Raw genomic sequence first — 144,179 nt, 5'->3', positions numbered from 1 at the left:
ACTTTGCCCTTTTCCTTTATGGTTGATATTAACGATGAAAGGAGATATTATCTGTCTCTCTCCTATTGTGTACCACTGTTAAATAGCGTGGGGAAAAAAACAGGGAAAATAAGTACTTCGAACTACCAATTATTATAGATAAATATTAAAGAAAAGGGTTAACACAACACTGGACTGAACCCCCTAATTGTCAAACTAATATTAATGTACAACAATATAGAAGATACATGACTAGAGGTTATGCAATATGGGTGTATATCCACTGCACGCTTCTTAGGTGTGTAATTGACATGACCAAGGAGCTATTGCAATTTAAAACTATGAAAATTGTACGTTACACTGTGTAGTTTTACAGTACACAAACAAGAGTGTGTAATATAGAAGGGTAGTTTGTGTACATTCTGCACCTTGTTTGAAGTCAGTAGGTCACATGACCAAGGGGCTATTGAAATGTATCATTTTTAAAAATGCATGTAACATTTTGAGATGAAAATGGACTAACTAAATGGTGTGCAATGTGTAGGCCCACTGAGTGGACATTCTGAGCCTTAGTTGAAGTCCCTAGGTCACATGACCAAGGAGCTATTGAAATTTTACATTTGAAAAATTCCTGTAAAATCATGTGAGATGAAAATGGACAAACTAAACGGTGTGCAATGTGTAGGCCCACTGAGTGGACATTCTGAACCTTGTTTGAAGTCACTAGTTCACATGCGCAAGGAGCTATGGAAATTCAAATGTGAAAAAAGTTTGTACTTTTTACTAATTCAACTTGGAATACAAAATGCTGCTCACATTTCCACATGTTTATTAGCTTTGGAAAACGAATTTTTCATCATGACACTTATTAGGAGTCTGTGGCTCAAGTGGTTGTAAAGCTATTGAGGTTTGAAAGCATGAATATCCATCGAATATCCAACTTGAAACTGTCTTTACCTCGGTAACAAAAATATAAACGCAACATGTAATGTGCTGGTCCCGTCTTTCATGAGCTGAAATAAAGATACCAGAAAGTTTCTATATTGGCACAAAATGTGTTTCCATCCCTGTTAGTGAGCATTTATCCTTGGTCAAGATAATCCATCCACCTGACAAGTGTGGCATATCAAGAAGCTGATTAAACAGCATGTTCATTACACAGGTGCACTTTGTGCTAGGGGACAATTAAAGGCCACTCTAAAATGGACATTCCCGATCATGCCAGCCAAGGACCTCCACATCTGGCTTCTCCACCTGTGGGATCATTTGAGATCAGCCAGTCGGTGGGGGGGTGGGGGGGGGGAGCCAATCAGCATTCAGGGCTCGACCACCAATGCTTATAATTTTTTGGGGGAATAGTTTACCACCCGTACAGTAGGTGGCGGCATGCACCTCTAAAGCTTGTTTGCGGACCACCATAATACCATAGATGAAGAAGATTAATCGAAAGTGTTTGTAAGTGGGATGCACTTTTGAGCGTTACATTCCAAGGGGTTTGTGCTGATTGTACGGAGATTGTGACAGCTGGTTAAATGGTGTCCCTTGAGCAGGCAAGAACAAGATTTATGTCAGGAGAAGAGCAATATTATCATAAGGAGAATAAGGAGGAATGGAAGGAAGAAGAGAGGCAGAGTAGGTCTAAGAGAGAGAAGGAGGAAGACGGTGAACTTGAGTCTGTTAAAAATAGCTGGAAAAAGGGAGGTGGTTTGTTAAAGAAAAATTGTATCATTGTGTGAGCAAGGTGAGCTGAAGGCAGGAGGAGAAATGGAAGTGAATCAGGGCAAAATATCAGAGGTGGTAGGTGTGGTGAAGAGGGTCAGGATAAAGATGAGTCTGTGACAGTAGGAGTGATGTTTTTGGAAAAAGTGGACCCTTGCCTTTTGGCTAACACATTTCTGGTTTCAGGGTGGATGAAAACACATCTGGGTGCTGTGGAATCGGTGAGGGTAACCAGAAGTGGTCTTGTGATAATTGTTTGTGTTTCTGCTGGTCAGAGGGAGCAGGCGCTCTGTGTTAAACAAATTGGGGCTAGAGATGTGAATTGTTTTGCTCTCAAGAAAAGGGCGCCACCGAAAGGAGTGATTACTGAGGTAGCGGTAAATGTAAAAGTTGACCAACTGAAGGGGAAGATTCCTCGTGTTCGAGATGCTCGTCGTTTGGTGCAACGCAGACAGGAGCGTTGAGTCGTTTTCTGTTCTTTTGAGTTTTGATGTTGAGTCTTTGACCGACAAAGTGGTGTTAAGATATATAAGTTCCTGTACAAGCTTTTGTGCGGAATACATTATGTTGTTACAGGTGTCAAGCTTATGGGCATGTGGCAGCAGTGTGTAGGAGGGAGGTTCCTAGGTGTGAGAAGTGTGCAGAAGGGCATGAGACGAAGGAATGTGTAGCATTGGGGAAAGTAGTGGTTTGTGTTAATTGAAGGGGTGCCCATGGGGCTGGGGATAAGAAATGTCCCGTGCGAGAGAGGCAGGTTGAGGTTTCTAGGATTAGAGAAGTGTGGAAGTTGTCATATGCTGAGGCAGTGAAGAAAGTAGATAGATGGGTCAAGGGGGAGGGATCCGGAGAGCAGTGGTGTGAGTAGTAGATCTGTACCTGTACAGAGGGATAGGGCAACAAGTGATATACAGTACCAGTCAAAAGTTTAGACACACCTATTCATTCAAGGGTTGTTCTTTATTTTTACTATTTTCTGCATTGTAGAATAATAGTGCAGACAATACTATGAAATAACACATGGAATCATGTAGTAATCAAAAAAGAGTTAAACAAATCAAAATACATTTTATATTTGAGATTCTTCAAAGTAGCCACCATGTGTGTCATATGTGTTATTTCATAGTTTTGACTCATCACTATTATTCTACAATAGTAGAATAATAGCAGAACAGTAGAATGAGTAGGTGTGTCCAAACTTTGGACTTTTACTGTCTGTTTCAGTAAAATTGGATTTTTAGCATTTATAGTAATGGTTATCAACTGTACTGCAGCAATGGGGCGGTAGCCTAGTGGTTAGAGTGTTGGATTAGTAACCGAAAGGTTGCAAGTTCGGTCATTCTGTCGTTCTGCCCCTGAACAGGCAGTTAACCCACTGTTCCTAGGCCGTCATTGAAAATAAGAATTTGTTCTTAACTGTCTTGCCTAGTTAAATAAAGGTACAAAAAAAAATAATTGAACATTAGTAGTAGAACATTGAGTTTGTGGTGGCAGCTGCAGTGAGGTATTTGGGTGTTCAAGACTTGACGTAAGGCTGTAGGGCTAAATTGATTTAAATAGTGGCGTAGGGTGGTATTATTTATTTATTTTTTCAAGCAAAATAGAAGAGAGTTATACACCAATCTAGTAGGTGGCAGTAAAGTAACATTTATTGATGCCAACCACAGTTAAACCTCATCAAAGAAGAAGATTAATCAAACCACCTCAATGATTACACAAATAAATTACAAAGCTTTGCTAGGAAAGTAAAGTATTGGTGTTTGGATTTCTATAAAATTACGAATATGGTCTGTGGTGGATTTACCTGCTGGTTTACATTGTGAGTATTGAAGTGGGACATCTTAGCTAGTTAACGTTAACTGTCAAATTCTGTAACTAACGTTAGCTAGCTTGCTAACATATTTGCAGGCTGGATCATGTTGTGCTCTATTGTATTGTTGTATGTTTTAATTATGTAATGTATTGATTGTTGCTGCCTTCTTGGCCAGGTCTCCCTTGAAAAAGAGACTCTGGGTCTCAATGGGCTTTTCCTGGTTAAATAAAGGTTCAATAAAAAAAATGGAGACTGGTGCTGTTCACAAAATAGATTGCATCATGAGAAAAAAAAAGTGGATATATTGAAGCAACATCTCAAGACATCAGTCTGGAAGTTAAAGCTTGGTCGCAAATGGGTCTTCCAAATGGACAACGACCCTAAGCATACTTCCAAAGTTGTGGCAAAATGGCTTAAGGACAACAAAGTCAAGGTATTGGAGTGGCCATCACAAAGCCCTGACCTCAATCCCATAGAAAATGTGTGGGCAGAACTGAAAATGCATGTGCGAACAAGGAGGCCTACAAACCTGACTCAGTTACACCAGCTCTGTCAGGAGGAATGGGCCAAAATTCACCCAACTTATTGTGGGAAGCTTGTGGAAGGCTACCTGAAACATTTGACCCAAGTTAAACAATTTAAAGGCAATGCTACCAAATACTAATTGAGTGTATGTAAACTTCTGACTCACTGGGAATGTGATGATAGAAATAAGAAATAACAGCTGAAATAAATCATTCTCTCTACTATTATTCTGACATTTCACATTCTTAAAATAAAGTGGTGATCCTAACTGACCTAAGACAGGGAATTGTTACTAGGATTAAATGTCAGGAATTGTGAAAAACTGAGTTTAAATGTACTTGACTAAGGTGTATGTAAACTTCTGACTTCAACCGTACATATGAGATGAATAATGCAAGATATGTAAACATTAAAGTGGCATTATTAAAGTGACTAGTGATCCATTTATTAAAGTGGCCAATGATTTCAAGTCTGTATGTAGGCAGCAGCCTCTCTGTGTTAGTGATGGCTGTTTAACAGTCTGATGGCCTTGAGATAGAAGCTGTTTTTCAGACTCTTAGTCCCAGCTTTAATGCACCTGTACTGACCTCGCCTTCTGGATGGTAGCGGGGTGAACAGGCAGTGACTCGGGTGGTTGTTGTCCTTGATGATCTTCTTGGCCTTCCTGTGAGATCGGGTGCTGTAGGTGTCCTGGAGGGCAGGTAGTTTGCCCCAGGTGATGCATTGTGCAGACCACACCACCTTCTGGAGAGCCCTGAGGTTGTGGGGGTGCAGTTGCCATACCAGGCGGTGATACTGCCCGACAGGATGCTCTCAATTGTGCATCTGTAAAAACTTAAAACTTTCCACCTTCTCCACTGCTGTCTCATCGATGTGGATGGGGGTGCTCCCTCTGCTGTTTCCTGAAGTCCACGATCATCTCCTTTGTTTTGTTGACGTTGAGTGAGAGGTTGTTTTCCTGCCACCACACTCCGAGGGCCCTCACCTCCTCCCTGTAGGCTGTCTCGTTGTTGTTGGTAATCAAGCCTACTACTGTTGTGTCATCTGCAAACTTGATGAATGAGTTGGAGACGTGCATGGCCACGCAGTCATGGGTGAACAGGGAGTATAGTAGGGGTTTGAGCAAGCACCCTTGTGGGGCCCCAGTGTTGAGGATCAGCGAAGCGGAGATGTTGTTTCCTACTTTCACCACCTGCGGGCTGCCCGTCAGGAAGTCCAGGACCCAATTGCACAGGGCGGGGTCGAGACCCAGGGCCTCAAGCTTAATGATGAGCTTGGAGGGTACTATGGTTTTAAATGCTGCGCTATAGTCAATGAACATAGGTATTCCTCTTGTCCAGATGGGATAGGGCAGGGTGCAGTGTGATGGTGATTGCATTGTCTGTGGACCTATTGGGGTGGTAAGCAAATTGAAGTGGGTCTAGGGTGACATGTAAGGTGGAGGTGAATGATCCTTGACTAGTCTCTCAAAGCACTTCATGATGACAGAAGTGAGAGCAATGGGGCAATAGTCATTTAGTTCAGTTACTTTTGCATTCCTGGGTACAGGAACAATGGTGGCCATCTTGAAGCATGTGGGGACAGCACACTGGAATAGAAAGAGATTGAATATGGCGGTAAACACACCATCCAGCTGGTCTGCGCATGCTCTGAGGACGCTGCTAGGGATGCCGTCTGGACCGGCAGCCTTGCAAGGGTTAACACATTTAAATGTTACTCACGTCGACCACGGAGAAGGAGAGCCCACAGTCCTTGGTAACGGACCACGTCGTTGGCACTGAATTATTCTCAAAGCGGGCAAACAATGTGTTTAGTTTGTCTGGAAGCAAGACGTCGCTGTCCATGACATGGCTGGTTTTCCTTTTGTAGTCCGTGATTGTCTCTAGACCCTGCCACATACGTCTCGTGTCTGAGCCGTTGAATTCCTACTCCACTTTGTCTCTGTACTGACATTTTGCTTGTTTGATTGCCTTGTGGAGGGAATAACTACACTGTTTGTATTCCGCCATATTCCCAGTCGCCTTTCCATGGTTAAATGCGGTGGTTCGCACTTTCAGTTTTGCGCTAATTCCACCATCCACGGTTTCTGGTTAGGGTAGGTTGTAATAGTCACAGTGGATACAACATCTCCTATGCACTTCCTTTTAAACTCTACAGCAGAGTCTCACAACTCAATTGCTGGTTGAAAACTGTTTTCTGCCTCTCCCAAAATATAGAATTTGTAGATAATTAGCCCTCTTTCTGGGACACCCACAAACAGGACCAAGCCTGGCCTGCTGAGGAGTGACGGACTCCATCCTAACTGGAGGGGTGCTGTCATCTTATCTATCAACATAGACAAGGCTCTAACTTTTCTAGATCCACAATGAGATAGGGTGCAGGCCTGTCATTATTGAAAGAGATTGTGATATCTCACATCTCAAAATATGGCAACAATATTAGATTCCTCACTTCCAAGGCAGTCATAGTCAAATAACTAAACACGGATCATAATGTTGATGTGATTTGCCTGACTGAAACATGGCTCAAGCCTGATGAATTTACTGTGTTAAATGAGGCCTCTCCTCCTGGTTACACTAGTGGCCATATCCCCCCGCCCATCCCGCAAAGCTGGAGGTGTTGCTAATATTTACGACAGCAAATTTCAATTGACAAAGACTGCGTCTTCATCTTTTGATCTTCTATTCATGAAATCTATGTAGTCTACTCAATCATGTTTTATAGCTACTGTTTACAGGCTTCCTGGGCCGTATCCTCACTGAGATCCCTGAATTCCAATTGGACCTTGTAGTCATGGCAGATTATATTCACATTTTTGGTGACTTTAATATTCACATGAAAAAGTCCACAGACCCACTCCAAAAGGTTTTCGGAGCCATCATCGACATCATTGACATCATCGAGTGGGTTTTGTCCAACATGTCTCCGGACCTACTCATTACCACAATATATCGTACCCTGGAATAAATATTGTCTATCTAAATGTTTTTCCTCATAATCCTGGACTATCGCACCACCATCTTAATACGTTTGCAATCGTAACAAATAATCTGCTCAGACCCCAACCAAGAATCATCTAAAGAAAATTCTCGGACAACCCAAAGATTCCTACTGTATATGCCCTTCCAGGCTACCCAAGGACATCAGAGTACAAAAATTGGTTAACCACCTAACTGAGGATCTAAATTTAACCTTGCTTAATACCCTAGATGCAGTCCTACCACTAAAAACACTCCCTGGTGTACAGAAAATACCCGCGCCCTGAAGCAAGCTTCCAGAAAATTGGTACAGATATGGTGCTCCAACAAACTGGAAGTCTTCCGACTAGCTTGGAAAGACAGTACCGTGCAATATCAAAGAGCCATCACTGCTGCTCCATCATCCTATTTTTCCAACCTAATTGAGGAGAATAATACAACATTTATTTTTAGTACTGTCACAAAGCTAACTGAAAAGCAGCATTCAACAAGAGAGGGTGGCTTTCACTTCAGCAGTGATGAATTCATGAACTTCTTAGATGAAAAGATCATGATCATTAGAAAGCAAATTACGGACTCCTCTTTAAATCTGCGTATTCCTCCAAAGCTCAGTTGTCCTGAGTCTGCACAGGACCTAGGGCACATAACTCTGCCAGGACCTAGGGCACAATCCTGAAAATAATCATGGCCTCTAACCCTTCAAGCTGCATACTGGACCCTATTCCAACTAAACTACTGAAAGAGCTGCTTCCTGTGCTTGTTCCTCCTATGTTGAACATAATAAACGGCTCTCTATCCACCGGATGTGTACCAAACTCACTAAAAGTGGCAGTAATAAAGCCTCTCTTGAAAAAGCCAAACCTTGACCCAGAAAATGTTAAAAAAAACAATCAGCCTATATCCAATCTCCCATTCCTCTAAATTGACAAAAAGCTGTTGCGCAGCTACTCAATGCCTTCCTGAAGACAAATAATGTATATGAAACTATTCAGTCTGGTTTTAGACCCCATCATAGCACTGAGACTACACTCATAAATGTGGTAAATTAGATTTTAATGGGGTCAAATCAAGGCTCTGCATCTGTCCTCGTGCTCCTAGACCTTAGTGCTGCTTTTGACACCATCGATCCCCACATTCTTTTGGAGAGATTAGAAACCCTAATTGTTCTACACAGAGAAGTTCTTGCCTAGTTTAGCTCTTATCTATCGGAAAGACATCAGTTTGTATATGTGGATGGTTTGCCCTCTGACAAATAAATTGTAAGTTTCGGCGTTCCTCAAGGTTCCGTTTTAGGACCACTATTGTTTTCACTATATATTCTACCTCTTGGTGATGTCAATCGGAAACACAATGTCAACTTTCATTGCTATCAAATCAAATCAAATGTATTTATAAAGCCCTTCTTACTTCAGCTGATATCTCAAAGTGCTGTACAGAAACCCAGCCTAGAACCCCGAACAGCAAACAATGCAGGTGTAGATGCACGGTGGCTAGGAAAAACTCCTTAGAAAGGCCGGAACCTAGGAAGAAACCTAGAGAGGAACCAGGCTATGAGGGGTGGCCAGTCCTCTTCTGGCTGTGCCGGGTGGAGATTATAACAGAACATGGCCAAGATGTTCAAATGTTCATAGGTGACCAGCAGGGTCAAATAATAATAATCACAGTGGATGTCGAAGGTGCAACAGGTCAGCACCTCAGGAGTAAATGTCAGTTGGCTTTTCATAGCCGATCATTCAGAGTATCTCTACCGCTCCTGCTGTCTCTAGAGAGTTGAAAACAGCAGGTCTGGGACAGGTATACAGGTCCGGTGAACAGGTCAGGATTCCATAGCCGCAGGCAGAACAGTTGAAACTGAAGCCGCAGCACAGCCAGGTGGACTGGGGACAGCAAGGAATCATCCGTCCAGATAGTCCTGAGGCATGGTCCTAGAGCTCAGGTCCTCTGAGAGAGAGAAAGAAAGAAAGAATGAGAGAAAGAAAGAGAGAGTTAGAGAGAGCATGCTTAAATTCACACAGGACACCGAATAAGACAGGAGAAATACTCCAGATATAACAGACTGGCCCTAGCCCCCCGACACAAACTACTGTAGCATAAATACTGGAGGCTGAGACAGGAGGGGTCAGGAGACACTGTGGCCCCATGCTATGCGGACGACACACAGTTGTAAATTTCGATGAAACGTGGTGAAGCCCCAAAATTGCCTACCCTGGAAGACTGTGTTTCGGACATAAGGAACAATCTTGATGGTTGTACAGTCATCTCAAATAAAACTGTGAAGAACCTTGGCGTTACTCTGGACCCGGATCTCTCTTTTGATGAATATATCAGGGATGTTTCAGGGACAGCTTTTTTCCATCTTCCTAACATTGCAAAAATCAGAACCTTTTTGACCAAAAATGATGCAGAAAAGCTTATCCATGCTTTTGTCACTTCTAGATTAGACTACTGTAATGCTCTACTCTCCGGCTCCCCAGATAAAGCACTAAATAAACTTAAACAATGTGTGCTTTCAAGGTTTTACTGATAACTTACAAAGCATTCCATGGGCTTGTTCCTACCTATCTCTCCGATTTGGTCCTTCCGTACATACCTACACGTACGCTACGGTCACAAGACGCAGGCCTCCTAATTGTCCCTAGAATGACTAAGCAAACAGCTAGAGGCAGGGCTTTCTCCTGTAGAGCTCCATTTTTATGGAATGGTCTACCTATCCATGTGAGAGACGCAGACTCGGTCTCAACCTTTAAGTCTTTACTGAAGACTCATCTCTTCAGTAGGTCCTATGATTGTGTATGGTCTGGCCCAGGGGTGCGAAGGTGAACTGCAAGGTACTGGAGCGACGAACCGCCCATGCTGTCTCTGCCTGACCGGTTCCCCTCTCTCCACTGGGATTCTCTGCCCCTGACCCTATTATGGAGGCTGAGTCACTGTCTTACTGGTGCTCTTTAATGCCGTCCCTAGGAGGGGTGCTTCACTTGAGTGGGTTGAGTCACAGACGTGATCTTCCTGACCGGTTTTGCGCCCCCTCGTAGACCTTCGTGGGCTATACTCAGTCTTGTCTCAGGGTAGTAAGTTGGTGGTCTGTTGATATCCCTCTAGTGGTGTGGGCGCTATGCTTTGGCAAAGTGGGTGGGGTTATATCCTGCCTGGTTGGCCCTGTCCGGGAGTATCGGCGGACGGGGCCACAGTGTCCCCCGACCCACCCCTGTTTCAGTCTCCAGTATCTATGCTGCAATACCGGGCTAGGGTCAATCTGTTACATCTGATGTAATTCTTCTGTTATATCTGGTGTCCTGTGTGAATTTAAGTATGTTCCCTCTAATTCTCTCTCTCTCCCTCCTGGAGGACCTGAGCCCTAGGATCATGCCTCGTGCCTCAGGACTACCTGGCCTGATGTCTCCTGGCTGTCCCCAGTCCACCTGGTCGTACTGCTGCCCCAGTTTCAACGGTTCTGCCTGCGGCTATGGAACCCTGACCTGTTCACCCGACATGCTATCTTTTCCTAGACCTGCTGTTTTCGACTCTCTCTCTCTCTACCGCACCTGCTGTATCAACCTCTGAATGCTCGGCTATGAAAAGCCAACTGACATTTACTCCTGAAGTACTGAACTGTTGCACCCTCTACAACCACTGTGATTATTATTTGCCCCTGCTAGTCATCTATGAATATCTTGAAGAACAATCTGGCCTTAATGGCCATGTACTCTTATAATCTCCACCTGGCACAGCCAGAAGAGGACTGGCCACCCCTCAGAGCCTGGTTCCTCTCTAGGTTTCTTCCCAGGTTCCTGCCTTTTTCCTAGCCACTGTGCTTCTACGTCTGCATTGCTTGCTGTTTGGTATTTAGGCTGGGTTTCTGTATAGCACTTATGACATCTGCTGATGTAAAAAAGGCTTTATAAATACATTTGATTGATCGAACAAGCAGTCAAGTGCCTCTCTGTTTTGCCGGGCTATCTTGCGGAGTGCATTCACTTCCTCATTCAGAGCAACCAAGGCGTCTCTAGTAGCATTTTCCATTTTCTCAACTTTAATATCCAAATCTCAAATTTGATCTAAGGCACATGCAACTCCATATTGGGTCAGCAAAACTCCAGCGAATTTGTGGGATGAAGGTCTGCACCTGAGTGACATCTTCAAGGGATCGCTTTTTAAAACGAGGGTTCGGCTGATGATAGTCCCTGAACAGAACACTAAATTATGTTTCAGTGTTTCCAAGAACTCTCATGGCCGGGACACCACAAACTCAACAGTACACGTCCCTCCCCAATTAGGTGGTAAACTATAATAAGCAAATCGGCCACACAACCAATAGGTACCATTTGGGACTCCTTTCAGTGATATAGACTTATTGTCGACAGAAATGGTATAACTCCCATTTTCTGGTGCTCCTGTAACAGAACCGTGTATTACAAGAGAGCAGTTATTGCTACCATTAACCAACATAGTACAGTTACAAACATTTTCACCCAAATAGTTACTCCCGTTTCCTCTAATACACCATGGGGCTACCAGGGATACTACTATAGGGATGGGTGGGTCATTGCAATTGTTTGGTCTAGGATATGCAATGCTGACAGAAGCATTGTACATTGCAAAAGAAGTCATAGGGTCGGGATTTCTTGCGGGGGAGTAGCCAATTACATTTTTGGGGACAGTTGTTAGGTTCTGACAAGCAGAGTGAAAAACTAACGGAGAACTAGTGAAAGCTCAAACCAAGTTTATTCACCCACTGGTCAAACAGCTGAAAAGACAAAGACATGTTTCCACCAGCTGCAATCTGAGGTGCAGTGAACTCCAACGAACTATCCTCTGCAGCAGAGGTAACTGCTTTCCTGTGGTGGTCCTCCTGAGAGCCAGTTTCATCATAGCACGTGATGCTTTTTGCAACTGCACTTGAAGAAACTTTTAAAGATCTTGCAATTTTCCAGATTTTACTGTCCTTCATGTCTTAAACTATTTATTTAACTAGGCAAGTCAGTTACAAACAAATTCTTGTTTTCAATGGCAGCCTAGGAACAGTGGGTTAACTGCCTGTCCAGGGGCAGAACGACAACTTCTTGTCAGCTCGGGGGTTTGAACTTGCAACCTTTCGGTTACTAGTCAACACTCTAACCACTAGGCTACCCTGCCGCCGCGATTGATGGACTGTCGTTTCTCTTTACTTATTTGAACTGTTTTTGCCATAATGTGGACTTGGTATTTTACTAAATATACCACCCCTACCTTGTCACAACACAACTGATTGGCTCAAACACATTAAGAAGGAAACAAATTCCACAAATTAGCTTTAAACAAGGCACACCTGTTCATTGAAATGCATTCCAGGTGACTACCTCATGAAGCTGGTTGAGAGAATGCTAAGAGTGCAAAGCTGTCATCAAGGCAAAGGGTGGATACTTTGAAGATTCTCAAATATAAAATATATTTTGATTTGTTTAACACTATTTTGGTTAATACATGATTCCATATGTGTTATTTTATCATTTTGATGTCTTTACTACTATTCTACAATGTAGAAAATAGTAAAAATAAAGAAAAACCCTTGAATGAGTAGGTGTGTCCAAACTTTTGACTGGTACTGTGTGTGTGTGTGTGTGTGTGTGTGTGTGTGTGTGTGTGTGTGTGTGTGTGTGTGTGTGTGTGTGTGTGTGTGTGTGTGTGTGTGTGTGTGTGTGTGTGTGTGTGTGCGTGTGTGTGTGTGTGTGTGTGTGTGTGTGTGTGTGTGTGTGTGTGTGTGTGTGTGTGTGCATTATATTAACTATGTGCCTTATAGACCATGTACCCTACTGTAAACCCTCTGTGTACTTGTTATCCCAATTGTACCTGATCTGGAGTTTATGAGACTTACATTTCCAAATAAAAATCACAAGATGAGAGAAATGTTTTACATTGACTTATCTGAGACTCAGTTCTGGGCAGGAAATGATCTCAATTCACATTTTAGTAATTGTTGTGTAATAAATTATTATTAGTAATTATTGTGTAATTTTATCCCTGGCCAGCTAAGAATTAGCTTGTTTTTACAATGTGCACCTCTATCTATGTACCACACGGTGGCAGCACAGCACTTATACCAATTCAACTGCATAACATCCATATTCACTTGTCTAAAAGGAGCGGAGAGGAACTATACTGAGCAAAAATATAAACGCATCATGTAAAGTGTTGGTCCCATGTTTCATGAGATGAACTAAAAGATCCCAGAAATGTTCCATACACACAATAAGCTTATTTCTCTCAAATTCTGTCCACAAATTTGAGCATTTCTCCTTTGCCAAGATAATGCAACCGCCTGACAGGGAAAGGGAAAGGGGGATACCTAGTCAGTTGCACAACTGAATGCATTCAACTGAAATGTGTCTTCCACATTTAACCCAACCCCTCTGAATCAGAGAGATGCAAGGGGATGCCATAATCGACATCCACATCTTCGGCTTCCTGGGAACAGTGGGTTAACTGCCTTACTCAAATCAAATCAAGTTTTATTGGTCACATACACATGGTAAGCAGATGTTAAAGCGAGTGCAGCGAAATGCTTGTGCTTCTAGTTCAGGGGCAGAACGACAGATTTTTACCTTGTCAGCTCAGGGATTCGATCCAGCAACCTTTCGGTTACTGGCCCACACAGGTGTGGCATATCAAGAAGCTGATTAAACAACATGATCATTACACATGTGAACCTTGTGCTGGGGGACAATAAATCGCAGTCTATAATGTGCAGTTTTGTCACACAACACAATGCCACAGATGTATCAAGTTTTGAGGGAGTGTGCAATTAGCATGCTAACTACATGAATGTCAACCAGAGCTGTTACCAGAGAATTGAATGTTCATTTCTCTGCCATAAACCGCCCCCAATGTCGTTTTAGTGAATTTCACAGTACATCCAACTGGCCTCACAACCACAGACCAAGTGTAACCACGCCAGCCCAGGACCTCCACATCTGGCTTCTTCACCTGTGGGATCATCTGAGACCAGCCACCCGGACATCTAATGAAACTGAGGAGCATTTCTGTCTGTAATAAATACCCTTTGTGGGGAAAAACTGATTCTGATTGGCTGCTCCTGGCTTCCCAGTGGGTGGGTCTGGCTCCCAAGTGTGTGGGGCTCTGCCCTCCAAGGTCCACCCATGGCTGCGCCCCTGCCCAGTCATGTGAAATCCATAGATTAGGACCTACTGAATTTATTTAAATTGATTGATTTCCTTATTTGAACTGTAACTCAGTAAAATTGCTGAAATTGTTGCATGTTGCATTTATATTTTTGTTCAATATAGACTTGATAGCAATATATTCCTGGGAGATCAGCTGACTAACTCACATTCACACAGCAATCAAATGAAATCAAATTGTATTTGTCACATGCGCCGAATATAGCAAGTGTAGACTTTACCGTGAAATGCTTAATTTACAAACCCTTAACCAACAGTTCAAGAAGAGTTAAGAAAATATTTACCAAGTAGACTAAAAAATGAAAAGAATAAAAAGTAACAGAATAACAATAACGAGGCTATATAAAGGGGGCACCGGTACCGAGTGAGTGTTAAGGTCATTTGTACATGTAGATGGGGGTGAAGTGACTGTGCACAGATAATAAACAGCGAGTAGCAGCAAATTAAAATGTAAATTGTCAGGTGGCGATTTTATTAATTGTTCAGCAGTGTTAAGGCTTGGGGGTAGAAGCTGTTCAGAAGTTGTTCCATTTATATATCTCAGTACACTTGCAGGCACATTTTTCCAGGTGTTGCAGAGGCTTGGGGAGGAAAAGGTGTATATGTGCAATCTAAATGGTTGTTTTTCCATGTAACAGATTTACCTTCATTGTGTTTCTTTTTTCTGTCAGACCATCAATGCCTACATGTTCCATCTGGTGCGGAATTTTAACAGGCAGTCAACTGAGCAGCTTTCTACATTGACACCTTTAAAATGACTGGCATTTGGGGGAGCAAGAAATCAAAACTTAAGGTTGGTTGGATTACTCTCATAATATCATAATATTACATATTATATGTTATATTTGACAGATTTTGAACTCAAGCAAATGTTACCTTGCTCTTTTAAATTTCAGATAGATCCAATGATGTACAAGTACATTATTGGCATCATCAATGAACACAACCACTGGACTGTGACAGTAAGAGCAGTTAAGGCAGTACTAAGAACTAAGAAATACATACATAATACAGAATATACATGTGAACACATACACGTGTGTAAAATGTGTGTGTGTCATATGTGTGTATTTATGTGTGTGTAATATGTGTGAATGTAATATGAGTGTATGTACTGTATGTGTGTGTAATGTGTGTGAATGTAATATGAGTGTATGTACTGTATGTGTGTGTAATGTGTGTGTAATGTGTGTGTCTGTCTGTCTAAACTTGAAAGGTTGTGCTGCCATCCCAGAAGAGGGCTCTGTTCCTCGACCCGATGGGGGAAAGGGCCAGAAAGATTCAAAGATAACAGGGGGTGACAATGTAAAAACGGCTTTTAATTTTAAAAATGACAATGGAATCAATAGTCTTTGAAATGCTATACTGTTAATAATCTCTATATTGTAATCAATAAAGTGTTTCAAAATGCTGTACTTTTATTAACATATATGTTCAGATCATTCCTGAGAGAGAAGGGGTGTAATATCTCCAGATCGGAGTGTGGTACCCTTCCTCACCCATGTCAACAAGATGTTACTTCTTGAGGGGTCTTTGCCTTGAAAGTAAGTATGAGAGTATAAGTAATGTACAATTAACCTACTGAATGTATACTGACTAAAAGGCAAAACAGAACTGTCAAATAATATTATAGCTGTGTCGTTGTATACTTGTGATTATAATCTTAAGTGTAACATCATTTTGAAAACTGAAATGCCCATCACATTTTTTTCCCAGTTTGCTGAATGTGTTCTGAAGGAGGAGTTTGATTGTCTTTTCAAATACGGACAAAGATGTTTAACATCATGAGAGAAGAAATAGCAGTCACTCTCCTCCAAAACACTGGCATGTTCAATTTCTAATTTAATATAATTGTAGATTAAAAAAAAAAAACATTTATATGGATCTTTCAAGGTTATCTTTGATCCTACTTCTGATTAAAGGGCCACTAAAACACATGTATTTAAATCATTTTGTTACAAGAAACCTATTCTATTCCCTTGTTGCCTGTTCCCTGTTTGTTCAGAAAAATAAATGTAAAGATGTATAAACTACTTGACATTATGTTTTGCTAGATGACATGAGCTAACTGTGCCACTTCTGTGGGGAGGTGGACAATAATGAGGAAGACACTAACTGGGTGATTGCTTGTTCACTTCTAAAGGCACATTTTTACGAGCACGAATTTGTATAAGCAGTAATATTTCTAGAGGTAGTATTAGCCGCTTTGTCTGATAATTAAATAATTGTAATTCAAGAAAATGTATTTAATGTTTTAAATATATTAAAAATGTTCATCATAAATTTCAGATTGTTTGTAACCGCTGCCCACGTTGGTTCCACCAGTCCTGTATGAAAACCATCCCATCATTGGAGGATTGTGTCTGCGCTGCCTGTCAGGACGAGGTTAGGCTAGAGTTCCAGGCGACAGTATCACCTGGAAAACTTTCCATAAAATGTGGACTAAATGTTGAGTCGAGCTGTTGCAGCTTTCCAATTTGTTTATGTTATTTATTATCTTTTTGTATTTGATTTATTAAAAAACATGAGCTGGCGCACACTCAGAATAACTAGTTGTGTGGAGGTGCTGACTAACCGTGAATAAACTATAAACTATCAAAATAAAGAAAGTCTCACACTCAATATATAAACTCCCAGCAATTTAATGGGTTTTTACCAACGTTTCGGCATCACTGTGCCTTCCTCAGGGTAATGTCATGAATTCTTGAACCAGGTTATGTAGACAAAGTGCAATTAGTGCAACCAATGACAATAGTGAGGGGTGTGTCATAATGATTAAGTTAATTAGAATTCCAGCATAATTTCTCATCCACAGTGGAAAGCTGTTTGGAATCAGGACAAATCACCAAAAAAGAGGTTGAATTTGTATGTGTGAAATTTCCCAAGATACTTTCTAGACAGTCGTTAAATTACACAAACAAGTGTCTCCTCCTCCAGGTAGACAGACCCATTGTAGCAGCAATTGACTCTGTGACATCCAACATTTCTACATTTGTGGATTGGTTGAGAATCTCCCATTTTATGTCAAAGACACTAGTCACATGATCTCATTGATAGAGGGCTTAGGAAGGATACCAGAGGGCACCCTGCTGGCCACTTTTGATGTGGAGAGATTGTACACTAAGTACACACACTGGAGGCTTGCAGACGCTGCAACACTTCCTTCAGCCGAGAGACTCTACCCTCTACCCTTGCATTACAACTTGCTGAACTGGTACTATCCAATAACTACTTTGTCTTTGAGTCAGACTTTTTCCTTCAAAGTCGGGGTGTAGCCATGGGCTCCCCCTTCTCCCCCAACTATGAAAACCTGTATGTGGGACAATTTGAAGAAGCACTCCTTCATAAAACACAAACACACCCCTTACTTTCTAAAATACTCCTATGGAAGAGATACATAGATGATGTCTTTGTGCTCGGGAAGGAAGTCAGCAGGAACTAAATGAATTCCAAACTTTACTAAACGAGAGCTCTGAATACCTCAAATTCACCATACAGACTGATGAGAGAAAAATAAACTACCTGGACTTATGGATTATCAAAGAGAATGATGCATTACACACAGACTTATATACAAAGCCCACAGACTGCAATACCCTGCTACATTGATAGTATGCATCCCCTTCCCCTCAAGAATGTTCTACCATACAGCCAGTTATGTAGGGTTAAACAAATCTGTGGCCACCAGACAGATTTGGACAGCAATGCTAAAGAAATGACAGATACATTCGAAATGAGAGGCTACAAGGACAAAACTCTTGATGCTGAAATGATGAAAATCTCTCAAAAACCAAGAGAGGAATTACTAAAAACTCAACCAAAGAATAAAAACAACGCAACCATCGTTTGCACTAAGTACACCAAGGGTTCGGAGAAAATGAAAGCAACCCTGAAAAAGCACTGGCATATTCTGCAATCAGACAAAAAAATTGCACACCTCTTCAAGGAACCCCCACTGGTGGTCTATAAGCGTGGTCGCAATATAGGAGATAGTTTGGTGTGATCTGACATGCCCCCTGAGCACACTCAGACACTATTGACACCTATCCCAAATGGGAACTACAAATGTGGCTCATGCGCAGAGTGCAATATCACTATAAAAGCGTATTTCTTCAGACACCCACATACAGGTGGAAAGATCCCTGTTAGGGGATCATCTCATGCAAGACCAAGGGAGTAATCTATCTCATCACCTGTTCAAGTGGAAAAGCTTATGTAGGACAAACGAAAAGACAATTAAAACAAGCTGAGCGCCGCAGCTCAATCAGGTGTAAGAACATTGACTATCCTGTAGCAGTTCACTTTGTTGAAGCTAACCATCCCATCTCCTCCCTCAAATACACAGGCATTAAGCATGTTGTTCTACCAAGGAGAGGAGGAAACATCGAGATTTTGGCAGGCAAGAAAATTGCCTTGCCGAAATCCTCCCCCTCTTCTAATGTCCTTAATTTTGTGGCTAGAGTCAAATACTTTCTGTGGCACACATCAGAGTCAAATACTTTCTATAGAACAAACTTCACATCAGGATATGCAACCGAAATGAATAATTAATGTATGTGTGTTGTATTAAACATAGAGGAGGGAGTAAAATGTTGGCAAGCAATAAACATTTCAGAACAAGGTCTGTACCAAAACAATTCGAGCTTCTACTTCTCAAAATTCACCTTTCCAGAAACAAGTCTCTCACTGTTGCCACTTGCTATAGACCACCCTCTGCCCCCAGCTGTGCCCTGGACACCATATGTGAATTGATTGCCCCCCATCTATCGTCTGAGCTCGTGCTGCTAGGTGACCTAAACTGGGACATGCTTAACACCCTGGCCATCCTACAATCTAAGCTTGATGCCCTCAATCTCACACAAATTATCAATGAACCTACCAGGTACAATTCCAAATCCGTAAACAAGGGTACCCTCATAGATGTCATCCTAACTAACTCGCCCTTCAAATAGACCTATGCTGTTTTCAACCAAGATCTCGGCGATCACTGCCTCATTGCCTGCATCTGTAAAGGGTCTGCGACCAAACGACCACCCCTCATCACTGTCAAACGCTCCCTAAAACACTTCTGTGAGCATGCCTTTCTAATTGACCTGGAATGACATTGACCTCATCCCGTCAGTAGATGATGCCTGGCTATTCTTTAAAAGTGCCTTCCTCACCATCTTAAACAAGCAAGCCCCATTCAAACAATTTATAACTAGGAATAGTTATAGTCCTTGGTTCACTCCAGACCTGTCTGCCCTTGACCAGCACAAAAACATCCTGTGGCATTCTGCATTAGCATCAAATAGCCCCCGTGATATGCAACTTTTCAGGGAAGTTAGGAACAAATATACACAGGCAGTTGGGAAAGCTAAGGCTAGCTTTTCAAACAGAAATTTGCATCCTGTAGTACTAACTCAAAGATGTTCTGGGACACTGTAAAGTCCATGGAGAATAAGAGCACCTCCTCCCAGCTACCCACTGCTCTGAGGCTAGGAAACACTGTCACCACCGATAAATCCACTATAATTGAGAATTCAATAAGCATTTCTTTACGGCTGGCCATGCTTTCCACCTGGCTACCCCCACCCCGGTCAACTGCCTGGCACCCACCACAGCATCCCGCCAAAGCGCCCACCATTTCTCCTGTACCCAAATCCAGATAGCTGATGTTCTGAAAGAGCTGCAAAATCTGGACCCCTACAAATCAGCCGGGCTAGACAATCTGGACCCTCTCTTTCTAAAATTATCTGCCAAAATTGTTGCAACCCCTATTACTAGCCTGTTCAACCTCTCTTTCGTATCGTCTGAGATTCCCAAAGATTGGAAAGCTCCCACGGTCATCCCCCTCTTCAAAGGGGGTGACACTCTAGACCCAAACTGCTACAGACCTATATCTATCCTACCCTGTCTTTCTAAGGTCTTCAAAAGCCAAGTTAACTGTCACGTCGTCCTCCTCTTCATCCGAAGAGGAGAGGCGAGAAGGATCAGAGGACCAAAATGCGGCGTGGTATGTGTTTATAGTGAATATTTAATAAAGAAAGTACTGAACACTGCATACAAAACAATAAACAAATAACGACCGTGAAGCTACAAATGAGACCTGTGCTGACACAAGCCACTAACATAGACAATCACCCACAAACAAACAGTGCAACCCAAGCTACTTAAGTATGATTCTCAATCAGAGACAACTAATGACACCTGCCTCTGATTGAGAACCATACTAGGCCGAAACATAGAAATCCCAAATCATAGAAAATCAAACATAGACTGCCCACCCAACTCACGCCCTGACCATACTAAATAAATACAAAACAAAGGAAATAAAGGTCAGAACGTGACATTAACGAACAGATTACCGACCATTTCGAATCCCACCGGACCTTCTCCGCTATGCAATCTGGTTTCAGAGCTGGTCATGGGTGCACCTCAGCCACGCTCAAGGTCCTAAACGACATCATAACCGCCATCGACAAGAGACATTACTGTGCAGCCGTATTCATCGACCTGGCTAAGGCTTTCGACTCTGTCAATCATCACATTCTTATTGGCAGACTCGACAACCTTGGTTTCTCAAATGATTGCCTAGCCTGGTTCACCAACTACTTCTCTGAGATAGCAGTGTGTCAAATCGGGGGGCTGTTGTCCGGAACTCTGGCAGTCTCTATGGGGGTGCCACAGGGTTCAATCCTTGGGGCGACTCTCTTCTCTGTATACATCAATGATGTTGCTCTTGCTGCTGGTGATTCTCTGGTACACCTCTACGCAGACGACACCATTCTGTATACTTCTGGCCCCTCTTTGGACACTGTGTTACCTAACCTCCAGACGAGCTTCAATGTCATACAACTCTCCTTCCGTGGACTCCAACTGCTCTTAAACGCAAGTAAAACTAAAGGCATGCTATTCAACCGATCACTGCCCGAACCTGCTTGCCCATCCAGCATCACTACTCTGGATGGCTCTGACTTAGAATACGTGGACAACTACAAATACCTAGGTTTCTGGTTAGACTGTAAACTCTCCTTCCAGACTCACATTAAACTTCTCCAATCCAAAATTAAATCTAGAATTGGCTTCCTATATCGCAACAAAGCATCCTTCACTCATGCTACCAAACATACCCTCGTAAAACTGACCATCCTACCGATCCTCGACTTCGGTGATGTCATCTATAAAATAGCCTCCAACACTCTACTCAACAAACTGGATGCAGTCTATCACAGTGCCATCTGTTTTGTCACCAAAGCCCTATATACTACCCACCATTGCGACCTGTACACTCTCGTTGGTTGGCCCTCGCTTCATACTCATCGACAAACCCACTGGCTACAGGTTATCTACAAGTCTCTGCTAGATAAGGTAGGTATATCTCACTGGTCACCCCCAAAGCCAATTCCTCCTTTGGTCGTCTTTCCTTCCAGTTCTCTGCTGCCAATGACTGGAACAAACTGCAAAAATCTCTGAAGCTGGAGACTCATATCTCCCTCACTAGCGTTAAGCACCAGCTGTCAGAGCAGCTCACAGATCACTGCACCTGTACATAGCCCATCTGTAAACAGCCCACCTATCTACCTACCTCATCCCCATACAGTATTTATTTATCTTGCTCCTTTGCACCCCAGTATCTCAACTTGCACATTCATCTTCTGCACATCTACCATTCCAGTGTTTAATTGCTATATTGTAATTACTTCGCCACCATGGCCATTGCCTCAACTCCCTTATCTTACCTCATTTGCACTCACTGTATATAGACTTTTATTTTTATTTTGTTCTACTGTATTATTGACTATGTTTTGTTTATTCCATGTGTAACTCTGTGTTGTTGTATGTGTCGAATTGCTATGCTTTATCTTGGCCAGGTCACAGTTGCAAATGAGAACTTGTTCTCAACTAGCCTACCTGGTTAAATAAAGGTGAAATAAATAAATTAAATGATTATTGCCTTGCCTGGTTTACCAACTACTTCTCTGACAGAGTTCAGTTTGTAAAGTTGGATGGCCTTTTGTCCGGACCTCTGGCAGTCTCTATGGGGGTGCCACAGAGTTCAATTGGAGGGCCGACTCTTTTCTCTGGAACATCAATGATGTCGCTCTTGCTGCTGGTGATTCTTTGATCCACCTCTACGCAGGAGACACCATTCTGTATACCTCTGGCCCTTCTTTGGACACTGTGTTAACTTACCTTCAGACGAGCTTCAATTCCATACAACTCTTCTTCCGTGGCCTCCAACTGCTCTTAAATGCAAGTAAAACGAAATGCATGCACTTCAACCAATCACTGCCCACACCTGTCCGCCCGTCCAGCATCACTACTCTGGACGGTTCTGACTTAGAATATGTGGACAACTACAAATACCTAGGTGTCTGGTTAGACTGTAAACTCTCCTTCCAGACTCACATTAAACATCTCCAATCCAAAATTAAATCTGGAATCAGCTTCCTATTTCGCAACAAAGCATCCTTCACTCATGCTACCAAACATACCCTCGTAAAACTGACCATCCTACCGATCCTCGACTTCGGCGATGTCATTTACAAAATAGCCTCCAACACTCTACTCAACAAACTGGATGCAGTCTATCACAGTGCCATCCGTTTTGTCACCAAAGCCCCATATACTACCCACCACTGCAACCTGTACGCTCTCGTTGGCTGACCCTCACTTCATACTCGTTGCCAAACCCACTGGAATCTCTGCAAGAATCTCTGAAGCTGGAGACTCTTACCTCCCTCACTAGCTTAAGCACCAGCTGTCAGAGCAGCTCACAGATCACTGCACCTGTACATAGCTCATCTGTAAATAGCCCATACAATCTACCTCATCCCATACTGTATTTATTTATCTTGCTCCTTTGCACCCCAGTATCTCAACTTGCACATTCATCCTCTGCACATCCTACCACTCCAGTGTTTAATTGCTATATTGTAATTGCTTTGCCACCATGGCCTATTTATTGCCTTACCTCTCTTATCCTACCTCATTTGCACATGCAGTATATAGATTTGCCTACTGTATTATTGATTGTATGTTTGTTGGTTCCATGTGTAACTCTGTGTTGTCTGTTCACACTGCTATGCTTTATCTTGTCCAGGTCGCAGTTGCAAATGAGAACTTGTTCTCAACTAGCCTACCTGGTTAAATAAAGGTGTTCTCAACTATTCTACCTGGTTAAATAGAGGTGTTCTCAACTATTCTACCTGGTTAAATAAAGGTGTTCTCAACTATTCTACCTGGTTAAATAAAGGTGGAAAAAACGAATAGTCGAATAAGACATGGGAGAGATAATGAATTTTGGCAAAGGGATTTATACAAACCGAAAACTGCAGACATTATTAGTGCCTCCCCACTATCAAACGACAGAAAAAAATCAAATGAAACGCAGCCTAACGTGATCAGAAATCTCAACTAGCAAGCAAGTCGCATCAATGAAGATTTGAGTCGGGGGGGGATTCTGGAAGTGGGGAGCTTTTCGGCACAACACCTGTCCTGCTTGCCATGTGGTAGCAGAGAAAACAGTCTATAATTTGGGTGACTGGAGTCTCTGACAATTGTAATACAATATGATAACGCAGGGTTCGGCAACTACTGTATATTCAGCTGCGGGCCTATTTTTGTCAGAGGGGATGGTCGGGGGGCCGGAATATAGGCCTAATTAAAATCATCTGTACACTGAAAATTGACCACAATTTAGCCCAAAAAGAGATTGTATTTGAAAATCATAATTTTGTGCTTTGATTACAATGAGACACTCACATATTTATCTTTATTTATGGGAATACTTGGGAACAGATTTCCTAAATTAAACACATTTTTAGCTAAATTCCTGGTGATTTTACAGTCTTTTTAGAGAAAAAAACAAAAATCCTGCAGGCTGCCAGTTGTGAAACCCTGTGATAGAGATTGCTAATTAGTCCCACTTTGTCTATTGAATAAAAATACCACACACTGTAAGTGTGATGTCGGGTTAAAAAGCATCGGGACTGGAACAAATATTGAGGACATTTTCTCAGTTACAAGGGTATGGGACAGTTTCCCAACACAGATTAAGCCTAGTCCTCGACTAAAAGCCATACTCAATGGAGAATCTCCATTGAAAGTGCTTTTGAATGCAGGACTAGGGTTAACCTGTGTCTGGAAATATGAATCTATGAGTATAAGGCTACGTTTAGACAGGCAGCCCAATTTTGATATTTTTTTTTCAATCATTTTTTATTTTGATCAATCAGATTAGCTTTGAAAAAGATCTGATGTGACTCGTCAAAATACCAATTAGTGGGGAAAATATCAGAATTGGGCTGCATGTGTTTAAGCCTGTAATGTAAGTCTATTGATCCTCTTGTTGGTTCCCATGACAGAAGACTCTGGGTAATAATACACAAGAGACCATGTAGTTGCATGCATTACTTTACCAATTCAAATTAATGGCAAATCCTGTTGAGTAAGCATGAACAAGTTTATTAACAATGGGAACATAACTTGAGATTCCCTAATTCCCTATTCTATCCCTGCCTGACAGATTGCCACCACCATAGTTATACATTGATATTATGGCTATCTGGATAGGGGAACGATATTGACATATTGAACAATCTTGTGATTAGTTGCACCATAGCTCATGCTAATTTTCAACACCCGCCCTTAGATGGGTTGTTTTAAGTGTAACCAAATCACATGGCGTTTTTTTAATAGTCTATGTATACAACTTGGCTGGGTGGTCTACCTGCATGCAGGCCGGGCCTATCCCCTGGGGTGTAGTAGGAACATTAATGTAAGTGAAATGTGCCTAGTAAGGGCTTTGGGTCCTCTAAGTTTCCTGTGTGCGTACAGCAGTGTGGTTTAGACACCTTGCTGTGTGTGTGTGTGTGTGTGTGTGTGTGTGTGTGTGTGTGTGTGTGTGTGTGTGTGTGTGTGTGTGTGTGTGTGTGTGTGTGTGTGTGTGTGTGTGTGTGTGTGTGTGTGTGTGTGTGTGTGTGTGTGAGTGTGTGAGTGTGTGTGTGGGGGGGGGTTCGGACACCTAGCTGGTCCCCATCATCCCCATCCTGTCAGCGTGCTCTTCTGCGGGCCCTCTGCCAGTCCATGTTACAAATTGCACTCTATTCCCTATTTAGTGCCCTACTGTTGACCAGGGTTCATAGGGCCAGCCCATAGTGTGCACTATAAAGTGAATAGGGTGCCATTTGGGAAGAAGCCCTGTCCCTACCCTGTGATGAATGTCCATATGCCGGGAGTATTAACGTGGAGGAGCTGTGGAGATTCACACCAACAGGGACGACCATCTGGGCCCATACAGATATAGCATAGAGCTCTGCAAGGCAGCACACAAAGGAAGACCAGAGATAAAACACACATTTTGCATTATGTGGAAATGACTGAATATGCTGTAGTCAACCATTTTATGTGGCTGTGTTGTGTGCTGTACAATGCCTTTGCAAAGCTTGAAGTAAGGAATATCATATGCATCCTATGTTAAAATTATAGATTATATTATAGATCTGATTACATGGCCGTTTATTTGTCAATCATTATAATATACATCAATACCCACATAAAAGTAACTGATATTTCTCTATTATACTGAGCTCTTCAAATAACAGAAGGAAGAATGACGTTAAAACCATAGAAATAGAATGATAAGAATGTAATTCACACTATTTCTATAGATGAAACCATGCGACCATGAGACAAGAGATAACAACGATGTGTCTGGATTTAGATGTAGACTCCTCTCAGTCACGATGCAGCCAGGACCAACAGGAGAGGAAATCATTGTCATCGGTTCAGTAAGAGGAGACAAACAGCTCAACAAGCCTATCAATAATGTAACAGACCAACTGGGTATGTTGGTGGGTGGGTGGATGTTGTTAGTGCTCATAAAGAGAAGAGGGCTGCTCTGCTACATCTGGCACTATGGGAGGGAGGATAGCTTGCACTAACCAGCCTAGCACTGTGTTAATGTACAAGACAGGATGCTCCTAAAGAGGGCTTTGCCCTGCTACGCCTGGTACTGGCAGTATGGGAGACGATATCCTGTAGTGATCATTCTTCCTCCATGGCGATGGTGGTGGGCGATTGTTACAGGGCTCATTAAAGACAGGCCTGCTATGTTTGGCAGTATGCGAGAGAGGAAGGATATATTGTGATCCCATCATTATATTACAGTATGAATCACATCCCATAGAGCCATTGGTAGGAATGGTACATTAAGTGATCATATGGGGGCAGGTGATGAGTCGGGGTGGGGCAGGGTATTTGTGAGTCACTGAAACGACCTCAAACAACCACCAATAATTGAGTGTGTGTGTGTGTGTGTGGCTTTCTCAGTAGTTTTTCCGTCACCATGACACTATGAATCACAAATCAAATCAAATCAAATTGTATTTGTCACATACACATGGTTAGCAGATGTTGATGCGAATGTAGTGAAATGCCTGTGCTTCTAGTTTCCGACAGTGCAGTAATATTACAGAGAAAGAAAGAAAGAAAGAAAGAAAGAAAGAAAGAAAGAAAGAAAGAAAGAAAGAAAGAAAGAAAGAAAGAAAGAAAGAAAGAAAGAAAGAAAGAAACGCTCAGACAGGCATCATCCTTTATATTTCCCGGGCGTGTAGTAGTCCATGTGGCACTGTGACTGTATACGTCACTAGGCGAGATCAGCACCTTGGACAGCGACAGCGTCTCCTGTCACTACAACAGCCGAACGAAATCTGCCCTCCCCATCCCTAACTACAGGGATACAGAGAGGGTGCATCCATATCATACAGAGGAAACAGACTAATAACTGTAGAGTAGAAAATGGGAAGTGTCATACAGTTTTTCATTCTAGAAGGCTAGAATTCATTCCGGAAGTATAGGTCCTGCGTTGATTCATTATCAAAGTCGACCATTTCGAGGAGAAATCAGGCAGCGAAATCGAGCAGTAGGCTATCATCCTCATCGTCACCATCTGAGAGGCTAGCCTACCATATCAACGGCATTACTGCTGTAATTGCCCTCTCGGATGTGTAGACATCTCTATCTATGCGTCTGTAATTAAAAGATTGCAGCAACTGTTGTTTTGAATTCTGGTCTGTTGTTCTGAAATTTCGGTGCACCATATTTTCAACGCAAAGATAAAAGACACAGAAGAGAAATGCTGATGGGTATCGAATGAAGATGAGATGTATTGCTGTTTTGGGTGGCTGTATTTACAGCTACTTAACATGCAAATGCACTGGATTGTAAATTGGATCCACTCTGTGTGGACGTCGGGTGCAATGGGGTGGATCATTCTTGATGGATCAATCCGAAACATTACCGAGGAATAGAATATAAAAGAATTATCATGATCTGACCGCTGGGATGCTACTTAAGAACAATAAAAAGACGATATAATCACACGCCTTCACCTAACTTCCATTACATCATCTTTCGGCACCCTTTTGGATTATGATTCTTGACAACAGTCTCAGATATGACTGTGTGACTGGTAATGGAATGTTGTTGTTTTTCACACCTCGCTCTACATTCTATTATGGCTCTACGTCACCCCGTTCTACATTTTATTATGGCTCTATGTTGCTGTCTCTTCCGCTAGTCATACTCTGGCTGTCTTCTGCTTTGGGTAGCAAAACATGGATTTTTGCTGCAAACCCCAAGTGCAATGCATTTGACGATGTGCAGAATTAAGATCGATAGTGCAAGCAATGGACTCTGACATTGTACGTTATAGGCCTGTCACGCAATTGTGGTGGTAGGGGTGGAGGAAACATCTCACTAGACTGCATTCGCAGAGTTGTTCGGTAATGAATATTGAGAGTGTCTCGAGCTTCTCAAGAGAAAAATCTCCCATCCGCATTGTTTTAGACACACATGCCATCAGAGACAACAACCAAGAGGTGGTCATTTATGTTTTACCATTTGACAGCACATTTACAGTAGGGTAGGCCTAACCCACAAGTTTGTTAAGCTCATCGGTAATGTTATTCAGAAGATGTATTGGTGAAAATTTGTCATACTTTATGTAGTAAAATAATTGGCTAAAAATAATAATACCAAAATTAATAATACCAATAACAACAATAATAGTATTATTAACAATAAGAACATTTTTAAATCAACGGCATATTTTATATTTGATTGAGACCACATTATTGTCAAATAGGTTTCATTCCCTTCCGAAGAATTCATGTAGGAAAAAATGTTCAAATATCGGATCCGAATGTTTTTCAACGAACTGAAAGTGCTGGTTTTTATGCGAGACGATTCGAGACAGCCCGACAGATCCGACGCAGATAGACCGTCCAGCATGCGGGGTCTAGGGATGGGCGGCTGCGGCTGGCCTCCCTTTGTGGACTGCTCCTCCCGGGATGACGAGGAGGAGTATTACGGGACGGAACCTCGACCTCGGAGCCTGGGCTTTGAGGAGAAGGACCCCAAACTGCAAGTGGGCATGGATACCGTGTCGCTCACCAGCACCGCAAGCAGCCTGCGCTGTCGTATCTGCTTCCAGGGCCCAGAACAGGTACTGTCCGAGATAGATACAAGCTCCTTCACGTTGTCCTGCTTTTCGCGCCACAACACAACACTGCTCAATTGAACCATAGGCAATAGCCCTATGCTGTCCATGGTGCTGAATGTTAGTGCACCTACAGGCCTATAGTTAAACCTATATGCCCTGGCTATATTTTGACCAGTTGCGAGTTGGTGTGTTCTGTGTTGACAAATTGATTTGGTTGAGAAAATACTGACAACTATTATTTGTATTGTAGTACTCATTGTGGATTATCGCATGACTGATGTCACGGTCCACGTGTAAACGTGATTAATAATTGGCCTGGCAATGAACTTGTAACGAATGGCAGAAGAGCATAAAAAGACTGGCACGCAGGCTTGTTTGTGGGCCTATAAGCCAAGGAAAGTATAGGCATGCAGAACAATGAACGAATCTTTGGTCCTCAGCCAAAACTTGACACAACAGATGTGCAGAACCAGTACAGCCTGGCTGAGCTGGATAATCATGGTCTTGAGATAATTATATATGGTGTACGTGCCACTGGAGCACAGATGGAAATCACCACTTAATCACTTTATAAGATTTGATGTTTGTCATAGTGTTAATACAATATACAGTAGGTGCTAATTTATAGCATCTGTAAATTCAATGGGATGTTGCAGAAATGAGAAACCATAGAAAAGAACAGGCCGTTTTTTTAAATTGCTCTTAGCTAAGAAGCTGTTTTTGTTTCTTTTCACCATTTTAATTGAAAACAATCACAGTAAGTACTATATTGTTACCCAAGAATGATTTGATATTGAGAAAAAAATGTATTTAAGTATTAAAGACACATTTATCTGTTACCTGGCTCTGGCCAGTTGTACCACATTGTCTGGTTCTCAGGCTAGTTGATCGGGCCTTCAGTGAATAGACTATGAAGCACAGGCAAACAAACATATTCAGAAAACATTTAAAAGTGATTTAAAAGTAGCATCAATCTTCTTTAGATTGACATGATATTAACCTCTCTTTCAGAACCGCTTTCTACCACTTTGATTGAATGATTACTTGGAGGATCACTGGAAAGTCCATGATCAGATGAATTGAGGCTTTTCTGAGAGCAAACTCCATATTAGGAAGGAGTATGTTAAAAGCACTGTGTTCCACTGCATTTTTTTAGTAAGATGCCCAAATAATAATTTCTAGGTGAATGAAACAAGTTGAGCTAATTTTAAGTTGAATTTTTGCCTACATTTTCTCAAGTTAGAGATTGGGCCAACTATTTTTGTTGTTGTTCAGGTAACCGAAGTTGAGTAAACATTAAAAAAAGGCTGTGGAACCAGTTACTTAATAATAATTAGTTGAAACAACTAGACCATTTTTTACAGTGATGACCTATTATCTTAGACCCCGCAACTTTGTCACTTAGTTGTTATTTCATTATTTAAGTGCGTCACAACAGGGGACAGAGTCATGTCCCTGTCAGATAGTCTGGGTAGCCATTTGGTTAGATGTTCAGGAGTCTTATGGCTTGGGGTTAGAAGCTGTTTAGAAGCCTCTTGGACCTAGACATGGCGCTCCGGTACCACTTGCTATATGGTAGCAGAGAGAACAGTCTATGACTAGAGTGGCTGGAGTCTTTGACAATTTTTAGGGCCTTCCTCTGAAACCGCCTGGTATAGAGGTCCTGGATAGGAGGAAGCTTAGCCCCAGTGATGTACTGGGCCGTACGCACTACCCTCTGTAGTGCCTTGCGGTTGGAGGCCGAGCAGTTGCCATACCAGGCAGTGATGCAACCAATGCTCTCGATGGTGCAGCTGTAGAAACTTTTGAGGATCTGAGGACCCATGCCAAATCTTTTCAGCCTCCTGAGGGGGAATAGGTTTTGTTGTGCCCTCTTCACGACTGTCTTGGTGTGTTTGGACCATGTTAGTTTGTTGGTGATGTGGACACCAAGGAACTTGAAGCTCTCAACCTGCTCCACTACAGCCCTGCCGATGAGAATGGTGGCATGCTTGGTCCTTCTTTTCCTGTAGTCCACAATCATCTCCTTTGTCTTGGTCACGTTGAGGGGGAGGTTGTTGTCCTGGCACCACACGGCCAGGTCTCTGACCTCCTCCCTATAGACTGTTTCGTTGTTGTCGGTGATCAGGCCTACCACTGTTGTGTCATTGGCAAACTTAATGATGGTGTTGGAGTTGTGCCTGGCCGTGCAGTCATGAGTGAACAGGGAGGGGGCTGAGCACGTACCCCTGAGGGGCTCCCGTCTTGAGGATCAGCGTGGCGCATGTGTTGTTACCTACCCTTACCACCTGGCGGCGACCCTTCAGGAAGTCCAGGATCCAGTTGCAGAGGGAGGTGTTTAGTCCCAGGGTCCTTAGCTTAGTAATGAACTTTGAGGGCACTATGGTGTTGAACGCTGAGCTGTAGTCAATGAATACCATTCTCTCATAGAAATTCCCATTCAAGTCAATATGGGTGATGGGTGAAGGGGTATGAGGCATATAAATATAATCTAGTTCTGTGGTCTGAGGAGCTATGCCCGTTCTAGTCATTCTATTTCTATGTGTGCACCACCACCAACCATTACACTTGACTCACTGGTGTACACAGCTAGCTTCAGTATTGGCTGTGTCAGAGTCTTATATTTTGAATAGAAGCCAAATGTAAGGCTCTGGGCAAAGCCTGGCAGCATTTGCTTCAAACTGGCTGGGTGCCTGGATGGATGGGTTGGGTGTGTGGGTGGGTGGGAGGATGGATGGATGGATGGGTGGTTCGGCATACTGGATTACTTTTACCTGGATTTACATTTTACTGTACAACAAGTGTTTGTTTAAGTTTTATTCAGTTCCTCATATTCTGCTGATATTATTTTAATGTCTTTATAATGTCAGCCCAGTTGTTATAACTTCTTTATAATGTCAGCCAAGTTATTATAATGTCTTAATAATGTCAGACAAGTTATTATAATGTCTTTATATTGTCATCCAAGTTATTATTGCGCCTTTAAAATGTCGGCCTTGTTATTATAATGTTTTACAATTTCATCCCAGTTATTATAACTTCTTTATAATGTCAGCCCAGTTATTATAACTTCATTATCATGTCAGCCCAGTTATTATAATGTCTTAATAATGTTAGCCCAATTATTATAATGTCTTTATAATGTCAGCCCAATTATTATAATGTCTTTATAATGTCAACCCAGATATTATAACTTCTGTATAATGTCAGCCCAGTTATTATAATGTCTTAATAATGTCAGCCCAATTATTATAATGTCTTTCTAATGTCAGCCCAGTTATGATAATGTCTTTCTAATGTCGGCCCAGTTCTTACAACGTCTTTAGAATGTCAGCCCGGTTATTATAATGTTTTTATAATTTCAACTCAGTTATAATAACTTCTTTATAATGTCAGCCCAGTTATTATAACTTCTTTATAATTTCAACCCAGTTATAGTAACTTCTTTATAATGTCAGCCCAGTTATTATAGTCTTTATAATGGCAGCCCAGATATTTTATTGTCTTTATATTGTCACCCCAGTTATTTTAACTTCTTTATAATGTCAGCCCAGTTATTATAACTTCTTTATAATGTCAGCACAGTTATTATAACATCTTCATAATGTCATCCCAGTTATGATAACGTATTTATAATGTCAGCCCAGTTATTATAACTTCAATATCACGTCAGCCCAGTTATTAAAACTTCTTTATAATGTCTTCCCAGTTATTATAACTTCTTTATCACGTCAGCCCAGTTATTATAACTTCTTTATAATGTCTTTCCAGTTATTATAACTTCAATATCACGTCAGCCCAGTTATTATAACTTCTTTATAATGTCTTCCCAGTTATTATAACTTCAATATCACGTCAGCCCAGTTATTATAACTTCTTTATAATGTCTTCCCAGTTATTATAACTTCTTTATCACGTCAGCCCAGTTATTATAACTTCTTTATAATGTCTTCCCAGTTATTATAACTTCAATATCACGTCAGCCCAGTTATTATAACTTCTTTATAATGTCTTCCCAGTTATTATAACTTCAATATCACGTCAGCCCAGTTATTATAACTTCTTTATAATGTCTTCCCAGTTATTATAACTTCTTTATAATGTCAGCCAGATTATTATAACATCTTTATAATGTCAGCCCAGTTATTATACCGTCTTCATAACGTCATCCCAGTTATGATAACGTATTTATAATGTCAGCTCAGTTATTCTAACGTCTATATAATGTCAGCCCAGTTATTCTAACGTCTTTATAATGTCAGCCCAGTTATTATAACTTATTTATAATGTCAGCCCAGTTATTATAGTCTTTATAATGGCAGCCCAGTTATTATAACTTATTTATATTGTCATCCCAGTTATTTTAACATCGTTATGTCAGCCTAGTTATTATAACTTATTTATATTGTCATCCCAGTTATTTTAACATCTTTATGTCAGCCTAGTTATTGCAGTCTTTATAATGTCAGCCCAGTTATTATAATGTCTTAATAATGTCAGCCCAGTTATAATAACTTATTTTTAATGTCAGCCCAGTTATTATAACTTCTTTATAATGTCAGCCCAGTTATTATAGTCTTTATAATGGCAGCCCAGTTATTATAATGTCTTTATAATGTCAGCCCAGTTATTATAGTCTTTATAATGGCAGCCCAGTTATTTTATTGTCTTTATATTGTCACCCCAGTTATTTTAACTTCTTTATAATGTCATCCCAGTTATTATAACTTCTTTATAATGTCAGCACAGTTATTATAATGTCTTTCTAATGTCGGCCCAGTTCTTACAACGTCTTTAGAATGTCAGCCCAGTTATTATAATGTTTTTATAAGTTCAACCCAGTTATAGTAACTTCTTTATAATGTCAGCCCAGTTATTATGACTTCTTTATATTGTCAGCCCAGTTATTTTAACATCTATATTGTTACGATCAACTAGGAGTGGTGGGTGGAATCAGGCGCAGAGAGCAGGGTTCAGTCGTTTGTCAAATGTATTCACCAGCGCAACAAAACAGTCACGCCAACACACAGGGCGTATATAAGTTGCCAGTCCAAACAACAGGACAAAAATAGTCCGGAGAATAAAGACTTGAATTAATCACACCATCAAACACAGAGTAACAAAAACAAGCCCGCACAAATACCCAGCGGGCCTAGTGCCCTTAAATACCCTACAAACAAACTCTAATACAAAACAGGTGTACCCAATTACCCAATAACCAAAACAAACGGAAAGGGAATCGATGGCAGCTATTAGGCAGGCGACGACGACCGCCGAGCACCTCCCGAACAGGAAGAGAAACCATCTTCGGCGAGGTTCGTGACATATATAATGTCAGCCCAGTTGTTATAGTCTTCATAATGGCAGCCCAGTTATTTTAATGACTTTATATTGTCACCCCAGTTATGATAACATATTTATAATGTCAGCCCAGTTATTCTAACGTCTATATAATGTCAGCCCAGTTATTATAACTTCTTTCTAATGTCGGCCCAGTTATTTTAACTTCTTCATAATGTCATCCCAGTTATGATAACATATTTATAATGTCAGCCCAGTTATTCTAACGTCTATATAATGTCAGCCCAGTTATTATAACTTCTTTATATTGTCATCCCAGTTATTTTAACATCTTTATGTCAGCCCAGTTATTATAGTCTTTATAATGTCAGCCCAGTTATTATAATGTCTTAATAATGTCAGCCCAGTTATTATAACTTCTTTCTTAAGTCAGCCCAGTTTTTATAACGTCTTTATAATGTCAGCCCAGTTATTATAATGTATTTTTATGTCAGCCCAGTTCTTATAACTTCTTTACAATGTCAGCCCAGTTATTATAACTTATTTTTTATGTCAGCCCAGTTGTTATAACTTCTTTCTAATATCAGCCCAGTTATTATAATATCTTAATAATGTCAGCCCAATTATTATAATGTCTTTAAAATGTCAGCCCAGTTATTATAATGTCTTTATAATGTCAGCCCAGTTGTTATAACTTCTTTATAATGTCAGCCCAGTTATTATAATGTCTTTATAATGTCAGCTCAGTTCTTATCACTTTTTTATACTGTCAGCCCAGTTATTATAACTTCTTTATAATGTCAGCCCAGTTATTATAACTTCTTTCTAATGTCGGCCCAGTTATTTTAACTACTTTATAATGTCAGCCCAGTTATTATAACATCTTTATAATGTCAGCCAAGTTATTTTAACATCTTTATTATGTCAGCCCAGTTATTATAACGTCTTCATAATGTCATCCCAGTTATGATAACGTCTTTATAATGTCATCCCAGTTATGATAACGTCTTTATAATGTTAGCCCAGTTATTAGAACCTCTTTATAATGTCAGCCCAGTTATTCTAACTTCTTTATAATGTCAGCCCAGTTATTATAACATCTTTATAATGTCAGCCAAGTTATTTTAACATCTTTATTATGTCAGCCCAGTTATTATAACGTCTTCATAATGTCATCCCAGTTATGATAACGTCTTTATAATGTCATCCCAGTTATGATAACGTCTTTATAATGTTAGCCCAGTTATTAGAACCTCTTTATAATGTCAGCCCAGTTATTCTAACTTCTTTATAATGTCAGCCCAGTTATTATAACTGCTTTATAATGTCAGCCCAGTTATTATAATTTCTTTATAATATCAGCCCAGTTATTATAACATCTTTAAAATGTCAGCCCAGTTATTATAACTTCTTTATAATGTCAGCCCAGTTATAATAACTTCTTTATAATGTCATCCCAGTTATTATAACTCCTTAATAATGTTATCCCAGTTATTATAACTTATTTCTTAAGTCAACCCAGTTTTTTTAACGTCTTTATAATGTCAGCCCAGTTATTATAACTTCTTTATAATGTCAGCCCAGTTATTATAAGTTCTTTATCATGTCAGCCCAGTTCTTATAATAATGTCAGCCCAGTTATTATAACTTATTTTTCATGTCAGCCCTGTTGTTATAACTTATTTCTAATATCAGCCCGTTATTATAATGTCTTAATAATTCAGCCCAATTATTATAATGTCTTTATAATGTCAGCCCAGTTATTATAACTTATTTATAATGTCAGCCCAATTATTATAATGTCTTTAAAATGTTAGCCCAGTTATTATAATGTCTTTATAATGTCAGCCCAGTTGTTATAACTTCTTTATAATGTCAGCCCAGTTATTTTAATGTTTTTATAATGTCAGGCCAATTATTATATTGTCTTTGTAATGTCAGACAAGTTATTATAATGTCTTTATAATGTCAGCCCAGTTATTATAATGTCTTTATAATGTCAGCCCAGTTATTATAAGGTTTTTATAATGTCAGCCTAGTTATTTTAACATCTTTATTATGTCAGCCCAGTTATTATAACTTATTTTTAATATCAGCCCAGTTATTATAACATCTTTATAATGTCAGCACAGTTATTATAATGTCTTTCTAATGTCGGCCAGTTCTTACAACGTCTTTAGAATGTCAGCCCAGTTATTATAACTTCTTTATAATGTCAGCGCAGTTATTATAATATCTTTCTAATGTCACCCCAGTTTTTATAATGTTTTTATAATGTCAGCCCAGTTATTTTAACTTCTTTATAATGTCAGACCAGTTCTTATTTCTTTATAATGTCAGCCCAGTTATTATAAAGTTTTTATAATGTCAGCCCAGTTATTATAACTTATTTATAATGTCAGCACAGTTATTATAATGTCTTTCTAATGTCGGCCAGTTCTTACAACGTCTTTAGAATGTCAGCCCAGTTATTATAACTTCTTTATAATGTCAGCGCAGTTATTATAATATCTTTCTAATGTCACCCCAGTTTTTATAATGTTTTTATAATGTCAGCCCAGTTATTTTAACTTCTTTATAATGTCAGACCAGTTCTTATTTCTTTATAATGTCAGCCCAGTTATTATAAAGTTTTTATAATGTCAGCCCAGTTATTATAAAGTTTTTATAATGTCAGCCCAGTTTAAAAAAAATCTTTATAATGTCAGCCCAGTTATTATAAAGTCTTTATAATGTCAGCCCAAATATTATAATGTCTTTATAATGTCAGCCCAGGTCTTATAACTTCTTTATATTGTCAGCCCAGTTATTTTAACTTCTTTATTAATTCAGCCCAGTTATTATAACTTCTTTATAATGTCAGACCAGTTATTATTTCTTCATAATGTCAGCCCAGTTATTATAAAGTTTATATAATGTCAGCCCAGTTATTTGAAAATCTTTATAATGTCAGCCCAGTTATTCTAAAGTCTTTATAATGTCAGCCCAGTTATTATAACTTCTTTATAATGTCAGCACAGTTATTATAATGTCTTTCTAACGTCGGCCCAGTTCTTACAACGTCTTTAGAATGTCAGCCCAGTTATTATAACTTCTTTATAATGTCAGCGCAGTTATTATAATATCTTTCTAATGTCACCCCAGTTTTTATAATGTTTTTATAATGTCAGCCCAGTTATTTTAACTTCTTTATAATGTCAGACCAGTTATTATTTCTTTATAATGTCAGCCCAGTTTAAAAAAAATCATTATAATGTCAGACCAGTTATTATTTCTTTATAATGTCAGCCCAGTTATTATAAAGTTTATATAATGTCAGCCCAGTTATTTGAAAATCTTTATAATGTCAGCCCAGTTATTATAAAAATCTTTATAATGTCAGCCCAGTTATTATAACTTCTTTCTAATGTCGGCCCAGTTATTACAACATCTTTAGAATGTCAGCCCAGTTATTATAATGTCTTAATAATGTCAGCCCGGTTCTTATCACTTCTTTATCATGTCATCCCAGTTATTATAACTTCTTTGTCGTGTCAGCCCAGTTATTATAACGTCTTTACAATGTCAGCCCAGTTATTATAACTTCTTTATAATGTCAGCCCAGTTATTATAACTTCTTTATAATGTCAGCCCAGTGATTATAACTTCTTTATAATGTCAGCCCAGTTATTATAACTTCTTTATAATGTCAGCCCAGTTATTATAATGTTTTTATAATGTCAGCCCAGTTATTATAACTTGTTTATGATGTCAGCCCAGTTATTATAACTTGTTTATAATGTCAGCCCAGTTCTTATAACTTATTTATAATGTCAGCCCAGTTATTATAACTTCTTTATAATGTCAGCCCAGTTATTATAACTTCTTTATAATGTCAGCCCACTTATTATAATGTTTTTATAATGTCAGCCCAGTTATTATAACTTCTTTATAATGTCAGCCCAGTTATTATAACTTCTTTATAATGTCAGCCCAGTTATTATAATGTTTTTATAATGTCAGCCCAGTTATTATAACTTGTTTATAATGTCAGCCCAGTTATTATAACTTCTCTATAATGTCAGCCCAGTTCTTATAACTTATTTATGTCAGCCCAGTTATTATAACTTCTTTATAATGTCAGCCCAGTTATTATAACTTCTTTATAATGTCAGCCCACTTATTATAACTTCTTTATAATGTCAGCCCAGTTATTATAACGTCTTCATAATGTCATCCCAGTTATGATAACGTCTTTATAATGTCATCCCAGTTATGATAACGTCTTTATAATGTTAGCCCAGTTATTAGAACCTCTTTATAATGTCAGCCCAGTTATTCTAACTTCTTTATAATGTCAGCCCAGTTATTATAACATCTTTATAATGTCAGCCAAGTTATTTTAACATCTTTATTATGTCAGCCCAGTTATTATAACGTCTTCATAATGTCATCCCAGTTATGATAATGTCTTTATAATGTCATCCCAGTTATGATAACGTCTTTATAATGTTAGCCCAGTTATTAGAACCTCTTTATAATGTCAGCCCAGTTATTCTAACTTCTTTATAATGTCAGCCCAGTTATTATAACTGCTTTATAATGTCAGCCCAGTTATTATAATTTCTTTATAATATCAGCCCAGTTATTATAACATCTTTAAAATGTCAGCCCAGTTATTATAACTTCTTTATAATGTCAGCCCAGTTATAATAACTTCTTTATAATGTCATCCCAGTTATTATAACTCCTTAATAATGTTATCCCAGTTATTATAACTTATTTCTTAAGTCAACCCAGTTTTTTTAACGTCTTTATAATGTCAGCCCAGTTATTATAACTTCTTTATAATGTCAGCCCAGTTATTATAAGTTCTTTATCATGTCAGCCCAGTTCTTATAATAATGTCAGCCCAGTTATTATAACTTATTTTTCATGTCAGCCCTGTTGTTATAACTTATTTCTAATATCAGCCGTTATTATAATGTCTTAATAATTCAGCCCAATTATTATAATGTCTTTATAATGTCAGCCCAGTTATTATAACTTATTTATAATGTCAGCCCAATTATTATAATGTCTTTAAAATGTTAGCCCAGTTATTATAATGTCTTTATAATGTCAGCCCAGTTGTTATAACTTCTTTATAATGTCAGCCCAGTTATTATAATGTTTTAATAATGTCAGGCCAATTATTATATTGTCTTTGTAATGTCAGACAAGTTATTATAATGTCTTTATAATGTCAGCCCAGTTATTATTATGTCTTTATAATGTCAGCCCAGTTATTATAAGGTTTTTATAATGTCAGCCTAGTTATTTTAACATCTTTATTATGTCAGCCCAGTTATTATAACTTCTTTTTAATATCAGCCCAGTTATTATAACATCTTTATAATGTCATCCCAGTTATTATAGTCTTTATAATGGCAGGCCAGTTATTTTATTATCTTTATATTGTCACCCCAGTTATTTTAACTTCTTTATAATATCAGCCCAGTTATTATAACTTATTTATAATGTCAGCACAGTTATTATAATGTCTTTCTAATGTCGGCCAGTTCTTACAACGTCTTTAGAATGTCAGCCCAGTTATTATAACTTCTTTATAATGTCAGCGCAGTTATTATAATATCTTTCTAATGTCACCCCAGTTTTTATAATGTTTTTATAATGTCAGCCCAGTTATTTTAACTTCTTTATAATGTCAGACCAGTTCTTATTTCTTTATAATGTCAGCCCAGTTATTATAAAGTTTTTATAATGTCAGCCCAGTTATTATAAAGTTTTTATAATGTCAGCCCAGTTTAAAAAAAATCTTTATAATGTCAGCCCAGTTATTATAAAGTCTTTATAATGTCAGCCCAAATATTATAATGTCTTTATAATGTCAGACCAGTTATTATTTCTTCATAATGTCAGCCCAGTTATTATAAAGTTTATATAATGTCAGCCCAGTTATTTGAAAATCTTTATAATGTCAGCCCAGTTATTCTAAAGTCTTTATAATGTCAGCCCAGTTATTATAACTTCTTTATAATGTCAGCCCAGTTATTATAATGTTTTTATAATGTCAGCCCAGTTATTATAATTTATTTCTAATGTCAGCCCAGTTATTATAACTGCTTAATAATGTCATCCCAGTTATTATAATGTTTTTATAATGTCAGGCCAGTTATTTTAATGTTTTTATAATGTCAGCCCGGTTATTAGAACTTCTTTATAATGTCATCCCAGTTATTCTAACGTCTTTATAATGTCAGCCCAGTTATTATAATGTTTTTATAATGTCATCCCAGTTATCTTAATGTTTTTATAATGTCAGCCCAGTTATTATAACTTCTTTATAATGTCAGCCCAGTTATTATAATTTCTTTATAATGTCAGCCCAGTTATTATAACTGCTTAATAATGTCATCCCAGTTATTATAATGTTTTTATAATGTCAGCCCAGTTATTCTAACTTCTTTATAATGTCAGCCCAGTTATTAGAACTTCTTTATAATGTCAGCCCAGTTATTATATTGTTTTTATAATGTCAGCCCAGTTATTCTAACTTCTTTATAATGTCAGCCCAGTTATTAGAACTTCTTTATAATGTCAGCCCAGTTATTAGAACTTCTTTATCATGTCAGCCCAGTTATTATAACTTCTTTATAATGTCATGCTAGTTATTATAACTTCTTTATAATGTCGGCCCAGTTATTATAACTTCTTTATAATGCCAGCCCAGTTATTATAATTTCTTTATAATGTCTTCCCAGTTATTATAACTTCTATATCACATCAGCCCAGTTATTATAACTTCTTTATAATGTCAGCCCAGTTATTATAACTTCTTTATAATGTCAGCCCAGTTATTATAACGTCTTCATAATGTCATCCCAGTTATGATAACGTCTTTATAATGTCATCCCAGTTATGATAACGTCTTTATAATGTTAGCCCAGTTATTAGAACCTCTTTATAATGTCAGCCCAGTTATTCTAACTTCTTTATAATGTCAGCCCAGTTATTATAACATCTTTATAATGTCAGCCAAGTTATTTTAATATCTTTATTATGTCAGCCCAGTTATTATAACGTCTTCATAATGTCATCCCAGTTATGATAACGTCTTTATAATGTCATCCCAGTTATGATAACGTCTTTATAATGTTAGCCCAGTTATTAGAACCTCTTTATAATGTCAGCCCAGTTATTCTAACTTCTTTATAATGTCAGCCCAGTTATTATAACTGCTTTATAATGTCAGCCCAGTTATTATAATTTCTTTATAATATAAGCCCAGTTATTATAACATCTTTAAAATGTCAGCCCAGTTATTATAACTTCTTTATAATGTCAGCCCAGTTATAATAACTTCTTTATAATGTCATCCCAGTTATTATAACTCCTTAATAATGTTATCCCAGTTATTATAACTTATTTCTTAAGTCAACCCAGTTTTTTTAACGTCTTTATAATGTCAGCCCAGTTATTATAACTTCTTTATAATGTCAGCCCAGTTATTATAAGTTCTTTATCATGTCAGCCCAGTTCTTATAATAATGTCAGCCCAGTTATTATAACTTATTTTTCATGTCAGCCCTGTTGTTATAACTTATTTCTAATATCAGCCGTTATTATAATGTCTTAATAATTCAGCCCAATTATTATAATGTCTTTATAATGTCAGCCCAGTTATTATAACTTATTTATAATGTCAGCCCAATTATTATAATGTCTTTAAAATGTTAGCCCAGTTATTATAATGTCTTTATAATGTCAGCCCAGTTGTTATAACTTCTTTATAATGTCAGCCCAGTTATTATAATGTTTTAATAATGTCAGGCCAATTATTATATTGTCTTTGTAATGTCAGACAAGTTATTATAATGTCTTTATAATGTCAGCCCAGTTATTATAATGTCTTTATAATGTCAGCCCAGTTATTATAAGGTTTTTATAATGTCAGCCTAGTTATTTTAACATCTTTATTATGTCAGCCCAGTTATTATAACTTCTTTTTAATATCAGCCCAGTTATTATAACATCTTTATAATGTCATCCCAGTTATTATAGTCTTTATAATGGCAGGCCAGTTATTTTATTATCTTTATATTGTCACCCCAGTTATTTTAACTTCTTTATAATATCAGCCCAGTTATTATAACTTATTTATAATGTCAGCACAGTTATTATAATGTCTTTCTAATGTCGGCCAGTTCTTACAACGTCTTTAGAATGTCAGCCCAGTTATTATAACTTCTTTATAATGTCAGCGCAGTTATTATAATATCTTTCTAATGTCACCCCAGTTTTTATAATGTTTTTATAATGTCAGCCCAGTTATTTTAACTTCTTTATAATGTCAGACCAGTTCTTATTTCTTTATAATGTCAGCCCAGTTATTATAAAGTTTTTATAATGTCAGCCCAGTTATTATAAAGTTTTTATAATGTCAGCCCAGTTTAAAAAAAATCTTTATAATGTCAGCCCAGTTATTATAAAGTCTTTATAATGTCAGCCCAAATATTATAATGTCTTTATAATGTCAGCCCAGGTCTTATAACTTCTTTATATTGTCAGCCCAGTTATTTTAACTTCTTTATTAATTCAGCCCAGTTATTATAACTTCTTTATAATGTCAGACCAGTTATTATTTCTTCATAATGTCAGCCCAGTTATTATAAAGTTTATATAATGTCAGCCCAGTTATTTGAAAATCTTTATAATGTCAGCCCAGTTATTCTAAAGTCTTTATAATGTCAGCCCAGTTATTATAACTTCTTTATAATGTCAGCACAGTTATTATAATGTCTTTCTAACGTCGGCCCAGTTCTTACAACGTCTTTAGAATGTCAGCCCAGTTATTATAACTTCTTTATAATGTCAGCGCAGTTATTATAATATCTTTCTAATGTCACCCCAGTTTTTATAATGTTTTTATAATGTCAGCCCAGTTATTTTAACTTCTTTATAATGTCAGACCAGTTATTATTTCTTTATAATGTCAGCCCAGTTTTAAAAAAATCTTTATAATGTCAGACCAGTTATTATTTCTTTATAATGTCAGCCCAGTTATTATAAAGTTTATATAATGTCAGCCCAGTTATTTGAAAATCTTTATAATGTCAGCCCAGTTATTATAAAAATCTTTATAATGTCAGCCCAGTTATTATAACTTCTTTCTAATGTCGGCCCAGTTATTACAACATCTTTAGAATGTAAGCCCAGTTATTATAATGTCTTAATAATGTCAGCCCGGTTCTTATCACTTCTTTATCATGTCATCCCAGTTATTATAACTTCTTTGTCGTGTCAGCCCAGTTATTATAACGTCTTTACAATGTCAGCCCAGTTATTATAACTTCTTTATAATGTCAGCCCAGTTATTATAACTTCTTTATAATGTCAGCCCAGTTATTATAACTTCTTTATAATGTCAGCCCAGTTATTATAACTTCTTTATAATGTCAGCCCAGTTATTATAATGTTTTTATAATGTCAGCCCAGTTATTATAACTTGTTTATAATGTCAGCCCAGTTATTATAACTTCTTTATAATGTCAGCCCAGTTCTTATAACTTATTTATAATGTCAGCCCAGTTATTATAATGTCTTAATAATGTCAGCCCGGTTCTTATCACTTCTTTATCATGTCATCCCAGTTATTATAACTTCTTTGTCGTGTCAGCCCAGTTATTATAACGTCTTTACAATGTCAGCCCAGTTATTATAACTTCTTTATAATGTCAGCCCAGTTATTATAACTTCTTTATAATGTCAGCCCAGTTATTATAACTTCTTTATAATGTCAGCCCAGTTATTATAACTTCTTTATAATGTCAGCCCAGTTATTATAATGTTTTTATAATGTCAGCCCAGTTATTATAACTTGTTTATAATGTCAGCCCAGTTATTATAACTTCTTTATAATGTCAGCCCAGTTCTTATAACTTATTTATAATGTCAGCCCAGTTATTATAACTTCTTTATAATGTCTGCCCAGTTATTATAACTTCTTTATAATGTCAGCCCACTTATTATAATGTTTTTATAATGTCAGCCCAGTTATTATAACTTCTTTATAATGTCAGCCCAGTTATTATAACTTCTTTATAATGTCAGCCCAGTTATTATAATGTTTTTATAATGTCAGCCCAGTTATTATAACTTGTTTATAATGTCAGCCCAGTTATTATAAATTCTCTATAATGTCAGCCCAGTTCTTATAACTTATTTATGTCAGCCCAGTTATTATAACTTCTTTATAATGTCAGCCCAGTTATTATAACTTCTTTATAATGTCAGCCCACTTATTATAATGTTTTTATAATGTCAGCCCAGTTATTATAACTTCTTTATAATGTCAGCCCAGTTATTATAACTTCTTTATAATGTCAGCCCAGTTATTATGATGTTTTTATAATGTCAGCCCAGTTATTATAATTTATTTCTAATGTCAGCCCAGTTATTATAACTGCTTAATAATGTCATCCCAGTTATTATAATGTTTTTATAATGTCAGCCCAGTTATTTTAATGTTTTTATAATGTCAGCCCGGTTATTAGAACTTCTTTATAATGTCATCCCAGTTATTCTAACGTCTTTATAATGTCAGCCCAGTTATTATAATGTTTTTATAATGTCAGCCCAGTTATCTTAATGTTTTTATAATGTCAGCCCAGTTATTATAACTTCTTTATAATGTCAGCCCAGTTATTATAATTTCTTTATAATGTCAGCCCAGTTATTATAACTGCTTAATAATGTCATCCCAGTTATTATAATGTTTTTATAATGTCAGTCCAGTTATTCTAACTTCTTTATAATGTCAGCCCAGTTATTAGAACTTCTTTATAATGTCAGCCCAGTTATTATATTGTTTTTATAATGTCAGCCCAGTTATTCTAACTTCTTTATAATGTCAGCCCAGTTATTAGAACTTCTTTATAATGTCAGCCCAGTTATTAGAACTTCTTTATCATGTCAGCCCAGTTATTATAACTTCTTTATAATGTCATGCTAGTTATTATAACTTCTTTATAATGTCGGCCCAGTTATTATAACTTCTTTATAATGCCAGCCCAGTTATTATCATTTCTTTATAATGTCTTCCCAGTTATTATAACTTCTATATCACATCAGCCCAGTTATTATAACTTCTTTATAATGTCAGCCCAGTTATTATAACTTCTTTATAATGTCAGCCCAGTTATTATAACTTCTTTATAATGTCAGCCCAGTTATTATAATGTTTTTATAATGTCAGCCCAGTTATTATAACTTGTTTATAATGTCAGCCCAGTTATTATAACTTGTTTATAATGTCAGCCCAGTTCTTCTAACTTATTTATAATGTCATCCCAGTTATTATAACTTCTTTATAATGTCAGCCCAGTCATTATAACTTCTTTATAATGTCAGCCCAGTTATTATAATGTTTTTATAATGTCAGCCCAGCTATTATAATTTCTTTATAATGTCAGCCCAGTTATTATAACTGCTTAATAATGTCATCCCAGTTATTATAATGTTTTTATAATGTCAGCCCAGTTATTTTAATGTTTTTATAATGTCAGCCCGGTTATTAGAACTTCTTTATTATGTCATCCCAGTTATTCTAACGTCTTTATAATGTCAGCCCAGTTATTATAATGTTTTTATAATGTCAGCCCAGTTATCATAATGTTTTTATAATGTCAGCCCTGTTATTATAACTTCTTTATAATGTCAGCCCAGTTATTATAATTTCTTTATAATGTCAGCCCAGTTATTGTAACTGCTTAATAATGTCATCCCAGTTATTATAATGTTTTTATAATGTCAGACCAGTTATTCTAACTTCTTTATAATGTCAGCCCAGTTATTAGAACTTCTTTATAATGCCAGCCCAGTTATTATAACTTCTTTATCATGTCAGCCCAGATATTATAACTTCTTTATAATGTCATGCTAGTTATTATAACTTCTTTATAATGTCGGCCCAGTTATTATAACTTATTTATAATGCCAGCCCAGTTATTATAATTTCTTTATAATGTCAGCCCAGTTATTATAACTGCTTAATAATGTCATCCCAGTTATTATAATGTTTTTATAATGTCAGCCCAGTTATTTTAATGTTTTTATAATGTCAGCCCGGTTATTAGAACTTCTTTATTATGTCATCCCAGTTATTCTAACGTCTTTATAATGTCAGCCCAGTTATTATTATGTTTTTATAATGTCAGCCCAGTTATCATAATGTTTTTATAATGTCAGCCCTGTTATTATAACTTCTTTAGAATGTCAGCCCAGTTATTATAATTTCTTTATAATGTCAGCCCAGTTATTGTAACTGCTTAATAATGTCATCCCAGTTATTATAATGTTTTTATAATGTCAGACCAGTTATTCTAACTTCTTTATAATGTCAGCCCAGTTATTAGAACTTCTTTATAATGCCAGCCCAGTTATTATAATGTTTTTATAATGTCAGCCCAGTTATTCTAACTTCTTTATAATGTCAGCCCAGTTATTAGAACTTCTTTATAATGTCAGCCCAGTTATTATAACTTCTTTATCATGTCAGCCCAGATATTATAACTTCTTTATAATGTCATGCTAGTTATTATAACTTCTTTATAATGTCGGCCCAGTTATTATAACTTATTTATAATGCCAGCCCAGTTATTATAATTTCTTTATAATGTCTTCCCAGTTATTATAACTTCTATATCACATCAGCCCAGTTATTATAACTTCTTTATAATGTCTTCCGGGTTATTATAACTTCTTTATCATGTCAGCCAAGTTATTATAACTTCTTTATAATGTCAGCCCTGTTATTATGACATCTTTATCATGTCAGCCCAGTTATTATAACTTCTTTATAATGTCAGCCAGTTATTATAACTTCTTTATAATGTCAGCCCAGTTATTATAACTTCTTTCTAATGTCAGCCCAGTTATTATAATGTTTTTATAATGTCAGCCCAGTTATTATAATTTCTTTATAATGTCAGCCCAGTTATTATAACTTTTTTTATAATGTCAGCCCAGTTATTTGAACTTCTTTATAACGTCAGCCCAGTTATTATAACTTCTTTATAATGTCGGCCCAGTTATTATAACTTCTTTATAATGTCAGCCCAGTTATTATTATGTTTTTATAATGTCAGCCCAGTTATTATAACTTCTTTATAATGTCAGCACAGTTATTATAACTTCTTTATAATGTCAGCCCAGTTATTATAACTTCTTTATAATGTCAGCCCAGTTATTTTAATGTTTTTATAATGTCAGCACGGTTATTAGAACTTATTTATAATGTCATCTCAGTTATTATAACTTCTTTATAATGTCAGCCCAGTTATTTTTATGTTTTTATAATGTCAGCCCGGTTATTAGAACTTCTTTATAATGCCAGCCCAGTTATTATAATTTCTTTATAATGTCTTCCCAGTTATTATAACTTCTATATCACGTCAGCCCAGTTATTATAACTTCTTTATAATGTCTTCCGGGTTATTATAACTTCTTTATCATGTCAGCCAAGTTATTATAACTTCTTTATAATGTCAGCCCTGTTATTATGACATATTTATCATGTCAGCCCAGTTATTATAACTTCTTTATAATGTCAGCCCAGTTATTATAACTTCTTTATATTGTCAGCCCAGTTATTATAACTGCTTAATAATGTCATCCCAGTTATTATAATGTTTTTATAATGTCAGCCCAGTTATTCTAACTTCTTTATGTCAGCCCAGTTATTAGAATTTCTTTATAATGTCAGCCCAGTTATTATAATGTTTTTATAATGTCAGCCCAGTTATTAGAACTTCTTTATAATGTCAGCCCAGTTATTATAATGTTTTTATAATGTTTATCCAGTTATTATAACTGCTTAATAATGTCATCCAAGTTATTATAACGTTTTTATAATGTCAGCCCAGTTATTCTAACTTCTTTATAATGTCAGCCCAGTTATTAGAACTTCTTTATAATGTCAGCCCAGTTATTATAATGTTTTTATAATGTCAGCCCAGTTATTCTAACTTCTTTATAATGTCAGCCCAGTTATTAGAATTTCTTTATAATGTCAGCCCAGTTATTAGAACTTCTTTATAATTTCAGCCCAGTTATTATAACTTCTTTGTCATGTCAGCCTAGTTATTACAACTTCTTTATAATGTCATGCTAGTTATTATAACTTCTTTATAATGTCGGCCCAGTTATTATAACTTCTTTATAATGCCAGCCCAGTTATTATAATTTCTTTATAATGTCTTCCCAGTTATTATAACTTCTATATCACATCAGCCCAGTTATTATAACGTCTTTATAATGTCTTCCGGGTTATTATAACTTCTTTATAATGTCAGCCTAGTTATTATAATGTTTTTATAATGTCAGCCCAGTTATTATAATGTTTTTATAATGTCAGCCCAGTTATTATAACTTCTTTATAATGTCAGCCCAGTTATTATAATGTTTTTATAATGTCAGCCCAGTTATTCTAACTTCTTTATAATGTCAGCCCAGTTATTAGAACTTCTTTATAATGTCAGCCCAGTTATTAGAACTTCTTTATAATGTCAGCCCAGTTATTATAACTTCTTTATAATGTCAGCCCAGTTATTAGAACTTCTTTATAATGTCAGCCCAGTTATTAGAACTTCTTTATAATGTCAGCCCAGTTATTATAATGTTTTTATAATGTCAGCCCAGTTATTATAACTTCTTTATCATGTCAGCCCATTTATTATAACTTCTTTATGTCAGCCCAGTTATTATAATGTTTTTATAATGTCAGCCCAGTTATTATAACTGCTTAATAATGTCATCCCAGTTATTATAATGTTTTTATAATGTCAGCCCAGTTATTCTAACTTCTTTATGTCAGCCCAGTTATTAGAATTTCTTTATAATGTCAGCCCAGTTATTATAATGTTTTTATAATGTCAGCCCAGTTATTAGAACTTCTTTATAATGTCAGCCCAGTTATTATAATGTTTTTATAATGTTTATCCAGTTATTATAACTGCTTAATAATGTCATCCAAGTTATTATAACGTTTTTATAATGTCAGCCCAGTTATTCTAACTTCTTTATAATGTCAGCCCAGTTATTAGAACTTCTTTATAATGTCAGCCCAGTTATTATAATGTTTTTATAATGTCAGCCCAGTTATTCTAACTTCTTTATAATGTCAGCCCAGTTATTAGAATTTCTTTATAATGTCAGCCCAGTTATTAGAACTTCTTTATAATGTCAGCCCAGTTATTATAACTTCTTTGTCATGTCAGCCCAGTTATTACAACTTCTTTATAATGTCATGCTAGTTATTATAACTTCTTTATAATGTCGGCCCAGTTATTATAACTTCTTTATAATGCCAGCCCAGTTATTATAATTTCTTTATAATGTCTTCCCAGTTATTATAACTTCTATATCACATCAGCCCAGTTATTATAACTTCTTTATAATGTCTTCCGGGTTATTATAACTTCTTTATAATGTCAGCCTAGTTATTATAATGTTTTTATAATGTCAGCCCAGTTATTATAATGTTTTTATAATGTCAGCCCAGTTATTATAACTTCTTTATAATGTCAGCCCAGTTATTATAATGTTTTTATAATGTCAGCCCAGTTATTCTAACTTCTTTATAATGTCAGCCCAGTTATTAGAACTTCTTTATAATGTCAGCCCACTTATTAGAACTTCTTTATAATGTCAGCCCAGTTATTAGAACTTCTTTATAATGTCAGCCCAGTTATTAGAACTTCTTTATAATGTCAGCCCAGTTATTAGAACTTCTTTATAATGTCAGCCCAGTTATTATAATGTTTTTATAATGTCAGCCCACTTATTAGAACTTCTTTATAATGTCAGCCCAGTTATTAGAACTTCTTTATAATGTCTGCCCAGTTATTATAACGTCTTTATAATGTCAGACCAGTTATTATTTCTTTATAATGTCAGCCCAGTTACTATAATGTTTTTATAATGTCAGCCCAGTTATTATAATGTCTTTATCATTTCAGCTCGTTTAATATAACGTTCATGACTGACGGGCAAGTAGCTCATCTCCCCCACTCAAATCGGTATGTGGTTAGTCAATTAATGTATCTTATAATAACACGTTTTTAACAAGCGAGACAGGGGGGAATTCAATGATGAAGGCACAATACAGCTGTTTTTATCTCAATATCAAATTATTTCTGGGTAACAATGAAGTATCTTACTGTGATTTTTTTTCTCCATTAAAATGGTCAAAAATGTAGCTAGGACATTCTGGGACAGTTGTGGCTGCTGAGGAGAGGGTGGCTCATAATAATGGCTGGAACGGAGCAAATTGAAAGGCATCAAACACATAGAAGCCATGTGTTTAATGTGTTTGATACCATTCCACATGTACTGAAATTTCAGGTGGTCTTTTCAAGAGCTCTTACACTAAAAGGACATTATCATAATTTTCACAATTTTACAGTATTATTCCAACCTCCTAGTGTGGAAATATATACATCACACAGGAAAACCACTTGTTTGACATCACTGGGCATTTAAAACTGGAAAATATTGTTTTGTCTCATTGTCGTCCCCCTGTCCAGAAGCAGGGTTCCTGGTTACTTAGGGAGGAATAAACATGGGTTAAATGAGCCACTCCATTTGGGATTGGAAATAAAGAAAAGGATTTGGGATGTAATTATTTCTGCAGTGAGTGTAGTTTCTAATATTGCACTATTAAATATAATTTTCATGAGTCATCAGGGACTATGGCCTTATCTCAATTTAACTTGGTCAACTCCTACCGTCCTCTCTCGTCTCCTTTTGAAAAAATGTCAAAGGTAATCGAGGAGAGGTGTTGAGGAGAGGGAAAGTGGACAAAATAGTGCTTGTATGAAATTAGACCGTCTCTACGCCTTATCCAAGAAGAATAGCTGCTGCCTCTGCAAAAGCTAGTGGGAAATCCAAATAAACAAATAACCACTCACACATCGTCAGGCAAATTACGTTTACAGGGGTGGATCCCAAAAGAAGTGTGTAAAGTAATAAAAACAAATGAAGTTTGTTGTGCAAGTTGTCGGTCCAGTGTGGCTTAGTTGGTAGAGCATGCCATTTGAAATGACAGGGTTGTGGGTTTGATTCCCACGGGGGACCAGTACAAATTAACATTTATGCTCTGGATAAGAGTATCTGCTATTTGACAAAAATAAAAAAATGCAAGACAACCAACCAACTTAATTAGTGAGGGTAGTTTCTAATATTCCACTATTGAAATTATTTTAAATCCATGATGGGGAGTATGCAAAGGGGGAGAAGCCTCGGGATGCAGCCTGACTTCCTTCCCATCTCACCAGATGGGATGTTTGCTGTAGATGCTGCTAGCAATTAATAGGAAACAGCATTCAGAGGAATGACTGGGCTACTCTTTTAAAGCCCAATCCAGCCAATTGATGTCAAAATCAAATAATTTCTGGGTAACAATGAACTACCTTACTGTAATAGATTTCCATTAAAATGAGCAAAACATTTTAGCAACTCAAAAATATTTCTCAAGCAAACAATTTGCTAGGACTGAGTGGTCTTGAGTGTAGAGGTTGAAACTGAAAACTGATAACTCCCACTAGCTTTTGCAGAGGCAGCAGCTATTCTTCTTGGATAAGGCGTGGAGACGGGATAATTCCCTAGGTTTGAACTCTTTTTGTTATTGGTCCTGTAAACCTGCTGATTACAAGGTCCTGTGTATATTGTATTTTCAACAATCATGAAACAACACTGATAACATTTGTTCACACGTTTACAGTGTTAGTTTTATCATCTGTTGTACAATATAATACACTGCTCAAAAAAATAAAGGGAACACTTAAACAACACAATGTAACTCCAAGTCAATCATACTTCTCAGAAATCAAACTGTCCACTTAGGAAGCAACACTGATTGACAATAAATTTCACATGCTGTTGTGCAAATGGAATAGACAACAGGTGGAAATGATAGGCAATTAGCAAGACACCCCTAATAAAGGAGTGGTTCTGCAGGTGGTGAACACAGACCACTTCTCAGTTCCTATGCTTCCTGGCTGATGTTTTGGTCACTTTCACTCTAGTGGTAGCATGAGACGGAGTCTACAACCCACACAAGTGGCTCGGGTAGTGCAGCTCATCCAGGATGGCACATCAATGCGTGCTGTGGCAAGAAGGTTTGCTGTGTCTGTCAGCGTAGTGTCCAGAGAATGGAGGCGCTACCAGGAGACAGGCCAGTACATCAGGAGACGTGGAGGAGGCCGTAGGAGGGCAACAACCCAGCAGCAGGACCGCTACCTCCGCCTTTGTGCAAGGAGGAGCAGGTGGAGCACTGCCAGAGCCCTGCAAAATGACCTCCAGCAGGCCACAAATGTGCATGTGTCTGCTCAAACGGTCAGAAACAGACTCCATGAGGGTGGTATGAGGGTCCGACGTCCACAGGTCCGCATTGATGTGCTTACAGCCCAACACCGTGCAGGACGTTTGGCATTTGCCAGAGAACACCAAGATTGGCAAATTCGCCACTGGCGCCCTGGGCTCTTCACAGATGAAAGCAGGTTCACACTGAGCACATGTGACAGATGTGACAGAGTCTGGAGACGCCGTGGAGAATGTTCTGCTGCCTGCAACATCCTCCAGCATGACCGGTTTGGCGGTGGGTCAGTCATGGTGTGGGGTGGCATTTCTTTGGGGGGCCGAACAGCCCTCCATGTGCTCGCCAGAGGTAGCCTGACTGCCATTAGGTACCGAGATGAGATCCTCAGACCCCTTGTGAGACCATATGCTGGTGCGGTTGGCCTTGGGTTCCTCCTAATGCAAGACAATGCTAGACCTCATGTGACTGGAGTGTTTCAGCAGTTCCTGCAAGAGGAAGGCATTGATGCTATGGACTGGCCCTCCCGCTCCTCAGACCTGAATCCAATTGAGCACATCTGGGACATCATGTCTCGCTCCATCCACCAATGCCACGTTGCACCACAGACTGTCCAGGAGTTGGCGGATGCTTTAGTCCAGGTCTGGGAGGAGATCCCTCAGGAGACCATCCACCACCTCATCAGGAGCATACCCAGGCGTTGTAGGGAGGTCATACAGGCACATGGAGGCCACACACACTACTGAGCCTCATTTTGACTTGTTTTAAGGACATTACATTAAAGTTGGATCAGCCTGTAGTGTGGTTTTCCACTTTAATTTTGAGTGTGACTCCAAATCCAGACCTCCATGGGTTGATACATTTGATTTCTATTGATCATTTTTGTGTAATTTTGTTGTCAGCACATTCAACTATGTAAAGAAAAAAGTATTTACTAAGAATATTTCATTCATTCAGATCTAGGATGTGTTATTAGTGTTCCCTTTATTTTTTTGAGCAATGAATAAAACAGGAAAAACAGGGGAAACAGAATTTTGGCTGCACTGGGACTTTAACTTCAGCCCTTTTAGATGTGTGTAAATAGGCACATACATAACTCTTTAAACGTTTCTACAATGCTCAACATTCTCCCTATTCCTCAAGAGTCAGTCTGTTGAAAGGGCAATGTTTGCTGCAGGTGCTGCAGTAGGGCCTGTATTGATCGAGTTCACTGAGAGTCTGTCCCTGCATTCCAAATGGAAACCTATTCCCTACATAGTGCAATACTTTTGACCAGAGTCCTATGTGTCCTAGTCAAAAGTTGTGCACTATAAAGGGAATAGACCGCCAATTTGAGACACGTTCTATGTTAACAGTAGGGTTTGAATGGCTCACCTCCCATTCACCTGCCTGCACTTCAAATCTCTGTGCACCCCTGCCAATGTTGCTGGGTCCTAATAGGCTCGTTCTGGCCAACAGGCCAAAATCAAGATGGGTGCATGCATTGATCTACTAATGATTCCTAGATATTAATCATTTTAGCACTAATGATTCCTAGACATGAATCATTTAGCAATAATGATTCCTAGACATGAATCATTTGAGAACTAATGATTCCTAGACATTCATAATTTTAGCACTAATGATTCCTAGACATTCATAATTTTAGCACTAATGATTCCTAGACATTCATAATTTTTGCACTAATGATTCCAAGACATGAATCATTTGTGCACTAGTGATTCCTAGACATTAATCATTTGACCTCTAATGATTCCTAGACATTCATAATTTTAGCACTAATGATTCCTAGACATTCATAATTTTAGCACTAATGATTCCTAGACATGCATCATTTTAGCTTAATGACTCCTAGACGCCAATCATTTTAGCACTATTGATTCCTTCACAGGCATAATTTTAGCACTAATGATTCCAAGACATTAATCATTTTAGCATTGATGAGGAGTAACGAAACAATCTCGGCATTTAGCTACAATACGGACGTTTTCAGCACTTAGTTTTTAAGAAGGAAGTTAGCCAACATTTACTAAGGTGGAAATCATGGAAGAGGAGGAAGATACTCTATTTAATAATGAATAGTTGCTTTCCGACAGTTTCAAAGTCTACATTAAGTGGGAGGATTGTGATGTTGAGTTAAGGTCCCACAACCTGTGTGGACCCACTCATCGTCCTCTTCCTGAGTGTGCCAGACAGACAAACACCAAACCAGTAGCTTCGGAGAGACATTGAAGGCTATCCATAATCCAATATTGTTTTTTTTTATATATATATTCAATTCAGAAATAACTTATGGTATGTTATGCCATGTCAGAACATTGACTTGAATAGGAATATCTGTTCTAGTAATTCTGTTTCTACCCCTCTGTCTCCTGCAGGGAGAGCTGCTGAGCCCGTGTCGCTGTAAGGGCTCTGTGCGCTGCACCCACCAGCCCTGCCTCATCCGCTGGATCAGCGAGAGAGGCTCCTGGAGCTGTGAGCTGTGCTACTTCAAGTACCATGTTCTGGCCATCAGCACCAAGAACCCACTGCAGGTACCTTTCCTCAGCCTGTCCAACCCCTCATTCTCTGGGACTTACTCTCTGGCCAGAATCAGAACCTATCTCCTAGGTACTTCATGCGGTACAATACGGTAGTAGCTACACCTTGCCAACTGCATGATATTCGCCATATTGCTCACACCTATCCTTTCAGATCTACACAAGTGTCTAAGGGGTAGGGGCTAGGGGTCTGTCTCATCCACTCCAGTCGTATTTTCATTGTGCACAAGGTCTACTCTCATCTCAAATTAATTAATATTTTTTCTAGTAGCCACAGATCTTATCTCACAGTTTTCTGCTAATGCATCGATTTAAACAATGCACAATACCGCAATCAGGAGTATGCAGTGCTCTGCTCAGGTGCACCAGTCTAGGCATTACAGTTACTCACTTTGCTAGAACAAATCGTGGGCACTCACAATGATGGTGTGAGGACTGGACTTCACCATATTGTCCCTTTCTTACTGTCCCTGTCTTGGCCCTTGTGGCTGTTCTGTTCAGTGGCAGGCCATCTCCCTGACGGTGATTGAGAAGGTCCAGATTGCTGCCATCATCCTGGGCTCCCTGTTCCTCATCGCCAGCATCTCCTGGCTCATCTGGTCGTCCCTCAGCCCCTCGGCCAAGTGGCAGCGTCAGGACCTGCTCTTCCAGATCTGCTACGGCATGTACGGCTTCATGGACATCGTGTGCATCGGTGAGGGGGATGAATCATGTGAAACTGGACCGTTGGCATAGTCACACAAATTCTCATACACAGGCCCATGAACACACACACATGCACGCAGGCAGGCAGGCAGGCAGGTAGGCATGCACAAAGATGCATGCAGGCATGCAGGCAGGCAGGCATGCACACACATGCACTCAGGCAGGCAGGCATGCACACGCACAGACACGCACACACACGTAAATCTTTGTAGATAGATTTGTTTTGTGTGAAATGGTGCATTGCCAACCTGAAAACAGATGGTACTAGCTTTGTATCTGCACTGTGTGGTTATGCCAAATGCCAGTTATATATACTAGTGCTATAGTATTTGGCTGATTCTTACATATTAGTTGCTGGAAGTATGTCATGCAAAAGCCTTTAAAAGCATTAGATATCTTGCCTTTCCCATATCTGTAAAAATAAAAAACTCTCTCTCTTCCCAGGCCTTATAATCCACGAGGGCTCATCAGTGTACCGAATATTCAAGCGATGGCAGGCTGTCAATCAGCAGTGGAAAGTATTGAACTATATAAAAGCCAATGACTTGGGGGACCCTCTGAGTAGCAGTAAGGGTGGGGGTCGGGGCTCACGAAGTAACTCCCATGGCCTGGGTAGTGGCAGCAGTGGGAGACGGAACCGGAGGTTCAGGACTATTCTGGACCACCACTGTGGCTACACCATCCTGCACATCCTCAGCCAGCTACGGCCCCACAACCCACGCTTTGGCTCCACGGCCAACCGGGAGGTGGTGATGAGGGTGACAACGGTATGAGACTGAACGTGGAAGGGCTGGAAGAAAAGACTAAAGCTGGGTATCGTGTTTTCTTTTTTAATCTAGCCAGTTCTTTCAAGTGATTCTGTCAACACCATTGAGGAACTGGATTTCAATACCCAGCCCAGGGAAGGACATGTACAGACAAGACCATGTCTCGCACTGCAGTCAAGCTACTGTGATATTGTAACGACCATTGCCATGCTAGGCTCATCATGATTCCTCCCAAGTGGATTTATCCTACTGGAGCAGTGGTTTGCCCTGAAACAACAACAGACAGAACATGCTGAACTATGAGGATCTTTCCAGGAGTTTGTTTAGAGGTGCGCATTTGTAATAATTGAAGAACTGATATTATGAGCTACGTTAAACATGCAAGGCTTTATAACAACGCAATCCAAGGTGAGAACAGATATTTTTCCGGACAATTTCAGGATGCGCAAAGATTATTTTATCTTTCATGTATTTTCTCCGGCGTTTTTTGGTATGATTTCCATTTTACTCATTTCAAATTGTTTTGTGGCAGTATGATTTAAAGAGATACCTGAAACTCCTTATGCCACGCCAAACAAACTCTGAATAATAATTCATTTACGAGTTTTGCAGTTCTGAAATATTGCTGTAGATAATGATGATTAGGCTACAGACCAGAGAACAACAAATACATCATATCTAAGACATCAAATGAAAACAGCAGTTATTACTGCAAACAATAAATATAGGGATCAATGGATAGACTACAAAATTTAAGATTATTTATTTATTAACATTAAAATTACTCCTAGTCCTATCTTCTCTGCAATAAAGATATCTGTACATTTCACGGTGAATTTTGCATGGGTATATCATTTTTTTTATGCAGCATCAGCATTACATAACATTTAAGCACTTCTACAAATTTGCTCATTCAGAATGGTGCTTTTCAGAAAAGCTTTTTATTCATCTGGTTTCATTGCACCAAACTGTTTTTTGAATCTGTCAAATAGCAGTGTGTTATTTCAGCTAAAACAAAGATGACTGACTCACTGCTGTGTGCTGATGATTCAGATTTGGATTAAAGATGGAGATCTATGTAATCTCTTGCTATTCACTATCTCACTCCTGTGTCATTGTTTTTCTTTATATCTACTTATACAGTTAGAAATGACTGCCTCATTCTTATTATTATTAAAACTGCCCTCTTGCAAGTTGTATCTTGCTTTATGGTGTAAATACAATTACATACACACTACCATTCAAAAGTTTGGTGTCACTTGGAAATGTCTTTGTTTTTATGAAGAAAAGCTATTTTTTTTGTCCATTAAAATAACGTGAAATGGATCAGAAATACAGTAGACATTGTTAATGTTGTAAATGACTATTGTAACTGGACAACTTCCGGTGAAACTGGAGGGCGTGCAATTCAAATAAATAATCATAAATATTATGGATTTTAAACATTTATGTACTTATAAATATCTTATATTGGCTGAAAGCTTAAATTCTTGTTAATCTAACTGCACTGTCCGATTTACAGTAGCTATTACAGTGAAAACATGCCATGTGATTGTTTGAGGACGGTGCCCCACATCAAAATATTTTTCCATGGGCACAGGTTTCATACATTCACAAATAACGATTAAATATTCACTTACTTTTTGAAAATCTTTCTCTGATTTATCATCCAAAGGGTCCCAGCTATAACATGTAGTGTCATTTTGTTAGATAAAATCCTTCTTTATATCCCAAAAGGTCTGTTTAGTTGGCGCCATCGATTTGAGTAATCCACTCGTTCAACAGCAGAGGAAGGAATCCAAAAATCTACCCCTAAACTTTGTGTCAGCAAGTCAAAATACATTTATATTTACTCCTCAGATACCCTAAAATGTAATCAAACTATAATATATATTTTGAAAAGAAGTATGTTCAGTAGGAAACTGATTTTAGCAGGTGCGTAATTTCTTTATGGCGCGCGCAAGCACAAATTTACAAGACTGTGTCCCACTACTAAAACTGATTTTTCTTGTTCGTTTTTGAAGTTACAAGCCTGAAACCTTGAACATAGACTTCTGACACCCTGTGGAAGCCATAGGAATTGCATCCAGGGAGCTAATTTTCAATATGACCTTACTCTTGCATTTCTAAGAGGACAGTCTCTCTCAAAAAAAATGTCAGGTTGGTTATTCTTTGGATTTTCTCCTACCATATCTATTGTGTTATATTATCCTATATTATTTTAACATTTCTACGAACTTCAAAGTGTTTTCTTTCCAATGGTACCAATTACATGAGTATCCTGGCTTCAGGGCCTGAACTACAGGCAGTTTACTATGGGCACGTCATTCAGAAAGGAAGTGGAGAAAAAAGGGGCCTAGACCTAAGAAGTTAAAACCACATCAAATGGATTAGAAATACAGTGTAAATGTGTTGTAAATGACTATTGTAGTTGGAAATGGCAGATTTTTTTTATGGAACATCTACATAGGCGTACAGAGGCCCATTATCAGCAACCATCACTTCTGTGTTCCAATGGCACGTTGTGTTAGCTAATCCAAGTTTATAATTTTAAAAGGCTAATTTATCATTAGAAAACGCTTTTGCAATTATGTTAACACAGCTGAAAACTGTTGTTCTGATTAAAGAAGCAATACAACTGGCCTTCTTTAGACTAGTTGAGTATCTGGAGCATCAGCATTTGTGGGTTCGATTACAGGCTCAAAATGGCCAGAAACAGAGATCTTTCTTCTGAAACTCGTCAGTCTATTCTTGTTCTGAGAAATGTAGGCTATTCCATGGGAGAAATTTCCAAGAAGTCCTCATCAAGAGGATAAGTACATTAGACTGTCTAGTTTGAGAAACAGATGCCTCCTCATCTGGCAGCTTCATTAAATAGTACCCGCAAAACACCAGTCTCAACGAGTTCCTCTGTCCAGTGTCTGTGTTCTTTTGCCCATCTTAATCTTTTATTTTTATTGGCCAGTCTGAGATATGGCTTTTTCTTTGCAACTCTGCCTAGAAGGCCAGCATCCCGGAATTGCCTCTTCACTGTTGACGTTGAGACGGGTGTTTTGAGGGTACTATTTAATGAAGCTGCTAGATGAGGACTTGTGAGGCATCTGTTTCTCAAACTAGATAGTCTAATGTACTTATCCTCTTGCTCAGTTGTACACCGGGGCCTCCCCCCCCTCTTTTTATTCCGGTTGGGGCCAGTTTGCACTGTTCTGTGAAAGGAGTAGTATACAGCACAGTTTTCAGCTGTGGTAACATAATTGCAAAAGGGTTTTCTAATGATCAATTAACCTTTTAAAATTATAAACTTTGATTAGCTAACACAACGTGCCATTGGAACGCAGGAGTGATGGTTGCTGATAATGGGCCTCTGTATGCCTATGTAGATATTCCATAAGAAAATCTGCCGTTTCCAGCTACAATAGTCATTTACAACATTAACAATGTCTACACTGTATTTTTTATCAATTTGATGTTATTTTAATGGACAAAAAAAATGCTTTTCTTTCAAAAACAAGGATATTTCGAAAGGACCCCAAACTTTTGAACGGTAGTGTAGGTAGGTAATTTATGGACATTAGAAGTTCTGTCATTGGCCCATTATTACATTAGAAGTTCTATCAAAAGCCCATTATCACATTAGAAGTTCTGTCAAAGGCCATTTAGTACATTAGAAGGTCTGTCAAAAGCCCATTATTACATTGAAGTTCTGTCGTAGGCCCATTATTACACTAGAATCTCTGTCATAGGCCCATTATTACAATGTAATAAACTGTAGTATGATCTCTGCATACTGTGGAAAGGACGCCTCCTAGACGGAAAGGACGCCTCCTAGAAAGGACGCCTACTTTGTCGCCTCCTAGAAACCTAACCATCTAATTCTCTCTTCATAATGTAGTGTAATTCAGGTGTATGGCCTAATCATTCTGATAGATGGCGCCCCAATGCCATACATTCATTGTTACCTCAACGGCTCTAGTCCTAGGGTTTTGTCTAGAAGGGATACAGCTTTTGTCAAAATTGACTTTTTGTAGCAGGTTTAGGATAACTTAAGCAGCAGGTTAGGAGAATGAACGTAGCAAGTTAGGAGAATTAGGTTTAGGTTAGGAAAAGACTTAGGGTTAAGGTTAGCTAAAATGCTAAATAAATAAACTTTTGACTTCAAATTTGACAAAAGCTGTAATCATACTAGACATGACCTAGTCCTAAGGCTCGGACAAAGCCAGCCAGGTAGGCCGGGCACGTGAAATAAATACTGCACATTCATATCAAACATTGCCAAATGTGACTTTGCCCTCTCTCTTTTGATCTTTTTTGACTAATTGATATTTTGACCAATCAGATCAGCTCTGAAAAAGAGCTAATGTAAAAAGATGTGATGTGATTGGTCATAAGACCAATTAGTGGAAAAAATATAAAAATGTGCATGCCTTTGTAAACACACCTTTACTGGCCTCCTCTCACCCTCAATGGCTCAGACACCAGTGGACTAGATAAGTTGCAACACGGTGCACTATGATTTGAATGGATGGATGAGGTGTAAACTCACGAAGTTGGCTATTTTAATACAGTAAGGCACACTATTTTCCTGAATACCTGATCGTCGATGAGGACTTATAAATGGACAGGTAGCCTACCTTTCGCTTTGAAGACGAGGATGAAGAGCTTCAATTAAAACATCTTCTCGTTTCTGATGACAGGTAATGTGCCAGTAGGGTTGTAATATTGAGTGCTTTAGAGGAAAATGCAGACCTCTGTAGCGACACCATTTGATTTGTTACATTGACTGTTAAAACGTGTGTACTGTACAGGTTGTGTTCAATGCATTATCATGCTATTTCCGTATTCAGTGCATGAAGTATAAAACATATTTCCATTGTCACCATGTTTGAGGGCAATATGTATTAACTGGCACCATAATACAATGAATTGTTGACAGCTAAAATGTGCATGCTTATTATTTGACTCAGTCAGTTCAATTGTTTGTGTGTGGCCTTTTTCAGCAAGACCCTGTAATGTGCAGTTTGTGGAAAGTCCCAGTTCTCTTTACATGGGTTGGATTAGTTTTTTGTATACAGTAAGCTATGGTATCTTTTGTGTAGCCTACCACACCACAACCTACCCTAAATTATAACACTTTGTGTTTGCAGAGAGAAACCCCCAGCCTGAGAACATCCACATCTCTTCTCTACCTCCCAGTCTTCCCACAGGCCAGGAGCCAACGCATGGAGAAGGTAAGGCAGCCCTAGAAATAGAACAGTAAAGTGTACTATGATAGGAGCAGGTTCGGTTACGTTGGCTGGTTGTTTCAGCGGGAGTCCAAAAGACAACACAGAAGTTAGGGTTTGCATGACAAACACATCTCAGAAAAAAAACAGGTATTAGGAATCAAGGTAAGCCCCATGTGCAGACTGTGTGAAGTAACAATGTTTATTGTAACCACAAGGGTAGGCAAACGACAGGTCAAGGCAGGCAGGGGTCGACATTCCAGAACAGAGGTACAAGTACAGGACGGCCAAGGTACAGGACGGCAGGCAGGCTCAGGGACAGGGTAAGACAGATGTCGGTAATCCAGAGATGGAGAAAAGGCACAGGACGGAAGGCAGGCAGGCTTAGGGTCAGGGTCAGAGACAGGCAGTGGTCAGGCGGGCGGGTACAGGGTCAGGACAGGTAAAAAACCAGGAGGATGCGAAAAAGAGAGACTAGGGAAAAACAGGAGCTGAGACAAAACTCTGGTAGGCTTGAACAGGCAAGATGAACTGGCAACAGACAGACAGAAAACACAGGTATAAATACACAGGGGATAATGGGGAAGATGGGTGACACCCGGAGGGGGATGGCGACAAGCACAAGGACAGGTGAAACAGATCAGGGCACGACAGTGCCCCCCCCCCCTCTCTTTAGCTGGAGGCATACCTGGTTGAACGGGGTGCTGACGCTGGGACTCAGAGATGAGGGCTGGGTCCAGGTTGTCCCTAGTGGAGACCCAGGACCTCTCTTCCGGGCCATACCCCTCCCAGTCAACCATGTACTGGAATCACTTGCTCAGAGGTCGAACATTCTGCAGGTGTCTCACCATGTATGCCAGTCGGCCGTTGATGAGACGAGGGAGAGGGGTGGGCATGGAAACAGGAGACAAGGGGCAGTTAGACATGGTTTTAACTCCAGACACAGAAAAGGTAGGAAAAATACAGAGGGTACGGGGCAACAGAGGGCGAACAGCAGAGGGGCTATTGATCTTGGAGCAGGGGGAAAAGGTCTCGGCTTCTGGGGTAGTAGCCACGGCACTATAGCTTGACCTTCTTGGATACCGGTCCGTGCTGCTGAAGAGAAGTTGCCCGGGCCTTACTGAACCCCTCCCGGAGGTCCTGGTACTCTGCGGAGCAGGGTCCGGGGAAATTTCCAAGCCCCCAGGAAGATGTCCTGGGGCAGGCAGAGCTGACTTCAGGCAATGAGAGTGGCAGGACAGGCTCCAGCCCATGTTGGCACCAGTAGCCCAGTCAATGGAGGGATTGTGTCGCTGGAGCCAAGAGAATCCCAATACCATGGGAACCTGCGGAGACTCAACCAGCAGGAATTGGATCGTCTCGCTGTGGTTCCCCGACACTCGTAGGTTTACGGGGGTGGTCTGGTGGGTGATCCGACCTATAGAGCGCCCATCCAGGACTCTAACACCCATGGAAATGGAGCGGGTTGAGTGGGGATGCCCAGCTCGGACACCCCGAGTCGATGAGTACCTGGAGAGACTTGGAATGGCCGCCCCACAGCAGGGTGGCATGGAGACGTGGGCGAGTAAGGGGAGAAGAATAATTCTCTTTAAGACCCACCAGAGTACTCACTCCAATGAATGAGCTGGGTCTCTTGAAGGGACAGGTAGACACACAATGACTGAAAGTACCGCAATACAGACAACTCTGGGTGTTCAGTCTGCGTATGCATTCGGCTGGACGCAGCCTAGCCCTGCCGAGCTGCATCGGCTCGGGAAGAGGCAACTCGGCGGTCTTCGGAGTCTTTTGGAGGAACTCGGGTAAGCTCGGATCCTCTCGGGGAATTCCGGAGTTCATCAGATGCAAGGTGGGATCCTTGTGTGAGCGATTGGGACCGTGATCAGACCACTTCTCCCTACTACATTCCCATAACCATCCATGGATCTGGAAGGTTAAGGGGATGAGTGAGTTGAGATCCATCGGTAGTTCCCGGGCTGCAAGCTCGTCCTTTACCCCCGCCGATAATCTGTGCAGGAACGCGTCGAACAGCGCTTCTGGGTTCCAGGTACCCTCCGCTGCACCGCATAGAGCCTCAAACTTCTCACCTTCCTCACAAATACCTCCAGACTGAGCAGGCAACGTATTATTGCTCCCACACCGCCGTGGCACAGGCGAGTGCCCTACCGGACTTCAGCATAATAATGTACGCTATCTTTGAGCGGTCCGAGGGGAACGAAGAAGGCTGCAGCTCGAAAAGGAGGGAGCATTGGGAGCGAAAGGCCTGGCAGGTTCTGGAATCTCCATCGTAGCACTCCGGGGGAGTTCCCAGGAAGCCGGGGTGACGGCGCTGCTATCAGCCGGGTTACTGAGGGGCTGGGAGGTTACCGTCATTGTAGGCTGCCTAGTAGGCAAGCCAAGGAATTGCTCCCGCAAAGCATCTAATGCTAGGTCGTGACGTCCGGCCACGTCCTGGAACCCTTCCATCAGACCACGAAGCATCTCCTTGTGTCTACCAATGAGGGCTCCTTGGGAGGAGATGGCATTGCAGAGCTGGTCCAACACAGGTATAAATACACAAGGGATAATGGGGAAGATGGCCAACACCTGGAGGGGAGTTGGACAGTAAACAGTAAATCACCAATCTTATGTACATTACAATGTAACCTGCCTGCCTTGTAGCAGTGATTATAAACTCAGTAAAAAAAATAAACGTCCTCTCATGGTCAACTGTGTTAATTTTCAGCAAACTTAACATGTGTAAATATTTGTATGAACATACAAGATTCAATAACTGAGACATAAACAGACATGTGACTAATAGAAATGGAAAAATGTGTCCCTGAACAAAGGGGGTGGGTCAAAATCAAAAGTTACAGTTAGTATCTGGTGTGGCCACTAGCTGCATTAAGTACTGCAGTGCCTCTCCTCCTTATGAACAACACCAGATTTGCCAGTTATTGCTATGAGATGTTACCCCATTCTTCCACCAAGGCACCTGCAAGTTCCTGGACATTTCTGGGGGGAATGGCCCTAGCCCTCACCCTCCGATCCAACAGGTCCCAGACGTGCTCAATGGGATTGAGATCCGGGGTCTTCGCTGGCCATGGTAGAACACTGACATTCCTGTCTTGCGGGAAATCACACACAGAACGAGCAGTATGGCTGGTGACATTGTCATGCTGGAGGGTCATGTCAGGATGAGCCTGCAGGAAGGGTACCACATGAGGGAGGAGGATGTCTTCCCTGTAACGCACAGCGTTGAGATTGCCTGCAATGACAACATGCTCAGTCTGATGATGCTGTGACACACCGCCCCAGACCATGACGGACCCTCCACCTCCAAATCGATCCTGTTCCAGAGTACAGGCCTCGGTGTAACGCTCATTCCTTTGACAATAAACGCGAATCCGACCATCACCCTTGGTGAGACAAAACCGCGACTCGTCAGTGAAGAGCACTTTTTGCCAGCCCTGTCTGGTCCAGCGACGGTGGGTTTCTGCCCATAGGCAACGTTGTTGCCGGTGATGTCTGGTAAGGACCATCCTTGCAACAGGCCTACAAGCCCTCAGTCCAGCCTCTCTCAGCCTATTGTAGACAGTATGAGCACTGATTGAGGGACTGTGCATTCCTGGTGTAACTCGGGCAGTTGTTGTTGCCATCCTGTGCCTGTCCCGCAGGTGTGATGTTCGGATGTACTGATCCTGTGCAGGTGTTGTTACACGTGGTCTGCCACTGCAAGGATGATCAGCTGTCTGTCCTGTCTCCCTGTAGCGCTGTCTTGGGCGTCTCATAGTACGAACATTGCAATTTATTGCCCTGGCCACATCTGCAGTCCTCATGCCTCCTTGCAGCATGCCTAAGGCAAGTTCACACAGATGAGCATGGACCCTGGGCATCTTTCTTTTGGTGCTTTTCAGAGTCAGTAGATAGGCCTCTTTAGTGTCCTAAGTTTTTATAACTGTGACCTTAATTTCCTACCGTCTGTAATCTGTTTGTGTCTTAACAACCGTTCCACAGGTGCGTGTTCATTAATTGTTTATGGTTCATTGAACAAGCATGGGAAACATTGTTTAAACCCTTTACAATGAAGATTTGTGAAGTTATGTGGATTTGTATGAATTATCTTTGAAAGACAGGGTCCTGAAAAAGGGATGTTTCTTTTTTTCTGAGTTTTTATGTGCTCTCTGAGTGGATAAACATTGTAGTGCCCTCTGTTTGTTCAGGGACAAGTTGTAGTGCCCCCCCTTTGTTCAGGGACCCATTATTTAATTTATGTTGGTCACATGTGTCACGCCCTGACCATAGAGAGCTGTTTATTCTCTGTGTTGGTTCGGACAGTGACTAGGGTGGGTTCTCTAGGTGATTATTGATCTATGTTGACCTGGTATGGTTCCCAATCACAGACAGCTGTTCATCGTTGTCTCTGATTGGGGATCATATTTTGGCAGCCATTTTCCCATTGTGCTTTGTGGGATCTTGTCTAGGTATACTTGCCAGTGAACATTATATCAGCGTCACGGTTCATTTGTGAGCTTTATTGTTTTTGTTCTTTGAGTTTTTCTCTTCCTAATTAAAAGGATGGAAACATACCACGCTGAATCTTGGTCCACTCCTTATAACGATCGTGACAACATGTCTGTGGAACTTGTTCAGTTTATGTCTCAGTTGTTGAATCTTGTTATGTTCATATAAATATTTACACATGTTAAGTTTGCTGAAAATAAACGCAGTTGACAGTGAGAGGATGTTTCTTTTTTTGCTGAGTTTATTTTATTTCAATGCTGTGTTGCTTCTAGACGTTGATGTTGTCGTTATTAACATGTCTTGTGGCTCTTTATTTCAGCATGAAGTCTGTAAATCAACACATCCTAATCTAGATCTGTTCCTGTTGAACAATTAGACACTGCAGGTGAACATCTTCAAAGGGTTAAGGCTGCCCTTTCACCCTCAGGCTGAATGCCAACATTCAGGTTTTTCCTGGTGTAGGCACATTGTCTTAAGTCAGAGAGCGTGTTGATTCCACCTGCACTGATCGTTTAAGGGATGAGCGTCGCGTAGGAGTGACGCGATCTGATGTAAGACAATGAATGAGTGTAGGCTAGGTGTGTTCTAGCCTGGGACAACCATGACTGGGACCTACTCAGGATAGTTTGTCATGGAGGATTGTGCAAGAACTCATTCATTTATTAATTCAAGGTCAATTGAATTGGGAGATGAGATCCTCTTAGACTCACCTATAACTCTGCCCTATTTACAAGTCAACCCCTAGATCAATTAGATGTATTGATCTGTTAATTGCTTTAACTGTCTGTCGATGACTAAATAATACCAGGTATCAGGCTGTGGAGCATTTGTGATGGTAAGAAGATAAAATGACAGTGGCTCAGCTCTCTCATCACCACTAACATCATAGAAAACCTTACAGTAGCTAAATGAAAATCAGAGTTAAAGATTTTGAACCCAGTCTCTTCCCTACAGAGCTTTCTGAACCTACACTTGTCCCATTTCTCTCGGGTGTTGCTGACCCGCTCCATCGGCATCACGCCCACCCTTCTGGTAGCCATCTTCAAGGACGTCACCCATGAACGACTTCCTCAACGTGTTGCAGAGCATGCAGGTTTTTTTTGTTTAAAAATAAATACATTTCTTTAAGCAGATGAGTCAGGTCAGACAGCAGATCCCCTTTATCTAGTTTCATGTCCACACCCCAGCTCAACCCTTACTCTATCCTCAACCCTAACCCTCAACCCTAACCCTAATCCTAACCCCCCCATGCCTACACTAGGGTGACCACATGTCCCACATTATGTGGGGAAGTCCTGCATTTTGTCCCTTTGTCCTATGTCCTGCAACCAAACAATCATATCCCGCATTTGATCAACAAATTCAAACACCACTACTTTAGAAAAAAAGGTTGATTTGTCCCGTATTTCAGTCAGCCATTCCAACCAGTCTCTTGCAGTCACGTTTGGCTTTATGAAAGGATATACACTGCTCAAAAAAATAAAGGGAACACTTATCCAACACAATGTAACTCCAAGTCAATCACACTTCTGTGGACTCAAACTGTCCACTTAGGAAGCAACACTGATTGACAATACATTTCACATGCTGTTGTGCAAATGGAATAGACAACAGGTGGAAATTCTAGGCAATTAGCAAGACACCCCCAATAAAGGAGTGGTTCTGCAGGTGGTGACCACAGACTACTTCTCAGTTCCTATGCTTCCTGGCTGATGTTTTGGTCACTTTTGAATGCTGGCGGTGCTTTCACTCTAGTGGTAGCATGAGACGGAGTCCCACACAAGTGGCTCAGGTAGTGCAGCTCATCCAGGATGGCACATCAATGCGAGCTGTGGCAAGAAGGTTTGCTGTGTCTGTCAGCGTAGTGTCCAGAGCTTGGAGGCGCTACCAGGAGACAGGCCAGTACATCAGGAGATGTGGAGGAGGCCGTAGGAGGGCAACAATCCAGCAGCAGGACCGCTACCTCCGCCTTTGTGCAAGGAGGAGCAGGTGGAGCACTGCCAGAGCCCTGCAAAATTACCTCCAGCAGGCCACAAATGTGCATGTGTCTGCTCAAACGGTCAGAAACAGACTCAATGAGGGTGGTATGAGGGCCCGACGTCCACAGGTGGGGGTTGTGCTTACAGCCCAACACCGTGCAGGACGTTTGGCATTTGCCAGAGAACACCAAGATTGGCAAATTCGCCACTGGCGCCCTGTGCTCTTCACAGATGAAAGCAGATTCACAATGAGCACATGTGACAGACGTGACAGAGTCTGGAGACGCCGTGGAGAACGTTCTGCTGCCTGCAACATCCTCCAGAATGACCGGTTTGGCGGTGGGTCAGTCATGGTGTGGGTTGGCATTTCTTTGGGGGGCCGCACAGAGGTAGCCTGACTGCCATTAGGTACCGAGATGAGATCCTCAGACCCCTTGTGAGACCATATGCTGGTGCGGTTGGCCCTGGGTTCCTCCTAATGCAAGACAACGCTAGACCTCATGTGGCTGGAGTGTGTCAGCAGTTCCTGCAAGAGGAAGGCATTGATGCTATGGACTGGCCCGCCCATTCCCCAGACCTGAATCCAATTGATCACATCTGGGACATCATGTTTCCACCAACGCCACGTTGCACCACAGACTGTCCAGGAGTTGGCGGATGCTTTAGTCCAGGTCTGGGAGGAGATGCCTCAGGAGACCATCCGCCACCTCATCAGGAGCATGCCCAGGCATTGTAGGGAGGTCATACAGGCACGTGGAGGCCACACACACTACTGATCCTCATTTTGACTTGTTTTAAGGGCATTACATCAAAGTTGGATCAGCCTGTAGTGTGGTTTTCCACTTTAATTTTGAGTGTGACTCCAAATCCAGACCTCCATGGGTTGATAAATTGATAATTTTTGTGTGATTTTGTTGTCAGCACATTCAACTATGTAAAGAAAAAAGTATTTACTAAGAATATTTCATTCATTCAGATCTAGGATGTGTTATTTTAGTGTTCCCTTCAGTTTTTTTTAGCAGTGTATATCATAAGGATATGGTACTGGTGATGTTAAACACTTCTTCAATCGTTGTTGAGATCTGACATTCTTTGCAGCGCAAGACGAGTTTTAGGCGGCCAATGTCATAGACCTATCATCAACTAATCACGTTTCTCAAATCCTTTCTGGATAAATACCAGCTAAATTTGGAGAGGACAGTTATGCATAACTACTAAAAAAAAAACGTGTTTCTGACGAGGAGCTAGAACAGTAAGTAAATAGTCAGATTAGACTGAAAGATAGGTGATTTAGTCAAATTTGTGAGGCTCTCCAGACTCCATGCTCCATGATTTCTTCCGGCGCCGACAGAGATGGCCGCCTCGCTTCGCGTTCCTAGGAAACTATGCAGTATTTAGTTTTTTTACGTGTTATTTCCTACATTGGTACCCCAGGTAATCTTAGGTTTCATTACATACAGTCGGGAGGAAATACTGAATATAAGAGCAACGTCAACTCACCATCATTACGACCAGGAATATGACTCTCCCAACGACCCTAAACAACGATGCCGTAAAAGGGGCAAACGAGGCGGATTTCTGGTCAGGCTCCGGAGACGGGAACATCGCGCACCACTCCCTAGCATACTACTCGCCAATGTCCAGTCTCTTAACAACAAGGTTGATGAAATCCGAGCAAGGGTAGAATTCCAGAGCGACATCAGAGACTGTAACGTTCTTTGCTTCACGGAAACATGGCTCACTCGAGAGACGCTAACGGAGTTGGTGCAGCCAGCTGGTTTCTTCACTCATCGCGCCGACAGAAACAAGCATCTTTCTGGTAAGAAGAGGGGTATACCTTATGATTAACGAGACGTGGATTAACGAGACGTGGCGTGATCATAACAACATACAGGAACTCAAGTACTTCTGTTCACCTGATTTAGAATTCCTCACAATCAAATGTCGACCGCATTATCTACCAAGGGAATTCTCTTTGATTATAATCACAGCCGTATATATTCCCCCCCAAGCAGACACATCGATGGCCCTGAACAAACTTTATTTGAGTCTATGTAAACTGGAAACCACATATCCTGAGGCTGCATTCATTGTAGCTGGGGATTTTAACAAGGCTAATCTGAAAACAAGACTCCCTAAATTCTATCAGCAAATCGATTGCCCAACCAGGGCTGGTAAAACCCTGAATCATTGTTATTCTAACTTCCGCGACGCATATAAAGAGTTCCACCACTTTTCACACTGGAGTTCCACCACTTCTCACACCGGAGCTCAGCCACTTCTCACACTGGAGTTCCACCACTTCTCACACCGGAGCTCAGCCACTTCTCACACTGGAGTTCCACCACTTCTCACACCGGAGTTCAGCCACTTCTCACACTGGAGGCCACTTCTCACACTGGAGCTCCGCCACTTCTCACACCGGAGCTCAGCCACTTCTCACAATGGTGCTCTTTTAGTGAAGTTAGATCAAAGCTGAATCAATGTCTTGGATGATCACATAATGATTAATTAATGTTCTACATAACATATCCAAGTATAATAGCATAGGATAACGTTACTGTTACACAAGAAACACCACATTTATTTTGACACTTTAGGATGGTTAGCTGAATAGTCCAAACAAATATCTCATGTAGCAATGAGTTCTGAGTTCTGAGCAATGTTGCCTCTATGCCACTTTATGTTTATATACCCTATACCCAATGTTGCCTCTATGCCACGCAGCTCCCCCTTGACTGCTGAGTTTTCCCTGTGCGTTAACGCTATCAACGTTTTCCTTTACTGTGACAGTTGTGATCGAATCAACTAATACTGGCCACATTCATACCAAAACGAAATATGCAAGAGATTTTGCTGTAGGCAGAACGTATCTGAGTAGGAATCTATTGCGCCCATACTCTTCATAGACCTGTGCAGCATAACCAATCAGAGCTGCACTAGGCCTATGTGCAAATAGACCATTGCCATATATGTATCTTTGCCATTTACTTTGAACTGGACTATGTTTACAGCTGTGGTCCTGTGCTTGTTTTGAAATCAAAGCAAGAGCTGCATGTAGCGACGTCCACATTTAGTTCATATCCTTTGCTAGTTCGTGAGTTAATGGCCCTGTTATAGATCATTTGTAGTCAGCAATAGGGGACTGATTGCTTCCTACAAGAGCACAAAATGTGTACGTACATTTCTAGACATCTTTGAAAAGTGAGTCAAGTAGAGAAAGCTTTTTTTGTCTTAAAGGGGCAGTGTTGTATTTTGAGACAGACTTGAATAAGCTAAGTAGCCAATAGGCAGAGGGTAGCATCATTTGTCTGATTCTATGTAATAATGATATGGAAATAATAATGCATTTTATTTTGTGGTGACTTCTTGCATTACACAACACAAAAACATTTTCAGTCACCTCCTTATCTGCCTTATCTGTAGGATAAACAGGTTAATGTCAAGCCCTGTATGTTTTTTTCAAAAGTCTCATGGAATGTACAGTCGTGGCCAAAAGTTTTGAGAATTACACAAATATTAAGTCTGCTGCCTCAGTTTGTATGATGGCAATTTGCCTATACTCCAGAATGTTATGAAGAGTGATAAGATGAATTGCAATTAATTGCAAAGTCCCTCTTTGCCATGCAAATTAATCCCCAAAACACATTTCCACTGCATTTCAGCCCTGCCACAAAAGGACCAGCTGACATCATGTCAGTGATTCTCTCGTTAACACAGGTGTGAGTGTTGACGAGGACAAAGCTGGAGATCACTCTGTCATGCTGATTGAGTTTGAATAACAGACTGGAAGCTTCAAAAGGAGGGTGGTGCTTGTAATCATTGTTCTTCCTCTGTCAATCATGGTTACCTGCAAGGAAATATGTGCTGTCATCATTGCTTTGCACAAAAATGGCTTCACAGGCAAGGAAATAAATGCCAGTAAGATTTCACCTAAATCAACCATTTATCGGATCATCAAGAACTTCAAGGAGAGCGGTTCAATTGTTGTGAAGAAGGCTTCAGGGCGCCCAAGAAAGTCCAGCAAGCACCAGGACCGTCTCCTAAAGTTGATTCAGCTACAGGATCGGGGAACCACCAGTACAGAGCTTGCTCAGGAATGGCAGCAGGCAGGTGTGAGTGCATCTGCACGTACAGTGAGGCGAAGACTTTTGGAGGATGGCCTGGTGTCAAGAAGGGCAGCAAAGAAGCCACTTCTCTCCAGGAAAAACATCAGGGACAGACTGATATTCTGCAAAAGGTACAGGGATTGGACTGCTGAGGACTGGGGTAAAGTCATTTTCTCTGATGTATCCCCTTTCGATTGTTTGGGGCATCCGGAAAAAAGCTTGTCCTGAGAAGACAAGGTGAGCGCTACCATCAGTCCTGTGTCATGCCAAAAGTAAAGCATCCCGAGATCATTCATGTGTGGGGTTGCTTCTCGGCCAAGAGAGTGGGCTCACTCACAATTTTGCTTAAGAACACGGCCATGAATAAAGAATGGTACCAACACATCCTCAGAGATCAACTTCTCCCAACCATCCAGGAACAGTTTGGTGACGAACAACACCTTTTCCAGCATGTACCTTGCCATAAGGCAAAAGTGATAACTAAGTGGCTTGGGGAAAAAAACATCGATATTTTGGGTCCATGGCCAGGAAACTCCCCAGACCTTTAATCCCATTGAGAACTTGTGTTCAATCCTCAAGAGGCGGGTAGACAAACAAAACCCCACAAATTCTGAAAAACTCCAAGCATTGATTATGCAAGAATGGGCTGCCTTCAGTCAGAATGTGGCCCAGAAGTTAATTGACAGCATGCCAGGGTGGATTGCAGAGGTCTTGAAAAAGAAGGGTCAACACTGCAAATATTGACTCTTTGCATCAACTACATGTAATTGTCAATAAAAGCCTTTGACACCTATGAAATGCTTGTAATTATACTTCAGTATTCCATAGTAACATCTGACAAAAAATTGTAAGACACTGAAGCAGCACACTTTGTGGAAATTAATATTTGTGTCATTCTCAAAACGTTTTGCCACGACTGTAGGCCTACATTGAACACCACACATTGGCTGCTAATGTAGGTTGAATGACAGAACAGCAATTTCCATGTTAAAATGTTATGGGATGCATTTTCTACATAATTTTTTATGGGGACACCTACATTATGATCAAATAGCCACAGTAGCCCACTTGGCCAAGGTTAAAACTGTACTTTAAAGTGGGTACATTCTCAGTGTTTACAGAATTGTCACAACTTTGAAGTTTGCGCTCAATAACATTAGTGCTGACCATTTTTGTTCATGTTTTGCATTTTTAAATGTAACCTTTATTTAACTAGCCAAGTCAGTTAAGAACAAATTTTTATTTACAATGACGGCCTACAGCGGCCAAACCTGGACGACTTGCGCCACCCTATGGAACTCCCAATCACAGCCGGTTGTGATACAGCCTGGATTCGACAAGGGAGTCTGTAGTGACGCCTACTAGCACTGAGATGCATTGTCTTAGACCTCTGCGCCACTCGAGAGCCCGTGTGGGCTACAATATCCTGTGAATGTCTTGCAAAATCATCCTATTGTTCCGCATTTTGGGTATTTTAAGCGTGGACACCCTAGACCACACCCCAGCTCAATCCTAACCCTAGCCTCAACCCTAACCCTACCTTCATGTCCACAACCCAGTTCCACCCTAACTCTAGCCTCAACCCTAACCATAACCCTAACCCTAGTTTTATCTCCACAGCCTGGTTCAACCCTAGCCTTTACCCTAACCTTAACCCTAGCTTCATGTCCACAACCCGGTCCAACCCTAACCCCTGTCTCAACCACAAACCTAGCTCTAGCTTCAGCTACACACCCCGGCTCAACCCATACCCTAATCCCAGGAAAGCTGTTGCATTCCAACAGAGTAGTTGGTTGATGATTTCTGTTTCTGTCACTCAGCTGCCATTCCAACAGATTAGTTGGTTAATGCTTTCTGTTTCGCTCTCTCAGCAGCCATTCCAACAGAGTAGTTGGTTAATGCTTTCTGTTTCTCTCTCTCAGCAGCCATTCCAACAGAGTAGTTGGTTGATGATTTCTGTTTCTCTCTCTCAGCAGCCATTCCAACAGAGTAGTTGGTTGATGATTTCTGTTTCTCTCACTCAGCTGCCATTCCAACAGAGTAGTTGGTTAATGCTTTATGCTTCTCTCACTCAGCTGCCATTCCAACAGAGTAGTTGGTTGATGCTTTCTGTTTCTCTCACTCAGCTGCCACTCCAACAGAATAGTTGGTTGATGCTTTCTGTTTCTGTCACTCAGCTGCCATTTACTTTGATTCCCATCCTCACCAGTTTGTCATCCCTCATGACTGAATTAACCAATGGATTGTAAGTATACTGTGAATATGCTGAAAATGTTACAATTTTAGCTACATTAAATGGTATATTTTAAAGAACATCACATGATAATATGAGAAGATTCAACGTACATTTTTTTTGATCCGAATGATTTCTGTTCTATCACCATTCTTTCAGATTTTGGAAGATTGGGGAGGAGTTGTGATCCTGTTAGTGTGTTGTATCAACATGTACTTTGTGGTCATCTATGTGACAGTTTTGGACAGCGTGTGGCTATATGTGCTGGCTGCTTTTCTTTGCATAGGATATTTGGGATTTGTAGGTTACCTGGTAAGTATTTATTTTAGTTTAGGCTGTTTATTTATTACTGAAAGCTTTGTGTGGTCAGTTTTAAAGGTTTTTCACTCTTTGATTTCTATGTCGTGCAATAAATACTAAACTAAATTGGTAATATAGAGGACCACTTTAATCTTCAAGCACTGAGTCAGTTATTAATCCTTTGACAAACTTTGCATGAGGACAGTTATATGTGTGAGAATGACCTCCTGGCAGTAGAATACATTGTACTGAATCTCTCACACCCCTTTCTCCCTCTCTCTAGGTGTTGTTTAGTCTGATAGCATTAGGCGTGTCCTGTCTGGATGTCAACAGCAGGGTCAGGAACAACACCACAGTTCTGATACAGCAGCTGTGTGTGGCTATGTGAGGATACTTGGGATATTTTTAAGTTAATTGACATATTAATGGTAATAGGACTTGCTTTGTTTATTTTATTTTTTATTTTACCTTTATTTAACCAGGCAAGTCAGTTAAGAACAAATTCTTATTTTCAATGACGGCCTGGGAACAGTGGGTTAACTGCCTGTTCAGGGGCAGAACGACAGATTTGTACCTTGTCAGCTCGGGGGTTTGAACTCGCAACCTTCCGGTTACTAGTCCAACGCTCTAACCACTAGGCTACCCTGCCACCTGTGATGAGTCTAGAAAATTATTGTGAAATGGTACTGTAAATGTCAATATATTATTTATTCACTTAGTGACTGAATTACATCTTGAAATGGTTAACTCAAATAGATTCTCCTATTTTTTTGTATGTGGTGGTCAATGAGATCTACCATAGAAAAATGGTAAATGGTTTCATAATGTCGGTGCTTGACAGAAGCCTAGCATTCCTCAACTCCTGAAACTACTTTTCCATTAGATGTCATTGACCATCACATAAATATTAGGACCATCTATTTGATGTGCTATGAGATCAGTGTTTGCCCTCTACCTGTTTGTTTGTCTTGTCTGTATAATCTTTAAAAATATCAAATAAAAAAACTTGATTACATTTTTTTATCGTACAGTCTGTACAGTCGCACCTCCAGCTTTGGGCCAGTAACCAAAAGGTTGCTGGATCAAATCCCAGAGCTGACAATCTGTCGTTCTTCCCCTGAGCAACGTGGTTGTCGATTAAGGCAGCCCCCCGCACCTCTCTAATTCAGAGGTATTGCGTTAAATGCAGAAGACATTTCAGTTGAATGCCTTCTGTTGTACAAGGGACAAGATATCTCCCTTTCCTAATATCACCTTCAAGGCTCATTGCATAGCCTCACAGCACAGGTTTCATAATGCACGTGCTTGACAGAAGCCTAGCATTCTGCCACAGGGAGGCACTGTTGACTAAAACTCATGGTAATGTTTAAAAGTACCAGACTACCAGTACTGTAGTCTGAACAACAAACATTTAATGCCATGAGTTTTTACATATTGTGAAAGTGCATCACTTTATTTTTATTTGTACATCCACCATGTTCATCTTATTTTACCTCAAATATATGTCTTGATTGCTTCTGGATGCAATTGCTGCCGTGTATAGCTAATGTTGTTGATTGGAATTCTTATGCTAGTATGCACAATTGTGTCATTACATTTCCTGTAGAAGACTGGTAGAGTCATTGTTATAAGAGTTTAGCATATTTTAGTCCTCAAGTGCCGTGCTGTGACTGTGAAATAGAGCGCCAAACAGGTTTTCTTTGCATTGTGGTGGCTGGGAACGTTTTCCTGTCATTGAGGCAGCAGCCTTATGTAAGGAGGAGTTTTTGTTTTTCTCTATGAGCCAATCTTTCCCTGCATAGGCCTCTCTCACAGCCTGTCCAGCAGGCCCCTTTCCTGGAAACATAGCCCAGCAGAGGCCACTAAGGGGCAGGGGAAGGAGGAGGGAGGGGAGGGGAGGTGGGCTTCCAGCAAATCACATGATCCTAGACCTAAAGTCCCAGTCCTACATAAAGCTCAGATGTGATCTTCATAGTCGCCATAGCCAAGTATGGAGGGGGCAGACATTGAACATGTATGCTAGATTTACAGAGTCTGATTGGAGATACAGTTGAAGTCGGAAGTTTACATACACCTTAGCCAAATACATTTAAAGTCAGTTTTTCACAATTCTTGACATTTAATCCTAGTAATAATTCCCTGTCTTAGGTCAGTTAGGCTCACCACTTTATTTTAAGAATGTGAAATGTCAGAATAATAGTAGAGAGAATGATTTATTTCAGCTTTTATTTCTTTCATCACATTCCCAGCGGGTCAGAAGTTTACATACACTAATTTATGATTTGGTAGCATTGCCTTCAAATGATTTAACTTGGGTCAAACGTTTCGGGTAGCTTTCCACAAGCTTCCCACAATAAGTTGGGTGAATTTTGGCCCATTCCTCCTGACAGAGCTGGTGTAACTGAGTCAGGTTTGTAGGCCTCCTTGCTAGCACACGATTTTTCAGTTCTGCCCACAAATTTTCCATAGCATTGAGGTCAGGGCTTTGTGATGGCCACTCCAATACCTTGACTTTGTTGTCCTTAAGCCATTTTGCCACAACTTTGGAAGTATGCTTGGGGTCATTGTCCATTTGGAAGACACATTTGCGACCAATATTTAACTTCCTGACTGATGTCTTGAGATGTTGCTTCAATGTAGCCACATCATTTTCATGCCTTATGATGCCATCTATTTTGTGAAGTGCACCAGTCCCTCCTGCAGCATAGCACCCCCACAACATGATGCTGCCACCCCCGTGCTTCACGATTGGGATGGTGTTCTTCGGCTTGCAAGCCTCCCCCTTTCTCCTCCAAACATAACGATGGTAATTATGGCCAAACAGTTCTATTTTTTGTTTCATCAGACCAGAGGACATTTCTCCAAAATGTACAATCTTTGTCCCCATGTGCAGTTTCAAACCGTAGTCTGGCTTTTTTATGGCGGTTTTGGAGCAGTGGCTTCTTCCTTGCAGAGCGGCCATTCAGGTTATGTTGATATAGGACTCGTTTTACTGTGGATATAGATACTTCTGTACCTTTTTCCTCCAGCATCTTTACAAGGTCCTTTGCTTTTGTTCTGGGATTGATTTGCACCTATTACACTAAAGTACGTTCATCTCTAGGAGACAGAACGCGTCTCCTTCCTGAGCGGTAAGATGGCTGCGTGGTCCCATGGTGTTTATACTGGCATACTATTGTTTGTACAGATGAACGTGGTACCTTCAGGCATTCGGAAATTCCTCCCAAGGATGAACCAGACTTGTGGAGGTCTACAAAAAAAATTCTGGGGTCTTGGCTGATTTCTTTGGATTTTCCCATGATGTCAAGCAAAGAGGCACTGAGTTTGAAGGTCGGCCTTGAAATACATCCACAGGTACACCTCCAATAGACTCAAATTATGTCAATTACCCTATCAGAAGCTTCTAAAGCCATGACATAATTTTCTGAAATTTTCCAAGCTGTTTAAAGGCACAGTCAATTTAGTGTATGTAAACTTCTGACCCACTGGAATTGTGAGAAAGTGAAATAATCTGTCTGTAAACAATTGTTGGAAAAATGACTTGTGTCATGCGCAACGTAGATGTGCTAACCGATTTGCCAAAACTGTAGTTTGTTAACAACAAATTTGTGGAAGTTGTAAAACGAGTTTTATTGACTCCAACTTAAGTGTATGTAAACTTCCGACTTCAACTGTATGTAATATGGTTCATTACATGTTTAGGTTTCATGTTTAATTTAAACAGTGTATTCCCAAATTAATATTGTGTTGATATTGTGTCATATTTTTTATTTTTTTTACAGAATTTAATAAGATGAAGTTTGATGGTGAATGATAACTATCTGCACATTTGTACTGTTTTGTACAAAGATTGATAGATCCTAATTCTCTGACCTTGCTCTTTTCAGATAACTAAGATTGGAACTAAAGAATAATGTAGGACATTTGAAATTACTTTGTCTAATTATTTATTTAAAAAAAGCTTTCCTTGAAACTTCTCATCATGTTTATAACACTATTTTATAACATAAAATATTCAACTCAATTATCTTTCAGTGATTATTTGGGAAATCAAATGCTGCTGTTGTCACGTTTGTCGTACGAAGGAGACCAAGGTGCAGCGTGGTAGGCGTACATTCTTCTTTATTATAAGAACGAACACTGAACAAACAAACAAAAATAACAAAACGAACCGTGAAGCTAATATGAGTAGTGCAGACCGGCAACTAAACATAGAACAAGAATCCACAAACACAAAAGGGAAAATGGCTACCTAAATATGACCCCCAATCAGAGACAACGATCAACAGCTGCTTGTGATTGGGAACCATATCAGGCCACCATAGACATACATACTACCTAGACCTACAAAACCCCTAGACATACAAAACCCCTAGACGATACAAAAACTAGCATACCCACCCTAGTCACACCCTGACCTAACCAAAATAATAAAGAAAACAGAGATAGCTCAGGTCAGGGCGTGACAGCTATGCTGTTTTGCAACATCATGTAGGCTATTTGTATATTAGTTGCAGTATAAGTGTGCCACCATAATGGTTAATTTGTAATCTACATAATTTGATTTAATATTAATAATAAAAACACATGATTTAAAGCAATGTCGCATGATGATTTGAATTACTCTTCACTTTTTCTTCATTGTCCTTAATCCTCTCTCCCTACTCCACTTCTAATGTTTGTTTGGTGAATTTTTGTCAGGTCTCACCAAGTTGTGTAGTTTGTTTCCCACAGGTAGAACACTACTCTCTTTCACCAGTTAACAATTGGGTTTCATCTTTTGAAATGAAGATGCCAAATTGATAGATACACTACTGCTGCTAAATATGGAAACGATAGCATGTCATCTGAGTGTTGTAAACCTGAGCTCTTCCATTACTTCTCCATTCCATTACACACTCTTGTGTGTCACTTTGCAATTCATAGTCAAAACAGGGCCTCAGCATCAGCTGCCATTTTCTCTCTTTCTCCATCTTTGTAGTTCTCTCTTTCTCAGTCCCTCTCTCTGTCTCTCTCTTTCTCAGTCCCTCGCTCTGTCTCTCTTTCTCAGTCCCTCTCTCTGTCTCTCTCTTTCTCAGTCCCTTTCTATGCCTCTCTCTGTCTCTCTCTTTCTCATTCCCTCTCTGTCTCTCTCTCTTTCGCAGTCCCTTTCTCTCTCTCTCAGCTCTTATAGCTCAGAGGAATGCAAAGACAACATGACCAGGAGAGAGACACTTTAAAGACAGACAGACCAGAAAACAAGCACAGAGAAACAATTTCAAGTTTAATTCGTGTCATCAGTGGCCTCATTTTTTTTACATTGAGCCTCATGACATTTTCCAGGTCATCCAGTTGATGCTAATTTGACATACATTCACAATGCATCTGTGTTGCTGTGTAAAAACAGTCTGAAAGCAGGAATGCAAACAGCTGTGCCATTCTTGTTTATGCTTTAGTTTTGTGGTTGGCGTTTTGATCCGGATCCATGATTTTGGCAGTAGGGCCCCAGAGTTTCTCTCTCTCTGCTCCAGTGTTGTTAGTTGGGTTAGTCATAAAGAAAGAACATCTTCAGTCTTTTGCGTCCTCTGCTCAGTGCTCCTGTTAGAATACACAGGTTGGCTTCCAAAACATGCTGCACCCTAAAGAGATGCAGAATTCCCTGATGTATGTCCCTCTCTCTGTGTGCATGTCCATAAGCATTTCATCAATGTGTTATCTTATTTCCATTTATTTCCAGTCACAGTATACACCTGCCTCACATCACACAGAGTCAGTCAGAGCACTCAGCCCTTACTGCACTACAGGTGTGTTCTGAAATTCACCCTCTGTAGCTGTTGAAGGTGTTATTGTTACACATTATTTCCGCGTAAAAAGCATTTAAAAATGATAAGAAACACATTTGTTCATCCATTTCAGTGTGTTCTGAGGAGCTGGTGGAATGTATTTTTAGACAACAATCAAAAATAAAAATGCACCTCAGGAGATACAGTGCATTCGGAAAGTATTCAGACCCTTCACTTTTTCCACATTTTGTTACGTTACAGCCTTATTCTAAAATTGATGTAATTATTTTTTCCCTCATCAATCTACACACAATACCCCATAATGACAGTGAAAAAAGTTTTTTTACTTTATTTCGCAAATGTATAAAAAAACATAAATACTTTATTTACATAAATATTCAGACACTTTGCTATGAGACTCAAAATTGAGCTCAGGTGCATCCTGTTTCCATTGATCATCCTTGAGATGTTTCTACAACTTGATTGGTGTCCACCTGTGGTAAATTCAATTGATTGGACATGATTTGGAAAGGCACACACCTGTCTATATAAGGTCCCACAGTTGACAGTGCATGTCAGAGCAAAAACCAAGCCATGAAGTCAAAGGAATTGTCCATAGAGCTTTGAAACAAGATTGTGTCGATGCACAGATCTGGGGAAGGTTACCAACAAATGTATGCAGCATTGAAGGTTCCCAAGTACACAGTGGCTTCCATCATTCTTAAATTGAAGAAGTTTGGTACCACCAAGACTCTTCCTAGAGCTGGCCGCCCAGCCAAACTGAGCAATCGGGGGAGAAGGGCCTTGGTCAGGTTGGTGACAAAGAACTCGATGGTCAATCTGACAGAGCTCCAGAGTTCCTCTGTGGAGATGGGAGAACCTTCCAGGAGGTCAACCACCTCTACAGCACTCCACCAATCAGGCCTTTAAGGTAGAGTGGCCAGACGGAAGCCACTCCTCAGTAAAAGGCACATGACAGCCCACTTGGAGTTTGCCACCTAAAGGACTCTCAGACCATGAGAAACAAGATTTTCTGGTCCGATGAAACCAAGATGGCCTGAATGCCAAGAGTCACATCTGGAGGATACCAGGCACTATTCATCGCCTGGCTAATACCATCCCTACGGCGAAGCATTAAGCTGCAGGGATTTTTTTCAGAGGAAGGGACTTGAGAGACTACTCAAGATCGAGGGAAAGATGAACAAAGCAAAGTACATAGAGATCCTTGATGAAAACTTCCTCCAGAGCACTCAGGACCTCAGAATGCAGCGAAGGTTCACCTTCCAACAGGACAACGACCCTAAGCACACAGCCAAGACAACGCAGGAGTGGCTTCGGGACAAGTCTCTGAATGTCGCTGAGTTGCTCAGCCAGAGCCCAGACTTGAACTTGATCGAACATCTCTGGAGAGACCTGAAAATAGCTGTGCAGCGACACTCCACATCCAACCTGACAGAGCATGAGAGGATCTGCAGAGAAGAATGGGAGAAACTCCCCAAATACATGTGTGCCAAGCTTGTAGCGTCAAACCCAACAAGACTTGAGGCTGTAATCGCTGCCAAAGGAGCTTCAACAAAGCACTGAGTAAAGGGTCTGAATACTTATGTAAATGTGATATTTCAGTTTTTGCTTTGTCATAATGGGGTATTGTGTGTAGATTGGTGAGGAAAACAAAAATGTAATCAATTTTAGAATAAGGCTGTAAAGTAACAAAATGTGGAAAAAGTGAAGGGGTCTGAATACTTTTTGAATGCACTGTATGTGATGTGTGCAGCACTGCATTTTACAAAAAAGACTTAGTATATGTATATGATGAAGTGTTGTCATGTTGGAGTGCTGGAAAATTACAACAAATCAACTAAACAGATTACCATTAGTTATGATGGACATAAACATTATATTTAGCAAACATTTTATATTTATTTGTTTATACTGTGGATAAACTTGAATGCTTAAGTTCTGTTTTTTCTTAGTCATTACTGCAATTACTGAAGTCCTGTGTCTCAATTAACTAAAGATGTATAATATTATCAATGACAATATCAATAAAAACCTTATTATTATAATGATGATATATTGAAGAAAAAAATTGCTTAATTTACTAATCCAATTTATTCCAATCATAAATGCACACTCAGTCGTAACAAAACCAGCTCTGGAACATATTTTGGTGTGGAGTGTGCAGAATGGAGAGGAATGCCTTTGCAACTCCCACTTTGAAAAGATCCAATCCGAAACGAGCAACGGTTTCAAGGCGCCCTTGGTGTCCCATTCGAAGAAAAACAAAGCCCAGAAAAAAAAATACATCTCACATTTAAAATCGAATGATATTCATAACCAATTCTCTTTTTGAGAAATATGTCCGCCGATGTAATCTGTTTTCTTTTCCTCCTCTCGGTAATATCAATTTGACGGTGTTGTTTATCTGTAGTAAGGGGAACTTGAAACCGCCCCTTGCCCCATTTCCTCGGTTGTTTTTCTTCTTTCGCCTGTATTCTCCATGTTGTTGGAGCGAAAAGTGAGGACTTCGCAGAGACAGGAAGGGGCCGTTCGGTTCCGAAATATACTAGCGATAAAGTAAACCGAGACGCGCAGCCGAGGAAAACGCCAAGACGAAAACATATCCAAGCGCCCTGCCCCTCCCAGAAGAAGCAAGAAATAAAGAAGAATTGTTGGTGATGAATTGTAGCGTTTTCCATATCCAACAAAGCCACGGATGACAGTTATCAGGGCAATCATTTAGTAACTTGTCAATATAACCTAATGAAGGCTGCTTATCTCTGTTTGGGGAACGGATTGGATTTTGAGGGCTCTGTGCTTGTCAGATGGAAAGTTCTATCATCACTCAAGTGCAAAAAGAAGACATTCAATTGTCACCGAAAACAGGTAAGAATATGATACGCTCCGGTTTTTATTGTTTGTTCTGATTAATCATGGGTTTAACTAGAAGGGTAAAGGTTAGTTTGATTTGGAGGAGCTTCGTTAAGTAATCAAATGAAAGCACTCTAACGTTGATGCAAACATGTTCCCAGCGCGTCCATTTGACAGTTCCAACGTCGCGGATATTGCGCGCGACATTCTAGAGCTCACTGTTCTTCTTCACGGTCGAATATGTACACATTGGATTAATCTGGCATATAAATAGACTACGTTGAATATCAATATTATATTTCATGATGATTCAAGCCGCCACATGCAACTGATGCTGAACATGGATTGGTTTTCAAAGGTATTATGGAACACCTGCATAATTGGAAGGGGAAAACCCCTCTGGTACAAACACATTTTTGACAATGTAAGAGTAAAGGCTATTTGAAAAACCGAATCGCATTACATATCTTTTGTCATCACGAATTCAAGGTTGCCAATAATATTCAGTCACTGTTTGTTGCCTACTGTAAACAATTCAAATCAAAATTTATTTCCCATTTTACATGATTGGATTTTCAAGACCAATCAAATGATTCAGTTGTTGATGCTACAGTATTTATATCGATCAAAACAAGGCTACAACATCCAATACCAAATAATTATTATTAGCCAATAATTATAATTTCATTAATTGACAGACAAATAATTTTGCGTGTAAAATGTTCAACCAAACCAACCCCAAATTTAGCCTACCCTGTGTTTTTCATATATCTGTCCAGCTGTTGTATGTCGCTGTTCCATGTATTACTTTGTCACATCTGTCTCTAGGCAGCCATACACACAGCACAGCCATGTCTTGTTTTTGTTCGCAGGCTCAGGCTGGAGACACATCAAGGCAGATCAATGCGCGCAGGGTGGCACGCTATCCTAATGTTATTATAAAAATACCACATCACAGGCCTATACAATACAAAGATTGGCAGGTGTATGATATACAATTTGCTGTTGGAAATTAAACCAACAACGGTTGCGGATGAAAAACATAACCGTAGAAATGCCAGGTGCCGCGGTCGATATTGACAGTGGAATGCACAAGCACACCCCTCAGCACACGCCCTCCGCCGCCCATTGTAAAGCGCGGTTTCAAAGAATCTTTGTTTTCATGCTTCAGGCATTCCGGTTTGAATTGGAGGGTAGGGTACTGCTGTATGGTTATGGTTGATTTACAATACCTGATTGTGTGTGATAGGAGCAGCAGGGTTATCCTATGTTTGCTCAACAGATACAAATCTAATATATTAGATTATTTGATTATTATAGGTTGTTTTTTTTCTCATTTTTTGGAATTTTGTTTCGATATATTCAGGAATAGGCTATCCTACCCTTTAAAATGACTTTTTGGCACTAGCATGTTATGTTATGTTTGTGTTTATAAAGGAAATCCACAACAACAATCATGTTTACAGTTAAGTAAGCTGTAAGCTGCTGGGTAATATGCCTATACATGTCAGCCCTAAACGATTTTGGTAACACTTTATTTGAAGGGTACCTACATAAGGGATACTTCATAACACATTCATAATGCTTTCATAAACAATACATGAGCATTTCATAGATGCATATGCCAACAACCACATGAATTAGGGATGGGCATTTGACTTTTTTTGACCGTTCAAGTACTCACATTATTATTTTTTTCCCGAGATCTCCAATGGAAAATAGTATATTTTTAGAACACAAGGCCTGCACTGGAAAAACATATGTGCACATTTATCTATAAGTTTATGCCAACAGTGTGCAACAATGCTTCATTTATCATAACCGTTACAGATAACAAATCCTAATTGCTAAATTGCCATATTCAGTCAATAAAAAAGCAAGTGCCATTTAAGATTAAATTATTGAAACCATACTATCAACTGGTTATATTATATTGTGGAAAACAATCTTTTTAAAAAGACACATTTTATTGTAAAAAAAACATGATGTCATATAACAGAATAAAATATATCAGAATATTTTTCCAAATGAAAAAGTTGCCAGTGCAAGTGATGCGCATCTCGAGTCTGGGAAAGTTATTCTCAAAGAGTGATCATTTGAAACGGGGATCAATTTGGCCAGTTAGAATATAATTTTCTAAAATTCATTGAACACTGCATGGTAATGAATGCTTAATAATTCTGGTGAAAATATATGTCTTTATCAAACTAATGTTTTTGCATATTTTCAGTGTGGAACCTGTCTATATTAGGGGGGTTATAGCCTAGGCTAACCAATTCTAAATGGCACTAGCAGTTTGCAAAGTAGCCTAAGCGGAAACTAGATGGGACACAATTATTCCTAATCTGCAGCTCATTGTTGGAATGCATATTTTCCTACATCAATCAACCAGTCCATTTTGAATTTGTGATACAACTGTCATCATCTGGCAAGGAGTATATAGCTTGTGTATCCCATCAGTTAGATACATTTTTATAGACAGTTATTTCTATAGGAGCTTGTGTGCACACTTAGCACGCATGTGTGTTCGGAAGGCAATCGAGTGAATGACACAAGGAGGGGAAAGGGAATTTAGGGAGAAGAACTGTGCGATGCTTGGGTCGGTTTATTTTTTTGTTGTGCTCCGCAAATGCAGATGTGCAATTGGAACACTAGAGTCAAAGCAAATTAACATTGGCTTCAAGACAAAATGTCAACATTTTTCGGGACACTTTCACTTGCCTGTTTGGGCAGCCACAAAGCACAGTCCACAAAATAGTTTTATGTTATTTGAAGAAAATATATCTCTGGTTATAGATCAAGCTTTGACGTCCGTTCAAGTACTTATGCCCATCTCTAACATGAATACTGCCGATTTCAACTTGTGGTTGTTGACAATGACATTACTGAAATGCTAAAGAGCTTCTTTATGAATGTGTTAAGATGCTTACAGACGGGCAGCGGTAAGCTCCAAAGGTGTCATAGACTTCAATGGGAGTAGGGCGTGGCGGGCGGCAAAACGCAAGCAGTGTGGTTCCTGGTGCTCGCTCCCATGAGCGGCGCCGCTGGCCCTGCTCTTGAGGCACCAAAAGATGAAATTAGCTGAAGTCTTGAGCGGCCGATGCACATGGTTGACCAATGAGCAGAGTTCATCTTGTCAACCATTGTTTTAATGACAACATTTGAGCTGACAACAACCAGGACTGCTGGTCTCTACTAGAGGTCGACCGATTATGATTTTTCAATACCGATACCGACTATTGGAGGACCAAAAAAAGCCGATACCGATTAATCGGACAATTTTTATTTTATTTATTTGTAATAATGACAATTACAACAATACTGAATGAACACCTATTTTAACTTAATATAATATATCAATAAAATCAATTTATCCTCAAATAAATAATGAAACATGTTTAAACAATGCAAAAATAAAGTGTTGGAGAAGAAAGTAAAAGTGCAATATATGCCATGTAAGAAAGCTAACGTTTAAGTTCCTTGCTCAGAACATGAGAACATATGAAAGCTGGTGGTTCCTTTTAACATGAGTCTTCAATATTCCCAGGTAAGTAGTTTTAGGTTGTAGTTATTATAGGACTATTTCTCTCTATATCATTTGTATTTCATTAACCTTTGACTATTGGATGTTCTTATAGGCACTTTAGTATTGCCAGTGTAACAGTATAGCTTCCGTCCCTCTCCTCGCTCCTCCCTGGGCTCGAACCAGGAACACATCGACAACAGCCACCCTCGAGGCAGCGTTACCCATCGCTCCACAAAAGCCGCGGCCCTTGCAGAGCAAGGGAAACAACCACTCCAAGTCTCAGAGCGAGTGATGTTTGAAACACTATTAGCGCGCACCCCGCTAACTAGCTAGCCATTTCACATCCGTTACACCAGCCTAATCTCGGGAGTTGATAGCCATGAAGTTATAAACTGCTGTTGGCAAACACACTTAAGTGCTGTTTGAATGAATGCTTACGAGCCTGCTGCTGCCTACCATCGCTCAGTCAGACTGCTCTATCAAATCATAGACTTAGTTATAACATGATAACACACAGAAATACCAGCCTTAAGTCATTAAAATTGTCGAATCTGGAAAATATTATCTCGAAAACAAGGCGTTTATTCTTTCAGTGAAATACGGAACCGTTCCGTATTTTATTTAACGGGTGGCATCCAGTCTAAATATTCCTGTTACATTGCACAACCTTCAATGTTATGTCATAATTATGTAAAATTCTGGCAAATTAGGCGGCCCAAACTGTTGCATATACACTGACTCTGCGTGCAATGAACGCAAGAGAAGTGACACAATTTCACCTGGTTAATATTGCCTGCTAACCTGGATTTCCTTTAGCTAAATATGCAGGTTTAAAAATGTATACTTCTGTGTATTGATTTTAAGAAAGGCATTAATGTTTATGGTTAGGTACACATTGGAGCAACGATACGCACCGCATCGATTATATGCAACGCAGGACACACTAGATAAACTAGTAATATCATCAACCATGTGTAGTTAACTAGTGATTATGATTGATTGATTGTTTTTTATAAGATAAGTTTAATGCTAGCTAGCAACTTACCTTTGCTTACTGCATTCGCGTAACAGGCAGGCTCCTCGTGGAGTGCAATGAGAGGCAGGTGGTTAGAGCGCTGGACTAGTTAACTGTAAGGTTGCAAGATTGAATCGGCCAAATCGGTGTCCAAAAATACCGATTTCCGATTGTTATGAAAACTTGAAATCGGCCCTAATTAATCGGCCGACCTCTAGTCTCTACACACAGTAGGCAGATTTTCTCCCGGTTCAATTGCCGTTTACCGTGGCCTGTCCGAAAGTGCCTTTGAAGTCCTTACCCTTCAAATAGTGTTACCACAAGTGCTTTAAGTTACATCATTTTTAACCTGTTACCCATGGCATATCTGTGACCCAGGGAGGGGCTGTCTATTCTATTTATTATATTCTAAATGTGTTGAATGATGTCACCCAGGCGAGGGCCCAGTGTCCTGTATGTTTTTATATAGATAGACAATGTTTTTTTACAGGAGTGGAATTGGAAAGTATCACTCTATGAACTCAACATGTAAAATCCTATAGAATTCCTAGAGGAATTAGCCTTTAAACATATGTTTACATTTTTACAAGTGAAAAATATTTATCTTGAGTTCCCATACACTCTTCCCCAATTCCTTAGTTATGTACACTATATGAACAAAAGTAGTTGGCTATTTCAGCCACACCCGTTGTTGACAGGTGTATAAAATCAAGCACACCGCCATGCAATCTCCATAGACAAACATTGGCAGTAGAATGGCCTGTCCTGAAGAGCTCAGTGACTTTCAACATGGCACCGTCATTCCAACAAGTCAGTTCATCAAATTTCTGCCCTGCTAGAGCTGCCCCAGTCAGCTGTAAGTGCTGTTATTGTGAAGTGGAAATGTCTAGGAGCAACAATGGCTCAGCCTTGAAGTGGTAGGCCACACAAGCTCACAGAACGGGATTACGAGTGCTTAGGCGTGTAGTGCGTAAAAATCAACTGTCCTCGTTTGCAACACTCGCTACCGAGTTCTAAACTGCCTCTGGAAGCAACGTCAGCACAATAACTGTTCGTCGTGAGCTTCTTGAAATGGGTTTCCATGACAGAGCAGCAGCACACAAGCCCAAGATCACCATGCGCAATGCCTAGCGTCAGTTGGGATGGTGTAAAGCTTGCCGCCATTGGACTCTGGCGCAGTGGAAACACATTCTCTGGAGGGATGAATCATGCTTCACCATCTGGCAGTCCAACGGACAAATCTGGGTTTGATGGATGCCAGGACAAAGCTACCTGCCCAAATGCATAGTGCCAACTGTAATGTTTGATGGTGGAGGAATAATGGTCTGGGTCAGATTTTTAATGGTTCGTGCTAGACCCCTTAATTCCAGTGAAGGGAAATCTTAAACCTACAGCGTTCAATGACATTCTAGACGATTCTGTGCTTCCAACTTTTGCATCGGTTTGGGGAAGATCTTGACTGGCCTGCACAGACCAGGCCCTGACCTCAACCCCATCGAACAACTTTGGGTTGAATTGGAATGCAGACTGCGAGCCAGATCTAATCGCCCAACATCAGTGCCTGACCTCACTAATGCTCTTGTGGCTGAATGAAAGCAAGTCCCCTCAGCGATGTTCCAACATCTAGTGGAAAGCCTTCTCAGAAGAGTGGAGGCTATTATAGCAGCAAAGGGGAGACCCACTCCATATTTGATGCCCATGATTTTGTAATGAGATGTTCGACGAGCAGGTGTCCACATACTTTTGTAATGTATCATCATTCCAATTGCTGCAGACGCCCCCCCAAAGATGAAAGGAAGAGAATGATAGGTGGGAAATTAAAAGTTAGTATCAAGGCTTGAGGTTATGAATCAGGAGAGAGTCTCATAACTAACACTACTTCACAAAATATGACAAGCATGATGAGTGTTGTCGTGATGTGACTATCATTAATCCGATGAATATTTTATCAAACTGTTTTAATTGATATTCTATTAAATTAGTCATGTAACAATTAACTCAGTAGGAATTTGGGGCACCACGGGAAAAGTTATTTAACGAGTTACTATCTCCCGACTTAAACTCTAAAGATATACAGATATCTCTTACATCAATAACAGTCAATTATTAATTATTACCTCATCAGTCTCATTCTGAATGTCGCAATATCCCTGGATCTGCAAAAACCCTATCCCTTTGAATATTCAGTACTACACAAATTGATTAAATCATTTTATTTATTAACTAACTAAATAATAACACAGAATACCATACACACTTACATGAGATAAAAGTCCCTAGTGGACAGACATGGTATGACTGCTTGTTACACAATGGAAAGGGGGTGGGGAAAGATAAAGAGAGTGAACATATCGTACATGCATTTGGAAGCTGTACTCACGGAAATATTAATACTTTGCACATGATCGACCGCTCATTCAAATAAGAAAGGCAATGTATATATTTATGCGTAGACGTCTTTGTCGTCTCTCTGTTGAAACCACTAAGTCTGTCTATGGGGTGTGGTTCGATGCAAGTCTCTGGTTGTCCACCAGAGGTCACAATCTCCTTATGGTTATTTGATCTGGGAGTGTTTGTTAGTGTAGATACTTCAGACATACCTACGGTGGTCAGAGGGACCTATTCTTCCCCCACGTGTTGAGAGTTAAATGTCCTAGAACCACTTTTACATGCACAGCTGCAGACTGTGAGTATTCTGGTCTAGTCTTTACCTTCTTCACTCGTGTTGAGGGTTTCAGGTCTTCTAACCCTTTCGTAATGTGTAGCCACCGCTACACACTGTTTGGTCTTGTAGTTTTAACCATTCGCGATGCCCGGTTTACACTGTCCGTCTGCTTGATCCCTAGTTGATTATTAATGGTTCAGCTCTCGACCACTTTACACGCCAGCAGCGACCCGGCACGTTTTGGTCTGGTTTCCAAAGTTTCTAACCATTTCAACGTGTGGACCGCAGCCTCACGTTCTCTAGTCTAGTTTTCATAGGTTCCAACCATTTCGAAACGTTCAGCTCACGCTGTCTGTCACTCTGGTCTGATGTAAATTTCGTTAGCGAGTCCTTTTAAGCACTCTGGTCGGAAAGGCGGTTCCATCACACTTACACGAACTCTGAGCTCACTTGGGCGTGGCTACTGACGGCATAATTTTGCATGGAAAAACAATTATCATTTAGAATGCTAAAATCACATTGCTTTCTTCACGAAAGTATTCTCATATTTAATCATCATTTTTTTTATATACACAGTGTACAAGCTCTTCAAGATACAATGTTTCCGTTATAACGTTTTTCTATCCATTTTAATGACATCTCAAAATAGACATTAATTTTCCATATTCCATCTCATCATTCCCATCGTTCGGATGTTGAAATATATTGTCCAATTGTTCATTGTTTGATGTTGAAGTTTTGGGTGGCCACTCTTCTGTAACACAACGACATTCCATTCTCCCAAACTAGAGACCAGAAAGCAGTTGGTCTGCTGCATTAGAATTTACGATCGACGTGAGGTGTCATAAAACCCACACATCAACCCCCCCCCCCCCCCCCCCCCCCCCTCTGCTCTGTAGAGCTGATCCATGTAACCGGATCTTTGGATCCTCACAGGAGAGTCAGTATTCAGATGTGTGAATCACACTTTTTCTTTTTAAATCAGTTTTTTATGAATCCCTTTGATAGCTTTAGTCAGTACAGCCATCTGTGTTTTGTATATCAGAGCCATCCATGCATTAGATTTTTATATACTATTACCAGCGGTGCTATGCATGTCCAATGCTATTTGCCTCCTCTGGTGTAACCTTTGTGAACTATGACACATTTTTACATTGACTGATCAAAGGGGCTTGGAGCATTGAGGTGTGACTGGCTTCAGCTCGCTCCACTCCAACCAGAGATCTTGTTCCAGGAGAGTCAGTGAAACGGTTGGAATGTTTTCTGTCTGTCTTTTTTTTTTAGCAGAAGTTACCGACCGTATCCTAAATGACACACTACTCCCTATATAGTGCACTACTTTTGACATGTGCCCTGTGGGGATTAGGGTGCCATTTGAGACTCAGTCACTGCCTGGTGAAGAGTGTGGGTTTTCCCGCAATCTCAATGATTATATAACATGTACCAACCTCTTCCAGCTTCCAGCAGCAGCAGCAACCTCATTAAAGGCAGATTTTTATTTGTGTGTGTTTGTCCAACTGTGCTTGTGTCCGTGCGTGCGTGTTCAGGCTGGCTGGCATCTCTGTAGTGTAGAGGGAAGCCTTTCATGAAGGAAGCACAGAGTTCATTCTACATGTGTGCAGTAACTATGTCTCTCAAAATGGGGGAAATCCTCCTAACTACTTTATGGCAAAATCTTGAGAAATTCACATCATACATTTCCCTAACATCTACAGATGTAGGGTCTTAACTTGAGCCAGTTTGCTACAGCAGGAAGATAATCCTGCAACAAAAAGAAATGTGGATGAAATTCATGGAAGGGTTGATACATTTTTTCGTAAGGGAAAATCAAGTCTGAAATGTCAAAGTGGAAATTACAAACTTCAAAAGCCTTTTTAAACTTAAAATATTCTCCAAGTTTTAAAAGTTCTCCTGCTACAGGGGGATCAAATAAAAATCCTACATCTGTACCTGGATTATAAGAACCTTCATTGCAGGTGGAATCACCATAATGTGTTGGTGAATAGCATTTTCATTTGGAACAAATCCATATATCACTCAGAGTTTTGATCAAAAGCTTGGTTGTGTCATAGGACTACAGCATTCTTCTTTTTGGTCTTGTGACAGGCGAGGTGAGCAGATCTTCTCTGAAGAAGCCTAGGAGCTGTAACATCTTCAAAGCACTCTTCTGTTGCCTCAGAGGAGCACAGGATGCCCGGAATCCACCATCTCCTTCACAAGATGCCTTGCTGGGGCCACAGGACAATGGGGACGTTGTCAAGGTAACATAATATATTATTCTCAACATCTCAGCTGCATTGTTGTAATTATCCATATAGCGTGTATGGGCTGTAGTTTACTGTATTTCAACCAAGTGTGGGACTACTATGTAGCCTAAAGTGTCCTTTTTGCATTTTGCATTTTGTTTGGACCGCTTAAGCAGATTACAAATTAATAGTTTTAACCACAAAGTTTCACACATTGTAATTTGGCTAGTCTTATACTTTTTTTTATAGGACATGAATCTTGTGTATACAGTTTAGCTAAGTATTTTTAAACCCAAACAACGGTCAGGCTTAGCTCAGCTTTCTTTTTATTTTACAACTGTCAACTTCCTCATCAAGTGTTTAACAACTCTGCCATGCTTATTACAGGAAAATAATATATAAACAGACAATAACTACACAAGTGATTGCTTTCCTATCTTGAGCAATACCCTGTGAGAATTTGTGGGATTATTGCCCGTTGATGTTATAACAGCATGATGCAATATAAAATGGCTGCTGCACCTGTTGTGAACTTGTTGAACACTATAACCATGACTGTTGGCGGATACAGAGTAGTTTAGGTCTGTTCATATTGATATCCTATGATGATAAGACAGCTGAGTGCCTTGCAATCCACTAAGGCGAAACAGTGGTGCAGTGGGCCTACAAAGAGTGTGATGTGCATGTCAGTTCATGTTGGCGATATTAGATATGTACAGTATTTTGTACCTGGTACGTCATAACCGAAGTGTACAGAAGAATGACAAGTTGTGTGTTGCCCACAAGCCACTAGTGAGGCTGTCAGTGTAGGGGCGCTAGCGCCATGTAAAGGCGTCCTCATGCTTCCCATCCCAAACAGTTCCTGTATATATTAAAACAACATTTTGTGATGTTTTGGTCTTCGGCAAGGGTTTATCGGCCGTTCGTGCACACAAAAAGTTTTTCTGACGCAAGCCGAAGCTCAGTAGCCAAAGTATACACCCCTTCGTCAGTAATTGGTCAACAGTAGGAATTCTTCAATTAATTGTTTTGTTGTCATTCAACGAGAAACGACTCGGTTTTCATGCAAATATTTCCTCTTGAGATATACTGCACCAAACATCTTAGATGTAAAATTGCGTGACTAAGACCACCTCGGCAAAAAACGTAAAAATGAATGACATATATCTGGAGTTATCTTAATTCGGACTGTATTGAAGAAATGGCTTCGGCATCTCAAGAGGGACAAACAGTACAATTGCCGCTTCTTTTTGTTCACATTGCCTAGTGTCCTCCAGGCAGCGCTGTAGCTGTTGTGAAGCATGGGTATTTTTTGGGTCTTTGAATTTAATCTGATATTCTATTATTACAGTATTATTACACTGTTAGAGCTCTTTTACCCCTACCTACATGTACATTTTACTTCAACTACCTCGTAACCCTGCAGATTAACATGGTACCGGTTGTTAATTTATTGTGTTCGTATTTCCTTTTTTAATTTAGCACATTTTTCTTACTTTTTAACTCTGCATTGTTGGTAAAGGGCTCGTAAGTAAGCATTTCACATTAAAGTCTACACCTGCTGCATTCCGCGCATGTGACATAACATTTGATTTAATTTCAACTGCAGTTATTCCCTGTGCTTGTAGAGTGAGGCACTGTGTTTACTAAGCATAAGAAAAGCCTAGTAAAAAGGGTAAGATGTGGTGTTCTCTGCACAGTCCTGTACTGTACTCTGTAGTACTGGCTGGAGATTGTGTCAGCTATAGTGACCCTGTATGTCCCCTGTTTTCTCCTCTGCCACAGCTGTCATCAGGGCCCAGCCTGCTGCCTGAGATGACACCCCAGGACCAGGGGAAGATATGTGTGGTCATAGACCTGGATGAGACACTGGTGCATAGCTCATTCAAGGTAGCTACCGCTTTTCCACCCACTCACTGTTACATGTGGTTTTGTAAGGGGTGTTTGTATGCAATGCAAATGTAAAATAGGACATTTCATGAAATTAATCATTTTGAATTACATTTTTTTTTTAAGTGAATTGTTTGATTTACGGAATGATTTATAGTTTAGCGTTTAATTTAGGGATTTGATCCTATGTAATTACATACAGTATAACTGTAAAGCCCAGGAGCATCATAACAACAATCTTCCATGGTGTTCCTTCTCTCCTCAGCCTATCAGTAATGCAGATTTCATAGTGCCTGTGGAGATTGAGGGGACCACACACCAGGTAAAATCTCTCATCTGAATATGTTATCTGTGTGCTTGTAGAGGTGGGTGGGTTGGTATTGTGTGTGTGTGTTATGGTCAGTGTTTGCAGAGGTTAAAATGGGATGTGTTTAGGACAGATGTTTGTTATGCACGCTGTATGAGCCCTCTACTGGACAAAAGTTGAATGGGAAAGGAAGTAAACAGTTCAATTCAGCTTAGTCAGTTCACTTAATTTTGCTCACCAATGCAATGCACCAGAGATAATATTTAAACTCTATATATTGAAATGTACTGGAGTCTGCTGTACATGCAAATCTACATGCAAAACTTGCACTTCAGGTCAACATGAGAACTGTTGTGGTGTTTGGAATTCTTCTCCATGGGCCTCTGCCTGGTTCAAGTAATCCAGGATAGGCTGGTTAACATCTGCACGGCCTATTCTTGATTACTTGTTTCAGGAACCAGCCACCAGCAACTGAGATGGGAACAAAATGGACACAGCAGAGGAAGAAGAGTTAATGTTACCTTCCAAATATTTTCTTCCAGATACTTTATTACTGTTCATTTATAAAGCAATTGCTAAAATACTTCGTAACAAGCAGAAATGTCTGTTACTACACAGGTAAAAGAGCTACCAAAGCTTCATGCCAGGTGTTTGTTTTCAGGTATACGTGCTGAAGAGGCCTTATGTGGATGAGTTTCTACAACGAATGGGAGAGCTGTTTGAGTGTATTCTGTTCACTGCCAGTCTTGCCAAGGTAAGCTGAACGAAACCTTAACTTGTCTTGACATTTGGCCTATTTATTTGTTGTTCTTCATGAAAAAACCTCTTGTATTTTAGTTTAGAAAGTCTTACTACTTTTTTCTCTTTCACAATCCTCTGTAGCCTTTTCCCCATGCACTAGGTGACCTTTGTAGTACCAAAGACTGCTTTGTACATTTGCATATTATGAGCTAGCATACATTCCATAATCTAACCCATAGTTACTTTATAGTAGCTTGGGTGCCTTGATGACACACCTTGTTAGTCCTGACCAAACTCCCTTTCCTTCTTCCTCTTGCCATTTCCTCCCTTCCCTGATCCTGGTCTTCCTCCTTTCCCCCCTCTTCTTTGCCTGCCCCCAGTATGCAGATCCAGTGACTGACCTGTTGGATCAGTGCGGGGTATTCCGGGCACGGTTGTTCCGGGAGTCCTGTGTGTTCCACCAGGGATGCTACGTCAAAGATCTCAGCCTGCTGGGCCGAGAGCTCCATAAGACCCTCATCCTAGACAACTCTCCTGCCTCCTACATCTTCCACCCAGAGAATGCTGTGAGTTTGAGTTTCATTCAACTTCTGTCAACTCAAATGTGATCTCTTTCAGGATTCAAAGTGATTATTCATAGGATACTAGTTCTGATTCTACTGCATTCTGATTCTATTCTAACCTTATATTCCACTTAACTTTTGGATTTAGTAGTTATATACGACAAGAATATACAGTTGTCAATACTGCAAAGAAATAATTAGTAAGTGAGTGAATAGTTTCTCTGATGCTCCCTCAGGTTCCTGTGGTGTCCTGGTTTGATGATGTGGAGGATGCTGAGCTGCTCCACCTGCTGCCTGTGTTTGAGGACCTGAGTCAGGCAGAGGATGTCTACACCAGACTGGGGGAGCTACGAGCACCATGATGGAGGGACCCTGCTGATGAGCACTTCATGACATTCTAACGCCTTTTCTCTGACTCTTGAGTATCTCTCTGTACGTCAACCACTGTCTGATAGTTCTGAGCGAGAACTACCAAAATACTGTAGAGTACTACAGTCATTCCAAATGAATATGAATAAAGTGGTTATTTTTTTCAAACCAGAAGCCTGCATGGCCTGATCTGACTCAGGACACTTGTATATTTGTGCCTTTTTTGTAAACAAACACAAAAAGCAAGCAGCTCAAACTATTTTTATTAGCATTTTGTAAAATAAATAAATAATAATCTTCCAATCTCGCTATGCAATCCTCTTCTGTAATCATGATAAACATCAGTGCTACTTGTTATACGGTTCACAGTCAAATCCAGAATGCCAACAGAATGTATGTAACCTTACATGTTCCATGATATATGACCAGTTAGTATATGCTCACATACTAGATGTTTAACTGATACGTATGTAAATATTTGTATTATTAACTGTAAAATGGCCAACAAAGCAAAATGCCACTCCATTTAAGTACTGAATATATTAGAATAAATAAAGTCTTCATAAAGTTTGAGACTTTATATACATTATATCAATGTATTTTTCTGAATACCATTAATAGCATGCATACAGTGATGTTATAAAGCTTTAAAAAGCTTCTTGAGTTGATCATTTGGGACCACATTTTTTTAGATGAATTCCTTTATGGTCACTTGAATGCAGACATACTGGATGCATGGCTACTCAGCAAAAGTATATTATATTGTCGCTCTTAGAATATTTGGTCCAGTCTAACACGTTTTTCTGTTTTTCTTGGAATACTAAATGACAAAATTGCACTTGTTGTTTTATAAGTAAGACTGTGCTAAAAAGTGACAACTGTACCTTTCAAATTCAGTCAGAGACATCATGCACTGCCTGTGCAGATATATGCACCCTAATGCCATGCTGGATGTGGTCAAATACTGTATTAAAAAAAGGATATGTAGTTGTGGTACTCTTAATTCTGAAATGATATGCCTTTTTTTCTCATACATTTTGTGTATTCGTTTGTGTATTATTTGCCCACTACAAGTGAGGGTATAGAAACAACAATATTCAAAACATCTGCCAAATTATAATTTGTGCCTAGAGTTTTTGGATCGTGTAAACAAGTTAATCAAACACCACAGATTATTTTCCTCCCAAGAGTGCCTTTCAAACATCTCTTAACCTTCCAATGCCTCCTCACATCATCATAGATGATACCAACGACATTGGCTTATCCAAAAAGCAATAACCAAGTTCAGGGTGTAAATCAATGACGAATAACTAGCAAAATCTGGATTATTTTATGTAAGTACAATCAAGTATGTTTTTAGAATGTTAAATATCTGTTTTTATTGTCTAGCTACATGTTGACCACTAAAGAAATGTCCAATCCTAATGAATAACCAAAGCTATCTGGTTGTTGATATTGTGTAGATTAAGTTGTCCTCATTGATATTGTAATAATCAAACAAAATAAAGTGTACAAAATTTACATTTTAAATCAGTAACACATATTAGGCCAGATCATTGTGTTTAGTGCTAGGGTAAAAACCAAAACGTGCACCCTTTGGGATCCCCAGGACCGAGTTTGAGATACAATGTTGCTACTTTCAATAATATTGGACTATTTTTTAAAGAAATACATGTATTCTGGAGCCAAACTGGTCAAACGTTGCCAAATAAAAGTTTGATTAAATTTCCTTGTCGGTGTGTGTTTTTGTGGAATAGTCAATTGTTTATGTATTAGGAAATTACGATATTGTCATAATTTGGGCTATCTGGCATCCTTAGGGCGTCCATACCCTAAACCCTAACTTTAACCATTTTAAACGTCAACTTCGATGCGGGTATGGACGTCCCAATGATTCCGGATGGCACCGATAATAGAAAAAATCTAAATTAGTTGTTTTGCAATGTGATGATGTCACTACGTTGCGACGCTCAATCGAATGACACGTACAGTTAGTAAACAATGATAGATAGAAAGTTGTCGAAGGAAATAAAAGACAAGGAATAAAGCTAGCTGGCTAACTACTGTGCCAAGTACGTTATTATTACTATTTTTTCGTTAACGTTTTATGCTGTTTTAGCTAACGTAACTCTTAGAGTTACAATTCGGGCTAAGTAATGTTAGCTAGCTAGTGTAGCTAGTTAACTAACGAACAGTCAATAATCGTTGGTTACGTTAAAATTCATCTTTGTAATTTCCTTGTTTTTAGATCTGCCAAGATCTCAGAAACCTGTCTCAATCAATATGAACGTGTTTGACCGCAGCATCAAATTGGATGTTCTCCTCAAGTTCTCCCAAATGTAAGCAGAACTCTTCTGTCAAATTTCTAATGCAGATAATAATGCTCTGTATAATGCAGAGACATACCAATAAATTAATCTGTCGTTTTCAATGGGAATAAATGAAACATAGTGGATAGAACAAGTAGGGAGCTGTGCAGAGCCAAGCACCAGCTTGCGATGTCGTATTGGCGCGTTCTAGCATGTATTTGCATATTTCCTTTAGCAAAAAATAATTCCGTGAAGTGCGTGTGTAATAACTCAATTCGCCCATACACTCCTTAAGAACGCACATTTGAAACTTTGACAAAGGGTCACGTCTACAAAACTTGGTGCACTTTTTAGTTTTGGAAAAATAACTATAGGGAGATCTGGCTTTACTTTGATGAGAAAATCAGCTGAATGCCTGCCCAGTTCCATCTCGCTCCATACTCTCAAACTGCCAGACGCTGATTGGGCTTCATTTTCTCACCATATTTGGTGGGAAATGGAAATTCCAACTGGATGCTTCAGATTTATACATCCGGTGAAACATTTGACACCTTGTTCTATCTGTCCATACTTATGGTAGCTAGCTAAATGACTAACGTGACATGGTTAACACAATGCTTTTCCCAGTTCCCAATCTACCCAGTTACACCTGAAGAATGTCTACTCCAGTTTGGCTGTTTGCATGTTCGTGGCTGCAGCAGGCTCCTACGTCCATGTTGTCACACGGCTCTTTCAGGTAAAGAGTAAGCACACTACCCGATAATAGACACATTGATAAATACTTGGGGTGAAACGGTATGTCTATTCGTATTGAACCGTTCTGTACAGGGTGCACGGTTCGCTACGCACTGCGAACCGAACAATACATGAATCATATATTATAGCTAGGAAAATATATATAATTGTAAAAAATATATTATTGCATAAACCAATAGCGCATAAATTAACGTGGGAAAAATATCCACATAGTAATAAAGTTGTTGTAGTTGTCTGCAGCTCAGCTCATTAGTTATTTCACTCCAGCGAGAACAGAGCTGAGAGACCGTCGTAGCAGCATTTCGCTTATGAAGGTATTAGCAGCTAGCTAAATGCAAAGGAGCAACATGGCAAGCTTTGGCGAGCCAGAACTAGAAGACGCCCCAGTATCATGCATGTCTGCCGTCTGGGAACATTTCAGGTTCCCTGTAAACAATAACGGGGATTGCCGAAGAGTGGTGGATAAAACTTCTACAACATGTAGGCTCTGTTCATTACTGATAGCATATTAGAGTGGTGGATAAAACTTCTACAACATGTAGGCTCTGTTCATTACTGATAGCCTATTAGAGTGGTGGATAAAACTTCTACAACATGTAGGCTCTGTTCATTACTGATAGCATATTAGAGTGGTGGATAAAACTTCTACAACATGTAGGCTCTGTTCATTACTGATAGCCTATTAGAGTGGTGGATAAAACTTCTACAACATGTAGGCTCTGTTCATTACTGATAGCCTATTAGAGTGGTGGATAAAACTTCTACAACATGTAGGCTCTGTTCATTACTGATAGCATATTAGAGTGGTGGATAAAACTTCTACAACATGTAGGTTCTGTTCATTGCCGATAGCATATTCGAGTGGCAATACGAGTAACATGACTACTCATTTGGGCCGACATCACCCCGAAATGCCAATCGGTGGGACTAGGCGAAAAAATTAAACGGCAACCACTTCTTCCCACACAGCCTCTGGCAACAATATGCGTCCGGTAGGGCTAAAGAAATCAAGCAAAGTTCATAGCGGCCTTCTCTGTGGTAGAGAATGCGGGGTTCAGAAACATGTTTAAATTGGTCGAGCCGCGCTTCACTATTCCTTCCCCGTACACATTTTGCCCAGACATGAATATACAAATGACACGTACAGTGCCTTATACAAAAAAAATACAAAAAAAACAACAACTTGAGAGAGAGTTGTCAGAAACGCTGTCTGTTGCTCTAACAACAGACAATTGGATGTCTAGAGCTACCTTACTGTAACGGCTAATTTCATTATGGCAGAGTGAGAGATAAAAAGCCACGTCCTTCAAACACGTCCTCTTGAGAGTAGTCACACCAGGGAAAACTTGGGGGAAGAGCTAAGGGAAGTAGTTGCAGTGTGGAAGTTGGAGAGGGATAATATAGTGATTCCTGTGACCACTGACAAAGCTAGAAATATTGTAAATACAGTTGCACTAGCTGGATTGAGGCCACAAATAGGATGCTTTGCTCACGTTATTAATCTAGCATCTCAAAAAGCAGTGTCACGTCCTGTTTTCAAGACAAAACAGGAGCTGTTGGAGCTGCCAAACTACAAACTAATCCACTACTAGCCACTACTTGATGGAATTCAAGCCATGACATGGTTGAGAGATACCTTGAGCAGAAAGTCACAGTGTATTCTACACTGACTGATCAAGCTGTGAGGAAGAATGTCAAAGATATTGTGACTTTGTTTGAAAATTACCTAAGACTAGCAGAGGAAGTTATCAAAGTGTGCAAACCTCTCAAAACAGTCACAACACTTATATGCACTGAAAGCATTCCATCAGTTTCCGGTCTATAAAAACAATGATCCTGAAATCAATGGTGGCATCTGATGAAGATGAACCCCCAGTAAGGGATGTCAAGACTGCTATCAGAGTTAACCTGGAGCCTAGATATGCTGACCCTGGTGTCCAAGACTTCTTACACAAGAGTACCGCTTTGGACCCCTAGTTCAAGTCCCTGCTGCACCTGGATGCTGCTGCTCGTCTGAGAGTCTACAATGAACTCACCCGAAGCACAGCAACCACCCGAAGCACAGCAACTAGCAACTCACACTGAAGTGCCGCTTTAAAAATACAATTCAGAGCATGGGCTGACTTGGTCCTGGAGAAAGAGTATATAAGAAGCATGCTTTCAATGGAAAGGCATGATAGTGCTACTTGACTTATCACCGACAGACAGCTCGTGATACTTCAACTATCATCAACCTAAAAGGTAAATATCTGACTTTCATACTCTAGAACAATTGTATCTCTTGACTTCTGATTTCTGGATGAGACATACTGAGACTGCTACCCAGTACACTCCTTGTGCTAAATACATCCACCTCCTAAACAGAGTGGATAAATAGCAACAGTGGTGTTACAAAGGGTCTTGATCTTGAACCGTTCTCTTCACTAATCACTAAATCATAGTATAAACTTCTAGTAGGAGAACAGATACTTAGTGATTGGATAAGCCTCTAGAGCAATTGTGAGTGGAAGAACATACTCTTTGGAGACCAACCAGGTCATCCTACGCTAAGGTAATTAACCACTTGTTATAATACATATATATATAAGGCATTAATAGTAGTAAGTGTTTTGATGATGTTTGATGTTATAGATTAAGGACCGGAAATAAACTGTAATAACGTGTACAACTGTGTGAACTGCAAACATTGAATAAAAAGTAGAAACTAGACCCAAAACCTTAGCGGAGAGAACAGCTCTGACACTCCCAATCTAGGGGAACGTGTCTAGTTTCTACACTAAAAACAATAAAACGGTTTGGACAAAATAATCATTTTATTGTAACAGGTATCCTCTATATTAATACTCAAGTAGTATTAGTCGACGGACATAGACTGTAAATCGTAACCCAAGGTATAGCTTGCGTGAGTCTAGATACAGTGCCTTGCGAAAGTATTCGGCCCCCTTGAACTTTGCGACCTTTTGCCACATTTCAGGCTTCAAACATAAAGATATAAAACTGTATTTTTTTGTGAAGAATCAACAACAAGTGGGACACAATCATGAAGTGGAACGACATTTATTGGATATTTCAAACTTTTTTAACAAATCAAAAACTGAAAAATTGGGCGTGCAAAATTATTCAGCCCCCTTAAGTTAATACTTTGTAGCGCCACCTTTTGCTGCGATTACAGCTGTAAGTCGCTTGGGTTATGTCTCTATCAGTTTTGCACATCGAGAGACTGACATTTTTTCCCATTCCTCTTTGCAAAACAGCTCGAGCTCAGTGAGGTTGGATGGAGAGCATTTGTGAACAGCAGTTTTCAGTTCTTTCCACAGATTCTCGATTGGATTCAGGTCTGGACTTTGACTTGGCCATTCTAACACCTGGATATGTTTATTTTTGAACCATTCCATTGTAGATTTTGCTTTATGTTTTGGATCATTGTCTTGTTGGAAGACAAATCTCCGTCCCAGTCTCAGGTCTTTTGCAGACTCCATCAGGTTTTCTTCCAGAATGGTCCTGTATTTGGCTCCATCCATCTTCCCATCAATTTTAACCATCTTCCCTGTCCCTGCTGAAGAAAAGCAGGCCCAAACCATGATGCTGCCACCACCATGTTTGACAGTGGGGATGGTGTGTTCAGCTGTGTTGCTTTTACGCCAAACATAACGTTTTGCATTGTTGCCAAAAAGTTCAATTTTGGTTTCATCTGACAAGAGCATCTTCTTCCACATGTTGCCAGGTGGCTTGTGGCAAACTTTAAACTACACTTTTTATGGATATCCTTAAGAAATGGCTTTCTTCTTGCCACTCTTCCATAAAGGCCAGATTTGTGCAATATACGACTGATTGTTGTCCTATGGACAGAGTCTCCCACCTCAGCTGTAGATCTCTGCAGTTCATCCAGAGTGATCATGGGCCTCTTGGCTTCATCTCTGATCAGTCTTCTCCTTGTATGAGCTGAAAGTTTAGAGGGACGGCCAGGTCTTGGTAGATTTGCAGTGGTCTGATACTCCTTCCATTTCAATATTATCGCTTGCACAGTGCTCCTTGGGATGTTTAAAGCTTGGGAAATCTTTTTGTATCCAAATCCGGCTTTAAACTTCTTCACAACAGTATCTCGGACCTGCCTGGTGTGTTCCTTGTTCTTCATGATGCTCTCTGCGCTTTTAACGGACCTCTGAGACTATCACAGTGCAGGTGCATTTATACGGAGACTTGATTACACACAGGTGGATTGTATTTATCATCATTAGTTTGAATGTGGCAAAAGGTCGCAAAGTTCAAGGTGGCCGAATACTTTCGCAAGGCACTGTATAAGAGCATACAAAGGGAAAGTAAAGCAAGAGGTACTCTAAGTCTGATTGATATTATCTAAAATAATCCCGAAACAAGCCTAACGGCATCACACAAGGCTAATCTCCGAATAAAGGGCAGGATACATAACCAGGCCAGTCCGGCGGACCTGTGAGTCACCTGTTAGCCGGGTGACATAAGAACTTGAGTGAGAAGACTTGTATCAATCTCGACGGGGGTACCTTAACGGTCCTATAGCAAAATCCCCTACCGCGACACAGTGTCTGATATATATATTTCTAACAACAAATCATATTTTTAAAGCAACTTCAGAGATAGTAATTCTCATCTAATTTAATTATTCAGGGCTAAGCCACAGATACCACAGGAGCCAACCCCTCTCCAGAGACTTCAGACGACAGGGGTTCTCCTCCAGAAAAGAAGTCTGCCATGGCTGAGCTTTTTGGGGAGTTGTTCACGACCCAGGAGCAGGGAACCAAGTCAAAGGTCAAGGTCATAGAGGAGGAGGTGACCTCATACAGGAAAGTGGACTGTATTCCCCTGGATGCTGATCCACTTACATTGTGGAAGACCAAAGAGTTAATATACCCTCATGTTACCATGTTAGCAAGGTGCTACCTGGCTGTGCCTGGGACCTCTGTCCCTAGTGAGAGGGTATTCTCCACAGCTACCTGGCTGTGCCTGGGACCTCTGTCCCTGGTGAGAGGGTATTCTCCACAGCTACCTGGCTGTGCCTGGGGCCTCTGTCCCTAGTGAGAGGGTATTCTCCACAGCTACCTGGCTGTGCCTGGGACCTCTGTCCCTAGTGAGAGGGTATTCTCCACAGCTACCTGGCTGTGTCTGGGACCTCTGTCCCTAGTGAGAGGGTATTCTCTACAGCTACCTGGCTGTGTCTGGGACCTCTGTCCCTAGTGAGAGGGTATTCTCCACAGCGGCTGACATTTTCACAGTAAGCCTATCTGTGCTCACTGCAGATAATGTGGATAGACTAATCTTAAAGAAAAACTTGAACATTTGATAAAAATGTTTTGTGTTTTGTTTTTTCTCAAGTAATGTCTCAAGTGGTCCTATTTTGTTGAAGGCACTGCTATGTGACTTCATTTTGATATATGCTGCTGGACTATGCACTGTTGTTGAAGTACTGTTTTAAATGACTATTTTATTTCATGTGATAAGGTAAGCACCGCTGTTTTTTGTTGTCCCTGTGTTTCCATCTGCTCCTGGGAATTCAAGCTACCCTGTTTACTATTATAATAAATGGAAAATCTAAATACAAATTACATATTTCTCAGGCATTTATTTTGCCGATGTATCAAAACCGTATCGAACCATGACACCACTGTACTGTATCGTACCAAACCGTGAGTTTTGTGAACCGTTTCACCCCTAGTAAATACAGTAACATTCAGATAGATTTTAGGCAATGTTGAAGCTATAACTACTAAAAATACTTTGGGCTTTATCCTATTCCTCTAGGGTGGGTTGCTGACTCTTCTGGGTTCCCTGGGCATGGTGGTTTGGTTGTCCATGACACCACACAACCCAGAGACCGAGAAGAAGAGACTGGCTATCCTTGCAGGGTTTGCTTTCTTCACAGGTAAACTCAGGGCTTTAGACAGCCAATTTTGGCTGTTATTGACTGTTAATTTGTCAGTCATTGGAGTGGAAAAAAACTCATTATAAAACAAGTTGAATCCTGGATGCTGATTAGTTGATAGCAGGGAGTTAGTTATTCACCACAATCCCCAGGTAATGTCTGTTAACAGTTCCATTTTAAATGTATCAATGCGCATCCACTGTCCCATGGCACAGCCAGGCAATTCATAAACTTTGTCTCCCCTGCAGTCAAATTGACTTTTTCTTTCTCACCAGGTGTTGGTCTTGGACCAGCAATGGACTTTGTCATCATCATTAACCCAAGGTAGAACATCGAAGCCTATGTGCTATTAAATATTGTTGGAAATAATTTCTTAGGAATATTTGTTATTCAATTGAGTCAAGAAGACTGTCCTTAAATTGTGTGTCTATCTATCTGGTCTCTCTCTAGCATCATTGTGACAGCCTTCCTTGGAACCTCAATCATCTTTGTCTGCTTCACTCTCAGTGCCCTGTATGCCAAGCGCAGGAGCTTCCTCTTCCTAGGAGGTACAAAGATGTAATACGCTATTCAGTAGCATAGTTATTTATCTGTTCTGGTCATAATATCTTAACTTACTTGAATAAACCCTTTTGCTCCTTGAGAAGCACAAGTCATTCACAAATTTTGCAGAATTTAATTTAGTCAATATTTAACCCCCAAAAAATCTTGAAACAATGTGTGATTTTTCCTCTTTGACATGTTTGTTGTCTTCTCAGGTACTCTGATGTCTGGCTTGTCTGTCTTGTTCCTGGTGTCTGTGGTGAACATGTTCTTTGGATCAGCGATACTCTTCAAGGTAGCCTAAATATTTAGAGCCATCTCTTACGACTTGGATGTGAAGTGATTCCACTCGTAAATTTGGAAGTGTGTAATATAATTGTGTGAGGAGGTCTCAGCAAGGTGACTCAGATGTAACATGGATCTTCTCTTCACTAACAGGCTCACATGTACCTGGGTCTGGTCATTATGTGTGGCTTTGTTCTGTTCGACACTCAGCTCATCATTGAGAAAGCAGAGAACGGAGACAAGGACTACATCTGGTAAAGCTTTATAACATTTCACCAAATAAGCAGTTGTAAAACTTTTTACTTGCTGATGTATTAGAATGAAAGATAATATAACGTCAATGAAATTAAGTCATTGTTTTTCTTTTGAAAGGCATTGCGTGGACCTGTTCCTCGACTTTGTGACCATTTTCAGAAAACTCATGATTCTCCTTGCCATGAATGAGAAGGTAATTTGTTTTATTTTCCCCCAAAGACAGATTATTAATGTCATGTAATGTTTACTTTTTCTCATACTAGCAAATTTCACAATATGCAAATGGTAATATTTTATATTTTCAGGACAAGAAGAAAGAAAAGAAGTAGATTAAATAAATCCAGTTGAAGTTTCAAATGAAAAACGATCTGTGACAAGGAACAGAACCAGCAACAAAGCCTCTGTCTGCAGTGCTGTTGGTGCTTTCACTATTTGTCGTTCTTGGTACTTTTTGTCCATTGATTTGAGTTTGCCAGAGGTTATAAGGTTGTATTTTAGGCTACTGCTGCAGTGAGAATGCTTGTCCTGTAGGGGGAGTGGTTGTTCTATGAAGGTCTACATAACAGAACTGAACTCTTTGTGCCATAAAAAAAAACAATTTTTTCAGAAGGCCGTTTGAGCTTTTGGAGATTAATCATAGTTTTATGTTCTAATATTTGGATTTGTTAATGCTATTCCTCTAATCTGTTTAGTTTAGTTTATGGAAGGGATGTGACAGACATCCTGACCTGTTACGTCTATCAAATCACATTTTGTCACATGCGCCGAATACAACAGGTGTAGTAGACCTTACGGTGAAATGCTTACTTACAAGCCCTTATTAACCAACAATGCAGTTCAATAAATAGTTAAGAAAATATTTACTAAATAAAACGTAACAAGAAAATAACAATAACGAGGCTATATACAGGGGGGTGCCGTTCCCGAGTCACAACTTCTCATTTTCCTCTTATTTACTACTTCACTGTGTTACGTTGAAGAAGAAAGTTGGTAATTCGGCTGACCTTTCATGAAGATGTACATTTGCATTTTATGGTCAGTTTGTGCGCCACAAAAAGGACTGGTCAAGGCTGTAGAATAAATTGATCAACTGCCGATGCGTTCTCGTAATATTTTTGTTATCTGAAAAGGCCTACTGTGAAAAACATACTTTACCAGTGATAACTTTGAATACATGTATCAAATTAGGTTAACTAAATGCAGTTTTCATTGCAGATATACATTTCAAGAGCAAGGTATATGGTATAATTTTATTTGTGCTTCAGTGAGAACACATGAACAAGAAATAATCAAAAACCTTTTTAAAAGAATGTTGACATCTTAGCTGTTCAAGATTATGACATCCAAAGTTAAACAATCTATTTTAGCCAGGTGACTGCATTTACAAGTTAACAAATAAAATGGACAATTACAAATATGCAGTTGATTTAACATAAAAATAAATACATAATTAATTGGACAATATTATTGCTGGCATATTACCTTCAAAGAATTGTCGGCTAAACTAAACGCTTTCTTGGCAGTTAGAGAAAATCTTAACCCCATCAACAAATAATTTGACATAAAATTAAATGTATTCAATAGTGAAAAATTAAGCTCAAGATGAAGGATTCAGTACATTGGGTGTGCTGATAAAGATAATAATTTATTGGTAATAAGTCCTTGCATGTTCAGTGTTCCAGCGCTCTGTAGGTGAAGGTTGGAGTAAGACTTAATTAACAAGACATTCAATTTCAACATAAAATATTTTTTTTTGTGTGGGAATGTTCGATATTGTCATCATGTGTATTACCTATTACTAAGCGATTAACTGAAATGTTAGTTATTTTTGTTTTCAAATGGACTGACATCCGTTCAATTATTTTAATTCCATTTAGTTGTTTTCGGACCTCAATGCCCACATTGCGCAGTTTCTCTAGAGATAAATCAGATCAAGCCCGAACTGTGCAATGTAGTAGGGAGTTGTAGAATATTGACCTGTTGGAAAGTACATAATTTCGCACTGAAACCGTGGTAATTAACTACAATGACCATAATCCATTGCGCAGCTACTTGGTCGGTCTGCTTCTTTTAGACATGCTACCTTAGGTTAGTGTGAGGCGGACAGAAGAATGCGCGATAGGGATAGAGAGCACTTGCTTCCTGAGGTGTCTACATACATTATCTAAGTGATTGATAGTTGGTATTCAGCGGTCATAAAAATATGCCTTATTTATTTTGAACTTCTAAAATAGGGATTTTGTCAGAGCATAGGCAGCAGCTCAATAGAGGTGAGATGACTTGGAATGGAATAATGAGGTAATATACACAACTGAAATATTTGATTAAATGAATGTGAATACATGGTGCAGTAATGGGCAGTCACTTTCAAATGTAACTATCATCATTGGACTTTGTTTTATTCTGTGTTACAGCATTTAATTAGCTAAATAAATAATTGAAATCAAACTGGTATTCTTTTTTAGTAATTGAACCAAAAAGACCTCAAAGTCCTAATCGCTCAGCACACTATTTCCATAATCAGACAATTATATAAATAGCTATTTTGGTTAGCAGTGTGTTTGTCCAATTCTCTCCTGTCATAAAACAGTGTTATTGTGAATAGTCTATCCTTTGGGTTGTAGTTATCCTGAGGAGAGGTTTGTCTTTCCAGTTAACCTTGAAACATACAGTAGCTGGTGAGAAAGCAAACATGAAAGTCTTAAGGGGACACCATCTTATCACAGTCCATATTCCTCTAAGGATGGTCAGCATCACTTGTACCCTTTTCACACTACTGAGACAAACTAAGCTGGGTCGGACCAAGCTGTATCCAGCTGGCCTGGTTACGTATCCGCCATAGTAGATAGAACCATTCTGAAAAGAACATTTTGGAATTGGAGCCAGCCCAATATGGTTCAGGTTGGTACGATAGTGTGAAATGGGTATATCTTAGCACAGTCCATATTCCACTAAGGTGGGTCAGTTGGCACCATAGTAAGATCTGCAAGTCATCCCTGGCTGCCACAGGAAGAGAGGCTGTCGTAGAGAGAGTCACTGAGTGACTCTGGGGTCTCTAGGACCTGCGGGCGGCTGGGAGAGAGGGCCTCCTCAGGCCTCTCCCTCACCAGCTCCAGGCTTGTCTCCCGGCCAAGGCCCATCTCTGGGGCACTGGGCGCACTGCGGATCTTCCCCCGTCGGCTCAGCCCTGTCTGGGCCGGCACCGGCAGACTGCTGGGGTCTATGTTACGAGATCCAGAAGTACCACAGGCCTTCTATAAGGTAGAGAGGGAAGGAGGAGGGAGAAGAGAGACTCAATAGTAAAATGTCACAAATCCACAATACATTTTTAATAATCCTATTCTAAATTAATTACATATGCAAAAATGGTTAGTCTGAAATGATCATGCTTTCAACCAACCCCTCTGAATGGGGATCCATAGGGGGCCGTCTCCACCTCTTCTTCCACAGCCAGGTACATCTCAGTGGGCCCTGCAGGGGTCTTCAGGTTGGGGAAGGTCCAGGTCTTGGAGCGGGGGGACAGCATGTGAGCTCCATAGGCTTCTGTGTCTGCAAAGGTTACAAAATACATTTTATTCAGGATTATACTCAATGAAAGTCCATACATAAAGTACATTTTATTCAGGATTATACTCAATGAAAGTCCATACATAAAGTACATTGTTAATGTATAAAAGTAATTTCAAGAAGAAATGAGCTTTTTTAAACCAAATCTATTTTTGATGTAAAATGTTTTGAGAAACTTAGCCCAACCAGCGATGAACTTCCTCATCCTCGTTGTGCAGTATGGGGCTCTGGAAAAAACATTAACAAATGCTGCAAAATCACCCATATGTCCTTTTAGAAACAGAAATGCTCTCAGTATAGTGATGCAGATTTTTAGATGTACACATGAAATTGTGTCATTCCGAACTTTATCCGCAACATTATATTCCATGTGCGACTCAAACCATTTCCCCTATCCAGCTGTTCCATCTAAAAAATGACTCCACTATTATTATAAAAGCTGCCGACAAGGGAGGTGCAATAGTAATGCAGATACTATGAAAATGAAATTCTAAGAACTCCGTGATTATGAATTTAAAAGACTCCCCAGGGATCCTAATAATCAATTAAAGTCTCTGATCCATGATGAACTGTCAAAGTTATTGAATGAATGGGAAATTGCAAAGACAGAATGAGTACATGCAAGTTGACTGCCAAACCACACCTGTCATATTACACTCTCCCCAAAATTCACAAGAGCATGACGCCACCTATACCAGGCTGGCCCATTGTGAGTAGTAACAGATCTCTGACAGAAAACATTTCTACCTTTGTAGACCATTTCATGAAACCCTGGGTGACCTCTCTCCCCACCTATACCAGAGACTATTTATTTTATACATCTTCTGAAAGCTGTGGACCACATTCCAGAAAATTATATTCTGTGTACTTTTGACATTACCTGTCTATATACTAACATCCCCTACCAGGGTGGCCTAGAGGCCCTCAAGTTCTGCCTCAGTGAACTTCCCCCTAATGCTCTTCCCAGCACCAACTGTATTGTGGACTTGGCTGAACTGGCACTAACCTCCAACTATTTTCTCTTCAGAAGATACTTTTTCTTACAGACCAAAGTAACAGCGATAGGGAGCACTGTGGCTCCTAATTATGCTAAACTACAGTGCATTCTTAAAGTATTCAGACCCCTTGACTTTTTCCACATTTTGTTACGTTAAATCCTTATAAAAATGTAATTGTTTTTTCCCCTCATCAATTTACACAAAATACACCATAATGACAAAGCAAAAACAGGTTTTTAGATTATTAATTATAATATATATATTTTTTTACAAATATCACATTTATGTAAGTATTCAGACCCTTTACTCTGTACTTTGTTGAGGCACCTTTGTCAGCGATTACAGCCGCGAGTCTTCTTGGATATGACGCTACAAGCTTGGCACACCTGTATTTGGATAGTTTTTCCCATTCTCTGCAGATCCTCTCAAGGTCTGTCAGGTTGGATGGGGAGCGTCACTGCACAGCTATTTTCAGGTCTCTCAAGGACATTCAGAGTGTCCCGAAGACACCCCTGCGTTGTCTTGACTGTGTGCTTAGGGTTATTGTCCTGTTAGAAGGTGAACCTTCACCCCAGTCTGAGGTCCTGAGCGCTCTGGAGCAGGTTTTCATCAAGGATCTCTCTGTACTTTGCTCCATTCATCTTTCGCTCGATCCTGGCTAGTCTCCCAGTCCCTGCTGCTGAAAAACATCCCCACAGTATGATGCTGCCACCACCATGCTTCACCGTAGGGATGATGCCGGGTTTCCTCCAGACTTGATTCTTGGCATTCAGGCCAAAGAGTTCAGTCTTGGCTTCATCAGACCAGAGACTTGTTTCTCATGGTCAGAGTCCTTTAAGTGCCTTTTACAGAAGAGTGTCTTCCGTCTGGCCATTCTACCATAAAGGCCTGATTGGTGGAGTGCTGCAGAGATGGTTGTCCTTCTGGAAGGTTCTCTGAATGCCAAGAGTGTGCAAAGCTGTCATCAAGGGAAAGGGTAGCTACTTTGAAGTATCTCAAATATAATATCATTTTGATTTGTTTAACACTTTTTTTGGTTACTACATGATTCCATATATGTTATTTCATAGTTGATGTCTTCACTATTATTTTACAATGTAGAAAATAGTAAAAATAAAGAAAAACCTTGGAATGAGTGTGTCCAAACTTTTGACTAGTACTGTACATTTTTTGTATATATTGAATGTTGATATTGTGAACCGATATGATATATTTTTACCTCCTGTTTCAGGAAGTGATGTCACTCAGCACTGCCCCTATATATAGGACCTTCCACATGGGATATGGATGCCTGATGAAGACCTAAGGGTCGAAACAGAACAATATCACCTGGGAGCAAGAACAGCAGTGTGCAGCGTTTTCCTTTTTATTCGTTATTCTTTGTGTAGACTGCTGCTAGAATGGACAGAGAGGTATTGCTCGAGTCACAACAAAATGGAATATAACGTTGAGGATAAAATTCAGAATAACACAATTTGATGTGTACAACGTCTAAAGACCTGCATCACTATAATGAGAGCTCTTCAGTTTCTTAAGGGATGTATTTGGGTTTTTTTCAGAGCCCCCGTACTGCACAACGAGGATGAGGAAAGTGAATCGCTGTTTGGAGTACGTTTCTCAAAAACAAGTGAAGTCATATAAAAAAAATTAAAAAACTTTTGGGCCCTTCTAAAACATGCCATTTACATCAAAAATAGAGATTTGGTTGTATAAAAGCTCCAGTTTTTCTTCATTATACCAAATCATCAGATTGCTATACGTAATACGTATATGTTTGATTTAGAGAATTGTGATGTACAGTAGTTGATATTATGAACGTATGTATGCAGTATTTCTCAGTATTGTACCTTCATGAATGACCCCAGCTGTTTGCCTGGGTATGCCTTTCCCCTCCAGTACAGACCCGTACATTACCGGGGCAGTCATCTCTCTGTGAGATTGATAGCACTGCTCCATGGATGAGGGCTCTCTGTCCAGGGTCCTAGCCCTCCTCCCTGCCCGGCCAGGAGAACCAGAGGAGCCATGCTCAGCTCCAGTCCCCCTCACCTTAGACAGGCTTCTCCCAGGCGTACCACTACAGTAGTTAGGCAGAGGGAAGGTGCCAATGCCACTGTCCAGGGTGCAGGTGGAGGCACCAGAAGCTAGGAGAGAGAGAGAACAGGGACAATCAGACTGATTCAATTTAAAACCTCTAATTTGATTATTGATTAGATTTGGTAAGGATTAACACAATCTGAGATCCTCAATGCCTCCATGAAAAATGATGAATCTGATCAGTTTTCTTACCTGCGAAGTGATGAGAGTGAACTGGGTCAGCTAAATTGTCATCTGAGGGGACATTGCTGATCAGATGTTCTGAACCCTGAGTAAGTAAAAAAAACAATCTCAAAACGCACATTTACACATACACAGAATAAAGTGGAAATACTCACCTTCTCCATTCACACACAGAATAAAGTGGAAATACTCACCTTCTCCATTCACACACAGAATAAAGTGGAAATACTCACCTTCTCCATTCACACACAGAATAAAGAAAAATATTAAATCGCAATTCATCTGTAGTTTACCTTCTGCATGTCCTCCCCGCTGGCGGTGTGTCTGCTGAACGGTCTGGAGGTTTTACAGTCAAAGGAGAGGCGTCTCTGAGCCACACTGATGCCACTGAAGTCCTTCCCATCCACCCTGTAGTCACACAGACACAACACAGAGGTAAGATGTTGTTCAAAAGAGGAAAGGCAACAAACATTTGACTTTATCTTTGCACAAAATTCACATTTTAGATCCAGCGATTAAAAAAAACAGCAAACTTCATAGAGTAAATTATTCAAGAAGTTAGTCTGATGATGCCCTCTGATGTCATCGGCCTCCCCCTTGCTTGAAGCACAATAGAGGAGCAATAGAGAACAAAAGAGGAACAGCCCCTCCCGTCAGATAGAGCTTGGCGATAGTTAATTAAAAAGATATCAACTTAAGTTGTTTTACTTCAAACAAAAGCAATACAAAACAATCCTAACTGACTAAACATATAATCCCATAGCTTAAATCTATTCCTCACCTGTTCAGTAGCTGCTGCATGAAGTTGTCTGAGCGCGCTCCCCTGTACATCACAGCCAGCTGGCCCTGTGATTGGTCCATCACCACCTCACAGGAGTGGCCCCTTCCAGACCGGTCCATCCCGACCCCCCCAACCCCGTTCACGTAGGCCCTCTCCTCCTCCAGAGCTCTCCTCAGACCCTCCGCCTTCTCCATCAGCATCGAGATATTTAGGCTCTCCACTCCCACCCCCTCTCCTTTAGACTTAGACCCTGCCATCTTGGAAGGGATATTCAGCCTCCACTCTCCACCTTTCTTCTCGTCTTTGACCTTAGGTGGTATGTCTGGTTTGCGGCTGAGAGCTGGGAGTTTGCTCTTCTTCAGGCCAAACCAGCTGGCGATCCCGTTAGAGGCCTTCAGTTTGACCTCAGTAACCTGTTCAAAGTCTTTATTTATCAAATTGCTGACAGCAAACACTGAAATACTTTATATTAACAAACAAATTCCAGCTCCAAGAAAAAATGAGACATGTCACTAATAAATAATGCATAAAAAAATATATCACAGAAAAAACAAACATTTATACCTGTCCTCTGTCCTGTTCTGCCAGCTTCAGCATGTTCTCCTCGATACCCTTCATCACCTTCTCCTCAATGGCTGACGTGGGGCCAAGTGTGGGGTTGGAGACAATAGGGAGAAGGTGTCTCTTCTCCTCTTCCTGCTGCTGCGGTTCTGGCATTGGGAGCGGGGGAGGAAGGCTGTCACCGTACACTGTGGTGTTTCTCTTGTTTGCGTTGAGTTTGCTCCTGTCCTCTGACTTGGAGGAGTACCGGGGGACCAGGGCTGGGGCCTCCAGGGTGGGCTTCCCAGTTCCAGCTGAGGGAGCCAGGCCCTGGTACGGTTTAGACGGGGACTTAGGAGGGACCTTGCTGGGGCTGCTGCTGCTGTAAGGGATGCTGGGTGCAGGTTGTTTACCATGGTAAGACAGGTTCAGAGAAGCCGGGCATTTCATGTTGTTGCGTAAAACTATGGGAGTGTCAGTGTTTGGAGACGGGAGGCCCAGTTTACCTTTGGGGCTGTCCGTCTTAGCCACACCCACTCTGGATGAGAGCGTCTCCAGCTCTGCCTTGGCGACTGAAGAGCCAAAGAGAGACTTAGCTCCTGGATCATAGGACTGACAGCCACCTGGGAAATTCAAAGCAACGCTACCAGGAATGCCTTTAAGCTTACCGTCCAGAGAGTCTGTATATTTCGAGTGTCTCTGCTCCTCTAAATTACCATCCACAGGGCTCTCCTCTGTCTTATTCCTGTCATCGTTAAAATAGACTATACTCTCCTCACTCTGAGGCTCTGGCGTGTCTACTGGCAGGAGCACATTGATCTGTAAGTCCTCTGAGCTCCTCAGCTTGCCAAGTGCAGCCAGCCTGTATTTGAATGTGTGACTAGACTCGGCTGGCTGACTCCCTGACCCTGCTACCCCAGAAGGCCTCTTGGGAATGGACGAGGGATCATGTCTCTTGGCTGGGAGAACTGGAGGCTGGGACTGGGAGAGATCAGAGTTCTGTATTGTGGCCTCTCTAGTATCCTGGTCCTGTGATCCTCTGTCTTTCATGCTGGCATAGTGAGCTGGGCTGCTCTGAGACTGAGCTGCTCTGAGGGCAGAGGGGTTGGGCAGACTGTGGTGGCTGTGCCAGACTGGGCTCTCTGTGTTGCCATCCTGATCGGACGAAGATGAGGAGGACGAGGAAGAGGATGAGGAGTCCGAAGCAGGGGACAAATGCTGCTGCTGGAGAAACAGGACATTGTCTTTCTGTAGTAGTGAATTAATTTGCTTCCTGTCATTTTCTGTTATGGTATGAGAGAAAGATGATATGTTTACGTTCTCTGGGACCTTGGATTCTTCTACCTGAGCCGAGGTGGAAAGTTCCAACATGTTCTCATAGTACGGGACCTTCTGCGAAGAGGCCCTGGGTGTGTGAGAAGTGCTAGGGGCCAGTGGATCGGGGACACCATTGCTGGTCTTGGGGGCTAAGAGGCTCCTGTAGCAAAGCTCCTTGGCTGGAGGGGAGCAGGTGTCCTCAGGCTGAGGCGGGGAGGTGGGGGCTGAGTGCGTAGTGGCTGGGTAGGACTCGGACCTGGCGGGTGGAGGAGGCGGCTGCCTGGCCCTTTCTGTGGTAGCGGCTCTGCGTGAGGGGACAGGGGAGTGGTACACCTCATAGTTGTTAGTGCGACAGGGGATCTTCGACGTGCGGGTGAGCTGGGGGCTCAGACGGACAGGGCTGGCCCCTGCCTGGGTCCTCTCTGCCATTGTAGGGATCTTTAGGAACTTGAGGACCCTGGACGGGGAATTGATGGCAGCGGCTTTGACGTCGCTGAGACATGATGAAGGGATGGGGCTGAGGGCCACGTTGGCTCTCCCAGAGAAATCCCCCTCCTCTGCTGGGCCAGCGTCTTTCTCTGGAATAACTACATCACTCAACACGTTATCACTGTCATTGGAAGAGAAGATAAACCCATTGGTTTCCAGCTCACAGTATGCTAGCTGAGGGTTGTCCTTCACTCCAGGGACAGGCAGCTGGGAGGTAAACAAACTACCATCCTCATCAGACTTCCCTTTAAGACAGCTCTCCTTCTCTGTGTCCTGGACCTGCCCGGTCTTTAATCCAGCCTCTGGGCCCTGATTGGCTGGACTAGTCTGATCTACAACTGTGATTGACAGGTAAGAGTTAGGACCTGCTGGTTGCTGGTGGTCATTCATTGTCTGTTGTTTCTCCACTGATGTGCTCTTGATGTGGCATTCACTGATAGCTGCTGTGGTGGATGTGCCTTTGACATGGTTCGGTGTCAGGTTGAGCTTTGCAGTACTACCACAAACATAGTTACATTTGACTGGACTGTCTGTGCTCTTTTTGAGGTGCGTAGGACATAACTGCCTTTCACCATTCATGTGCTGCTGTTGTTGCATGTCGGAGTCTGAGCAGGAGCAGAGTGTCTGGTGCTTCTTACACAGGTCTCCAGCAGCCAGGACAGCCTCTGTGGACATCAGGACCTGACTGTAGTCACAGAAGGTGATGCTGCCTGCAGAGGGGTGGAACTTGAGGGGGTCTGTCTCCTCCATCTTTCGAAGGACCTCCAGAATGTGTGCTTTCTTCTTGAAGAATGGGGACAGGGCATCCATGGATGCGGCTGGGCCTCTGGGGGGAGTTGTTGGGGCCTGTGGCAGTGTGCGGTGAAACCCATTTCCCTGTGGAGAGAAAGATTGTCAGGTTGTTATTATAGAAGTGAGTGTGTTCTCAATAACCTTACTGGTTAAATACAATCTCACAAATCACTTAATTCAACACTTCCAAGACTGCAGCCTCATTGTTAAACAGAGATTAGAACATCAAGGTCTCTTGAATACAATAGTGAAATAGAAAGAAAATGCCATTTCATCTGAGAAACCTTGGAACCCACTGAATATGTCATGACAGCTAATGTTGGAGGAATGCTGGAGACTACAGCCATGTCTTAGGGTGAACTGCTAACAGTGCTCTGTCCACACCTTGGCTTGTGCGTCGCTCTGTGACTGTGACCCCACCTGCTTGTCAGAGACATTGTGCAGCAGCTGTGTATGGTATACTGGGAGGGGTCCTGGCTGCACCTGTAACATGAGATTCAATGCAATCATGTACACCACTTTAAGCACAGCATTGTTATAGGAATCTATACATTACAACAATATGAAGCAAGAGGTATAACAGCTGAGAGATTCATTTCAAATACTCAGCAGATGTAGAGCCTCCAATGCCATAGGAGTCTGCAGCCATGTCTCAGGGCAAATTGTGACGTTACTTCATACCTGGTCCTGAGAGCTTGACTGGTTGGGTAGCTTCTGTTGGAAGAGCTCACACAACACTCTGTTCTGTCTCTCCAGGTCAAACACATGCATCTTCAGCTTGATGCACTCCTCTCGCAGATCCTGCAAAGACACACAGAACACACACACAATGTATAGCACAACTATAAGTTAACCACAATGACAACCCATGCCTTAACTGCTTGTGGTTCAAAATTGTGTTTTGTCAATGGTGGGTTGTTTGTTGCAAATTACCTTTTGGTTGAGGAGGGCTTGGACCACATGGTTGGCCACCTCATCCAGACATCTCTCATATGCTTCTCTTTGATTCTCATTGGCCAACAAAATAGCTGAGTTTTCTGCCTGTCAACAGGAAGACAAAAGATTATTCCTAAATGTTAATATATTTGTCATATGTTAAAACAAAACAGGGAGTGGTTCTTCAAATTAGGGCTATTTGGAGAAGCTGTTCAAAAGAGGACATTGTATTGTTTCTTTGTACTCCCTGACGAAGGCCATGAAGCCGAAAGGCGTCGGATTTTTAAAACTTTGTTTCTATTGAACATGAGATACAAATAAAGGCATTTTAATTAATTATATGAAGAGTGCCTTGGTCCTCCTTTCTTTTTGATGACCAATTCACCCCTTTTACCAAAGAGCACCTTCTATCTACCAATATGTACTATTGTGTACCTTAGTAGCGCTTCCCTTCCTCCTCTTCTACAGAAATAAAAGCACTGAATGTGGTAAAATTATATAATATTTAAAACATGATATAATTTGAGATGTCTTGTATTCATTTAATTGTGATGGTGGTTGGCTCACCTCCAGCTCTCTGAGTCGGTCCATCAGTTCTCCGTTGTTCTCCTCTTCCTCCAGGTAGTCCTCAACGTCTCCCTCGTCTGACTCCAGGTTATCATCACACATCCTCGGTTCTGTCTCATCAGACATGGTTCTCATCATCATCACAAGAAGGCGGTTCCTAATGTTACAATCGTCTCACTTTACTCACAAAACCACAATGCACTACGTAACCACAAGCATAAGTCTACCCTTGCCTTGGGACATGGCTGTAGACTCCTATGGCATCTAACAGCTCCTATGGCATCTAACAGCTAGAGCATAGGAGACATAACAGCCTCAAGGCAATAATCTACAGTTGAAGTTGGAAGCTTACGTACACTTGGGTTGGAGTCATTAAAACTCGTTTTTCAAAAACTCCACAAATTTCTTGTTAGCAGAGCATAGGAGACATAACAGCCTCATCTCAAGGCAATAATCTACAGTTGAAGTTGGAAGCTTACATACACTTGGGTTGGAGTCATTAAAACTCGTTTTTCAAAAACTCCACAAATTTCTTGTTAGCAAACTATAGTTTTGGCAAGTCGGGTAGGATATCTACTTTGTGCATGGCAAGTAATTTTTCCAACAATTGTTTACAGATAGATTATTTCACTTATAAATTACTGTATCACAATTCCAGTGGGTCAGAAGTTTACATACACTAAGCTGACTGTGCCTTTAAACAGCTTGGAAAATTCCAGAAAATTATGTCATGTCTTTAGAAGCTTCTGATACGCTAATTGACATAATTTGAGTCAATTGGAGGTGTACCTGTGGATTTATTTCAAGGCCTACCTTCAAACTCAGTGCCTCTTTGCTTGACACCATGGGAAAATCAAAAGAAATCAGCCAAAACCTAAAAAAAAAGATTGTAGACCTCCACAAGTCCGGTTCATCCTTGGGAGCAATTTCCAAACGCCTGAAGGTACCACGTTCATCTGTACAAACAATAGTATGCAAGTATAATCACCCTGGGCCCACGCAACCGTCATACTACTCAGGAAGGAGAGATTAACGTATTTTGGTGCGAAAAGTGCAAATCAATCCCAGAACAGCAGCAAAGGACCTTGTGAAGATGCTGGAGAAAACAGGTACAAAAGTATCTATTCCACAGTAAAACGAGTCCTATATCAACATAACCTGAAAGTCCGCTCAGCAAGGAAGAAGCCACTGCGCCAAAACTACCATAAAAAAAGCCAGACTACGGTTTGCAACTGCACATGGAGACAAAGATCGTATGTTTTGGAGAAATGTCCTCTGGTCTGATGAAACAAAAATAGAACTCTTTGGCCATAATGACCATCGTTATAGTTGGAGGAAAAGGGGGGGGCGCTTGCAAGCCGAAGAACACCATCCCAATCGTGAAGCACGGGGGTGGCAGCATCATGTTGTGGGGGTGCTACAAACCTGACTCAGTTACACCAGCTCTGTCAGGAGGAATGGGCCAAAATTCACCCAACTTATTATGGGAAGTTCTCTCACCCACCCTCATCCTCTCACCCAACCCTCATCCTCTCTCCTCCACCTCACCCTGATCCTCCCTTTCCCACCTCTCTCCTCCACCCATATCCTCCCTTCCCCACCCATCCTCTCCCCTTCCCCCACCTCTTTCCTCCACCCTCATCCTCCCACCCCACCCTCATTCTGGGGTGAGAGAGGATGAGGGTTGGTGAGAGAGGATGAGGGTTGGGGAGAGAGGATGAGGGTGGAGGAGAGAGGTGTGGAAGGGAGGATCAGGAGGAGGTGGGGAAGGGAGGATGAGAGGATGAGAGGATGAGAGAGAGGATCTAGAATGGACTCATCTCAACAGCATGTTTGTTGTACAATGGACTCATTCCGAGGATATGGGTGGAGGAGAGAGGTAGGAAAGGGAGGATCAGGGTGAGGTGGAGGAGAGAGGATGAGGGTTGGGGAGAGAGGATGAGTCCCTTCCCCACCTCTCTCCTCTCCCACCCTCATCCTCTCCCCCACCTCTTTCCTCCACCCTCATCCTCCCCCCCACCCTCATTCTCTCACCCCACCCTCCCCTCCCTCCTCGCTCCTCCACCCTCAACCTCTCACCCCAACCTCATAATCCCTTCCCCACTTCTCACCCCACCCTCATCCTCCCTTTCCCCACCCTCATCCTCCCTTCCCCACCCTCTTCCCCTCTCATCCTCCCTTCCCCAGATCCTCCCGTCCACACCCCTCTCATCCTCCCTTCCCCACCCTCATCCTCCCCCACCTTCCCAACCCCAACCCTCATCCTCTCACCCCACCTTCATCCTCCTTCCCCCACCTCCCCAACCCTCATCCTCCCTACCCCCACCCTCATGCTCTCTCCTCCATCCTCCACCCTTATCCTCCCTTCCTCACCCTCATCCCCCTCCCCCACCTCTTTCCTCCACCCTCATCCTCCCACCCTCATCCCCTCATCCCCTTTCACCCCCACCTCTCACCCGCCCTCCCCAACCCTCATCCTCCCTTCCCCCAACCCCCTCACTGCACCAGTCACCTCTCTCCTCCACCCTCACCCTCATCCCCTCTCATTCTCCCTTCCCCAACCACATCCTCACCCCACCCTCCCCACCCTCATACTCTCACCCCACCCTCATACTCTCACCCAACCCTCCCTCCTCTCTCCTCCACCCTCATCCTCCCCCACCTTCCCAACCCCAACCCTCATCCTCTCACCCCACCTTCATCCTCCTTCCCCCACCTCCCCAACCCTCATCCTCCCTACCCCCACCCTCATGCTCTCTCCTCCACCCTCCACCCTTATCCTCCCTTCCTCACCCTCATCCCCCTCCCCCACCTCTTTCCTCCACCCTCATCCTCCCACCCTCATCCCCTCATCCCCTTTCACCCCCACCTCTCACCCGCCCTCCCCAACCCTCATCCTCCCTTCCCCCAACCCCCTCACTGCACCAGTCACCTCTCTCCTCCACCCTCACCCTCATCCTCTCTCATTCCCCCTTCCCCAACCACATCCTCACCCCACTCCCTCCCCCACCTCAACCTCTCCTCCACCCTCATCCTCTCTCATTCTTCCTTCCTTCCCCAACCTCTCCTCCACCCTCATCCTCTCTCATTCTTCCTTCCTTCCCCAACCTCATCCTCACTCCCCACCCACTGCTCTCCTCCACTCTCATCCTCCCTTCTCCACCCTCATCCTCCTTTCCCCATCCTCACCCTCCCTCCCCCACCTCCCCAACCCTCATCCTCCCTTCCCCCCACCCTCACCCTCTATTCTCCACCCTCATCCCCTCTCATTCTCCCTTCCCCAACCACATCCTCACCCCACCCTCCCCACCCTCATACTCTCACCCCACCCTCATACTCTCACCCAACCCTCCCTCCTCTCTCCTCCACCCTCATCCTCCCTTCCCCGCCCTCATCATCCCTTCCCCCACCTATCACCCCACCCTCATCCTCCCTTCCCCCAACCCCCTCACCTCTCTCCTCCACCCTCACCTTCTGTCCTCCACCCTCATCCTCTCTCATTCTCCCTTCCCCAACCACATCCTCACCCCACTCTCCCTCCCCCACCTCAACCACTCTCATCCTCCCTTCCCCACCCTCATCCTCCTTTCCTCATCCTCACCCCACCTTCCCCCACCTCTCACCCCACCCACCCTCCCTCCCCCACCTCCCCAACCCTCATCCTCCCTTCCACCCACCTCACCCTCCTCCTCTCTCCACCTCACCCTGATCCTCCCTTCCCCCCTCCACCCTCACTCCTCCACCCTCATCCTCCCTTCCCCACCCTCATCCTCCCTTCCCACCCTCATCCTCACACAACCACTCCATCCCCCAACCTCATCCTCTCTCATGCTCCCTCCCCCACCCTCATCCACCCTCCCCGACCCTCATCCTCCCTCCCCAACCTCTCTCCTCCACCCTCATCCTCCCTTCCCCACCCTCATCCTCTCCTCCCCACCCTCATCCTCTCCTCCACCTTCAACCTCATTCCCCCACCCTCCTCCTTTTCCCCCACCTCATTCCCCCACCCTCCTCCTTTTCCCCCACCTCATTCCCCCACCCTCCTCCTTTTCCCCCACCCTCCTCCTTTTCCCCCACCTCATTCCCCCACCCTCCTCCTTTTCCCCCACCTCATTCCCCCACCCTCCTCCTTTTCCCCCACCTCATTACCCCACCCTCCTCCTTTTCCCCCACCTCATTACCCCACCCTCCTCCTTTTCCCCCCACCTCATTCCCCCACCCTCCTCCTTTTCCCCCCACCTCATTCCCCCACCCTCCTCCTTTTCCCCCCACCTCATTACCCCACCCTCCTCCTTTTTACCCCACCCATCACCTCCACCCTCACCTTCTTTCCCTTTTCCACCCCACCCTCACCCTCTTTCCACCCCACCCTCACCTCCCCCTACCCTCATCCTCTTCCCCCCCACCCTCACCTTCTTTCCCCTTTCCACCCCACCCTCTTCCCACCCCACCCTCTTTCCCCTAACTCACCCTCATTTCCCCCCCCACCCTCACCCTCATTTCCCCCCCCACCCTCACTTTCCCCCACCCACCCACCCTCCTCTTCCCCCCACCTCATTCCCCCACCCTCACTCTTTCCCACACCCTCATTCCCTCATCCTCTTTCCCCCACCCTCATCATTTTCCCCCACCCTCATTCCCTCATGCTCTTTCCCCCACCCTCATCCTCTTTCCCTCACCCATCACCTCCACCCCAAACCTCTTTCCCCCACCATCATCCTCCTACCCCCACCCTCATTCTCTTTCCCCCACCCATCACCTCCACCCTCATCCTTTCCCCCACCCATCGCCTCCACCCCACCCTCTTTCCCCTACCCCACCCTCACCTCCCCCCTAGCCTACCCTTACCCTCTTTCCACCCCACCCACCCACCCACCTCCCCCCTACCCTCACCCTCTTCCCCCACCCTCACCTACCCTACCCCACCCTCTTTCCCCCACCCTTCACCCTCTTTCCCCCACACCCATCCCACCCTCCTTTTCCCCCCACCCTCATTCCCTCATCCTCTTTTCCCCACCCTCACTCTTTTCCCCCCACCCTCATTCCCTTATCCTCTTTCCCCCACCTTCATTCCCTCATCCTCTTTCCCCCACCCTCATCTCCACATTCATCCTTCCCCCACCCCTCATCCTCTTTCCCCCCACACTCACCCACCCCCCCATCCTCACTCCCCCCTACCCCACCTACCCTACCCTCTTTCCCCCACCCTTCACCCTCTTTCCCCCACACCCATCCCACCCTCCTTTTCCCCCCACCCTCATTCCCTCATCCTCTTTTCCCCACCCTCACTCTTTTCCCCCCACCCTCATTCCCTTATCCTCTTTCCCCCACCTTCATTCCCTCATCCTCTTTCCCCCACCCTCATCTCCACATTCATCCTTCCCCCACCCCTCATCCTCTTTCCCCCCACACTCACCCACCCCCCCCATCCTCACTCCCCCCTACCCCACCCTCACCCTCTTTCCCCCCCACCCTCTTCTCCTACCCCGTATTTCCCCACCCTCATTCCCTCATCGTCTTTCCCCCACCCTCATCGTCTTTCCCCCACCCTCATCCCCTCATCGTCTTTCCCCACCCTCATTCCCTCATTCGCCCCCCACCCTCACCCTCTTTCCCCTACCCCACCCTCACCTCCCCCCTATCCCACCCCACCCTCATCCTCTTTCCCCACCCTCATTCCCTCATCCTCTTTCCCCCACCCTCACCCCCACCCTCTTTCCCCCCTACCCCACCCCCTTTACCACCCTCACCCTCATCCCCCCCATCCTCTTTCCCCCACCCTCATACTCTTTCCCACACCCTCATCTCCACATTCATCCTTTTTTCCCCACCCCACCCTCATCCCCTTATCCTCTCCCCCACCCTCATCTCCACCCTCACCCTCTTTCTCCCACCCTCATTCCCTCATTCTCTTTCCCCCACCCTCATACTCTTTCCCACACCCTCATCTCCACATTCATCATTTTCCCCCACACCCACCCTCACCCTCTTTCCCACCCAACCTCTTTCCCCCCCACCATCTTTCCCCTTTCCCCCCCACCCTCACCTCCCCCCTACCCTCACCCTCTTCCCCACCACCCTCATCTTCTTTCCCCTTTCCACCCCACCCTCACCCCACCCTCTTTCCCCCCTACCCCACCCCCTTTACCACCCTACCCCACCCTCATCCTCTTTCCCCCACCCTCACTCTTTCCCACACCCTCATCTCCACATTCATCCTTTTCTTCCCCACCCCACCCCCTTATCCTCTCTCCCCCACCCTCATCTCCACCCTCACCCTCTTTCTCCCACCCTCATTCCGTCATCCTCTTTCCCCCACCCTCATTCTCTTTCCCCCCACCATCTTTCCCCCCCACCCTCACCTCCCCCCTACCCTCACCCTCTTCCCCACCACCCTCATCTTCTTTCCCCTTTCCACCCCACCCTCACCCCACCCTCTTTCCCCCCTACCCCACCCCCTTTACCACCCTCACCCCCCTACCCCACCCTCATCCTCTTTCCCCCACCCTCACCTCCCCCCTACCCTCACCCTCTTCCCCACCACCCTCATCTTCTTTCCCCTTTCCACCCCACCCTCACCCCACCCTCTTTCCCCCCTACCCCACCCCCTTTACCACCCTCACCCTCATCCCCCCCATTCTCTTTCCCCCACCCTCATACTCTTTCCCACACCCTCATCTCCACATTCATCATTTTCCCCCACACCCACCCTCACCCTCTTTCCCACCCAACCTCTTTCCCCCCCACCATCTTTCCCCTTTCCCCCCCACCCTCACCTCCCCCCTACCCTCACCCTCTTCCCCACCACCCTCATCTTCTTTCCCCTTTCCACCCCACCCTCACCCCACCCTCTTTCCCCCCTACCCCACCCCCTTTACCACCCTACCCCACCCTCATCCTCTTTCCCCCACCCTCACTCTTTCCCACACCCTCATCTCCACATTCATCCTTTTCTTCCCCACCCCACCCCCTTATCCTCTCTCCCCCACCCTCATCTCCACCCTCACCCTCTTTCTCCCACCCTCATTCCGTCATCCTCTTTCCCCCACCCTCATTCTCTTTCCCCCCACCATCTTTCCCCCCCACCCTCACCTCCCCCCTACCCTCACCCTCTTCCCCACCACCCTCATCTTCTTTCCCCTTTCCACCCCACCCTCACCCCACCCTCTTTCCCCCCTACCCCACCCCCTTTACCACCCTCACCCCCCTACCCCACCCTCATCCTCTTTCCCCCACCCTCACCTCCCCCCTACCCTCACCCTCTTCCCCACCACCCTCATCTTCTTTCCCCTTTCCACCCCACCCTCACCCCACCCTCTTTCCCCCCTACCCCACCCCCTTTACCACCCTCACCCCCCTACCCCACCCTCATCCTCTTTCCCCCACCCTCATACTCTTTCCCACACCCTCATCTCCACATTCATCCTTTTCTTCCCCACCCCACCCCCTTATCCTCTCTGCCCCACCCATCACCCCCACCCTCATCCCCCCCTACCTCACCCTCTTTCCCCCCTATCCCACCCTCACCCTTTTCCCCTACCACACCCACCCTCTTTCCCCTACCCCACCCTCACCCTCATCCCCCAACACTCATCCCCCAACCCCTTTCCCCAACCCTCATCCGCTCCCCCACCCTCATCCTCCACCCTCCTCTTTCCCCCACCCTCATCCGCTCCTACACCCACATCCGCTCCTACACCCTCATCCGCTCCTACACCCTCATCCCTCCTCTTCCCCCCCCACCCAGCAAGTGAGTGATATGGAGGAGAGAGATTACCTGCTACAGAAATGGGCTGATATGAGAGAGCCATAGAGAAGCACTGCATACAAAAATAAGTTTGTGTACAAGGAGGACGGCCATATTGCCGCTTCCCTATTTTTCTCATTCTAGAATGACACTCAGGGAAAATGTAAATTGTTTGGGTGACGTACGAAATCCCCGGATAAAAATACATGCTTTATTACAATCTGCAGTCTGTGATATTTATGAATCATATTGTACATACTTCCTTCATCTCCCACTTCTCTCTGCATTGTGAGACAAAGAGAACCCTGACTGTGATTCCAATGTTTATTAGCTACTGTAGATAATGGGTGTCTGCCTGTGAGATGCATAGAACGGAACAGTCACCCCTCATCCCTTTAGTGCCTGATCACTTATAACCCTGATATTTGACTGACATACAGGAGGATCTATAAAGAGAAAACTTCTAAAGAGCAAATTGTATTTTACACCACCATCAATAAAATATCTAAACACAGTATCTCCCTTTGTTTCCTATTCAAATGCCACAAAACTAAAGCGAGGACACTGAGAATCTGACAATGGCTAAAAGGACATGAAGAGAAAGCAGAGAGTGAAATACACAGATAACAAAAGGGTAACCCTGAACACCATAAGGTAGACATAGCTATTTCAGCAGCACTGCTTGTTTTCAATGATGTTCCCACCTCCACTGCGCTTTCCCCATAATACATCCACAGAAAACAAAGAGTACATGAAGTGCAATGACACACAGTTTCCCCATTTAAATGTAGAGAACAAGATATATCACGTAATCTCTGGGCTGGAACACATAACACCTGTTTTCTCTAAAACGGTTGTAAAATGGATACCTGCTATAAAAAAAAGTATGCTTGAGGACATGTGATGTGCTTTTATAAAAGGAGACAAATCTGTAACATTATACCATACGAAAACAAATGTGTCATGCACCAGAAGTAAATTGCCAAGCAGGGGTTCTCCCCAAAGGTATTATCCAGCCAGAAGCTATTGCAAGGGGGGGCGGGGGGGTCAGTTTTCATGGGTGGAACATACAAGACAAAGAACATAGAAAAGAACTGTCGACTAGAACAGAGTCATCTGGAACAGACAGTCACCTGTGATGTCAGCTCTCCTTAGAGCAGAGCACTCAGTCCTACTCCTCAGTGTGTAAACCACCTCTCTCTCGCTCTAGTCTTCTCCCAATGTCAGAGCCAAAAAGCTGAGGAAAAACAAAGTTACATCTTGTTATCATCTGTCATCCTCGCAACTGTTCTCTCATCCCTCCTTTTCCACCACTCACAGTATTCAGTCAGATTTGCTGACATCAAACATTATTTTGATAAAGTCTATGACATCAAGGCCATCTTGCTCCCTCTTGGTTTCCCAGATGCACACTCAGAGAAAACATCTCCAGAGAGGGGCTTCAAAGTGGTTTTAGCATGTGTGGACCTTAGAGAAATAGCATGTCTGTCATTATCAGGACCCGTATTCATAAAGTGTCTCAGACTGTTGATCTAGGATCAGTCTAGCCTTTTGGATTAAAATAAGATTATATGGTCAGCGAGATCCTAGATCAGCACTTCAAGGCGCTTTGTGAATACGGACCCAGAGCAATGTCATGTCATCAACCCATCAGGACAGGGCCAAGACTACAATCTGCCTCTCGCTCTCATCTTGCCTTCTTTTCATCGGAGTCATTGTAAAGTGTAATGAAAGAAAGATGAATAGTTTAGCAGAGAGACCCAGTAGCCTTTAAGAAATCCCCTTTCATGTTCCAGTGATAATACCATGTCATGCAGGCTGCAGACACGCAGTATTAAAATCTCTGTATTGAACATCAATGTAACCAGTCTGCAATCTGGGATTCCCCATTACTGTACTGTCATCGGTAGTTATGTTCAGTTTCCACAAGACTTGCCCTCATAGCTAAATGTGAACACACTCCGATGCTCTCTGTCATAGGGTAAGTCCCATGTGGCACCCTATTCCCTATGTAGTGCACTACTTTTGACCAGGGCCCATAAGCATTATTTAGGGAAGAGGGTGTCATTTGGAAGGTTGCCTTGTCCTCATACTGTAGCTTGCTAAATAGGAGCATGCTTAGTCACTGCCATAGGCTTCAGATTCAGAGTCAGTCTAGTCTGGCTGCGTTCAGACTAGATGAGTTTAGATAAAGAACTACAGTATTAGCTCTTCACTCCCAAGCAGCCCACAAGGGAAACCAAAGCTCATCCTTTAGATCTTGTCAACTTCCAATGTGATTAGCGTCGGCCTTTCCCACTTTGGGTTTCCAGCTGCAGATCAAACAGAGCAGAGCATTCTGCATACCTGTCTCAGTCAGAACACACCGGTTCCATTTGTGAAAATCCTGACCTGTGATCTGTTGTTGTGCCACAAAAACAACAACTGGTTTTAGAGATTATTCTTATGATCCACTTGCCCTAGCCAAATAGTGTTATTGGGTGCACACACACCTGATCACATCCAAGAAACTGTGAAAAATGGCACTTCTTGAGCAATGATTTTCTTGAGAATGTGTTTTGCCTGTGGAGGTTGGTAACATTGATATTTATATCATGCGGTGTGTGTGAGGTAATCTGAATGGAGCTCAGAGTTCAAAGTGGCTCGATCTGGTGTGATGCCACAAGGAATGAGCCGACTTGCAGACTACACTCTATATTCATGGAATGGGGGCAAGGCTACAGTATAAATCAAAGACAACTCAGCAGAGCCAAACCCCTTCAAGCTCCTTAAATCATGTCAGTCAGTCACACACTTGGGGATTTGGCTGCTGCCGGGCGGAGGCTGTCTCAGGTTATATCAAACAGTACCCTTCCCCATCTGCCAATCTGGGATGGCACAGATTGAAGTTCTCTCGGTGTGAACAATCAAAGTGTGTCAACAGGTGATGTAAACAGCATTGAAGACTCAGACAGACAAATTGAACAGGATCTTAAAAAGAGGAATCACGACCCGTAGGAATAAATCTGAATAAACATGACTATCAACACTGTCAGTAGCCTAAAATACAGTATGTCACTGTAGATACACATTTAGACAGTGACATAGATCATATTCAGACTATTGGATTCATTTGTTACTGTGGCTTCTGATGTTTAGACAAAATAACAGTGAGATTAGTTATCCAATAACAAGATTTTGACTGAAAGTACAGGGGAGAGAGAGGGAATAACAGATCGGGGGAGGGGCGGAGGGACGATTCCCAAAAGAACCCAGAGGTTGGATCAATGCCATGTCTGAGACTAATCAACCTGAGTGGTGCAGGCCTCGCGGGGATATTTCTAAATATTTGCCAGGCAACCCCACCCTCCGTCCTCCCTACAGGAACTGCATTATAAGACTGCCAGTCCCGATACAGCAAGACCGGGGAGGCTTTGTCATAATTGGGCACACTAAACAGCAAACCACATGTTTACATGAAATGACTAAACATGGGTCTGAGTGCTTAGCGTTGCTCCAAAAATTGTCCCCTGATTCTGTCATATGGTGTGGTTCTGTCACCTCACCTGTCACATCAACTCTACATCTCATATCTACACAATCAATGAAATCTAAACACAGCCATAACGGCACAAAATGGACAAATAGGACTGACAATGTAGTCTAGACTAACAAATACTAATAAAAACGTTTCACTATACATGTTCAGATCTGCTTGTCCTAAAATGCCCACCCAGTCTCACCTTGCTTCATATCCTAGCATCCACTCAAAGCACCCGAGAGAGCCCCAGTCTAAAGAAAATCAGTCGTAAAAAAAGACCCACAATGTAAGTATTTTCCAGTTGAAGAAAGGATTTATCCACAAGGTGATGCCCTCTCCTCTAATAAGGAACTGTTTCCTCTAAACTACTGATAGAAAAAGACCCGTCCTCGAGCATGTGAATTGTGTGCATCTCTCGCTGGCTGCCCTGTGCTGTGCCGTCTGCCTGCAATATCTCCCATTGTTCCAGGGCGAGTGAGGAGGCAGGCTTCCTGCCCCAATAGACCCTGCCTACTACAATAACTGTAGACTTGCCCCCACCTCTCTCCTCCTCCTCCTCCTCTCCCCTCCAACTACTGCTAAACATTAACCCTGCAGCTGCTGGTCAGGCAAGGCCATAAAGGAGCGAGACAGAAGGAAAAGGACGTTATGTTTCCAAAGAAACCCCACTATGTAACAGACAAAAGCGTGGACCCAGAGAGGATATCCAACAGTCTGGCTAGTTGGTTTGTTTAGTAATGGAGTTATCCAGCCAGGGCTATTAAACTGCTTGTATAAAGAACATGAGTTCTGTGCTAAGAGGATTTTATCCTGAATCAGACCATTAATGACTATTATTAATATGCAACAGAGGGAAAGACAGAGTGAATTAATAACCATACATGAACAACCAATACATAAGCTAATAATTAGAATATGCTGTTTGATTTGTAATAGCATTATTCATTTGTGAATTGATTAAGCAGCTAATGATTCTTTCAAATAACAGCTTTAATAAATGCCTTACACCAGTATGCCTAATTGTTTAGTATTTTCTAGTAAATATCACATCATTACTAATAGAAAGTTGGGTGTATCCTTTCTTCATTGACCCTAATTGACTTGACATAGAGGCCTGGAATGTACTGTACTTCAGCCTTCCGGAACGCAAAATAAAAAGCCTTTTGGTTCTTTCCTGAATGTCAGTGTCTGCAGGCTCTCTCACTCTTGGAATTTATATTTAACCTAAGCAGCTTGCCAGTGGTGCCACATTCTGACAAAAGCTTTTAAACCTCTGCCGATTCAACCGCGGCATTGGATAAAAATCATTGTATTGCCACATATTGTATTGAGAACAATTCAGCCATACCTACATCTAAAATGGCACTAGGTTGAAGTGTATCCTCCTTCCTGCTATCAAAGAGACATAATCAATGCAGGGCAACAATAGAGAGACAGAAATTGCTGTCTGTCCACCTAGTGGTTGGAAGTGAGAATAAACGGTTTCCATCTCCATCCAAAGTCATATAAATGGTGGATGAATCTGGCTGGAGACCATTAATGCATCCCAAATGGCACCCTATTCCCTATATAGGGAACTACTTTAGTTCACAATATAGGGAATATGATGCCATTTGGGACTCAGTCAATGCCTCTGCTCTGCCAGTCATTAATCCACATGGGCACCTATCTCTATGGGATGGATGTAATGAATGGAACAGTCACAGAACCAGTCCCCTCTGAGGGTCAGATAGGCTGCCATGGCCCATAGTCACCCATAAAATATCCACTTTTTCAAGGATCGTGACCCACAAATAGAATACTAATGTTATGTTACTGATAGGAGTAAGCTATAGATCATGGATTTATGATCGAGGTAGAGTAAAATCAGAATACTGGTAGCTAAAAATCTCACATTTCTTAACATAGTTTTATTTATCAGTGCTTACTGGTAAACTGTAGTAACAGTACATTGTGACATTCAGATTGAGTCACTAGTGACATGCTGACAGACCCGGCCACCACGGAGCACTGTTCAACGTGGCACCTTACAGATGTGCGAAGACATAGCAGGACATTTGACTTAAGCACAATGCAAACAGTATGAAAACCAAGTCCATTCTATAAGACTGGCTTTCTCTCTAAAAATACAAAATCCTCAAGGTTCTATCTGCCCTGGACCTGTATGACTAAAAAGGCACAAAAATACACTGCATCCAACCTTCAAATCAATATATCCCTAACACAATAAAGACATTCAGCTATACATTGACAGGTTGTCCATCTGACTGACACATTCTTCTTCCTCGTTGAGCAGTTGGTTGGTGTGCAAAGCAAGCCTCGTTGCTGTCAAAGGGGATTAGGGTTTTAAATTAGACTCCTGAGGTAAAAAACCCTGTTGAGAGGCAGACAGTTTAATGGCCTGTAATAGGCTCAGCTTCATGGGAGGTGGAGCTAATCCACCTATAAGAAATGTGACACTGGCTGCTTCTGTGCTCTGCTGGGAGAGACACACACACACACACGTGCGCATAAGTACAAACGCACACACACACAGAATCATGCACAAGTGCATGCACCCACACACACACTCTACTGGGAGATGGGTAGGGTGGGTCCACAGCTGGGGCTATAAAAGGGGAATGGTGGCCTCTATGGTAATTTGCATGAAGCTTCAGCGAATCCTTAGCTAAGACCATGAAGTCTAGAATCATACTATCCATTCCAGAGACATCCCCGGCATGCACTATAGCTTCTGCATTGCTGATTTTAACTATTCATGTGGCGGATACAAAGACATTCCTTTAAAATGCATAAAAAGACCAGATCCACCACAGAAAAACATTATTCTGTAGCCAGAATAACAATACATTTCTTCCAGGTAAAAATGTAAAGTATTGTTCTTCTTACATTTCACTAAACATTAAACTCAAGTCATTTCATAACAGGTCTTGCCTATTTTTTACAGACAGGTTTTATACAGCTGCAAATAGTACAACGACAACTGGAGTCCTCTTAGTAACAACCGGCGTGACATGCTGACAGTCCGTGACACCACGGAGCACTGTTCAACGTGGCACCTTAACAGATGTGCGAAGACATAGCAGGACATTTGACTTAAGCACAACGCAAACAGTATGAAAACCAAGTCCATTCTATAAGACTGGCTTTCTCCATAAAAATACAAAATCCTCAAGGTTCTACCTGCCCTGGACCTGTATGACTAAAAAGGCACAAAAATACACTGCATCCAACCTTCAAATCAATATATCCCTAACACAATAAAGACATTCAGCTATACATTGACAGATTGTCAGTCAGATGGACATTCTTCTTCCTCGTTGAGTGGTTGGTTGGTGTGCAAAGTGAACCTCACTGCTGTCAATGGGGATTAGGGTTTTAAATTAGACTTTGAGTTAAGGTGTGTGTGTGTGTGTCCGAAAACATTCCACAGGGATGCTGGTCCATGTTGACTCCACTGCTTCCCACAGTTGTTCAAGTTGGCTGGATGTCCTTTGGGTGGTGGACCATTCTTGATACACACAGGAAACTGTTAAGCATGAAAAACCCAGCAGCATTGCAGTTCTTGACAAACCAGTCCGCCTGGCACCTACTGTACCACCATACCCCGTTCAAAGCCACATATCTTTTGTCTTGCCTATTTACCCTCTGAATGGCACACAAACATAATCAATGTCTCAATTGTCTCAAGGTTTAAAAATCCTTCTTTAACTGGTCTCCTCCCCTTCATCTACACTGACTGAAGTGGATTTAACAAGTGACATCAAAAAAGGATCATAACTTTCACCTGGCCAGTCTGTCATGTACTTAATGTTTTGTATACTCAGTGTATATTGCACCCTTAAGGTTCTATATAGCAACCCTGAGGTTCTGATCAATGAACCCTTTGGTTCTATCCAGAACCTTTTTTTCTAAGAGTGCAGCCTTCCTTACTGAACAAATTCAGGCAATAACTCACTGTTTCACCAGCTCAAAACATTTTGGTTTCTGTGTTGTACCTACTGGACACAACCCCGGACCCCTGCAATGTTCCACAATGTTTGCCTACTGATTGTGGTCCTGGCTATAGAAGAGCAGGGTGGTTCTCAGGGCCAGAGAGGTGCAGGGACCATTAACATGTGGGCAGGCACACAGCCAGCCGCTAACATCTGGACACCAGGCATCGTGGGCGCGTCCTACACGGCACTCTATTCCCTATATAGTGCACTACTTTAGACCAGAGCCAATAGGGCTCTAGTCAAAAGTAGTACACTATGTTGAGAATAGGGTGGCGTTTGAGACGCGGCCCGTGTCAGTCAGTACAGACGCCCACTGAACCAGCTCAGCTGAAGCCAAGCATGTTCTCACATCCCAACATCCTTTGTTCTCATGTCTGGCCAGACCCAGAAAGACTTATTCATAGAATAAAATATATATAATTGAAGCCCATTGACATTACAAAGAGGTTACTATATGGTTGGAAACTCCATACATCTTTTATTTTGACTGTCTGAGATGACCAAGAGCAATTGATCATACAGATGCCAGAGGGTAGCTAGCTATATATAATGTCCATGGTATGTCCAAGTATCTTCATGTGTTTCTAGTGCATTGAGAAATTAGATTGATGGTAGCGGTTTTAAGTAGGAGAGCCTGAATTTTAAACATACCAGCAACAAGGCATATCATAAGCTTACTAAGCCGCTTGTAGGAGTGATGTACTGAATTTACTAAGCCGCTTGTAGGAGTGAGGTACTGATTTTTACTAAGCCGCTTGTAGGAGTGAGGTACTGACTTTTACTAAGCCGCTTGTAGGAGTGAGGTACTGACTTTTACTAAGCCGCTTGTAGGAGTGAGGTACTGACTTTTACTAAGCCGCTTGTAGGAGTGAGGTACTGACTTTACTAAGCCGCTTGTAGGAGTGAGGTACTGACTTTACTAAGCCGCTTGTAGGAGTGAGGTACTGACTTTACTAAGCCGCTTGTAGGAGTGAGGTACTGACTTTACTAAGCCGCTTGTAGGAGTGAGGTACTGACTTTACTAAGCCGCTTGTAGGAGTGAGGTACTGACTTTACTAAGCCGCTTGTAGGAGTGAGGTACTGATTTTACTAAGCCGCTTGTAGGAGTGAGGTACTGACTTTACTAAGCCGCTTGTAGGAGTGAGGTACTGACTTTACTAAGCCGCTTGTAGGAGTGAGGTACTGACTTTACTAAGCCGCTTGTAGGAGTGAGGTACTGATTTTTACTAAGCCGCTTGTAGGAGTGAGGTACTGATTTTTACTCAGCCGCTTGTAGGAGTGAGGTACTGATTTTTACTAAGCCGCTTGTAGGAGTGAGGTACTGACTTTACTAAGCCGCTTGTAGGAGTGAGGTACTGATTCTTACTAAGCCACTTGTAGGAGTGAGGTACTGACTTTACTAAGCCGCTTGTAGGATTGAGGTACTGATTTTTACTAAGCCGCTTGGAGTGAGGTACTGACTTTACTAAGCCGCTTGTAGGAGTGATTTATTGAGGGCAGTACCCTAATAATGCACCATTTTAAGCACAAAGGAGCACTATTTTGGATGGCAATCCATGAGTGAATTTCTCAGAGCAATATCACTGGGATTTTCTGAGACCATGCGGCAAACAAGTTATAGCATTTTACAAGCATGTTGTACCAATTTTTTTGATTTCTGTCACTTCATGCTCTTTCAGATCAGGTTTTCACAATCACGACCAACTATTTAACATGTCATTGGCCAAACCGGATGTGTGCCATTGACCTGGCTTGCTTGAATTGATTAAAGCCGCTACATCGCAAGCCATATATCCCCTGGTTGAGGCGATGAATTGGATGTTTGTTACAGCTGCTTTCTGGAGGTGTTTTAACCAACTGCAATATTTGTGTGACCGCAGATTCCATTTTAGGGTGGATTTTGAACGAGTTTTAGTCCTTTACACTTTGAGGAACACTCACAGATGAATGAATTGTTGCAGTATAGGCCTATATCTAAGCCTATATCTAAGCCCAAAAGGCTATTGTTATTTTCTACCAAGCAAATGATTTGATACGGTTTATATTAGTAGACAAATACCAGGGGAATAGTTTAAGCTGTTCTTAATGACCCCTAAATAATGTTCTGCCTTTAGCAAAACATTCCCGTTGACTGACACACAGGCACCAACTCTTCTGATTCTGTGGTTTGTGTTTTTTTAAGAAAAGGAGAAACAAAAAGGCTGCTGGGTAAAACAATGCAGATGAGGGAAATGTTCTTTCATCCAAATTTATGCAGTGTGTTTGGAAACAGTAGTGATGTCTCGGGGAGACCTTGGTCCTGCCTCCTGCTTTGAGCTCTGTCATATCATTCCAGCTACACAGGGTAATTTATGAATATTTGTACATGCCAATGTGATGCAGCTCCAGAAGCGCCTCAGCTGGTGCGGCTGCATAACCATGGTAACTACCTGCATGCAGCAGACGGCGGGGGTGCAGAGGGAATTAGAGGAAAAACTGATAAGACGAGACGGGAGTGGGGTTAGTCTGGCTGACACCTAACTCAAAGTCACATGAGTCAGCAAGGCTAGAGAGGGGTAGCCCTGCCCAGCACATCTTCAAAGGATGCTGATGAGGCATATGCACCGAGGGGAAGCAGCAGGTTTAAGAAAGGTAGGCCTCCTATGGCCTAGTGACACTGTGACCTATCTGTGGAAGGCATTCAATAACAGCACTGTAGAAGCGTGTCTGAATGGAGCCCTGTGCAGACGTAACTGTTATCAATAGTCTAATTCAGGGCTCTCCAACCCTGTTCCTGGAGAGCTACTGTCCTGTAGATTTTTACTTCAACCCTAATTTAGCGAACCCGATATGAATGATTGACAAGCGGAATTAGGTTAACTACACTAGAGCAGTCAACACAACCAGGAACAACATAGTGATCGCTAGGGAATTAATTACCTTGACTTTACAGAGGTTCTAATCTAAAAATAAAATAAAAATTACATTTAAAAAAGTATGAAATTAGGCCTATTCCATGAGTAGGAGCCCAAGGAATAGTCAAACACTAAGTCTACCTCTAGTCTTGGTCTAAAATGTTATGGCTGATGTCTTCTGTGAGTATTTGGATATTGTAATGATTTTCAAATGTCAGCATGATTCTGTCAGACTCAGAACACAATGGATACATGGAAGCTTGATGATCAAAGGCCAAATGAACACATATTTTGATAATGTGCTACTATGTCAGATGTAACATGATTTGCATATTTTAAAGAGTCTTGTTGCAATTAAGGGAAGTATATAATTTGTTTTTATCTCAATGGATCCAATATTCATCATGTTTTAAGCTTGTAAATCATTCAAAAATATATGCAACAATCGCAATCTTATAACATGATGACATATAGCAACTGTGTCTCACAGACATACACTACTGTTCAAAAGTTTGGGGTCACTTAGAAATGTCCTTGTTTTTGAAAGAAAAGCAATTTTTTTTGTCAATTAAAATAACATCAAATTGATCAGAAATTCAGTGTAGACATTAGTCATTTACAACATTAACAATGTAGCTGGAAATGGCTGATTTTTAATTGAATATCAACATAGGCGTACAGAGGCCCATTATCAGCAACCATCACTCCTGTGTTCCAATGGCACGTTGTGTTAGCCTTTTTTAAATGATAAACTTGGATTAGCTAATTGATCATTCGAAAACCCTTTTGCAATTATGTTAGCACAGTTGAAAACTGTCGTCCTGATTAAAGAAGCAATACAACTGGACTTCTTTGGACTATTTGAGTATCTGGAGCATCAGAATTTGTGAGTTTGATTACAGGCTCAAAATGGCCAGTAATAAATGTGTACTACTCCCTTTACAGAACAGAGCAAACTGTCTCTATCCAGAATATAAAGAGGAGTGGGAGGCCCCAGTGCACAACTGAGCAAGAGGACAAGTACATTAGAGTATCTAGGTTGAGAAACAGACGCCTCACAAGTCCTCAACTTGCAGCTTCATTAAATAGTATCCGCAAAACACCAGTCTCAACGTCAACAGTGAAGAGGCAACTCCGGGATGCTGACCTTCTAGGCAGAGTTCCTCTGTCCAGTGTCTGTGTTCTTTTTCCCCATCTTAATCTTTTATTTTTATTGGCCAGTCTGAGATTTGGCTTTTTCATTGCAACTCTGCCTAGAATGCCAGTTGCCGCTTCACTGTTGACGTTGAGACTGGTGTTTTGCGGGTACTATTTAATGAAGCTGCCAGTTGAGGATTTGTGAGGCATCCGTTTCTCAAACTAGACACTAATGTACTTGTCCTCTTGCTCAGTTGTGCACCGGGGCCTCCTACTCCTTTCTATTCTGGTTAGGGACAGTTTGTGCTGCCATGTGAAGGTAGTACACAGCGTTGTACAAGATCTTCAGTTTCTTGGCAATTTCTTGCATGGAATAGCCTTCATTTCTCAGAACAAGAATAGTTTCTTTAGGATCTGCTTCTGGCCATTTTGAGCCTGTAACCAAACCCACAAATGCCGATGCTCCAGATACTCAACTAGTCTAAAGGGCAGTTTTATTGCTGATTTAAATCAGGACAACAGTTTTCAGCGGTGCTAATATAATTGCAAAAGGGTTTTCTAATCATCAATTAGCCTTTTAAAAATGATATACTTGGATTAGCTAACAACATGCCATTGGAACAAAGGAGTGATGGTTGCAGATAATGGGCCTCTGTATGACTATGTAGATATTACATTAAAAATCAGCCGTTTCCAGCTACAATAGTAATTTACAACATTACCAATGTCTACACTGTATTTCTGATAATGTTGTTTCTTTCAAAAACAAAGGACATTTCTAAGTGACCCCAAACTTTTGAACGGTAGTGTATGTGACACAAAAGGCATGCAAAAACATCTGTAAACAATTAGAGCCAGTGTGAGGGAGTGCTTCTAGCACCCATTACACTTGAATGAGTCACTGCTGTTCATGGTGTAAGTGAGCACATTTTGGTAACACTGCGTAAGTCTAATGGCCTTAGATTCCATACTGAACTGAAATCTAGGGGTTCCCCATAGTCAAGGTGGTGTGTTAACCCAAATGTGAAATGCTATCCCAAACTGAATTGCAAGATCAATTCCTTCAAATGTGACTTGATCTCACTTGAAATCGCTTCGTTTTATTTTTCTGAAAGCGAAAACAAATCTGTCGACATTTAGACAAATTTCATTACATCAATAACACGACTGCCTATTTTACCTATTTCGCTTGTCACATTGGTGCGACAACACACGCGCGATTCGAATCGATACATTGAAATCAAACTCACCTCATTTGTAGTTTTGGTGGGTCCTGCTGAAAACTGACCATTCAGTAATGTATTGGCCCAAATATACTCAATTGCTACGTTATACAATAACCTTTATATAAGGCGGTGTATTGAGAGACCACCCCTGTCTTGTCTTGGGCCGTTTTATCGCTTCGTCTGCATGGGTGTATTCATTACGCAGATTCTGTTGCAAAACGTTTTCCAACAGAAACTGTTTACCCCAAACGGAAATGGTTAACAAAAACGAGTTTCTATTGCACACATTCAGGTAGGCTCCTCCCCGTTTCGTTCGGTTCTTAAAAGACAAACTGTTTCCATTGCAAGAGGTAATGAATACACCCCATGTTGCCTCGGCTTGTTTGCAGCGTTAGACTTATCGGACTGGGTAAGGGAAAGTGATGTCATCAAATTAAATTGTATTATCCACCCCAATTTCAGGTCAGGCTGTGTTCCATGTTGCCAAGTACGACTTTTTAATGTCACTTTGTCGTCTCAAAAGTTCCACTGATGATGCTTTGGAGAATAACATTTTTTTCATTGAAAAGGGCAAATCAAGATGCAGGCATTTTCAGAAAGTACATTAAGGCTACATTTAGACAGGCAGCCCATTTCTGATCTTTTTTTCCCACTAATTGGTCTTAGACCAATCACATATCTTTTCACAACAGCTTTTTTTCAGAGCCTATTGTAATTGGTCAAAAGACCAATTAGGGGAAAAATTTCAGAATTGGGCTGCCTGTGTAAATGCAGCCTAAGTGCGGTACAAATGTAAATGGGTTGCACACACCAAATAGAAAAGCTGAAGAGCTTATGTACATCCAGGAACTTTTTTGCAGTTGCTGGAGTTACAGGTGAACTCATGAAAAATTCAAGGAAAACGCTGCACACTGCTGTTCATGAGATTTTAATTGACAACATTTCAACCCTGAGGTCTTCATCAAGCATCCACATCCCAGGTGGGCGTGGAAGGTCCTTTATATTAGAGGCAGTGCTCAGTGACATCACTTCCCGTTTTAAAGGTGCACTGTGCAGAAATCGCTCCGCCATTTCCTGGTTGCTAAAATTCAAATAGTTTACCTTAGTTTGTGAAAAAACAAGCAAGTATAGAGTAGAGAATCATTGTACCATCTGAACCTCAATCTTCTTCATAAACAAAAATATTGTATTTTCAGTTGTTTGAAGCTGGTGTCCAAAACCAAAAGTAAAAGACACAAAAAGGAAACTTAAGAACGGGAAACATAGAAATAGCGCACATAGAACATATCTACCACTTTTAATACTCACACTTCTTTGTGAATTTGCTCAGGTTACCCAAAAGTTACATATTGCAGCTTTAAGGGGTTACCCCTGCCTCAGAAAGTGATGTCACTGAGTTCTGCTCCTATATAAATAACCTTCCAACCCATCTGGGATATGGTTGCCATGGTGCCTAGAGGCAGCTGTAGTAGTTTACTCCTTCAAATTATTATTAACTTTTTTATGCACATTGTTTTTAAATCAACCTTTTTTTTTGATGGCTTATCAAGATCATAGGAATCTTTTTTATTTTGATCATTAACATTGAGTTAGCATATGTGGCAACTTCTCCAACCTCACCAAAATGTCTGAATTCAAAATGTCAGCCATATCCCAGATGGGTTGGAAGGTTATTTATATAGGAGCAGAGCTCAGTGACCCTCAGGCAAATGACATCACCCCCTCCAAGCCAATACAGTCCATACAGAGCACAGTGTATCAACCAAAATGTAATGAAAGTTTCCACCAATGCCTCCACAAGTTTTGCAATCTACAATATCCAATACTTAACAAGTCCTCTTTTGTATGAGTTTCTCAGACAATGACTGACATGATCTGAAACATGGCTCAAAGAGGGGACTTTTACCATCAAAATGAGGCAGCGCCGCCTGGATACACATACTCGGAAAGTATTCAGACCCCTTGACTTTTTCCAAATGTTATGTTACAGCCTTATTCTAAAATGGATGAAATAGTTTTTCCCCCCTCAATCTACACAAAATACCCCATAATGACAAAGCAAAAACAGGTTTTTAGAAATGTTTCAAATGTATTAAAAAATTAATTAAATGTGATATTTCAGTTTCATAAGTATTCAGAACCTTTAGCGATTACAGCCTCAATTCTTCTTGGGTATGACTCTACAAGCTTGGCGCACCTGTATTTGGGGAGTTTCTCCCATTCTTCTCTGCAGATCCTCTCGCTCTGTCAGGTTGGCTAGGGAGTGTTGCTGCACAGCTATTTTCAGGTCTCTCCAGAGATATTCGGGTTCAAGTCCGGGCTCAGGCCAAAGAGTTCAATCTTGGTTTCATCAGGCCAGAGATTCTTGTTTCTCAAGGTCTGAGTCGTTTAGGTGCCTTTTGGCAAACTCTAAGTATGCTTTCATGTGCGTTTTACTAGGGAGTGGGTTCTGTCTGGCCACTCTACCATAAAGGCCTTATTGGTGGAGTGCTGTAGAGATGGTTGTCCTTCTGGAAGGGTCTCCCATCTCCCCAGAAGAACTCTGGAGCTCTGTCGGAGTGACCATCAGTTTCTTGGTCAAATCCCTAACCAAGGACATTCTCCCCCGATTGCTCAGTTTGGCCGGGTGGCCAACTCTAGGAAGTTTTGGTGTGTTTCTTCCATTTAAGAATGATGGCGGCCACTGTGTTCTTGGGGACCTTTAATGTTGCAGAAATGTTTTGCTACCCTTCCCCAGATATGTGCCTCAACACAATCCTGTCTCTGAGCTCTATGGACAATTCCATTGACATTACGGCTTGGTTTTTGCTCTGACAATTGTGGGACCTTATAGACAGTTGTGTGGCCTTTCCAATCATGTCCAAATAAAATTTACCACAGGTGGACTCCAATAAAGTTGTAAACATCAAGGATAATCAATGGAAACAGAATGCACCAGACAACTCTCATTTGCAAACATAAAAAAAAAAATCATTATTGTGTGTAGATTGATGAGGAAAAACATTTATTTAATCCATTTTAGAATAAGGCTGTAATGTAACAAAATGTGGAAAAAGTCAAGGGGTCTGAATACTTACTGAATGCACTGTAAATACATTGAAAAGGCGAGCAGCCAAGGCCTTGCTGTTATATAAAGAGACTGCTTCATTTTGAAACCCACAATCTGCTGCTGATTATCAGTCTTGAGTGCCTTGCTTCAGCCTTGAGTGCCTTTCCTCTAAGTCGACCTGCACCCACTCTGTCCTGAACCCCCAACCCAGACTGCCCCTCCCCTCAGCAACTTCACAAAGTTCCATCCACCACTACAGTCAATCACTTGCTCCCTTGACCCTATCCCTACACAAAACCTGCTCATCTAGCCAACTTCAGTTTGTCACCACCCTCATCAACAAGTCCCTGCTGACCAGTGAGGTACCAATGCAATCACTCTTCAAAACATCCTATCCAACTACAGCTCCATCTCCAACCTCCCCCTTTCTATCAAAAGTGTTGGAGAAAGTGGCTGCAAACCAGCTTCAATTCCATCGGTCTTCCAATCAGCTGTACACATTTTTCCAGTCTAGCTTCTGGCCCTTGCACAGCACCAAAACAGCTCTGGTGAAAGTTAGCAACAACCTACTGATGGCTGCAGATTCTGGGTCACTTAGCCTCATCCTCTTAGATCTGTTCTACTTTTGACACCTTTGCCCAAGACATCCTCCTGCAATGTCTCAGAGAGCACATTGCAGTCTCCGGAACTGCTCTGAACTGGTTCTCCACCTACCTCTCCAATAGGAAGCAGTAAATCACAATTGGAAGTCCAGATCGGAGGAGTCTACAGTCACACGTGGTGTCCCACAGGGGTCCGTTTTGGGGCCTATTCTGTTCCTAATCTACATGCTCCCTCTCAGCTAAATCCTCAGAGACTTCACTGAGTATACAAAACATTAAGAACACCTGCACTTTCCATGACAGACTGACCAGGTGAAAGCTATGATCCGTTATTGATGTCACTTGTTAAATCCACTTCAAATCAGTGTAAATGAAGGGGAGGAGACCGGTTAAAGAAGGATATTTAATCATTAAGACGGATTGTGTGTGTGCCATTGAGGGCGAATGTGCAAAACAAAAGATGTAAGAGCCTTTGAACGGGGTATGGTAGTAGATGCCAGGCCAGCAAATTTGATACAACTGTTGAAAGCATTGGAGTCAACAATGCCTGTGGAATGCTTTCGACACCTTGTAGAGCCCATGCCCCGACAAACTGAGGCTGTTCTGAGGTCAAAGGGGTGAGGGTGCAACTCAATATTAGGAAGTTGTTCCTAATGTTTGGTATACTGAGTGAATAACATCAACTTCCACTGCTACGCTGACGATACACAATTATATATTAACACAAATCCGGACACCATCTCAGCCCTAGCAGCTACCTAGATGACATCAGGGCATGAATGAAAGAACTTCCTCTAGCTGAACAGCAGCAAGACAGAGGCTGTGCTTATTGGGACACCCAAGCAGGTCACCAGTGCTTATTGGGACACCCAAGCAGGTCACCAGTACTTATTGGGACACTCAAGCAGGTCACCAGTGCTGAAAACATCTGCACTAAAACTGATGGTCAAGCAATCCTTCTGTCTTCTTAAACCCGGGAGTAAAGTTTGATCCTTTGCTGTCCTTTGATGCCCATATAAAACATATCTGCAAAAAACTTTTTCCATCTAAGAAGC

At 41.4% G+C, this 144,179-nt stretch overlaps 4 protein-coding genes and 1 pseudogene across 14 annotated transcripts; 4 read left to right on the top strand and 1 right to left on the bottom strand.

Annotated features, from left to right (window-relative positions):
• Positions 1-26,859: 26,859 nt before the first annotated feature.
• LOC110532651 (E3 ubiquitin-protein ligase MARCHF9) lies at positions 26,860-57,446 on the top strand. Its single transcript, XM_021616728.2, has 4 exons — positions 26,860-28,677; positions 54,709-54,864; positions 55,372-55,564; positions 56,020-57,446. The coding sequence occupies exons 1-4, from the start codon at positions 28,354-28,356 to the stop codon at positions 56,346-56,348; spliced, it is 1,002 nt and encodes a 333-aa protein (XP_021472403.1). The 5' UTR covers positions 26,860-28,353; the 3' UTR covers positions 56,349-57,446.
• A 5,823-nt stretch (positions 57,447-63,269) lies between these two features.
• Positions 63,270-75,076, top strand: LOC110531235 (annotated as a pseudogene).
• A 7,522-nt stretch (positions 75,077-82,598) lies between these two features.
• Positions 82,599-98,368, top strand: LOC110532650 (carboxy-terminal domain RNA polymerase II polypeptide A small phosphatase 2). The gene is made up of 7 exons (XM_021616727.2): positions 82,599-83,336; positions 92,634-92,788; positions 94,559-94,663; positions 94,929-94,985; positions 95,632-95,724; positions 96,092-96,277; positions 96,511-98,368. The coding sequence occupies exons 1-7, from the start codon at positions 83,276-83,278 to the stop codon at positions 96,634-96,636; spliced, it is 783 nt and encodes a 260-aa protein (XP_021472402.1). The 5' UTR covers positions 82,599-83,275; the 3' UTR covers positions 96,637-98,368.
• Positions 98,369-98,563: 195 nt separating this feature from the next.
• LOC110532649 (probable Bax inhibitor 1) lies at positions 98,564-107,782 on the top strand. The gene is made up of 10 exons (XM_021616726.2): positions 98,564-98,715; positions 98,892-98,982; positions 99,580-99,688; positions 105,484-105,604; positions 105,880-105,928; positions 106,055-106,152; positions 106,363-106,442; positions 106,586-106,686; positions 106,805-106,880; positions 106,993-107,782. The coding sequence occupies exons 2-10, from the start codon at positions 98,927-98,929 to the stop codon at positions 107,014-107,016; spliced, it is 714 nt and encodes a 237-aa protein (XP_021472401.2). The 5' UTR covers positions 98,564-98,715; positions 98,892-98,926; the 3' UTR covers positions 107,017-107,782.
• A 141-nt stretch (positions 107,783-107,923) lies between these two features.
• LOC110532648 (nck-associated protein 5-like) lies at positions 107,924-139,818 on the bottom strand. 11 transcript variants are annotated; one of them, XM_036988664.1, is made up of 13 exons: positions 139,498-139,817; positions 127,832-127,935; positions 118,952-119,108; positions 118,382-118,489; positions 118,130-118,249; positions 117,833-117,931; positions 114,875-117,532; positions 114,311-114,723; positions 113,823-113,937; positions 113,539-113,614; positions 113,100-113,393; positions 110,088-110,236; positions 107,924-109,941 (listed from the first exon to the last, which is right to left on the bottom strand). In XM_036988664.1, the coding sequence occupies exons 3-13, from the start codon at positions 119,090-119,092 to the stop codon at positions 109,678-109,680; spliced, it is 4,437 nt and encodes a 1,478-aa protein (XP_036844559.1). In that variant the 5' UTR covers positions 119,093-119,108; positions 127,832-127,935; positions 139,498-139,817; the 3' UTR covers positions 107,924-109,677. The 11 variants fall into 11 exon arrangements, with proteins under 11 accessions (XP_036844559.1, XP_021472400.2, XP_021472398.2 ...); XM_021616725.2 differs by having other exon boundaries at positions 118,952-119,061; XM_021616723.2 differs by having other exon boundaries at positions 118,952-119,081; positions 139,498-139,816.
• Between the last annotated feature and the right edge of the window lie 4,361 nt (positions 139,819-144,179).

Source organism: Oncorhynchus mykiss, chromosome 9 (genome assembly GCF_013265735.2).
Source record: "Oncorhynchus mykiss isolate Arlee chromosome 9, USDA_OmykA_1.1, whole genome shotgun sequence".
Taxonomy (NCBI): Eukaryota; Metazoa; Chordata; class Actinopteri; order Salmoniformes; family Salmonidae; genus Oncorhynchus; species Oncorhynchus mykiss.
This window is presented reverse-complemented; position numbering and strand designations above follow the sequence as displayed.

Bases quoted from the DNA above. Each gene is read 5' to 3' on its own strand.
- LOC110532651 (XM_021616728.2), top strand. From the start codon at position 28,354: ATGTTCAAATATCGGATCCGAATGTTTTTCAACGAACTGAAAGTGCTG. The intron at 28,678-54,708 runs GTACTGTCCGAG...TGTCTCCTGCAG, and splicing joins GCTTCCAGGGCCCAGAACAG to GGAGAGCTGCTGAGCCCGTG. The intron at 54,865-55,371 runs GTACCTTTCCTC...TGTTCTGTTCAG, and splicing joins GCACCAAGAACCCACTGCAG to TGGCAGGCCATCTCCCTGAC.
- LOC110532650 (XM_021616727.2), top strand. From the start codon at position 83,276: ATGGAAAGTTCTATCATCACTCAAGTGCAAAAAGAAGACATTCAATTG. The intron at 83,337-92,633 runs GTAAGAATATGA...GTCTTGTGACAG, and splicing joins TCAATTGTCACCGAAAACAG to GCGAGGTGAGCAGATCTTCT. The intron at 96,278-96,510 runs GTGAGTTTGAGT...ATGCTCCCTCAG, and splicing joins TCTTCCACCCAGAGAATGCT to GTTCCTGTGGTGTCCTGGTT.
- LOC110532649 (XM_021616726.2), top strand. From the start codon at position 98,927: ATGAACGTGTTTGACCGCAGCATCAAATTGGATGTTCTCCTCAAGTTC. The intron at 98,983-99,579 runs GTAAGCAGAACT...TGCTTTTCCCAG, and splicing joins CTCCTCAAGTTCTCCCAAAT to TTCCCAATCTACCCAGTTAC. The intron at 105,605-105,879 runs GTAAACTCAGGG...CTTTCTCACCAG, and splicing joins AGGGTTTGCTTTCTTCACAG to GTGTTGGTCTTGGACCAGCA.
- LOC110532648 (XM_036988661.1), bottom strand. From the start codon at position 139,538: ATGGTCAGTTTTCAGCAGGACCCACCAAAACTACAAATGAG. The intron at 119,109-139,497 runs GTGAGTTTGATT...TTGTAACATTAG, and splicing joins CCACCAAAACTACAAATGAG to GAACCGCCTTCTTGTGATGA. The intron at 110,237-113,099 runs GTACAATACTGA...TAACCTTTGCAG, and splicing joins AGCTGGGGTCATTCATGAAG to ACACAGAAGCCTATGGAGCT.